This window comes from Haliotis rufescens, unplaced genomic scaffold (genome assembly GCF_023055435.1).
Source record: "Haliotis rufescens isolate VD_foot unplaced genomic scaffold, xgHalRufe1.0.p SCAF_15, whole genome shotgun sequence".
In the NCBI taxonomy this organism is placed as follows: Eukaryota; Metazoa; Mollusca; class Gastropoda; order Lepetellida; family Haliotidae; genus Haliotis; species Haliotis rufescens.
The window spans coordinates 13,112,479-13,256,657 of record NW_025963835.1 but is presented as its reverse complement, the minus strand read 5'-3'; the positions used below and the strand labels follow the sequence as shown (position 1 = coordinate 13,256,657).

General features: G+C 39.5%; 5 protein-coding genes and 1 long non-coding RNA gene across 6 annotated transcripts; all 6 read right to left on the bottom strand.

Moving 5' to 3' along the window:
* Positions 1 to 9,948: 9,948 nt before the first annotated feature.
* On the bottom strand, positions 9,949 to 19,290 carry LOC124111300. Its single transcript, XM_046470961.2, has 4 exons — positions 19,056 to 19,290; positions 11,343 to 11,613; positions 10,335 to 10,492; positions 9,949 to 10,203 (listed from the first exon to the last, which is right to left on the bottom strand). The coding sequence occupies exons 1-4, from the start codon at positions 19,108 to 19,110 to the stop codon at positions 9,962 to 9,964; spliced, it is 726 nt and encodes a 241-aa protein (XP_046326917.1). The 5' UTR covers positions 19,111 to 19,290; the 3' UTR covers positions 9,949 to 9,961.
* Positions 19,291 to 44,410: 25,120 nt separating this feature from the next.
* Positions 44,411 to 57,759, bottom strand: LOC124111295. Its single transcript, XM_048396158.1, has 4 exons — positions 57,068 to 57,759; positions 49,185 to 49,455; positions 48,243 to 48,400; positions 44,411 to 48,094 (listed from the first exon to the last, which is right to left on the bottom strand). The coding sequence occupies exons 1-4, from the start codon at positions 57,123 to 57,125 to the stop codon at positions 47,853 to 47,855; spliced, it is 729 nt and encodes a 242-aa protein (XP_048252115.1). The 5' UTR covers positions 57,126 to 57,759; the 3' UTR covers positions 44,411 to 47,852.
* A 2,231-nt stretch (positions 57,760 to 59,990) lies between these two features.
* On the bottom strand, positions 59,991 to 83,983 carry LOC124111329 (multiple epidermal growth factor-like domains protein 10). The gene is made up of 8 exons (XM_048395982.1): positions 83,977 to 83,983; positions 80,758 to 80,864; positions 77,201 to 77,333; positions 76,407 to 76,733; positions 75,686 to 75,791; positions 64,890 to 65,563; positions 63,111 to 63,198; positions 59,991 to 61,395 (listed from the first exon to the last, which is right to left on the bottom strand). Exons 1-8 carry the CDS (start codon positions 83,981 to 83,983, stop codon positions 60,798 to 60,800), a joined length of 2,040 nt encoding a protein of 679 aa, XP_048251939.1. The 3' UTR covers positions 59,991 to 60,797.
* On the bottom strand, positions 69,038 to 71,303 carry LOC124111330. Its single transcript, XR_006857425.2, has 3 exons — positions 70,806 to 71,303; positions 69,811 to 69,917; positions 69,038 to 69,113 (listed from the first exon to the last, which is right to left on the bottom strand). It is a non-coding gene; the product is annotated as an uncharacterized LOC124111330 (long non-coding RNA).
* A 3,338-nt stretch (positions 83,984 to 87,321) lies between the features above and the next one.
* Positions 87,322 to 93,698, bottom strand: LOC124111301 (neurogenic locus notch homolog protein 1-like). Its single transcript, XM_048396157.1, has 6 exons — positions 93,543 to 93,698; positions 91,181 to 91,238; positions 90,803 to 90,991; positions 90,168 to 90,311; positions 89,309 to 89,425; positions 87,322 to 87,635 (listed from the first exon to the last, which is right to left on the bottom strand). The coding sequence occupies exons 1-6, from the start codon at positions 93,603 to 93,605 to the stop codon at positions 87,463 to 87,465; spliced, it is 744 nt and encodes a 247-aa protein (XP_048252114.1). The 5' UTR covers positions 93,606 to 93,698; the 3' UTR covers positions 87,322 to 87,462.
* Positions 93,699 to 105,841: 12,143 nt separating this feature from the next.
* LOC124111331 (matrilin-2-like) lies at positions 105,842 to 123,167 on the bottom strand. The gene is made up of 5 exons (XM_046470982.2): positions 123,114 to 123,167; positions 122,731 to 122,785; positions 110,900 to 111,031; positions 106,732 to 106,845; positions 105,842 to 106,512 (listed from the first exon to the last, which is right to left on the bottom strand). The coding sequence occupies exons 2-5, from the start codon at positions 122,780 to 122,782 to the stop codon at positions 105,923 to 105,925; spliced, it is 888 nt and encodes a 295-aa protein (XP_046326938.2). The 5' UTR covers positions 122,783 to 122,785; positions 123,114 to 123,167; the 3' UTR covers positions 105,842 to 105,922.
* Between the last annotated feature and the right edge of the window lie 21,012 nt (positions 123,168 to 144,179).

The following is a 144,179-nucleotide window of genomic DNA, read 5'->3' as shown; positions in this document are numbered from 1 at the left end:
AAACGCTCAACATACAGGTTCATCAGGTGCGATTAGGGTTATGTCGATGATGACGTGGATTCATTGAAGCTTACGCCACAATTCAAGTTGTGTTCCATCAGCCATATCATTGATGTAGACTGAGAATAAGATTGGCGACATTTACATCCCTGCTTCCCCGTGAGTGGTACTGGTAAAATGATCTGTATTGAGGCCATTAAAATGCACAACGCACTGTCCATCTGCATAAAGACTCTGAATAGAATCTACTTTTTCAGTAGTCCCAATTTCATCAATTTAAACCATAGACAAATTCTAAGCTTTTTGCATGTCTACAACACATATGTAATGTAGTGTTTGGATGTCTTGCTACTTGTCTATACTTGTAACATATGGTCATAAAATCATCACATGTTATACTGCAGGAAACTGCTTCTCGAGTTCCATGAAAACATGAATTGGATTACTTTAAAAACATACCTGAAAAGACAGCCTGGTCAAGCTGATACGTTAATAACTGCAGGATACTAAATCAAAAAAGTAATTGCCTTATTATCCGTTTAAAAACATGAACATATGCTCACATAATCGACTCAGGCAAAGTCGCCTATCATCACCCATTCATACTTACTTTATAACAGGTCGGGATCACAACTAAAAAATGAAAATAATTAGTGATGTGTTTTTTAATGTTTGTTAAAATTGTTGAATAAGTCATTTGGTGTATAAATTTTGTTATTTGATTTGGGAAAGGGAAAGAATGGGACCGAGGCGTTTTTCGACCGATCAGACCAACTTCGTTATAGTGATTGGGCCGATCAAGTGTGAGAGTGTGGGTAAATGAAGTCATGCAAAACGGACGACACTGTCTGTTGTCAAATAAATGCTGGGCGGTGCCTTTATCTTGCTCCCAAAAATACAGACAGAAAGTATGTATGTATGTATGTATGTATGTATGTATGTATGTATGTATGTATGTATGTATGTATGTATGTATGTATGTATGTATGTATGTATGTATGTATGTATGTGTATGTATAGATTGTTTATTTGAGTCTCACCTCACAGAAATAATTACATAAATACATATAAAAGGACATAAAAGTGAGCCACCCGTTAAGGGTTACGAGAGACTTAAAATGTATCACAGTGTGTACAGCATAAATATATTGGTGTAAAAGGGGTATGAAAATATACTCCCCGTAACTAGCCATATAAAATATTTGTTCTTCGTTGGAGAATTAAAAAGCAGGTTTTGGCTGTAAAATATACATAATATTTAAAAAGTACAATAAGTTTATCCGTATTGCATAACTCTAGAAAGTTGGGATAGCTAAAACTCACCTTTTCGTATAAACTTTCACGCAAATCATCGTACACAGGGCAATCAAGTAATACATGAAATTCATCTTCAATACTTTCCTTACACTGAAAACGCACTCTTTCATTCACATTCATATTCGTATATCTGCCTGTTTCCAACTTCAGAGGAGCAGTACCTGATCTAAATTTGGAGACGACAGAGCAGTAAGAACGAGGCATATACATACTTACATAACTTTCACATCCATACCCATCTTTAAACATTCTATACATACGTAATTTGTTACCACCCGTTCTTCCGCCAGGCTTGCATAACCGTTCATTCCAATCAGACACATACTTTCCCATGCATATATCTTGCACACGTACAACTACACTTTTCACGCTAACATTCTCAGAAATATTCAGACCCCATTCGTTCAGCTTTGCCCTAAAAAAAAGCTAAAAAAATTATTTCGTCCGACAGTACATGTATTTGTGTGTCATTAAAATTGGGTACATTAGCAATGTCTTTTCGTAAAAGAAACAAAATCTTGGACAGTTGTTCGAACCAGTCATGAATTTCCAATTAGTGTTTCAACTTCACATAGAAATTCAGATGTTCAATTGCAGAGTTGGGCCCAATGCTGGACGGAAAAAACAGTTCACGGTTATTGTCACTGCTGTCGTCATGGTGAGATGCTGTGGTGTGGTGTTGCTCTGTCTAGGGGAGACAGGGCCCTGTTTCTGGGCTCGGGTAGACTGTTGGTTCAGGGTTATATTACTTAACTTGCGTTTTCATTATATTCTCTCATAGGGTTAAATTTATGGTTCTGTAATACCTCTTATCTATCGCGTTAAACGAGCAATGGAAAGCCGTGAATGTCTGGACTGTGCTGCACCAGTCCCATGACTGTTTACAATGTTATTTTCTACGCATGAATCACCAGCAACAGCATCAGCATCGATGCGTGTATTCACAGGCGTCGTCACACACAACTTACTACGTATACGTATCGAATCGCTATCTGTGTAATTCAGCATCACATTCTGTTTTGTTCCAGTTTGTCAATACTACCTTGAACTTATCGTGAGATCTATTCACAAGATCCACCTATTGTGGGATCTTATCTTTTGTCTTTTGATGCAGAGTTAACTTCAATACCATCAATTTCTTCATCAATTGCGTCTTAATCGAGGTGTTGTTTACTGCTGGCTTTTCATATTATCCATATCGATCTGGAACTTTCGTGTATCTGTCTAGATGTCTCTTGTATCGTCAGATAATTCGCCTTTCATCGTTCGAAGCTTTAGCACAATCTGTCTTTCACATGCGATGCCTCTATGGGATAGGTTTGTTATGTTTATTCCTTTTTGTGTAATGTGACCTATGCCTGCATAAAACATTACTTGCTATGGGACTGCCTCATAAACAAGGTGTCTCTTACGCGAAACAGTTATTGATTTGTTTATATTTACAAAGACAACTGTTCATTCCGGAACCGCCTCCGCGGTCGAGTGAATAGATCAAAGAAAACAAAGACTGGTCTCTTTCGAATCAGTATAAGTTTTGTCCGAGTGGCTTATCCACATTAAACTGCGGCATGATAAACTTTAAAACTTGCATTAGTCCTGAGTAGCAGCCACGCACGCACGCACGCCACTTTGTATGGTCAATAATTTTGACCCAACCGTTCATTTTGGAAAATTGTGACTCATAATTGCATTAATTAGAAATATTATTCGTGGTTTTATGTATAGATATCACAATTATTGTAAATATGTAATGTTGAGCGAGCAATATACCACACCTGCATTTGTGGAGTTTCTTCTACTTTTCGCACTACGAAGATTGATTTCAGTACATTTTATGATTGAAATGTGCCTCTTTAGTTGTGTTTGTAGCGGGTGCTTCCAGAAGAGTAGTATACGCTCACTTTATGTATGTCATCAATATTTGTTTGTGTTTCATAAATTTATGCTCATTGATCTTACATCGAACACTGCATTTAGCAGAGATTTATAATGATTATAGAAAGTGTATTGTTGCTTTTATGATTGTATCAATGGCATTGTACTGTGTAAAACATGTCCAATACGTTTGATGGTTGCTCAGCTTTTATACACATTATAAAAAGTATAAAATAAGTTTGTGTACAATGCGCCAATCAGAATTGTCGTAGTCTTTGTAAATTATTTAGTTTAGTTTTCTGTGATATCATTCTAATGTTTTATTGTCCTTTGTGACAGGTATTTCGGTTTAAGTTTGTTCTTGTCACTATATGGCTGAGATACTGCCGATGTGACGTTAAATATCATCTCACTCACTCACACTAGTTTAGTTTTCTGCAAAGTGACGTCAAGGTATTGATAAGAATCCCCATTATCTGTGATATTATTACCAATTGTGAAGGATCACACCCCGTTTTAGTCCCGCTGAATATCATTATCTTTGTCTTCGACAAATTGATTTGAAGCTCATATAGATATGACATGTATTTAACATATTTCGGAAATCAGTAGGACCGTGGGACAACAGCCTTATAACAATGCAAAAACAGCTTTCAAGTTTTCTAGACGGTTATTGTAATCACAAGGATGCAGTTTTGAAGAGTTCACACAAGAATCTCACACCAAATTTACACACAAGAAACACATGATTCTATATTCTGGTAGATGTTAAATATGACCTTGAAGCATTCCCCAGTTACACCATCTGAAGTTTTCTACTCAAAGAATGCTGAGGGTCACATTTTCCGAATATGGAAATAATATTCCCAATGACAAAAATCCATGGACAAAATCGTGCAGTTAGATGTTTAATTGGACGAAAATGATTGGGATGTGTTGATGAAAATGACAAAGCAACACGTAATCGACCGGTAAGGTGGGACTGCCATAACAAAGTAAACATGACAGCAACCAACAAATCTTCAATTCACGGAACAAGTCAAATGTTTAGTTCCAGTGGCGCACTTCATTCTGAGCGTGGTTGACGTCACAAGATTATGACATCTCGCTGTATGGTGGAACGTTCACGACCACCTCCATGTCGCTGGGTAGCTGGTATCGATACCATGCCCTGCAGACCACGCTTTGACTCACATTAAGGACGTCAGCAACGTGACGTTGTGTTGCCCCAGTTCCAAGCATCCCCACGCATCTGGCTTATTCCCCGACTCTCACACGACGTCGAGTACGTTGAGGGGGCATATGGTGTACATGCCTTTACCTTCGTAGTTTGTGGCTTCAGAGTGGTCACCCAATCATTATGTACCGAGTTTTATTCCAAGATGACTTCACATCATAATTTCTGTCAGTACCTTACCCCTGCTCGTGGGTTTCGCCGAAGTGGTAAACGTCTGAGACATGCATCACTTCGGGCTTTCCTCCCACATTAAGCTGATACGCCATGATATAATTGGAATACTGTTAAAAGCGGCGTAAAACCAAACTCACACACACATCATAATTTCATGTTGCATTAAAGATGTGATCCTTAGCAAACTTTGAGTAGTATAGTTTTCACAGAGACTGAGCCCTTAACGGTGTTGAATGTTTCTTGAAAGACAATAAAGGAACTATGTAATTTCTTTTTGTCTTATTTTCAATAATTCAGAGTGAGTGAGTGAGTGAGTATGGTTTTACGCCGCTTTTAGCAATATTCCAGCAATATCACGGCGGGGGACACCAGAAATGGGCTTCACACATTGTACCCATGTCGGGAATCGAACCCGGGTCTTCGGCGTGACGAGCGAACGCTTTAACCACCAGGCTACCCGACCGCCCCAATAATTCAGAAAGATTGAATAGAGTACAAATGTGATCGGTAGTTGGGTATCCTTTTCTGTTCTGAAACCTACTTGAGCTTCGAATAGAATGTTATTTATTTCAATATAAGTGCTCAAACGGTTATTTCGTATATAACATTATATATATTGACAAACATATTAATAGTGCATGCAATATACTCATTGATTACATTATTAAGTCTTGGTGCTTTGTTTTAACAACCTTCCTGAGGCAAGAGAGTTAACTGACTTTAAAAGTCCAGTTTCCGAACTAGGCTGGAATTGATTGGACTATCCATAGACTCGTTAGTCCAGCCAAAATGTAACTCCATAATACCAGACTAGTTTGGCCAGGGTGGAAACTGGACTTTTATAGTCAGTTAACTCACTTGCCTCGGGAAGATGTGTTTTAACACACGACATGATTTTGTCCCTTGTTTTGACCGAATTTAGTACTCCGCTGTCCTAGGGTGTCATATTATCATTAATGATAGTATTTACCATGATCACTAGCTACATGTACGTACAGATTGCCAGTGCGAGAGTATATCACCAATTACGAATATTATCTGGTATACTTTGATAATATTTCTTTTATATATTCTGAACTAATTTTAGCGAAGGTTTCATCAGTGGAGTACGTAGATCCTTCAGGCCGTGTATACGAGACACCATGTATGCATAATCTCTACCTACTTGCAAGGACCCGTCAAGATCCGCAGTAGAATAAGTCAATTCAATCAGTTTATTCACATATAACTGTAAGGCCACAGGCCCATAGAACAGAATACATGACAATGTGGAAGCAGTTAGAAATGTTACAAGGATTCATTTCTTAATAACATGGCATGATATATAAAGTGGGATGGATTTCGTATAGTCGTTATGCTCACATGTGATATTAAAGAGATAAACCTGTATTTATTTGGATGTACATAGTATTTTTGTTGAATATATTTTTTCCTGAAATTATCATATTTACAACATACAAGTAAAAAGTGAAATTCATCTTCGACAACATTTAAAAAACATTGTCTTCATAATCTTAAACATTTTGGTATTTGTTTGTGCCTGCAAACTTCATCCATTAACCTATGTGAGCTGCCTCTCAATTGTGTTAATGATATTCTGCATTGTCTTATATTTACATCAGGTAAATCATTTCCTGCGCATATTTGCATTTTAAAATATAACTATAATATTCGCATTTGCTAGAAACATCTACAGTAGACCTCGATGTTTGAAAGTACAACTCAAAAAGCGTCTGCCTTATTTTCGATATGAACATGGCATGATTCTCTACGAAACATTGGTTGTCCCAGATGTAACCATACCCACAATTACACAGTAGACATTTAACATTGTATTCCCAATTTTTATCTCCATTCTTTCCATACAATAGAATCATGTCATAACATTTTTATGGCAATCTACTTACTGGTATTTTTGTAATTCTAACCAATACCTTATGATTTTTATATTGTGATATGCAAAGGCATGCGACCACATTCACCATAAACCATTAGGTTAGAAGTAGTGTGTTAAACACCAAGAAATCTTTTGCATGCGTATAGATGTACGGATTCAAATTCCTTAGCCACCGCAAAACCCCATATTTCCGAAACATAGGAAAGATTAGGAGCTATTTTTGTGTCAAACATGATGAAGAAAGGTTCATAAGCACAGTCGCGAAAATGTTCAAACGTTTGTATAAATGTAAAAGTCCAAGCAACAGCATTTTAGCTTGGATTGCTGCATTACACATATGTCTGTTTCATGATAATGTACTTCGAAATATTACACCAAGATATTTATATGACGTTTCAGTTTTTCAGCATTAATGATACCACAAGTAGGTTCAGACGACGCCCCCTGTATATCCGGGCCCTGGCCACACTCCTTTCTCTTCTGTGTCGGTCTCCCAACCCTGCCCGTGTTACCTCTGTCGGTCCGACGTGGGTTGTTTCCGTCACGTGACTCGGGTCGAGTCACCTCTGGATTTACAGGTGAAGTGTACGTATCACGTACAGGAACAGACGACAGTTTACCACCTTCATAGAAATAATGTTTGCTTGGGTCTTTCTCTTTGCATTGTTGTATTTCTTGTCTCATCGTCGGGTCGTTAGCTATACCGTAACCTCTGGACTCAACCTCAAGTTCGGAGTCTTCATTTTATCGTCCCAATGAACCATTTTTGCAATAACTGGGCGTGGTTTATCGGACGACATGCGTCGCATCCTGTGTGCCCTCTCGATAACCCTCAGTGTTAAAAGTTAAATTTCATCAGTTCTGGCAGAGTTCAGAACATCCAATGGTTTATTTTTGCGAAAAGAATAAGATTCGTTTGCACTCTCAGGGATACCATAGATAATAATGTTGTTCCTTCTGTTACACCTCTCAAGATCCTCAATGCGTGAATCAATAGCATCGAAACCATTATGGATCCCATCAACATTATCATTAACAGCATCAATATCTAACCTCATGATGTTATTTTCTTCTTTGGTCTCCTTGTTGTTTTTCAGGAACTGTGATGTCACCACGTAACAACGGAATGCCGTTCCTCATTGAACTGATCTCGTTTGTTAGTTTATCCTCCGAATCGTTTATTTGCTAAAATATTGCTAATTTCTATATATTTATTTAATGGCCGAGGTTTTAACTCTATGTCTCCTGACAGATATATAAGAATACCTGCACATGGATTGCACATACAACTGTCTCGAGAGTAGTCTTTTTTTTCAAAGTAAACAAAGGGGTCTGATTGTACTCACATATATGAAAGTTCATTATGGTCTCAAACAAACTCAGATCAGAACACACGTAGCTTGCGTTGTTTCCAATGGTCATACCTGAGGTGTAGATCGACAGTAACAACACTGTGCAAAATAAAATCCCTGGCGTTCATTGCGATGTAGATCGATACGGCTGCATTTTGTCAGTTCGTTCGCGACCCCTTGTCTGCTGAAAACATCCGATCCGGATTCTCCATATATTAATGGAACACCCATGCTTAGTGAGTAGGATTTTGTCACCTATGGACCTTACCTTCAAATCTTTTTCTTCGACGTTTGTGGGAGTTGGGATAACTATAACGGCTCCCAACGGAAGATAACTCACAGGGTAGAATAGGTCTTCAGCAACCCATGCTTGCGGAAAAAAGGCGACATTGCTTGTCGAAAGAGGCGACTAACGGGATCGGTTGGTCAGGCTCGTTGACTTGGTTGAAGCATGTCATTGACCCCAATTGCGTGGATCGATGCTCATGCTATTAATCACTGAATTGTCTGGTCCAGACACGATTATTTACAGACCACCGTCATATTGCTGGAATATTGCCGAGTGCGGAGTAAAAACAACAAACAACCCATCCAAACTTCTTGACACTGGAGATTAAATACATTCTTTGATGTTTCAAACATGAGAACTTCATCTGTGTTCGAGTTAACTTTAAGAAAATGTGTGTTAATACTCCTTCTAATTGCCAAAGAAGTATTCAGCTAGAGTTCCTGTTTGTGACTGACTTTTCTTCAGACAATAAACTTCAAAACCAGGGATACTGACACAATCAAAATCGTCTATTTAACCAAGAACTCACAAAATGCCTTTACTAATAATCTGGTTTTTAGATGACAGACACTGATATGGAGGAAGTTAAACTAATCCTTAAATGTTACTGAATCAGCAAATCACATGGTGTTCGTCTGAGAGTGCTTCTGCCTCTGTAAATAGTGTGACTCGGTAACTGACATCCGTCGCATGGCTAATCTCTGTTCTTGTCCGGCTCATCTTGTCTTCTCAATTTGTCTGGTTGTCTCCCCTCAGATCTATGCGTTTGCACAGGCTTGTCTCTGGAATGATTGTTCTTCCACTTTAGGGATCATGAATACGAAAGGTTCTTCCTCGGGGTAATTTCGCCTACCATTTAGAAACAGTTTGTTCACAATTATATTTGCTTTCCATCCCCGCCTTCTTGTTTCCTTGAATATGTGAAGTAAATATTTCCGTCCTTGAAAACTTTCTCAAGGAAATATTCCGTGATACGAAACCGTTTGTCACTGCTTGTTTATATCTGTAGAAATGACATCAATCACAAGAGAAATAACTCAAGGGTTAAGAGAGGTGATCCATGAGTCAATGTATCATCATTTGCGCTACCCCAATAAAACACGCCTCCTCAACTCAACACCAAAGCTAGGATATAGGTTGAACCTGAAGGTCATACAACGTACCGAGAAATAACTTGCTACCGAAATTCCAGGTAGCAGTAGGAGTCGTACTATTGCAATGCTGCTGCGTCAGTATTCCGGTAGACATGGGTGAAGGGGCCTGGGCCTAGAATGTTTTTGAAAAACATTCAGTGCTGAAAGTCAGAACCAATTCAAACAATTGTATTTACCTACAACACATTATTCTTCAGAACAGACAGCATGTCAAGTGAAAATATATCGAGCCTTTTCGGGAACAGATTTATATAGTAAAACATCTATGTGTTGCCATATCATAACGTTAAATAGCAATAGCTTCACATAACATGTACGTGATTTTGCATATCAAACAAAAATAGTTATCTATATAGATATCTATCTTTGTGAAATGGTAGGAAACGGTCAATCCTGTTTTGTATGTTGGTTTAATTGGGATCCTGTTTACCTAAAGAAGCAGACAGGTGATGATCGATTTTTCGTAGACACGAAACACATCAGGTGAAAACAAATACGGCAGGAGGTAAAATGTGTCGGTGAAGTAGAACTGGTCTAACCACAATTAACATCTGCTGTGCAAAGGATCATTTTCATAATCAAATTGAAATTAACTTTCAGATATATATCACTGAAATTTTCCAGTAAATGACAACATGTTTGAAACAACAGTAAGCAGATCTGAATTTAAGCATTGCAGTACAGCATTTTCCATGATTTCCAGTCAGACTCGGAAGTCAGCATGAAAGACGAGGTTGTCCTGTCGAACAATGCACATCTTCCCTGAATTTCCATGTAGCTGAACATTCCACAGTTTGGGTGTAGAAAACACCACCTCGCGCAGATTAGGTAGTCTGTGAATGTGTCCTTTATGAGACCGTCGCTCCACTTGCCAGAGACTCTGAGAAATCCTCCTGTGCAGGTTTCTCCTGAATCAGCAATAAAAAACAAAAATGCAAACCACTTTATCTTTGTCAATAGTGTTCTATTTACCTTGCAAACTGCTGTCTCGGAAAATACAACTGATGAAACGCCATGTGTAAAACAATTAACACCTTACCTAGACGGATGCGATGAGGACTTCCATTGAAGCCCTTCAAGCCAAATCTTTTGACAGAGACACCTGTCGGGTCGGTTACATCAAAGACTTTGTCACTTCCAATCGTTTTACCTTTTCCATACCAAATACTTCCATTGCCCCAAAATGCCCAGAACCATCTGTAATGAGAGAAGATAATATGATGACTATATTTCAGAAATCATTCGCCATGCATTTTGTCTTCTCTCTGAAACACAATTTGTAACTGGGTGAAACTGTTAGAGTGTTATAGTAATGGGGGTTGTTTAAGGTTGTTGTTAACATTTTGTCGCCCACGCGGTTATAACTTCTGATAATCTTGTTGGTATTGTCCCTTGAATTGTTTTCTGACAAATGACTGGATGACATTGAAGCTTAATACTGTGTATGTGGTAATTATTGTACTTGACACTTTGTACAGATCTCTAGGATTGAGGCGTAAGTTCAATTGTTTTTATGGCCCTTCACATATGGTTAAGGTAAAAGTGATCATGTTTTCGAACATGACCGAAATTATAATTGAATTTACAAACAATCAAAGCAGTTATAAAGCAGTGATGCTAACCTATACCCAGCTAAAAAAAGTAGGTTCTAATGTCAAAGGGACACACCACTTTCCACCAAATCCTCGCATATGATTGGCTGACATTGAAGGTCAATATATTTAAACCGGAACTGCATATAACTTTCAAAATAAGGCAGCCAAATAGAAATGTTCTGGTGACCAAGAGTGATGATATTAAACTGGAACTTCACTTCAGTTCTCAGTTAAGTAGAAAAAGTGACTTTCGATTTTCTCAGACAAACAAAGTCATCAAATCGGAAATGCAGTAAATGCCTTTATTATCATAGTGACAAGGCTAATTTAATGTTTAATGTTTTCTGGGTGACAAAGGGTCTCCTGCTTGTAAAGACTGTTCCAGTTATTCGACATTTAATATATTTATACAAAATACAAAATCCATTAAATACATGAATGCAAATAATTACCTGTATTCGTCACAGTGAAGGATGGAACCCGTACCAACTTCCCTATACCCACTTGTTGGCCTGATTACTAGTCTGGATCTATCATTGTACCAGCCACCAATCAAAAACTCAACCAGCTCTGCACCGGCGGAGTCCAGGAGGCTGAGACCATGGTCCTGACATGCCTTCACTTCATACACTATACTTGTACATTCTTCAGCGTCAACCCCTAAAGTTACCAAGTCTTTGATCACTTTATTGGCTCCATTTGTGTACACAACCATGGGAACACCTGCAATATTGATAATATTTTACAGTCATTTTATCACGCTTTTTCACCTTTTATGGCTGTTTTGCAAACAAAAAGAAATCTAAGTCACTTATTATGCCAGAAAAAGTGTGAGAAAATGATGTTTGCAGCTGAAACTGCTGTTTCTGCCCATCACCCTTCTGAAATCTTGGGTTCACCATGAGTCCCACACATCCTTTTGTAACAGTAGCAAGCACGAAAACCTGATTTTAAATAGGTTGAATCTACATACTCTTGTCACAATGTTGTATTTGCTTCAAAACCAAGGGAATGCTCACGGAACGAAACTGGTCCAGGAGATAATGTGAAATAGGATTGCTTTCTCTTGTGTACTTTCGCTTAAAGTTCAAGTTTTGGCGCAGGTTTATTAATACACAATTGGCTCCCATATATAAATAAAAGAGAAGAAACCCTTTCAACACTTATGAGAAGTCTTCTAAAATCAGACCCCATTGTACGATTCCGACTATATCATAAGCATGCGATTATGAATCATTATCATATTTTGATAAAACCAGGTGTTCGCTGTTCGAGAAGAGTAAATTAGTGACACTAACCATTGTTTCAATATGATATTAATAATAAAGCTTCTACTTGGATCACAACATGGAAACATTTCTATACCAGCGATAGCGTATTAATCTATTTCCACGTTTATTACAAAATGTAACAATTCCAATATTTTTATCACTGCCAAGGCGACCATTAACAATTCCTATCTGGTACGTTTCACGAAACAGCTGTGTCACGTGAAATACGTCGTTGATCACAATATTTATTATTTTAAAGAAAGGTTTGTCCTCATCACCGTCACCGAGGATATAGGCATCCAGTGATGGCAAATGTTCATCTACAGATAACGATTCCTGTAAATATATGGTCAGGGTTGTCAGCAGTCAAAGAATAAAGATCACCAATAACAAACACATATTCATATTGTTTAAATGTCGCTGTGTATTTGTGTAGAGGATCATAAGTGTCCATCCCACATGAACATCCCGTTAAACCGCCCCCATGAACACAGAACATCTTTATATTTCCACTGACACAGTCAAGTTTGCAAGGAGAAACATAAGCAAGCAACCCCCCTGAATCCCGTTTTGCCCCCACCCCTCCACCTTTCCTCTTCCGATACTGCTATAGTGTTCTTATCCTTATCAACCCAAGGTTTCATACAATACAATATCGATTCCCCTCAAAATATTAACGAAATCAGCAGTTTCTAAGTAATATCCATTAATATTCAATTACAGTATTTATTATTTATCCCGACAGAGGCTCCTGGTAGAGAGATGTCTGTGTGGTGTTGTTATTAAACTGGAATTTCTCAAGCAATTTGTCCCTCAAGAATTTGCCTTGCTGGCCATGGGTAAACTCGCCAACCTTCTTTCCCGAACTCCCTGAGTTCCCAGACAACTGATCATCACTCATCCCGTGGGATTTACCTTGTACTGCTTCACCCTATCTTTTGTCTCTTGTAAAGCACACGACGATGGGTTTCGCCCTTCCAGAGGAATTTTCACACGTGAACAAGCAATCTCTTCGTCACTTACTACTTTACAACTGTCTCTGGGACTTTCAGTGGTTATGAATTTTCGAACCAGCATTTCACAGTTGTCGGCGTTGTTGTATTTCAGGCCATGAGAGATAAGGTCGTTTCGCCGACTGCAGGCTTGTTAAAGTTTTCTGTTTTCCAGCTGATTAAATCGATTTAAGAGAGGCTCTGTTGTCATATATAATTCAGCTTTGATGGTAGTTGCATTCAAATTGAGTTTTTCAATCGGCCCTTGATGCTTATTAAGTCTATTTTCAATGATAATTGAAATATTGACGCTCAATGCATTATTCAGTTAGTGTAACAATGTCACTTGAGACAGGGTATCCGCTGCAGCCGACAACTCAGGTTGCAATGCATGGCTGTTACACCTATTCGACGGATGGGGAAGACATGCACTCAAGCGTTTTGCGACCCATCAGATCATCGTCATTGTCGGTATCGACAGATCGTGGTGTAACGCTGTCACTGCCCTTTCACGAATCATGTTGGACTCTCTGAAGAGTCAATCATCAGGTTTGGCTGACAGGTCCCGATAGGTCAATTGTTTCCTTAACTTTGACTGACAATGCAAGGCAGTTTCTGGCATGAATGGAAAACACACATTTGACACTCCAAGACAGTTCATTATTCCATTATGACATAACATTTCAACAGTATAAACTTTAATATCGGACACAAACTGAACCTAAAACTGCTATCGATAGTAAATGTTCTGTACTATCGTCTACTCACCACTATACAACACATTTTGAAGTTCAGTTCATTTGTACAAAAGACAAATACACTTACGAGTGTTGTTTGTGGCGCAACCAAATTAAATAGTTTGTAACAATCCATGGTACATGTCACACATCAATATCCCATGGCACAACTCAACATTTAATCCCTCAGTCCTTTCTCCTGCTTCACAAGGACTGCACCACGACAACTGTGATGAGCAGCGTTTCTTCCTAAACTTGGACATGTGTGTAGTCGGAGAGCGGATCAAGGGGATATAAAGCAATTCAGGGATTGATTAATCCTGTCTGAAGTGGTAATTAAACCTAAAGTTGCGTAAGAAAGATCGACTTTATGTGATGAATGTAAAACATATTAGGTAATACACACATTAATGAAAAAGCCATAACGTTCTTATTTTCATAAAATGCCGAATATCACTAAACCAACCTTGATCCTTTTAAATAAAAACGTTTTCATTGTTTCACTCATATGTTGAACCAGCTGATATCAGGTAATCTTAGAAAAAACAAAATATGATCAATAACTTAAACATTCTTGTCTTTTACATGCCTTTTGAAATATATATCACACGTACGTACAATGATACCGTTTTTTCGTCTTTTTTTCACTTCCAGTCTTTCAAACTTTTTCAAAAGCTCTGATTTGTGTTTTAAGCCAACTCTCACCACTGACATAACTTTGTAGCTACATTTACACCAGGAGTCTCGGGAACATTCACAACCACGTTTTTACGTGGAGCATTAGCATCAACACTGTTGATTGGCCTTCATTTACGCTCGACTGAATTATGAGATCTTCAGTCGTCCTGACTTGTCTGGACAACTCAGATCCCATGTCCATTTCATATCTTGCTTATTAGGCGTTTTTCTTGTTCAACAAGCTTATTGTCAAATGACAACTTCAGATCTTCTTTGGCCGCCAACACAATCTAGGTTTGTTCATCTGCCTTCGAATTTGTAACTTTGTTGAGATAGTCACAAACGCCCTGTAGCATTTTAGCTGTATGAGTATCACTGCTTTCTGAATAATGTCTTTCCTTTGAAGGGGTAGACATACCTGCATCAAATATAACTGTAATATATAACTGTGGTTGAACCGCCCTGTGTCATGTGAACTGTCGCCATTACCACCTGGACGTAATCATGACTGTCAATATGAAAGTTCAATTCACCTTCCATTTCCAAAAGAAAATCCATAAAAAACATATCAGCAAGGACACAGAAAAATATACTCAATGACTGCAAATTATCTGCAGTCACATGTTGGGTCAGTTGTACAATTATCGTTTCTCAATTGTCCAGAGCTAAAAAAACAACGACTTGTCAACTCGGGTAATAATGTTGTGATTATTTAGGAGGTAAAACTACTGTTTTAAAATTTAATGTAGTCCCACTGTAGGATAGATACCTCTTATTGTAATTTGGAAACGAGCGCTTTAGCGAGTGGTTTAAAATGTAAAAATAAAGAGTTATCTGCATTCTACCATGACGGCAACAACGCTTTTTTTTAAAACGGCGCTCTCTTGCAACGCGGAAGTATACAGGGTACGTTCAGAAAAGTGGCCACAGGTAATTATATATGTAACAAATATTACTAAAGTTCAACATTAAAAAAACATAAATTTTGTTGATAGGCATAACTTAGTAGTTGACGGAAAGCCGACAACATTTATGGAACACAACTTCTTTAATTATTGTAAAGGCGACGTTTCGGTATAGATCCTTATACCGTTGTCACGCAAGACTGAATGAAGAACACGGCACAGAATAAATATCATAGGTGGAGGATTAACAGTAGAGCATTATCTTTAACAACAATTGCATACATGCATTCATGTATGCAATTGTTATATGTCTCACGTAAATATAAGTGACAAAGCTCTTTCAATAATCATTAGAAACTTCTGCTAAAAGCAGCGTCCAACCCACGACTCCAACTGTATCATGAATATTTGTCTATGAATACCTATCAAATAGTGATGGCACGTGCATGTAGTTCACCTACAGGAACTTCTTCTGCATTTCTAGCTTTAATCATGACATTTATGAAGGCGGACTAGACACTGTGGAACTTTGGATTTCTACGGAAACGTGATTTTAGTCCATCAAGTCTTTGAAATGCCATCCTCTTGTTATCTGGAAGCTCTGGAGTTCCAGCCTTGAATGGAAGCGGCATTTCAAAATGTCCTTCTGCTACATGAATGCCTTCTTCCATCTGTTTCATGAATATCCTATCATCGTGAGAGATGTTGGAAGCATTGCAGTCTTTCTCATTAAAGTCTACAGAGAACATGCAGATCACATCATTTGGAACAAACTGCTCCTTCACAGATGTTCTGTGAGATAGATGAATTTCGGATGGCGGACGTAGCTTGAGCGGAATTTCACATGACATCACTCTGTGACTGATGCCAATTGAATCGGAGTTCTCAATTTGTGTTTGATGAAGGAGACCGACCACACCCAATCATAGGTCGGTACGTTGTCCATATGGTTGACCTTCCTGAACTGGTGCGATAACCTCACGAGGTATGAGTGCTTGTGGGCAATTATAGCCTATCAATAGACTGATGTCAACATCATATGTTGGCTTCAATACATCACACAGCTGTCGTAAGTGTGACCATACTTGCACTTTGTCAGGGGTCGGAATTTGGTCCTTATTGGCTGGTGTACCCATGACACCAAGTTTGTTACACAAGTCTTTTAACACAAAAGTCGCATCGGATTGTGTATCCAGCAATGCATATGTCAACAGTTCATTTGACGGATTATCGGAATGAGTTACCCACACGGGTAAAAACATGGAGCACTTATCCACAAAATTGCTTTCATTACTGAGATGGTTAATACTTTTCAGTTTTGACTCCTCAGAAAGTTTAGATAGATCACCATGTAACATAGTAGCATGAAGATGTGAAAAAGTCTTACATGTTAGCCTGTTCCGACAAAACTTTGACTTTAGACAACAATGTCTCATAATCATCAAGCTTGTGTAGACCTTTACAGAAACGGCAAGTTTCAAATTTGACATTTGATTTCGTGTCTAATTTATCTGTGGCAGTGCTCAGAGATGAATCTTTCAGATTTGTGTCGAACACTGTAACATGTGGTCGTTTAGCTGTCGGATGCTGTGACGATGCACAAGTATTCCGGGGCTTGTTCTCATGTTTCAATTCCAAGGGAACAGAAGTGACAGGATCACACATTATTTCTGTTCCTCAGCAATGAAAGTCACAAATCTTGAGCATTTAGGAAACTCTGATGTCTGTTCCCTATATTCGGCGACTTTACGTCTCAAACAATTGAGGAGCCAATCAGGTAGCTTCTGAATAAGCTTACGATTTCCACTTTCATCATTTAGGATGTCAAGTGATCTGACGCTTGACATTGCTGTTTCACACTGTCTGAGAAAGTCTGCAAACTTACGTCATGCATAACCATCCCTTGTTGGTAGTTTCGGCCATGAATCTAGACGGTCACGAAACGCACCTCCAATTATGAAATAGTTTCCAAAACGTTCATCAAGCAATTTGATCGCCTCACTGAATGCATCCGCTGACAATAAAGGGAAAAATCCCTTGACAACATCTTTGGCTTGTCCGTCAAGATAACGTTGCAAATAATAGATTTTTTCACCTTCAGGAATATCTCGTCTCCCTATGAGGACATTGAATGCACTTTTCCATTGTGGGTACATTAGAGGGTCCCAAGAGAAAGTTCCTGGCTCTGGTCGAGGTAAACGCCCAATGTTATCTGATTTGCTAAGGCTTTGATTAAATCTTCATTCTGAGATTCTCTGAGCGGAACGTTTTGCTTGAAAAGGAAAGTTTTGAGTGTCTTTAACAATGTCACTTGTGGCACATGACTAATGTGGAGCTTTAATTTCACTTTGTGTAGGATTTTCAACCTGAACTGTGTCAACATAATCTTGTACAAACATGCTTTGTCCATCCGGACATAAAGCAGGAGAACGAATAGAATCCTCATTCGCTTCACTTTCTAATTTCTCTACAGCTTCTAATTGTGCCATAGCCATAGATAATTTCATTTCTGTCTGACACCTTTCAAGCTCAGCTCTCATTTGATTTTCAACTTCAAGAAATTTCAATTTAGTCTTTAATGCTGCAGCTTCGGCTGTAGCAGCAATTTCGGTCTCCTACAATTTTGACACATTCGACATTTTTGATGACAGTCTTTACAGATTGACATGATTTGTTGTCAGCGAATTTCCGTTCACTCAAACCAAATTCAAGTTTACACAGTTTATCACTCACGGATTTAATGAAATCAAAATGTCTGGATTCAATCTCGTCAAATTTTGCAAGCAAATGTTCATCAGAATAATTGAATGCAGTTAGTTTCCCATGTTCACTACACACAATTGCCATACGGTCTTCTAAACAATCACGAATTGAATGCAGTTCAGATATGTCCACACTGTCAGATACTAATTTCATGACACTACTCGCCTGCCGAGGCCAGTGCAGATTTGAAACGTTTCACACATAGTTCAATCTTATAGTCAGTGTATTCTTGTGTATGCTCAGCCGCACGGCTGCTTAAATCAATATATATCATATGTTGTTAACTGAGAAAGAAATCTGCCAAATCCACGCAAAGATTAAACATAATTAATGCAATTAAGAAAATAACTTATGTTCACAGAAATGATTTGAGAGAAGTGGAATTAATACAATGTGGATTCCCCAAAACACAAAGAAAGTGCTTGAATTATTGCATCGTAAAGAATATAAGTACAGATATGTGAAAACATTTCAGCTTTCAATTCTGTACACCACTGTAGAGCATAATACACTTAAGGAAAAACTTCATTCTTTGATCAAGGGGGCATATGTTGCTAAACGTGGTGACCATAGCATTAGTTTCATCTGTCTTAAAAGGTTCAGGACATTTGTTTTTAAATGAAAGCACATGTCATCTGAAATAACAAATCAAAGTTACCCTTCGTTGGTCAATTGTTGTCTAGGGATTAACAAACAAGACAAGTAAAAAACACCAAATATTGAAAGAACCTTTCTCATTACAGTTAGTACACATTTTATCAAAATCTATTTAACGTATACACACAGGGCTTAGGACGATAGTAAAATATTAAAACTAACCTTGCGCAGCAGTGAAAATGAGGAGGATTGCTAAGAGCGACGAAACACGTAACATGATGCGCCGTCAACAACGTCTGTTCCAGCCTCCAAGTTGTCCACAAGTCAAATCAGTCATGGAAATACAATGCGTTCATAGGAGATTTCTCTCTTTTGAAATCAGAACCTAGGAGCATCATATTCCCCACTGAAGTGTTAGTGTCAGTAATGAACTTGGTCCTAAAGGCAGATCTACTAGTCTCAGTATAGTTTGTATGTTCTCAGCACCAAGCGCATTAATAATTTAGGTTTCAGTCTCAACCTGTTAAACACAGGAATCCCCTTTCTGTTATCTATTGTGACTTCCCTGTTTGCAGCTCAGGAAGACCGAATATGTAACTGGTAGCTTAGACCAATCATTCAGTATACTGGGGATGTGGGAATTTTGTTATTAGAGAAAATATAAGTGTCTAGTCAGACTATAACGTATACGAGTGTTTTCTCGAAACCAAGGAGACGAGAACAATTTGTATTTGTCAGAACACCCAACGCCGCAATTCGATGCACATTCACTTTTCAGAACATTTACTTTGTGTAACATATTTTTTCCAGTATTTTCTCTTGTTGTACTGTGTTAGCAGTTGTCAACTTTCAACTACTTCTCGAAGCTTGCGTAAAGGATGAATCTACCACTTTAAAGAATGTCTATTTGTATGAGAGGAATTCGATTTGCTAATAGCCACTAATTGAAATGCAGAGATTCTTGTAAGAAACAAACATCAAATTGTTTAACATTACCATTAATCTTTTGTGATTTGTGTAGCAGCACTCATATGGGACTCATGTGAATATTCATGTCACTAAAATATTTAATAGATGTGCGAGACGTGACATTCTGACATTCTTCTATTTCGGCTCAGTGATGTCAAACGATGTTCTCCCAAACAACAAGAACAAGAAAAGTGATATTTTGGAAGTAAAAGATACGTGCCTATGGAATTGGGTTCGAATAATACTTCTTTCTTAACATTGAAAAAGAAATTTAACTCGTGGTTTCAAATACCAATACAATGATATTCATTCAAATTTGGTTTTGATGGGTCGTTCCGTCAGTTTCTAAATGTGACCATTTAGTGAATGAGGTAATATTTAACGTTGCACTGGCTATATTACTGATATCGACAAGTTGAGAGACCGAGGATGGTGTATGTCGAAGGGCACTATACATCCTTGAAGGCTTTGCTTGATGTTTTACCTTATTCGATACACCTTCCAAGCAGGACTCTAAAAGCTGATGACTTGGGATGCAAAACGTTTATCGAACCAAACTGTCTCTACTCGTTTCATTATCTCTTCAAATCTATAAAAGATCTCTCTTGTAAAAGGCGATTTCTAAGTTTCCCTCGGGCAAAGACCTTACGAAGCAGTTCATGTGATAAGTTGATGTATTCAGAAATTATCATAATTTATTAAGGGTGATTGTGTTTAGTTAATGCACATACATAGAAAAGGCGTGAATGAGACATGAAACTTCAATTTTTTTATATAAGCCGACTTTTGGATTTAATTGTTTTGAGATAAGTCTTTTTTTCCTTTCTGCCGTAAACGTTTATAAATTTGAGTAATAAGAGTGAATCTGTAAAGTGGATCAATGTAGGAAGCAAAGTAACTTTTTTTCAAACAAGATAATCTTTCTGTGTTGCCTTTATTTCATGGTTATTTTCAGCAATCACCTGAGGAAGGATGGTGTTTACATTCCAAATTTAGGGGTAAGATTGGAAATGTCAGAGTTGACGTTTTGGGATGAGTTGTTAGTAATGCTGCCACGATTTGTCAAACATCCATGCACTCGATGAGGCATACTGCGTATGAATCTCTCAATGGCGACTTGAGAGCGTCTGTCCCACTCATCTTGCAGCGCCTGGCCAAGTTCACCCAACGTGGTAGGCGGCATATGACGTTGACGCACACGTCACCCTTTCATGTTGCAGACGTTTTGGGCGTAGGTCTGGGATAACTGCTGGCCAAGGCATTCTATGGATGTTGAGCTGCTGGAGGTAAGCATGGACGATTCGTGCACGGTGAACATGGGCGTTGTCGTTCTGAAAGATAAAACGTCGACCCACACACACTGCAAACGGGACAACAAAGGGTGTCATTATGTTGTCCCGATAGTACTGTCCAGTGATCCTTGCTTGGAGTGGGGTTATCTCAGTCATAGTGATATTACCCCACACCATAACCGATCCACCGCCAAATCTGTCATAAGGTATTAGGTTGACATTGGCTTGGTGTTTATTTCGACGTCGCTAGACCAGGCTGTCAAAGAATGCAAAGTGAATCTGGACACATCTGAAAAAATGACCGAAAACCCCAGTTTCGACATTGTGTTCACCATTGACATCTGTTGGAAATATGACAATTTGTAAGGGGCAGCAAAACAAGTTGATGTCGAGCATGGAGATGAGCTGCATGTAAATTTCTAATCGTCTGACCCATAACTCGAACTCCAATAGCCTGATGAAAGTTTGTAGCAATTTAATTCGCCGTTTGAACTCGATTTCGTAGTCTGGTTTTGGATAAAAATCGACCTTGTTCTCTTGTCATTGATCCGGGACGCCCTGAACCGGGTCGATCGCCATGTGGGGTTTTAATTTGTTTGTACCTGTTTCATGGCCTGATAATCACAGACTGTGAGTCATTGTACGTATCACACTGATGTGAAAAAGATACGCTTATGACACTACCAACTGTACACAGGAGACAAATGAATAAAAACAATCATTTATCACCACGTGACCGGTGGGGTAGCCTAATAGATATTGACTGGCCAAATGATGGAGCTCGGGGACTATTCTCCACCTGGGTACAACACGGGAAGCCAATATCTGGTGTCAACTTGCCATGAAATGTTCTTAAATTTTGCTAAAAGCGGCTTTAATCCGAACTGACTCACCCTTTCATGGCGACACAATGCAATATTATTTCATCCCATGTTGAAACAATGTAAAGCAATGAATTCTTTCAAATAAGATACTTTTCTATGGGAATACTACCTTTGCTACTGGTAAGTTAATTTTCAAAAGAAATGGGATTGAGCGAACATCTACAGACAGAACTGACAGACGACATGACACTGACGTTTTCATGGCTACGTTTTTATTTTGCATTTTCTGGTGTAAATGGTTATATAATCATTGCGTATGGTCATTTGGGCATGGTATTGCAGACATTTTCATATTTTATTCACATGACTGCTTTGCCAATTTGCCATATTTTACCTTTACGTACTCAGGTTTGTCTTGTGTTGTTGAGCGTTTTCTTCACCTCCTCGAAATACAAGGCCTACGAAGCTAAATGTTTGCATGAATAATCTTAGCTACGGTGTCTCTAAAGGTGCGAATAAAATTCCGACCCGACTGTAAATATATCTGCAACGGGAGCCAAACAACATTAACCATCATTATCCAGCCATCATTTTTGAAGATAAGTTAAATTTTCATTTCTTTGTTCCTATTGTTGTGATATCATGAATTTGATAAGTTGATGAGATCTTACACCTGAGCAGTGTAATAGTTAATGTCACCAAAGTTAAAATGATGTTAGGGAACATAGCAGGTAAACTGCAATTGTATACCTCACCGCACACTATCCTGCCAAGGATTTCACATATGGCTGCCATAGAAACTAAACTTGAATTCGAATGAAAACAGTTCAAGAACATTTGGACAAGTTGTCAGTATGATGGCCGAGGCAAAGTTTCGAAGTGCCATATCCTGTGGTATAGGAGGATATGGCGAAACAAGTTCAAGCAGGGTAAACCTCCGCACGAACAGCGAGTGTGTCAGCTTCCCCTTGGCCGGTCAAATCCAAAACACACATAACTATGAACGTCGAGACTACCAACCCTTCCAAGATAGATCTCTTTCATGTGACGATCTATAAACGCAACATGACCCAGATGGTCTTGACATTTGCAATGGCTGGCCTAGAGTCAAAAATATTTCCAGAATTCATTACATCGCCACTGATTCATCTTTTCGCGAACACCTGTTATCATCACGATTTGATAGTTTTTCATAGCCGCATGTTTTTGATATAGTCGAATCGTACAATCAATTTCTAATGGATAAGGAAAGAGTTTTGTCACATCTGGACTGACTGACGGAAGAGATTAACATTAACCTGCTGTGATTTATTAAATATAAGTGACACATTCCTCGATTATAAGATTCCGACTATATCCTAAGCATGTGTTAATAAATCACTGTTCAATAGTGATGATACTAGATGTTCGCGAAAACGTGAGCGTATACTGTGACATGGGTGGCACCCGTGACAAACATATGCAAAAGCAAGTCAATCGTTCACCTGTCAAAATGGGGAAATGCATCGGACATAATTTTTGTCACTGATTTTGTCAAATTTGGAAATGTCCTCTTCATGTCTACATTAAAATCTGTTTTAAAAATTAACCGAGGCCTTGAATACTGTAACCTTGGTTAAACAAGTTTGGGGCAAGAGTCGTATGCCGCTCTTTGGAATGTTGGTTGAAAGAGCATGTTCGATTGTTCCTTGAAACTTCAACATTTATTCGCCTTTAACTGAATTGCCAGTTTAGCAATCATGGCAGTTTGGATGAGTACCAGAGAGACGATCACATTTACCATCTTAATAACTGCATTGGGACATCACATATGCGCATGCGAGACAAAGCAAGAAACGTCTGCGTTTGGTTCAATGATTAACTATTAATAACGACATTCAACCGCCACGAGAGAAGACATTTGCAAACAATAGCTTAGTGAACATTGTACGCCAAGGATATTAATATTGAATCACAATGTCTCTGATAACACGCTCACACAAAACTAATTGTCACGGTTTGGTGAATCAGTTATAATTCGGCTCTTATATATCAATGCCCAAGTCTCTTGTGATAGGTAATTAAGGCAACTGTTGTTAGGCAGTCCTTTACTCTTTTCAAAATAACAGCGTTCTTCCAAAGTCCAACATCCTGACAATATGTACCTGGTGTCTTTGATAATACATGTGGATTACCTGGACACAATGGCTGTGGCTTATGATTAATAATTAACATCATATCAGACTGAAGGCAGTTGGTTGAGGCAGACACTGCAAAACAAATCCATATGTTCAAGCTTGTACATGCTTTGGAAAGATGATATATCCAAAGCATATACAAGTCTGGATTGATGAGATATCCAACAATATACAAATTTGTATGTATGGCATAGCCAAAAATAAACAAGTTTGTATATTTAATGTATCCCAATTTGTTTTTCTATGTATATATTGGTAAAGGGATGTTATTTGTTATGTATTCGTGTATAATTATTATATATGTGCAAAATAAATTGTTTTAGGTTGAGCGCTTGTGTTTCATTGTATATGTTGGTAAAGGGGGATAATTGCTATGTATTGTTCTATAATTGTTTTGTATGTGCAAAATGCCGATCAATATTATTAGCAAGTTACAAAAAATACTGATCTAGTTGCGTGTAACAATAGTGGAATGTTTAATTTGTACTCCACACTGTTAGTGGGAGTACGTACTCTCCTTGCAATGATATTGACGGGAAAGCGATTGAGGCGTCTGGTACTTTACTTTGCTTGGTAGGTGAGTAGACTTTGTGGTCAAATGCACAGAGCGGATTAGCAGTCGGGGATGATTGCATTGGCTGTAACTTCTGTATTGAAAGTGTTGAAATCGATTTGTGCTGAGCTTAGATTGGTTTGTACGGGATGCCGCGATGTGATTTGTAACATGCTCTCATGCACAGAGCAGCTTAGCCAAACAGAGTGGATTGCAAAGAGGATGAAAGCTATACCAGCTAACAATTTCACGTTGTGACAACGTTGTGATAACGTTACGTTTACGTTGTGGTAACGTTGGCGATATTACGTCCATATAACGTTACTCTGTGGACTCCCATTTATGTTGTCACAACGTCATGGCCTAACGTTGTGTTACGTCATATTCACGTCGCCACGACGTTGTGATAACGTTGTATTTTACGTTGTGGGAACGTTGTATTTTACGTTGTAGCAATGCGTCCCTACAACGTTATTCTGTGTGCTACCATTGACGTTGTCACAACGACGTGAAATAACTTTTTGTTACAAGGATGAAATACGTTGTGACAACGTAACCTCATGACCATTTCCAACAAAAAACCCATCTCAAAACATGTTCCGGAAATGTTTTAGAATATGCTTTAGTCACGTGAATGTGTATGATTCGAGATACCCTTTACTAATGTTTTGAAACCAGGGCTTTGAATAGCCCAGTTAACAGTTAGGTCCTGTTTAGCTGACAATGTTCAACATGTAAAAACACCACCGAGCTGTTAACTAGATACATATGACTATAACAAAGTCAGACACAATTATCCCGTAGGCTTGTATTGCAGGAAACAAAATAAGAATGGCAGATATGGTAAGGGGTTGACCATTTGATATTCTGGGGAGGGTCGGGGCCTGGAATCTTATCGAAAAAATAAATTGTCACCGACAATTCTTGACAAAAATAATTATGCTTCAGACTGGTGAAGAAAAATGACATAGATCTAGTTGCAAGGTGCTTATCTTCAGGCTCATGGAGTTAAATAAAAACATATATCTGGTTTTGTAGCTGTGACCGAAAAATTATGTAATCTCCATAGAAAAGTTCCAGGTGCCCCCCATTCCCTTGAATATTAAATGGTCGGTCTCTAATCAAGTCTATATAGTAAGTATACTTTAACTTTCAGTCATGCGACGTCACCATTCAACTAAGAACTCCCAAGACACATTTGTGTTTACATTTTAATATTTTTTAGATAATTGAAAATTGATACACTTTTCGAAATTATTGATTGCCAGAATCTTCTTTCTTTAGTGTTCACTTACACTTCCCTGAAATACAAATAACTTAATCAATCTCGAGCAGGTATTTGAAATATATTATACGAGGAGAAACATTCAATTGGAGATAAAGCTTTATCAATGTTCCAACAATAATGTATGATGCAAATGTTTGATGGAAACAAATTTTAATATTCATTCAGAGACATCAAGAATCAGGTTGAATACAAAACGTGGTACGAGCATAAATTTATGTAACTAAATTCTTACCATTCATTTAAAGCAAAAAAAACCCCAACAACACCACCAACATGTATTAAGACAAATAATGTAACTGTTAACGACTGTACTTACGATAACATAATTCACAGCCCAGGGTTTATTTGGTGTATTCCTCAATGCTCCTACATTCTTGATTTTATCTCCTGAAATGGTCGTGTCCAATTCCCCCCCCTGCTGAAGCGGAAACATATAACCAAGTTAAAACTAGAAATATATTCAATAAGCATACATTTATAGTCTATCCCAAAAGATAACATATATTGTATAATTGTCTCAATTTTAGGAGAAACTGTAAATGTAAAGTCACCATGTATAAAGTCGGATCGGAAATATCTCAGGCCACAGATATAAGTAACAACATTATGAGTACCATCATAAAAAAAACACACCTAATGTAATTACGTTTCCATATAGATCTAGATCTACACCGGTCTGAAAAGAACGGTTTGTTAGCCAGACAAGTCAGTGATTGATATTATGAGCCACGTCTCACAACCTCTGTCAAAGTACAATGACACACAATCAACTTTCATTGTATCGCCCCTCAGGCAGCTGTCTATTCTATTCTGACCTATTCTAAACCGGAATCCAAACGGGAACAGATATATCAAACAGGCATCGTAACTAATTACGACTCACATCTTCATCGCATCGCTGTTTATATAGCCACAGTACGATTTCGTAGCGAGCACTGTTACTTACTCGTTCAGTTTTCGATCACCATTTTATTCTCTCTCATTGTCAATGAGTTTCAGAGAACCAAGTATCATATGAAATTGTTTATTTGTTTCTACGTTTATTGAACATAATACAGTACAATATCGTTAAAAATAATTCTGTAGTATGGTAGCCTACACGGCAACGTATGGAGATCGAAAACCGAACGAATATGGTTGCTATCAATTTCATTGTATTTTTCAGTGGTGCACATTGGCTACACCTATCTCACCTTAATAATCAACGAACGATGACCAACTCACTGACAATATATTGTTATATTTACCTTCTGACTATCGACTAGCATATCGTCACCAGCGAGGACCATACCGCAAACACCCCGTTATAGCGTGCGACGAAAGATTCGTTTTACTTTTGCTCGTTTTCACTGGAAGAGAGTCGGACGCAGTTAATGATGAATTGATTCTTTTGTCGAAATATTAAAAATACACATGATAGGCGCCTTGCTACAATAAAACTTTAGACAACACCAACAACCAGATAATCCATATTTAGGCTAGTTCAGTCAGTGCTAATTACTAATTAGGCCTATTCGGAAACAACAAGTATGTTTCTGTCTCTTCACGAAAATACAATATAATAACATCATTGAGCACTTTGGACTAGGGCTATAACTAGCAGCGTACAATAAGTCGATCTGAAAATATTTCCATTGTTTTTATTCCCTCTTTTCGCTGTATAACAAATCTATGCAACCTTCCCATGGACTGAAATGAGCCACATTGTTTCACAATAATCAAAGTCAGTAGATTAGTGTATGTACAGTAAACTTTAAATAGAAGTGATTTCAGAAATAACACGGAAGAAATGGCGATAGATCTACCTGTCAGTGGTCAGTAGGCGTTGCATACGTTAGGCCCTTTTATAGACCTATACGCCTACGATCGAAACCCGAGCGTAATACGACGGCCACAAAACGCCGCCAGAATTGAATTCTGGTCAAACATACAGAATCTACTGCTTGCCCTTGATAATTATCCTTAAAAGTTTGTATCCATAAAATAATAATATGGAAAAAAGCCTTGGGTCTCCTTCACCTCTATATACATGTTCATCATGTTCTGTGTATCAAATATTAATATCAACACTGACGCTCAGTGAAAGTGGCCGGCAAACTGAATTCTAAATCCCGCTACTTCTGAACAATACGATATATTTAAATAATTTGACTATCTGCATGTACAAAAACATAACAACTAGCGGAGACTGCTTTTGAAAAATGAACTTACCTCATCCGAATTCACAGATCAACTATCCTGTTCCAGTTGCTGCACAATGACTTGGTTGTAATATATATCCAGAGTGAGCTTGAACTGAGATGGCTGGTCACAACAAATCTTCCGCGGTAATGTGACGTCATTCTGACGTCACTTCACGAGGCAACAAGGCCTTACTTTTCATCAGTCGCTCTCACGCCGCAACAAAATGCGCGCCAATTGTTTGACTGTAATATTGCTTGTGACAACATTTAGAACACAGCTGACTTCGTAAATAGATATATATTTTTAAAAACAATAAAACTAAGAGATTGTAGATCTACATGTGGTTGTCTTAACATTATTTACAAAAACGTGTTGTTATGTCCAAAGCACAACGTTATCACAACGCTAATTTGCAACGTTGTTGTTACGTTGTGGAATAACGTTACAATGTAGCGCAAAACTGACGTTGTCATGGAGAGACGCAGTTACGTTCTTGAAATTTAAGTATCAAGAGATGAAAATTCAAGTGCCGGATATATATATAACGGTAATGCATTACTGAACTGGTATTCTGACAAATTCAGGTTCATTTTGACAAAGCAGTTCTAATCCTTTATTACTATCAAGAAGCATAACGTTTCACCGACGTTTCAGAAACGAAGTTACAAAACGTTGTTGGATGTCCGAAGCACAACGTTTTCACAACGTAAATGTGCAATGTTGTGAAATAACGTTGCACGTTGACGTTATATTAACGTTGTGACAACGTTGTATCACGACGTTACCAATCCACAACCTTACCACAACGTTGTGACAGCGTCGTGAGTTAGCCGAGATATTATTATTAATTAAAAGTGTTGAATTTGGTTTGTGCTGAGCTGTCTGTTTATTTGTACGGCATACATTGTTATAATGTGAATTCTCCGCGGAAATGCGGAAAATCGCGTTTTTCTTAAAACAGTAGTCGTTGGAAAAATCATCTTCAAAATATAATCAAAGGTTTGTTCAAAATACTCCGAAAAATATCGTGTTTTCGGACAACCGTGGCGGATTGTCCTGTTTTCGATCAGAGCTTTCAGCATCAAACATGCCTTTATTGTTATTATTCATATTAACACAATCGTCGGATCTTAAGTTTTCGGACATCGTACGTTTTCTATCACGAATACTTGCACTATGACAAGGGGTGTGGTGTCCCACAGGAATTGTAATTACTCCGATGATGGTTTGTTTTTATGATAAAGTTATCTTATATAAGTGAATAAGATGTTTTACAATTGTTCGTGTGAAAAAACTATGAATGTTTATTCAGCGTCCGAAAACCCATAATACGGGGATATACTGTTGCTGTGAATATTGTCCAAACGGAACGAACTTGCTTAAAATGCTATCCAATGTTTAAAACATTTCTTGGGGCTCAGCCTAATATCGTTTGCGAAGTCAACAAACTACGATAGTAAATGTATTGTACAACAGACGCAAGAAAAATAATGTTATTAACAAGTCGAATATGAATACTTATACCTGTACTTTTTAGAACAAGAACTTGACACATTGACGTATTCAGATTTAATTGATATTTTCTTTACTTATGTAAATGCAAATTGTTGTTTTGTGTTCCTTCGTCTACAATTCCAAAAAGGCTTAAAAAATATCAGTGAGATACTCTGGTTATTGCACAAGAAGAATCCAGTACCAATGAAAGTATGACCCGATGTTATACAACGTAATCATATAATATATCGCAACCGATAGTTGTTAACAATCAGGCCGTCAACATAATGACGGTATCAGTGGACATATCGTAGTATGTGAAGATAAAAACTGATAACTTCATTCAAAATTAGCCCTTATATTTACACAGTAATTGAGTTCATGCTTTCATTGGCCGCTTCAAGTTATTGGTTGAGATATATTGTCCATGATTAAAATCGATGAGAGAACAACAGTATCTCTCCTTATATAAATTAAATATAGATGTCTGTGTCAGTGGGAAGAACATATTAATTAAAGGGATAAACCCATCATTTTATGTGTACGTTGGAACAACTGGGCTATTGAACGCTTTGTCAACATATCATAACACCACTGACCAATTGGCCCACTCACCTTAGGCGTACAAAGATTGGGTATGTAGGTTCGAAAGGTCAGGCTTAGTGACTTGGTTCATTGCGTGTCATCGTACCCCGACGGCGTAGATCGTTCTCAAACATCGACCACTGGTTGCCTGGTCAAGACTCTAGTATTTACAGGTCGCCGTCATAAAGCTGGAATATTGTGGAGTGTGGCGTTAAACAACAAACCCACAAAGCATATGGTTGATTTGGGGAAAGCCCACATTCGCCTCGAGGTCCCGTGCATCCCCATGTTCAGCGCTGTCACTAAAGTGGCTAACGCTAAGATGCTGCGTCATTTTGGGTCACAATACTGACATGCTGTGGTTAAACTGAAAGTGTTTAAAACAGCGTGTCAACTCTTAAACTCTTTGGGTACAGTGAAAAACGCGTTTTACACACATACAGTGCATTGAAACGCGTCGTTAATGCAAAACAACGCTGCAATCCATTAATTTAATGGTAACACACACACACACACACACACACACACACACACACACACACACACACACACACACACCTTCCACCTTGTGTGTCTCTTTCTTGCCACTTTTCTGTCTGGAAACCTCTTCCTTCTTGGTTTTAAGAGATCTCGCCATAGCGATTACAACAAACAAACAATATACAATGTATTAGCAGAAACTCACGTTTTAAAAACAATTTGGTACTTTTACTGAAAATATGAAATTTGAACAACAAAACATAACCGTTTCCTTTATATTGCGTTCTTACCTCTTCGTACAGGTACATTCAACGCATAGATTTATGTAGCGTAATTGATAGTATGTATAACATATTATAAATGAAAAATCGTCACCAAACACGCCCACCATATGCACATGAACGTCACGGTGTGTTACGTATGTTTACATGACTTCCAAAGTGGAAATCAATAACTATTGACAGATAATGACAACAGGAGGAAAGAGTCGTCGTTTATTCAGAAATCAGTGCATGCATATCATATCACTGTCACAGAGGAGCAAGCAAGATGGGTGTTCACATAAGGTGTGGTACCTGATAATTTTGTACGTAAAGTTACCAGCCAATAAGTTAGTACTTAACTCTGAAAATACACTATTCAAATACATGTATGATAATATAATGTAGGTGGTACAGGTGCATATATTACCAAACAATTACTATCTATAAGAGCACACACAAAATGTCACGCCTTGAAAATCATACACTTGATTTTGTAAATGTTAAAATGTTTAATGCTTTCTAGAAACATACACCCTTGAAGGTAGTGTAAAAATCTAAATAATAAATAAAATTGTTCATTTGGTATGTTTTGTATGTTTTAGAACTTGCATACAAATACAGCCTCGGCCTCAGATGTGTCGAATCCCCGGATGAGTCGAACTCTCAGTCCGGTTCCGGTTCCGGTTCACCACTATTTTAACCCGCATGTGGCGGGTTTCCGTTTGTCTGGAACCCAATTCATAGTCATACGATTTAACAAATAGGTTTAGCGTAACCTGATAAGTTGAAACTTGCAGCTTCTTTGTAGAGTGAAAGTATGTCCGTGAACTGACTAAAATAGGAGCTACGTATTTAGTATTTGCATTCTGCCATACATACGTTCAAGAACATGATAAGCAATACTCAAGAAAAAAGCTTGAATCATCTTATGGTACTCATGAGTGCCGAGTAATGTGAGAACGTACAGTTATCTGATGCGGAAAGCAGGATTAAGGATAACAATAAAGCATGTTCAAAGACTTCCACCAAGGCGTCATACCGTTGCCGCTGAACGTACCGAAAGCAGAGCGTGTTACACATGCAAGGTTTTAAGCGTAATCTTCAACATTATTTCAAATCAACTATTAAAAAGGCGAAGTACGCTGATATCATTCACTACTACTATGCTTTTCTTCCACCTATGTTATTGATCGGCTGTGGGATTTTACGTGGAGAATCTTATGAGAGGTGTCAGTGTGCATTTCAGCATATCTGTTGTTCATTTTACCGAAAGGAGATCCATGATGATCCGGGCTAGTATAGATCTTCCGCAACCCATACGTGTCGGAAAAATCGACTATACTTGTCTTCAGGTGCGTCAAACGAGATCGGTTGGTCGGACTCGCTGACGTTTGACGACTATTCGGGCCCTCATTTCAGCAGCTCTTAAACGTATCAGCAATGTTTTGCAAGACAGACGTCTACCAGACGTAACCAACTACGCCTCAGGTATGTGCTCGTCGCAAATGGATTCTTCGCACTAATCGCAGTAATATCCTGTTTTCACGTCCCGACGTCACAGGAGGTCGTCCTTTCCTGGCAGGTCCTTGACTGATTTGGTTTGGGCGTGTCTTCGCACAAGTCGGCTGATTACTGAGTAATGGTAACTCAGTTGAAGTCCAATCGCCCTGAGAGACATCCCTGCAATGATTCGCCATCTTAGTGCTTCACACAATCTCCCTCTTGCCATTTTCAGACTTGACGATTTCACAAATCAGTTTTCACTGTTTGCAGTACCATTATTTGCTGTGTGAACTTACTGTCTTTTGCTGAGTGCTAGGGAGGCATGATGCACGTGCAAAACACGTGAAATTGGGACGTCTCCATCACGCATGAACGGTCACACCATTCGGACAAAACAACATTAATAACATAATTAGTATTGCCATCAACATTGAGCATTATGGAAGTGTATTATCATACATAATATTCGGGGGTGCTTAACGTTGTTTGATGTGTATATTTTGATTGTGTCGAACCTCGGATAACTCGAAGTATTTTCATAGGTTTCTTGTAATTTCGACACAACAGTGTTATATTATTTCATTGTTATCGAACGGAATGATAAATTAACGACTTTATACCCCCAAAATAACTTTCATGTCTAACAATATGCACTCGGTCTATCGTGTAACGATTGCAGCTATTCGCGTGCTGATGGCAATAGATGCATCACAAGATATGGTATGAATATTTCATGAAGACACAACGTTAGACTGTCGATATCTTCGTCAGACGCAGTGACGCGGGAAAGTACAAGAATCATCCCAATATGAAGTAAGTTCTGTACTAGTCGGTTTAAATGGAAAGATAGTAATCCCTAAACCAGACTATTATCAGAGCTACAGACCTTGACGTACCGACGATTTTGTATTGAGACCAGATATTTATTTTACTTAAACTATGAGTTAACATATCATTTCTAAAGAACACATTGCAACAACGTAATAAGTTTTCAGGCCTGTGCTTTTATTCTCCATCAATATGAAGCATAATTATCTTTTTTCAAAACAATATCAAATATTCGGAGAAATATCAAAAGGTCGACACCTAACATTTCATATAACTTCATTTGCTTTTCTGGCCACGGGCAGTTGCATATTAAGATCATACATAAGTATATTTAAAGTACATGGCACCAGGGCATATTATTTACAATTTACAACAATTTGTAACCGTTCAGTGTAATATATTACTTACCTAGGGAACTTACATGTTTGCATTATGTTTGAACAAGACTTAGATAATTTGATTTTTCACCCTGTTACTCGCATGAGTGCCTTACCGGAAGTTTCGTCATGATGCAGAGGTTGGTAGGCATGAGTGAGGGACAGAGTAGGCATGAGGCAGAGGTTGGTAGGCATGAAGGAGGGACAGAGTAGGCATGAGGCAGAGGTTGGTAGGCATGAGTGAGGGACAGAGCAGGCATGAGGCAGATGTTGGTAGGCTTGAAGGAGGGACAGAGTAGGCTTGAAGCATAGGTTTTTAGATTTGAGGGAGGGACAGAGTAGGCTTGAGGCATAGGTTGGTAGGCATGAAGGAGGGACAGAGTAGGCATGAGGCAGAGGTTGGTAGGCATGAGTGAGGGACAGAGCAGGCATGAGGCAGATGATGGTAGGCTTGAGGGAGGGACAGAGTAGGCTTGAAGCATAGGTTTTTAGATTTGAGGGAGGGACAGAGTAGGCTTGAGGCATAGGTTGGTAGACTTGAGGGAGGGACAGAGTAGGCACGAGGCAGAGGTTTGTAGGCATGAGAGAGAGGGGTGCAGGCAAGAGAGAGAGTGCAGGTGGGTAGGCATGAGGAGGAGGCAGGGTAGACACGAGGCAGGGGCGGGGCAGGGATGAAACAGAGGTTGGTAGGCCCGGGGGGGGGGGGGGGGCGTGAGGTTGGTAGGCATGCGGGGGGACAGAGTAGGCATGCGACAGAGGTTGGTAGGCATGAGGGAGGGGTTGGTAGGCTAGGCATGAAGGAGGGTCAGAGTAGGCATGAGGCAGATGTTGGTAGGCATGACGGGGGTGGGGGTGGGGTGGGGACAGGCTTGAGGCAGAGGTTGGTAGGCATGAGGGAGGGGACAAAGGGTGTGTGTGTCTGAACTAGTATGTAGTCATGGGGACAGAGGAGCTGACATACACATCTACCTCTCATACCTCTCATGGATATAATGAACTGCTCACCTGCTGATGGCCATGAATTCAAATTATAAACCTATTCATTGGGATCGCTATTAAGTAAGAGACTTCTTTCTTTTGGCATTAAAACCTATTGTGAGGTTTTACATTCCAGTCGGGTTTAATCTCATAAACAGGGACGTTGTAATGTCCCTGGGATTTTATATAATATCCTAGGGATTTTATATAATGTCCTGGGTATTTTATTAATATAACTTCCGTTCAGATTGTAACATGTAATGAAATGTAAAATCAAATGACAAATGTTTTCTTTGTAATCCCGAGGATCGAATTCGCAACCTTCATATTTGTAGCCCAGTGAGTGTATCTCGAGGCTAACAGAGGTGTTGATGAGCTTCACTGGTTTTTAGAATATCTTTTAAAAGAGCCGTACGCCAGCAACAGATATTTTACGCGCGTTTCCTAAGGTTCATGGAAAGTATGTTCGAAACATAAAAATGTTGATAAATGTTGATTTAAGTTTCTTTTTTCGGTTTATAAGCATGGAAAAACACTTTCCCTTGGTTTTGGTAGACAGAGCATGGTCGGGAAGGAGGGACAGAGTCGGGAAAAACCGCGGGGGCTTCGCCCCCTTTGTTTTTCCCTCTCCCCAGGGCATGCTCTGTCTACCAGAACCTCGTGAGCGTGTTTTCTCCAATACATAATAACTCATAGCACTACTAGACATCTATCACAGCCTGAGCCTTCTTTTATATTTGAAGACATATATTGGAGAAAGATCACATTTAGCTGTATGTGAGGTAGTGTTGAATTCTGATACCAAGCAGTGGAACCAGCCTTCGTTTACTATGAAACACTTCCTCAGAGAGTGGAAAACAAAATTAGATCATATGTTTGGATTGACTTATTTAAATGCAAGTTGGCGATATATAGATAATATGTAACTCATTCTAGTTAATTAACACAGATAGAGCAACTTCAGAATAAGGAAAGACAACCTACAACTATTTGTGCTAGAGATCAACACAGAATGTTATTCAAATTTTGGATGTTTCGGGACACACAATTGAATGAATTATACCAGTCAAAGGGAAACAACACTCTAACTTTAAATTGACCGCCTAATCAGATGCCAATTGGCATCAGAGACCCAGCAATCTGGGCTTCGGACCAGCGATGAGAAAATTGGAGGACCTCATCGACAGCGAGGGGGATATCCCCTTGTATCCTCGCATTTGATTGGTTGATGCTTACTTAATCGTTCACCTTGCAAATTTGTCTGACATGTGTAAATGTGTATGTCCAATTATGTAGTTTAGTACACGTAAAAAACGTGTACGTATTATTTTTTTCACATTGAAGTTGAGTTCATGTAGTCAAAGCAGCAACGCCCCTTATTTTTCAGGCAAATTGCAAATAATAATACTCCCTTCTTACCATCCATGCTTCAAGGTATAACCCAGCTCTTTATTGTATATCCTTTGTTGTGATATACGGCTTCTCATTCTTCGATCATGCGATAGGTGTCGCGTCGCGCGGGGCAGCGAAAATAGCGCTTAACCCAAGTCTAACCAGTCGAAATTATATTCCATAATAAGCAAAATTTAAATACGCGAAGAAATGTCCATCCCTATTTCAATACTCCCAAGCTTGGAGTGATATTTCCCTTTAAGAGATTAATTGCTACAGCTTCTAATTCGCTCATAGAGTAAATGGTTTGCTAAATTTGTCAATCATCGCCAACAACTGAAGGGATGATGTTAATCCCGCTGTTGCCCATGCAGTTAGCAAAAGTACTGTAAGTCCCCTTGATCCATAGTGTGGTTATCTGCCTTCATATGCTGGCGATCTAAAGCCCGTTTTTATATTGCATTGTTTGCTGGTAATTTACTGTTCTACATGTTTTCAACTAGTTTCATATCGACCTGTGATACTCTAGTGATTGTACTGTCCATCGATGACAGGTTTTCATTAAGCGTAAACATATGTATTATTAATGTATAACTTCACGTCACGATATGGCTGATATATTGCCGATGTGACGTTAAATATAATCTCACTCACTCACTCGCTCATTCAGTCTACATGTCCCAGCTTGCCGGTTCACATGTCAAACCTTGCAAGCTTCCCATCTGTGTCGTCATGAATTCACAAATTGGTAAGGTTGAAAGTAGTATTGTTACTGTGAAAATAGTTCAGTAACATGTGCACTCGACGACAACATATTATTATTTGTGTTGAACAAAGCTTCGCGCAGTAGCTAAGTGAAAGTAGCATGCACTGTTATTGAGCTTTGTCGACAGTCACTGGCATCAGGGAACATAAAATCGATCCTTGCTGTCATGCAGTATGCAAACGCATTATCCATATTGTGTACATCACCCAGACCCTTCATCGAAACAACACATTAATCCTATTTCCTAATCTTTTTCCCCTTTAAATGACAGACAAAACTTGGTCATATGCCCATTTGTTACCCGTCCAACAATATTGAACAATAATTGATGTATAATTTATTTAAAATGACCAAATCCCCTCGGCCCAGTCCTGTTATTGTGTCTGTTTTCGAATAAAAAAAAAAATAATTAACTCATAAACGAGAGAAAATAAAACTGTGATAAGTTAGCTGGAAATGGCTTCGGGACGCATGCGCAATTTTGTTATAAAAACACATCGTTATATTCCTATTTCTGTATTCAAACATTGTACCAACAATCCTTTCGCTTCTATGCGTGTTTTGTGGAGAAACAATCATAAGATAGTAATTAGGGCGACTGACAGTTTCGTCCGTTGCCTGCATTTCTCGGCTTGGAGACTGTCCAATGTATTGAACATAATAGAATTGAGATAAAAAAATAGTATGCGAGTGCTATTTCATCACGAGTTCAAAGATTTAGATTCTATGGCCGCTCCGCAAATGAAACAACACGAACGACACCATCTACAGGAGGGTGCACAGGTGATATGTAACTGGTGCTGGAACGAAAGTGTTGTTTCACAGACATTTGCCGGGAATCGCTTGGCAGGGTGTAATCGTCCTCTTCCATGTCCGGATTGGCGTGATTGACTGCTGACAGGTAGCTTGAGCTGAGTTGCAAGGAAGCGCCCGGAATCTCCGTTGGCTATCACATTGACGATATCGCCAACCTTTCGATCACTCAGCAGAGACAGAGATATTCCTGGTCGATCTGTTTAACGCTCTTACTGACCTACTGCAACAAAGGGGGACATAGAATATAGTGTTATGAATGTGACAGTCATGTCAAGCAAGGCCGAACATAAAATTCTTAGAATGCATTAGCCATATCCTATACGGCGGTGCACGAGACAATGATGTTTACGCAAAATGTGGCTATATTGTAGCCATATCACATAGGTATGGGGGAGTGAATATAACGTAACGCCGCACCGATATTTTTGCAGCAGATTCACACATTGTACCCATGTAAGGAATCGGACCTGGGTCTCCACACCATGAGAAACCGCTTCAAAATCCAGATGCTGTTACACGAAACCAGAGTCCCATGATGTTCCCTTATTTTCATGTTACATTCTACAGATTCGAGCAAAATCAAATATCAACACAATATATATAGTGAACTGTTAATAAAGTGTTTTTAAGGCATCGGTCAAACTGCATATTTGTGTCACTTGTTCTAGAGTTCTGAAGTTGGGTTTACGGCGCTTACGGTTTACGGAACAGTATTCCAGTTATATCACGGCGTGTCTGATTACTGTGGGAAGAGAGCTCGAAGTGAATGCCGGTCTCAGACGTTTACCAAAGTGGAGAAACCTACAAGCACAAACATACAAAAAATAATCGGGACGAACCGGAATTCGAACACAATCACAGGTTGCTTTGTCGATAATGGAAGAAATAAGCAGTGAGAAACACAAAATAAATACATTCTGTCTTAACCTGATTGACTTGATGAACTATCGACTGTGGCTTTACACATTTACATATGCCATCAATATAGCCTTGTCTTAATTCAAATCATCAAAGAAAACATCAGTAACAAATAAAGATACTCCGGAAGTGGAAGTTATTATTTGATGTTTTTATTATCTAATTCAATGTTGAAAAAAACAAGGAATGTACACGTTTTGTTCATTATATTAATTACATTTATTCAAGTGTATGGTCAAACTATACTTTAAATTGACAGTGTTCCAGAAAATATTGTTAAGTTTTTAAACAAAGTAATTATTTTGATAAGAAAGGATTAATGCCACAATAATCTGATGAACCATTTTGAGGAGAGAACATGTAATGGCAAGCTTACAAATTCCAAATGTTCAGAGGAACTGGCAGATGTACTTCACACAGGTGTCAATTGTGGGAAACTGTGTATCAAATGGAGATATATTTAGTAAGATGGTTAACTTCATTTCATTGCTTGAACATTTCATAAATGTGATCATCACCTCGTGATCACTAAATGTGATCGTCACTTGAACTTATAGTTTCTCCAACTTTCCAGATCTTTAGGCGCCGAATAAAGACTCCATTTTCAAGCTCGCCTTCACTTACTTAACTGAAACCATGTGCGCTTCGAGATTACATTACGTATATAGTTTTGTGCAAAATAAGTTGATTAATACTTATATTTACAGATTAAAATAAATATAAAATGTAGCAAGGCGGGTTTGGGTGATCCTTGCACCGTCAGACTGGCCAGGCTCATCATCAGCTCAGAGCCCTTGTCCCCTCTCCACGCAGTTTAGGGCAGTATTCCTGGCAACAAACCCGGGTACTATCCCAATGTCAGTTAACAGATTAGGAGGTACCAAACCTAAGGCACCGAGAACAATGGGGGGTCGAACATGGTACTTGGGATGAAAGCATGATATTTCGAAAGCAAGGTCCGGTCATTATATTCATTGCATATTCTACATTTCATATTTACATTACATTCACGCAATGACGGTTTCGATTGGGAATTGACTGGTCTTAAGCAGCAAACAGAAAGTCTTCTGTTTCACTTTTCAGGCCAGCCGACTTCATTCAGGGTTGTTCTCCCTCTCAACACACTGCGCATAAACTCGAATCAGTGGACGTTCAGGTAGCCTCTCTTTGAAAAGAAGTCTGGGCCGATTTGATATAACACTTCGCTTGGTTGACACTCTTTGCTGTACCGTCAATCAGTACAGAATCATCAACAAAATCAACACTGACATTAAGATTAAGTGGTTTTCAATGATTAATGTTGTCATTTGCAGAAAGGACCAGTGAAGATCCGGGGTAGATTAGGTCTTCACTAACCCATGCTTGCCGAAAAAGGCGACTATGCTTGTCGTAAGAGGCCGCTCACAGGATCGGGTGGTCAGACTCGCTGACTTGGTTGATGCATGTCATCGTATCCCAATTGCGTGGATCAATGCCAATGATACCAATCTCTGGATTACCTAGTCCAGACAAACAAGCAAACATATGCAGAATTTCAAAAACTGAAAAGGAGGAAACAGAATTGAAAGAAACCCATTCCGTCCAGCCTGCTGTCAGTTTGGCTGCCCTTCATGAAACTGCATTTGTTTCCACTGACAAGGGCTGAGTACCATAATAGTACCATATTTGTAAGCATCACAACGTCAATTGTTTGGTATATCAAATAATGCCACATTCATCTGTAAAACGCCAATACATTAATTGAGGCAGACATCTGCCAAAATCACACATCAATATTATTACTTTGTGGCTTGAAGATATGTCAAAACATCACACGGATATTTGACCAAGATGTTTTAATTGATGAATAGGCTTCAAGTATATCGATATTCAGATATTCAATAATGGTCAAAGAGCCAATTCGGACCAGTGAAATGGACCATTGAAACCACCTCATCTGTGTCCTATTCAGTGCTGTACATAAAGATTAAGTGTGATAATAAAGTATGCACACTACTGTAGGAACAGAGGGATGACTACAAGATCAAAATTGTCACATTTTCCTTTCTTTCGAGCAGCGATTCAGCAGTTTCAATTTTAGTGTCTACATTTTTAAGGTGCAATCAAGCAAGCTCTTTTTACGAAGATTCCTCAAAATAATTCGCAGCCGTCAAGGTCGAAGTGAAACTTTCAAATATATGTATGGTAGACATTTACGGGATATTTCCAAATTTGACGAATCAGTGACATAATTGATGTCTGATCTCCCTATTTTACATAAACCATAATAGTGTTTTCGTGTTATTTAGTAGCATATGTTTCTACAGCGTCTTATGAAATAGAATCTTACAATTGGATCTTTTAGCAGAGATTTCCTAAAGTTAACATGGACAATATTTAGACACTGCGCCAAACACTGAACACAAGAAGATAATGTAATATAATGCTGTCCTCAATAAATTGAAATCTCATTTTCCTGCATCGGTTCATTAAAGACATTAATATGTTTTGCAATGTTTTACCAATTTGCTGACCATGTTATCACAGCTGTAACGCATTGCGTCAACACTACCAAATTAATGAGGAAAGTATTGCAGGATATTTCCAAAGTCCATGAGCAATATCATTGTCAACAACAAATCCTGCCCGCAGGTTGAAAATCAATATACAAGAATAACAGACCTTTGGATTATCACAAGAAATATGCACAATACGAAATCTTTGTAAGCTTATTATTTTGATAAAATGAGAGTGAGAGAGAAAGAGAGAGAGAGAGAGAAATTCAAACACCATAGAACAGCATCGGTTCAATTATTGAAGTGTGCATTTTTGTGAAAATGTTCAGGTGAAATCACCTGAACTACCTGACTAAGAATACAATGCTGTCAGTGATCTGCTTTCTGTGTCACACAATTCGTTTACTGATTTCTTCAAGTCCATGTGCTCATTCAACCAGTACCGTAAGAATCAATAACAGTCACTATTATACAACACAGTTTGGCGACAAACGTCACTTTCGTCATTGTTGATGAAACCGTTCTGAAGTGAATAACCTTGTTTTTGATTTTGCTAACTGATAATCTCCATTGTTGACACCATCTGTACATCAGATCCATAACGCTCAACAAACAGGTTAATCAGGTGCAGCTAGGGCTATGTCGAAGATGCCATGGATTCAGGGATTTTATGCCACAATTCAAGTCGTATTCCATCAGCCAGATCATTGATGTAGACTGAGAATATGAGAATAAGATTGGCGACATTTACATCCCTGGGTCACCCTGAGTGATATGAGGAAATGATCTGTATTGATGCCATTAAAAAAAATCTAAAAATTGTTTTTATTTTTTTAATCAGTCATATACACAGGATACAGATGCAGTCGAATAACAGTACAAATTCACGTATAAGGGTAATTCGCAAAAGTATGTGGTACAGAGGAGGCATAATCCACAGCATGGTACAGATGAAGGCATATTTATGTATACAATTAAGAAGGTGCGGTATTTATGGTACATCAAATTATGTTGCAAGCATGAAGTGAATAAGTTATTTTACTGTTTGAGTAAACAAAGCCCATTTTCTGTTAAAGGCAGAGAAGTAATTATTTCTATTCAACGTCATAGATGCTTCTTATTGTGTTCTTAAAAGCAACAAAGTCAACATTTTCATTCTTAATACACTGGACAAAGATAAATCTTTTAGCAGCTACAATCAAATGGTTAATTAATACATCAGAGGTACCAAAAAGGAGCTCGTTGTCAGTTATATGAATAATTCTATGCAAAATATGAGTCAAGTAAATACAGAAATCTGACCAAAAATTCTTAATAACATGACATTCGATATAAACATGAAAAACATTTTCTTTGTGAGTATGACACAGAACACTCATCGTTATCAATAAAGTTCATTCTTAATAACTCACGTTTAGTAAATATTACAATTCACAACACATCTGCATAAAGACTCTGAATAGAATCTATTTTTTTAGTAGTTCAATTACATAAACTTTAAACCATAGACAAATTGTACTGACGGTGTTGAAAGCTTTTTGCATGTCTACAACACATATGTAATGTCGTGTTTGGATGTCTTGTTAAATGTCTATACTTGTAACTTATGGTCATTAAAACATCAGATGTTTACACTGCAGGACACTGCTTCTCAAGTTCAATGAAAAAATGAATTGGATTACTTTAAACCCATACCTGAACAGATAGCCAGGTCAAGTTAATATGTTAATAACTGCAGGATACTTAATCAAAACAGTACTTGCCTTATTCTCCTTATTCATATTTACTTTATTAAATGTCGGGCGCACAACTAAAATGAAAATAATTAGTGATGTGTCTTATAGTGTTTGTTAAAATTGTTGGATGAGTCTTTTGATGTATAAATTTGTAATTTAATTTGGGAATGGGATCGAGCTCGAGGCGTTTTTCGACCGATCAGATCGGCTTTATTATAGTTATTGGGCCGATTGAGATGTAATCTACTTACAATGTGGGCAAATGAAGTCAGGCAAAACGTACGACACTGTCCGTTGTCTAAAAAATGCTAGGCTGCGCCTTTATCTTGCTCCCAAACATATATGTAATAGTTTGAACGCTTATACGATCATACACATCAGGATTGCGGAGAAATGTACAAGAATCGTTCTCGTTATGTACCAAGGCACCTATTCATCTATTCATCTGTTTTTGTCTCTTCATGCTTCAAATATCCACAGTTGAGCCACACCACCAACCTCAAAGACATAAAAAAAAATCAAGAAGCCATTGACATCAAAAGACTCCAACCGTCAATCAACCATGACCAAGGCAATTACATACCCATGGCGTACCATCAACACATCAAAGACCTCAATCAGTCATAATCACTTTGTTTATATTACTTTTGTCCTTTGATGCAGAGTTAACCTCAATACCATCCATTTGATCATCAGTAATTATTGCGTCTTGATCGAGGTGTTTGTTTACTGCCGGCCTTTCATATTATCCATGTGGATCTGGAACTTTGCCTTCTTGGGATTGGTGTGTTAAGTGTACTCATTTCTGCGTAATGTGACCTGTGCCTGCATAAAACATTACTTGCTATGGGACTGCCTCATAAACAAGGTGTGTCTTACACGAAACAGTTATTGATTTGTTTATATTTACAAGGACAACTGTTCATTCTGGAACCGCCTCCGCGGTGGAGTGAATAGATAGCCTGCTCGGAGAGCGGAAGGTCGGTGGTTCGATGTTCTGGTATAGCTAAAGACGTTAAAAAGATACGTGTTGTTACGCAACTGTTACGCGACATTGAGGGTATAAAACAAAGACTGGTCTCTTTCGAATCAGTATACGTTTTAGTCCGAGTGGCTTATCCACATTAAACTGCGGCATGATAAACTTTAAAACTTGCATGAGTTCTGAGCAGTTTTCTTACATCTAACATTGCATTTAGCAGAGATTTCTTATGATTACATGAAGTGTATTGTTGCTTTTATTAGTGTATCAATGGCATTGTAAGACAGTATACTACTGTGTAAAACATGTCCAGTACGTGTGATGGTTGCTCAGCCTTTATACGCATTATAAAAAGTATAAAATATGATTGTGTACAATGCGCCATTCAGAATGATCTTAGTCCTTTGTGACAGGTATGTCGCTTTCAGTTTGTTTTTGTCACAATATGGCTGAGATACTGCCGTTGTGACGTTAAATATTAACTCACTCACTCACACCAGTTTAGTTTTCTGCAAAGTGATGCCAAGGTATTGATAAGAATCAACATTATCTGTGATATTATTACAACTTGTGAAGGATCACACACCGTTTTAGTCCCGCTGAATATATTTTTTTTTGTCTTCGACGAATTGATTTGAAGCTTATGTAGATATGACATAAACTTAACATATTTCGGAACGTGGGACAACAGAGCCGTATTGTCGGCATAAAGCAGTGCGAAAGCAGCTATCAAGTTTTCGAGACGGTCATTGTAATCACAAGGGTGCAGTTTTACACAACTGTAAGCCTCCCCGTGAAGAGTTCTCTCAAGAATCTCACACCAAATTTACACACAAGAAACACATGATTCTATATTCTTGTACATGTTAAATATGACCTTGAAGCATTTCCCAGTTACACCAATTTAAAGTATACTCCTTAATGATTGCTGAGGAATTTTCCGAATAAGAAAATAATATTCCCAATGACAAATAACAAAACAGTGCAGTTAAATGTTTATTTGAAAGGAAATGACTGGGATGTGTTGACGAAAATGACAAAGCAACACGTAATCGACCGGTAAGTTGAGACTGCCATAAAAAAGTAAACATGACACCAACCAACAAATCTTAAATTCACAGAACTGGTCATTGAGCATTACACAACAACTGTCAATAGAGTATGTGAGCCACAAGATGGGATTGCACCCTTGAACCGTTGTCTCATGCTTCCAAACAGCGTCTGGATGGATGCCAAGGGAAGATTGTTCCCTCTTGGGTGAGAGCAGGTACGAGTTCTTGGAGGTAACCTGGATACACGAATTACGTTAGATTGACACCTGAAGCATGTTCCAAAGGTGTTCAGTCGGGTTGAGGTCTGGTGAACAAGCTGGCCACTCCACACGGACAAATGTCTCTTGTTCAAGGTAAGCATCAACCACTCTGGTACGATGAGGACATGCCATGTCGTCCATGAGGATGAAGTCAGGGCCAACTGCACCAGCATAAGTACGCATCCAAGATATCATCCCTGTATCGCACACCTCATCGTGCCCCTCAATAAAACACATGCAGATCTGTTATCCCAGCCCGGTTGACTCCACCCCAAAGCCTTAATGAGCCACCTTCCCATCTGTCATGTTCGGCTACGTTAGCATCATGAAATCGCTCTCCTGCTTTACGCTACACCCGAGCACGTCGTTCAGTGAAGTCTAAACAGTACCGTGACTCGTCTGTGAAAAGTAAGGATGTCCAATCACTGATTGTCCTCTTGACTTGATCTCTCGCCCAATCCAAAAGTGCTTTCCTGAGACGCGGGGTAATGCATGCTCTTCCTGAATGCATGATCTGCAGCCTCCCGCAGGCGACTAAGGACTGTCTGATTTCAAATGTTTACTCCAGTGGCGCAATTCATTTCTGAGCCTGGTTGCCGTCACAAGCTGAGAGCAAGAGAAACCGGTCATCTCGCTGTATGGTGGAACGTTCACGACCACCTCAATGTCGCTGGGTAGCTGATATCGATTCCATGCCCTGCAGACCACGCTTTGACTCACATTAAGGACGTCAGCAACGTGACGTTGTGTTGCCCCAGTTCCAAGCATCCCCACGCATCTGGCTAATTCCCCGACTCTCACACGACGTCGTTGACGTTGAGGGGGCATTTCTAGATCTGTTTTCAGTAATTGCAATAAATGCTTGCCAGGCTTTCAAACAACAGAGGGCAAGGTTTTAATGACAAACAGTCACAACGGTGGCAGAGGGGCCAACCGTTCGTTGTGTGCCGGGTTTTATTCCAAGATGACTTTATATCAAAATTCCATGTTGCATTAAAGATATGATCCTTAGCAAACTTTCAGTAGTATAGTTTTAACAGAGACCAGACCCCTAACGGTGTTGAAAGTTTCTTGAAAGTCAATAAATGAACTATGGTATTTCTTTTTTCATATTTTCAATAATTCAGAAAGATTAATATAGTAATAATCTGATCGGTGGTTGGGTATTCTTTTCTGTTCTGAAACCTACATGAGCTTTGGATAGAAACTTATTTGTTTCAATATTATTGCTCAAACGGTTGTTTATTATATGTGAAAAAAAATTCAAAATAAACTCAGCAATGTCATATGTCTGTGATTTCCAGGATCTTTTTATCGATTATTTGTTTGCTGTTGGTTTAATTACACCATTGAGCCATTTTTGTGGGAAAATACCAGCGTCATGCACTTTGTGTCACATATATATTTTCAAACATATTAATAGTGCATGCAAATATACTCATTGATTACATTATTAATTCTTGGCGCTTTGTTTTAACACACGATATGATTCTGTCCCTTGTGACGGAATTTAGTACTCTGCTGCTCTCGGGTATCATATTATCAGTAATAATACCATTATCACTAGCTACATGTACGTACTCTGCAAAATTGCCAGAGCGAGAGTTTCTATCACCAATTATGAATATTATCTGGTATATTTTGATAATATTTTTTTTTATATTCTGAACTAATTTTAGCGAAGGTTTCATCAGTGGACTACGTACATCCTTCGGGCTGTGTATATGAGACACCAATATATGCATGGTCCCTACCTTCTTGACACTGGAGATTAAATACATTCTTTGATGTTTCAAACATGAGAATTCGAGTTAACTCTACGAAAATGTGTCTTAATATTCCTTCTAATGGCCAAACAAGTATTCAGCTAGAGTTTCTGTTTGTGTATGTACTTTTGTTCTAGACAATACACTTCAAACCTAGGGATATCGACAAAATTAAAATAATCTTATTTTGTTATATCGCCTACCATTTAGAAACAGTTTGTCCACATTTATATTTGTTTTCCGCCCCGCCTTCTTGTTTCCTTAAATATGGGAAGTCAATATTTCCGTCGTTGCAAACTTTCTCTAGGAAGTGTTCCCTGATTCGAAACCGTTTAAAACGTTCATTACATGCTTGTGTATATCTGTAGAAATGACAGGAATCCCAAGCGAAATAACTCAATGGTTAGGACAGGTGATCCATGAGTCAATGTATCATCATTTGCGCTACCCCAACAAAACACGTCTATTTAACTCAACACCCAAGCTAGGATTTAGGTTGAACCTGAAGGCCGTACAACGTACCGAGAAATAACTTGCTACGGAAATTTCAGGTAGCAGTAGGAGTCGTACTATTGCAATGCTGCTACATCAGAAGTAACAATGCAATCAAATACATGTACATTTCTCATTTTCATTTTGTAGGATCAAAGGCTTAGGGATCGATCATTTATTATTCTGGTAGAGGTGTATGAAGGGGCCTGAGCCTAGAATGTTTTTGAAAAAATTCATTGCTGAAAGTCAACAAATTCAAACAATTGTATTTACCTACAACTCATTATTTTTCATAACAGACAGCCTGTCCAGTGAAAAAAATATTTTAGGGGAAAAACTAAAAACGAATTATTTTTCGAGCATTTTCGGGAACAGATTAATATTTTAAAACAGAAATGTGTTGCCATATCATAACGTTAAATAGCAACGGCTTCACATAACATGTACCTGTTTTTTGTTTATCAAACCAAAAGACGATAACTGTCTTTGTGAAATGAATTTTTTCAGTAAATGACAATATGTTTGAAACAACAGTTAGCAGATTTGAATTTAAGCATTGCAATACAGCATTTTCCATGATTTCCAGTCAGACTCGGAAGTCCGCATGAAAGACGAGGTTGTCCTGTCGAACAATGCACATCTTCCCTGAATTTCCCTGTAGCTGAACATTCCACAGTTTGGGTGTAGAAAACACCACCTCGCGCAGATTAGGTAGTCTGTGAATGTGTCCTTCATGAGACCGTCGCTCCATTTGCCAGAGACTCTGAGAAATCCTCCTGTGCAGGTTTCTCCTGAATCAGCAATAAAATCATGCAAACCTTGTTATCTTTGCTAATAGTATGCTATCTACCTTGCAAATTGCTGTCTCAGAAAATACAACGATATTCCCGTCAATTCGTAACTGATGGAAGGACATGTGTAAAACAATTAACACCTTACCTAGACGGATGCGATGAGGTTTTCCATTGAAGCCCTTCAAGCCAAATCTTTTGACAGAGACACCTGTCGGGTCGGTTACATCAAAGACTTTGTCACTTCCAATCGTTTTACCTTTTCCATACCAAATACTTCCATTGCCCCAAAATGCCCAGAACCATCTGTAATGAGGAAAGGTAATAATGATGACTATAATTCAGAAATCATTCGCCATGCATTCTGTCTCCTCTCTGAAACAGAATTTGAAACTGAGTGTTCGTGGATTTTACATGTATTTGTTTGAGAAAATAAAACAAAACAATAGAGTTTTATAGTAATGGGAGTTGTTTCAGGTTGTTGTTAACATTTTGTCGCCAGAGCGCATTGAACTTCCGATAATCTTGTTGGTATTATCCCTTGAATTGTTTTCTGGCATGTGACTGGATTGAAGCTTAATACTGTGTTAGTAAGTTCAATTGTTTTTATGGCCCTTCACATTTTTTTTAAGGTAAAAGTGATCATCTTTTCGAACAGGACCGAAATTATAACTAAATTTACAAACAATCAAAGCAGTTTTAAAGCAGTGGTGCTAACCTATTCCCAGGAACACAAGGGAACACAAGAATCTGCCACCAAAATTATCCTTGCATGCGATTGGCTGTCGTTGAAGGTCAATATATGTTCTGTTGACCAAGAGTAATGCTATTAAACTGGAACTTCACATGAAGTTCTCAGTTAAGTAGAAAAAAGTGACTTTCGATTTTCTCAGACAAATAAAGTCATCAGATCGGAAATGCAATTAGTGTCTTTATTATCGTAGAGACAAAGCTAGTTCAATGTTTTCTGGGTGATTCTGAAGATGTCAATAAAGGGTCCCCTGCTTGTGAACATATTTCCAGTTGTTCGACATTTAATATATTCATAAAAAATACAAAATAGATATAATACATTAATGCAAATTCTTACCTGTATTCGTCACAGCGAACGATGGAATCCGTACCAACTTCCCTGCGCCCACTTGTTGGCCTGATTGTTAGTCTGGATCTAACATTGTCCCAGCCACCAATCAAAAACTCAACCAGCTCTGCACCGGCGGAGTCCAGGAGGCTGAGTCCATGGTCTTGGCATGCCTTCACTTCATACACTATACTTGTACATTCTTCAGCGTCAACCCCTAAAGTTATCAAGTCTTTGATCACATTATTGGCTCCATTTGTGTACACCTCCATGGGAACACCTGCAATTGTGATTATGTTTTACAGTCATTATATCACGATTTTTCACCTTTCATGGCTGTTTTGCAAAAAAGAAATCTAAGTCACTTATTATGCCAGAAAAGCGAGAGAACATGATGTTTATAGCTGAAACTGCGGTTTCTCCCCATCACCCTTCTGAAAACTTGGGTTCACCATGAGTCCCATGTATCATGTAAAGGGATGTCCACACATCGTTGTGTTACATAAGCAAGCACGAAGCCCTGATTTTAACTAGGTTGATTCACTTTTATTTACACGTCATTTGGATATTGCTGGAACAGTGCAGACTGTGGAAACAACATCAAATAGCTCACACAGCTATGAATATCTTTTATCATGGTGCATGTATGAAATGCAGTATTCATTTACAATTAAAAAAAATTCATCTGTGATATGTTTATTAACACAGCATCAACAGTCACTATTTGGTACTACATACACATTATTACATTTGCTTCAAAACATTACTGAAACAATTCGCAATGTGCATTTAAACAAATGTCTGACAAGTACAATGTAATTGGCAATTATAGGTGAATATATTTCTGTTGTCAGACAATGAAGACACTATTTACAGTCAACAATGTTGGAAATGGATACCATATTGGCTATTTGCAATAACGACCTTTTGTTTTTAGTCATGGGCATTTCATGAAGCATCCTTGTTGCGGAGGATGAAGCCTCCTGTTGTGGTTCAAATACAGTCTGTCGTATTGAATACGTTTATCAACGCATGATGAAACATGAACATATACAGTTAGAAAAGTTCATTCAACCTGGCCCGGCTTCATAAATCATTTTAAAGTGACTGATAACAATGTCGACCGACTCAGTCACTCTCATGTACACATCGGATGTTAAAAAACATTAAGCCCCAAAAAGGGAAATGCTCAAGGAATGAAGCTGGTCCGAAAGGTAATGCTAAATGGGATTGCATTCTCTTGTGTACTTTCGCACAAGTCTCCTTCGTCAAAGCGTCATCACGTTTTGGCGCAGGTTATTAAAGACACAATGAGCTCCTATATTTAAATAAAAGAGAAGAAACCCTTTCAACACTTATAAGAAGTCTTCTAAAATCAGACTCCATCAGACTACATCATTAGCATGCGATTATGAATCACTATCAGATAGTGATGACACCAGGTGTTCGCTGTTCGAGAAAAGTGAAGTTTAGTCCCCACCTGAAAGAAAATCCCGGAACATATGGTACAAGTCAAATTTGGGAATTGCATCGGACATCGTGTTGATAACAGAGGGTTTCAAATTTTGAATGTCCTCAACATGACTACCATAACACCTTTTAAAAGCTTTCTTAATGCCTTCAAAGTTGTAATCATTATTAAAAAACTTCGAGAAAGAGGCTCGATTGTACCTCAAATGTTGTGAAATGTAGGATCTGTCGGAATATTGTTCAACATAGGGGGGTGAGTTGACGTGTTGAAAGTCGAAGTTATCCCTCTTGTCATACAGTTTTGTGGCGAATTTGTTGTCAATATTATTTTTTATATTTTAGATCTAAGGAGGCGGTCTCACTAGTCTTCTTTATTTCTAATTCAGGTGGATAAATCAGTGACACTAACCGTTGTTTCAATGTGATATTAATAATAAAGCTTCTACTTAAATCACAACATGGAACCAGCGATAGCATATTAATCTATTTCCACGTTTATTACAAAGTGTAAAAATTCCAATACTTTCACTGGTAATGAATTTTCGAACCAGCATTTCACAGTTGTCGGTGTTGTCGTATTTCAGGCCATTAGAGAGAAGGTCGTTTCGCCGACTGCAGGCTTGTTAAAGTTTTCTGTTATCCAGCTGATCAATTCTATTTAAGAGAGGCTCTGTTTTCATATATAATTCAGTCTTGAGCCTGTCACAGTAGACTGCATCTTGTCATCTTTGATGGTAGTTGCATGCAAATTGAGGTTTTCAATCCGCCCATAATGCTCAGTATGTCTATTTTCAATGATAATTATTGACGCTCAATGTATTATTCAGAAAGTGTAACAATATCACTTGGTTGCAATGCATGGATCGCTATACCTATTCGACGGATGGGGAAGACATGCATTCAAGCGTTTTGCGACCCATGAGATCATCGTCATTGTCGGTATCGACCGATCGTGGTGTAACTATGTCACTGCCCTTTCACGAATCATGTTGGACTCTCTGAAGAGTCAGTCATCAGGTTTGGATGACAGGTCCCGATAGGTCAATTGTTTCATTAACTTTGACTGACAAAGCAAGGCAGTTTGTGGCATGAATGAAAAATACATATTTGACACTTCCAAGACATTATTCCATTATAACATTACATTTCAACTGTATAATCCGATCCATCTCATCCCAGATGTGCTCGATTGGTAAGAGATCAGCTGGGGAGCGAGCCGGCCAGGGGATGACATTCACGTTGTTTTGTTGAATAGAATCCTGAACAAGTCGAGCAATATGAGGCAGGGCGTGGAAAGGTAATGCCTGGGCCATGACGACGCAAAAACGGTAGAACAACAGGGCTGATGATCTCGTCGCGGTAGAGCTGTCCATTGAGATTTCCCTCTACCACTATCAAACGAGTCCTCTGTCTTGCTGTAGTAACCATACCATAACGCTGCCGCCCCCGAACCGATCTTCTTCCATGAGACAATGATTGACGTAACGTCCACCTCGATGTCGGTACACTCGAATCCGTCCATCGCTGTTGCTGAGGTGAAAACGAGACTCGTCAGTGAATAGACCTTGTCCCAACTGCATGGCCGTCCAGCGTACACGCTTTCTGCACCACTGTCAACATTGGACGTCAGGCGGGTTTTCTGGCGACAATCCCTGCACATCTGAGGCGACGACGTACGGTTTGTGAAGATATTCGTCGAAGGCCAGGGATGCTTCTTGCAGTCACTGTTGCTGGCTGGAATGGATTTCGTAGGTGTGTTGTTCGAATCCAGTTGTCTTGTCGATTATTGGTTACGCGTGGCCTGCCACTCCGCGGATTGTCTCTGACTGCATTCGTCTGTTGCCAACGTTGCCATAAACACCAAATGGTGTTTCTGTGGACGTTAAATTGTCTTGCAACATCATGTTGACTCGATCCTGCTTCAAGCATACCAATGGCTCGCAGACGCTCATTTTCGGACAGGCGTGGCATTTTGTAATGTTGAATAACTGCGTAATTTTGTTGTTTTTCTGAGTGGTTGTTGTCAGCACGATGCTAAAAAAGTGATATGTAATCCCGTTAACGCACACGTTTTTATACCCATTCTTGGGTAGTGAAATGCATAGGGCTTGCATGGAATGCATGCTTTTCAGTAGCAGTTGCGTTTTTGTGACTTGATTCCATACATGTACTACAATATTAACTGTGGTCTAACCGCCCTGTGTCATGACTGTCACTAAGAAGTTCAATTCACCTTCCATTTCCAAAAGAAAATCCATAAAATAATTTAAGCAAGGACACATGTACAGAAAAATATACTCGATGACTGCAAATTATCTGCAGTCAAATGTTTGGTCAGTTGTACAATTATCGTTTCTCAATTGTCCAGAGCTAAAACAAACGACTTGTCAACTCGGGTAGAAATGGGATAGAATCTCTTATCGACATTCCCATTGCCACATGAGTGGTGTGAACTGGAGTATTGACCTGATGGATACCATGAAGAGAAATCGAGAAATCGTTTCAATAGCATTGCATGATATTCACCATTCATGGCTGTCCCCAGTGTATTAATTATGACCTTACTGTCCCAAAAGAAAGTGGACATAACTTTCTTAGTGGACGTCTTAGTTGGGAGTCCCACATTGTTTCTACTCCACGTTTCCTCTCAGTATAATAGTGGTTGATCCAGATCTCATCATCTCTAGTTGAAAATGTAAATATCCTGAGTTGTTATTATTTAGGAGATAAACCTACTGTGTTTTGAAATTTAATGTAGTCCGACTATAGAATAAATACCTCTTATTGTAATTTGGAAACTAGCGCTTTAGCGAGTGGTTTCAAGTGTATAAATAAGAGTTATCTTCATTCTACCATGGCGGCAACAACGCATTTTTTAAAACGGCGCTCTCTTGCAACGCGGAAGTACACAGGGTTTCATTCAGAAAAGTGGCCACAGGTAGTTATATATGTAACAAATAGTACTAAAGTTCAACATTAAAAAACCCAAATTGTTTTGATAGGCATAACTTAGAAGTTGACGGATGACAAAACCGACACAATTTATGAATCACAACTTCTTTAATTACAGAAAGAAAAGGCGACGTTTCGGTATAGATCCTTATACCGTTGTCAAGCAAGACTGAATGAAGAACACGGTACAGAATTTATATTGTTGGTTTGAGGATTAACAGTAACAACAATTGCTTACATGCATTCATGTATGCAATTGTTATATGTCTCACGTAAATAAAAGCGACAAAGCTCTTTCAATAATCATTAGAAACTTCTGTCAAGAGCAGCGTCCACTGCACGACTCCAACTATATAATGAATATTTGTCTATGAATACCTATCAAATAGTGATGGCACGTGTTCGCGAAAAGCGAGCGTACCTAGCCTCACTGCTGGCACCTGCCACAAACACCCGAGAACTGCATCATTTTGTTTACTGATGCGTCAGATTTAGAAATGTCTTCCACACGTCCACCACCAGCTCCACCAAGGCCATGAATGTTAAAATCCCTCACATTTCCAATGACACTGTAATGCTGAACAGTTTGAAATGCTCTACATTCTCTTTAAGCATCTTGGTAAATCGTGTGTGTGAAATGCTATTATCCCTAAAAGTGTTGAATACACACAAAAATCATTATTACCTGACATACATGTAGTATTTGAAGTTCCAATTTATCATTCCACTGTCTTCTTCAAACTTCAAATCAGGCCTTTTCAGTTTATATAAGTATTGACTGTGTATTGTTTCGGTTTATTGAGGTATGAAACGAGCAACCGATGTGCAAACTGTATGAATCGGCGAAGCAGGTTCTAACATGTGCAAAACACACAATAAGAACGCATAATCAACTGTAACTCGAAGGACAAGATTTTACAAATTTTAGCAGAAAATATTTACTTGCATGACAAATCATGATGTCTGTGACAAAATGACATTGTTGTGTTTGATTATTTCATGCAGGGGTGGCCCAGTTGGCTTTGGAGTCGCGATACGCCGTGCAGTGTTGTGTCCCTTGGCGTCACAGAAACCTAAGATTGTTGGTTATCATACCAGATTTAACCTGATTATGTGTCTAGGTTTTTCAGCACCATACCAGTGCTCGTGATTTCCCTAAAAAGGGTAAAGGTGTTCGACCTGCAACAATTCGAGCAATACTCCCACATCAAGCTGACACCCCTTGATATAACTGAATACTGTTCAAACTCCTTAGCTTTCATTTGGGAAAGTACATGCACAATTTACATGTTTGAGTGTATGACTTTAGACCTTTTCATGTAAGTTGCAAGCATTTCAAAAACATTACATCGAGTTATTCAGTATGAAAACCAAATATGATGTCCCAAAGTGGAACAACAAATATACATTACTCATTGTTTGTACGAAGCTGTGAATTCATAAAATTCGTGTTGAAGTGGGAGAATGATACTTTCGCCACCAACACAACTAACAGTACGATGGGTGCAAGATGAAACACAGCAAAAATTGTTATTAAGTAAAATTGACAAAACACTTTCCATAGCCATGTGTTGAACGCAGGTGTAGCGATTAGTGTCAAAGAGAGATATGTTTGATATCTCGTTGTTTAAAGATGAAGTGCGGCAGTTGGTAACATATAGGCAAAATCGCAAAGCATGCCCATTTAAGAGGGGCGTTCAATAAGTTTTGCAACTTGGGCATTTGTGTTTAAACAAACAATGTCAACTTGTGGCAGGTGTGACACTGGTCATTACATCAGGTTGACACGTGTCATAACAAGTTCCAGACACAACAAGTTAGATGTGATGGCTTCATTCACCTGAAGGTGGTCACAATCATGGATTCTCTCAAACAGGAACAACGCGCTGTAATAAAGTTCCTTACCAAGGAGGTTTGCTAAGCAAAAGAATTCCATGATCGCATGTGTAAAGTGATGGGTAAGGATGTGACTATTCCACAGTTTGCCGTTGATCTCTACAATTTCAAAGGGTTGGGGAGTCCATAGACGATGACCCAAGGTCAAGCAGGCCTCCTTCAAATGCCACCCAACCGGAAACCATTGCTGCTATAGAAAGAAGAATTTTGTCCGACTGACGAGTGAAAGTATCTGAACTTTCTAAGGAATTCCAAATATCAGTTGGAACTGTTGTAACCATTATTCATGTGCATCTTGGTATATTCAAGGTATCTGCAAGATGGGTACATATAAACCTCAGAGCTCAAGATCGCCATCAGAGAACTGAAAGTTGTCGAGACATCCTGGATCTCTATACTGCAGATGAAGCCGGATTTCCTTCTCGTCTAGTGACAGGTGATGAAACATGGATCCACCACTGGGACCCAGAAACTAAATTGGAATACATGCAATGGAAGCACCCCAATCCTCCGCCTCCGAGGAAGTTTCGCACTCAACCATCGGCTGGCAAGGTAATGGCCACAATATTTTGGGATGCAAGAGGTATATTACTGATTGCTTAAATGCTACCAAAAACTACAATCAATGGACAGTATTATGCTAATATAATGAAAGAATTGCGAAAATCTATTCGCCAGGAACGCCGTGCATGACAACGCTCCGGTTCACAAGAATTGCACAGGCCGCCATATGTGAATGTGGATTCGAATATTTAAATCCCCCACCCCCAGTGACTATTTCCTGTTCTGGAAATGAAATCTGCCCTACGTGGAAGACGGTTCCAGGATGGCGAGGACATAAAGGCTGCCACAGAGGCGTGGTTAAAGGGCCAATCTGCGGATTTCTATAAAAGTGGAATTAAAAGCTTGAAAGACAAAAGGAATAAGTGTATTGAGGTGAATGGAGATTATATTGGAAAAAAAAGTGCAAAAGATATTCTGCGACTTGGTCTTATATTGAAGTTGCAAAACTTATAGAACGCCCTTTGTACATGGGACTGCTTAATAACATTAAAGCACATTTTTCAGTGAGAAAGGATAAAATTGAATGCCTTGAACATACCTGAATAGCCATTATCATTAACACAAACGTTAGGTCAGAAAACTTGTGGTTCTTGGGAATGAGAATATTGAATTATTCGTTAATTTTAACGCAAACAACATGACTTGCACAAAGCATAGTTTTATCATATCTGATTTAAGATCATGAAAAGTATTAAGAAAGCGTAAAATTTCATTTCTCTAACTCAAATAGCTGTTGAGAAAATTTGTCCACTTGAGAAGCGGACCTGTCGGACGGACGGACGGACGGACGAAATCCGTTTCTATATTCCCTGCCCCTCTTCTTGAGGGGGGATAACAATTCAAAGTTACCCTTCGTTGGTCAATTGTTTTCTGGGGTAAAACAAACAAGACCAGTAAAAATCACCAAATGTTGACAAAACCTTTCTCATCACAGTTGATACACATTTTATCAAAATCTATTTAACGTATACACACAGGGCTTAGGACGATAGTAAAATATTGAAACTAACCTTGCGCAGCAGTGACAATGAGGAGGATCGCTAAGAACGACGAAACACGTAACATCATGCGCCGTCAACAACGTCTGTTCCAGCCTCCAAGTTGTCCAAAAGTCAAATCAGTCATGGAAATACAATGCGTTCATATGAGATTTCTCTCTTTTGAAATCACAACCTAGGAGCATCCTATTCCCTGCTGAAGTGTTAGTGTCAGTAATGAACTTGGTCCTAAAGGCAGATCTACTAGTCTCAGTATAGTTTTATGTTCTCAGCACCAAGCACATTAATATTTTAGGTTTCAGTCCCGACCTGTTAAACACAGGAATTCCTTTCTGTTATCTATTGTGACTTTCCTGTTTGCAGCTCAGGAGGACCCATTATGTAACTGGTATGTTAGACCAATCATTCAGTAAACTGGGGATCTGGGAATTTTGTTATTAGAGAAAATATAAGTGTCTAGTCAATGCTTTAAGATATACGAGTGTTCTCTCTAAACGAAGGAGACGAGAACAATATTGTATTTGTCAGGACACGCAACGCCGCAATTCGATGAACATTCACTTTTCAGAACATTTACTTTGTGTAACATATTTGTTTCCAGTATGTCCTCTTGTGGTACTGTTACGGTTGGCTACTTTCAACTACTTCTCCAAGCTTGCATTAAGGATGAATCTGCCACTTTAAAGGATGTCTATTTGTATGATAGGAATTCGATTTGCTGATAGCCACGAATTCAAATGCAGGGATTCTTGTTAGAAACAAACATCGATTTTTTTAATATTACCATTAATCTTTTGTGATTTGTGTAGCAGCATAATGGGACTCATATTCATGTCACTAAAATAGTTAATGGATGTGTCATCTGAAGTAAATGTGTCAATGTAACTGGACGAAATAACGAAAAGGTAGCTTTATCAACTTCCAGGTCTATCAACTTGGGGAACTTATCAATTTGATTTTTTATTGTGTATAATCAGGGCACCACATACAGCACAGACAAGGCAACATTTGAGAACTACCCTTTTCTGAGATGAAAGCAGATACTACAATTTGAGTGTAGATGGCTCAGTGGGGCTTTAGCAGTAGACGAGGGGAGGGGCTGATGTTTGTTTTGTAGAGAGAGATCAATGGGGGGTTCCAAGCAAAACGACATAGGATGCCGTTGGTGGAAGAAGCGAGTTGGACCAATTACCATTGAGATCATTAATCCTGACGGGGGTAGGGCCGTCAGTGCTCGCCAATACATCGACTTTAAACAAGATAACGCCAGGCCTTACACTACGAGACGCGACATCCTGATATCAGGACTCTTCCATTGACAGCACATTTGCTTCTATTTAGGTTCAGTGAAGATAAGTTAAGAACATGTTAAACGATGTACTCCCAAACAACAAGAACAAGAGAAGTAATATTTTGGAAGTAAAAGATACGTGGCTATGGAATTGGGTCCGAATAATACTTCTTTCTTAACTTTGAAAAAGAAAATTTTACTCGTGGTTTCAAATACCAATATAATGATATTAATTCAAAATAGGTTTTGATGGGTCGTTCCGTCAGTTTCTAAATGTGACCAGTGAGTGAATGAGGTAATATATAACGTTGCACTGGCTATATTACTGACTCATATCGACAAGTTGAGAGACCGAGGATGGTGTATGTCGAAGGGCACAATACATCCTTTAAGGCTTTGCTTGATGTTTTACCTTATTCGATACACCTTCCAAGCAGGACGTACGAACTCTAAAAGCTAATGTCTTGGGATGCCAAAAGTTTATCCAACAAATCTGTCTCTACTTGTTTCATTATCTCTTCAAATCTATAAAAGATCTCTCTTGAAAAAGGCGATTTCTAAGTTTTCCTCGGGCAAAAACCTTATGAAGCAGTTCATGTAACACGTTGATGTGTTCAGAAAGTGGCATCAATGAACCATTGTTGGTTTGCTAGTATTTGCCTAATCAATACGCTAAATAGAACTATTTCGGCGGATGATCACGACTATTATTCCTTTGCATTGACGTTATATATCTTCTATGTGTAATGTACTCTGTAATAGTGACCCACTTCTCTAAGCCAGGCACACCTTAAATTCACATTCATCTTGGGTATGAATCCAAGTATCGCCCTTGTTAAAATCCTTTCTTATCACCATACACGTGATTGTGGGTTTCACCAAAGGGGTAAAAGCCTTCTTTCATCGTATGTATTTAAGTATGGTATTACCAATGAGCCACATCAGTGTTGTTGCTGTCCTTAATAGTGCTGTTCTAAGCATCTGGATAAAGCTGTTCATGTGATAGGGACCTAGCTATATATATAGTATTCAAACTATCTGTGTACCGTCAGATGAATGCAGATCATTTGTATCTTTGTTATCATCATTTATTAAGGGTGATGTTTAGTTAATGCGCATACATATACTGAACCGCAAAAGAAACGTCACCCCAAATAACATTGCATGAAAAGTTTACATTTAAATATCTGGGTACTTTTTGTCAAAGTTCCTAAAGCCTAACATTACCTTGTTCGGAAATATGAAATATGATGATAAAAAACAAAGCAGATGACAATAAAACAGGTCGCCCAAACGCATCACGCCAACGGCCATGGTAACCCGATGCCCGTGAGTTCCGTGCAAATTGAAATGCACATGCGTTCCCCCATTTCTTGCCCTATACAAATCCACCCAGATCGGATAACATTCATCCGTTATTGAATTGCTACCACATGCCAAGATTGACAAGAAATCAAGGACACCAAGCCCTTGGATGATTGCAAGCTTGACAAACCGCCCGGCAGGTAGCCAATGCATTTCTAGTCCACGTAAGGACCATATACAGGCTCCAGCAACAGTACCAGGCAACCAACACTACAGATGACCGACCACGTAGTGGAAGACCAAGGGTCACCACCCGACGTCAGGATCGTCAGCATCTTCAAGATCGCTTTGTTACTGCAGCGGGAAAGCGGTCGTAAAATCGCATAACATTATCCGATGTATATTTTCTTCAAAATGACCAAATCCCCATGTCCCAGTCCTCCTTATTGTGTCCTATTTCGAATAAAAATCAAATTTAACTCATAAGCGAAAGAAAAAAGTACTGTGATAAGTTGGGAACTATGTACAATCTTGTTATAAAAACAAATCGTGATATTCCTATTTCAGTATTCAAATATTGTACCAACAATCCTTTCGCTTCTATGCGTGTTTTGTGGAGAAACAATCGTAAAGTAGTAATAAGGTCGACTGACAGTTTCGTCCGTTTTCTGCATTTCTCGGCTTGGCAAGTGTCCAATATATTGAACACAACAGAATTGAGATATAAAATGGTATGCGAGATAGTGCTGTTTCAACACGAGTTCAAAGATTGAGATTTTATGACTGCTCCGCAAATGAAACAGCACGCACGACTATCGAAATACTGTTGGATTATTAATTAACGCCACGATCAGCAACCTTCCAGCTAAGTGAATGATGTAAGAGATTTATATGGTCTTACGTGTACGTGATTTATATATGATAGAGATTGTGGAAACCTGGGATCAGCATCATAAATGGTTCATAAGAAATATGACGGACTTATCTTGTAGTTCCACAAAGTTGTTCACTTCAGAGCGTCAATACAAACGTCCACTGAAACAAGCGTCTGACGACGTTACCCAACATGCATTGCCATGGTCTTGTATAGAATCCAATATAATATTTGTATACTGCTTATGATACTCGTCATGTATACACATATATTTATGATGTGTCATTGCTAATGTTTGTGTCCTCCTCGGCAGATTCTAAGAAAGAGTACAAATGATTCGGGTCGATTTTATGGAAGCGATTGAGAGACTCATAGAGTTCTTGAGGGGGAAGTCGGGCGCTCCCAACGCGGCTCTGCGCGTCACCTACAGTAGTGTACACACTACCTTGTACAGGTGTTATGTAACTTGCGCTTGAACGCAGTATGCCCTTCACACACAGGTCGCGTGACAAGGTCTGATTGTCATCTGCAGGTCGCGGCAGGTAATCCATTGGCATAGCCGGGACATCATCTACAGGAGGGTGCACAGGTGATATGTAACTGAAGCTGGAACGAAGTAGGTGTTTCACAGACATTTGCCGGGGATCGCTTGGCAGGGTGTAATCGTCCTCTTCCGTGTCCCGATTGGCGTGATAGACTGGTGACGGGTAGCTTGAGTTGAGTTGCAAGGAAGCGCCCGTGTTCCCTGTGACTCCGAGGCCGTCACCTGCATCTCTATCGGCTATCACATTGACGATATCGCCAACCTTTCGATCACTCAGCAGAGACGGAGATATTGCTGGTGATCTGTAAAACGCTCTAACTGACCTACTGCAACAAAGGTGGACATAGAATATAGTGTTATGAATGTGACAGTCATGTCAAGCAAGGCCGAATATCAAATTCTTAGAATGCATTAGCCATATCGTACACGTGCACGTGACAATGATTTTTACGCCACTTTTGGCTATATTTCAGCCATATCTGCCGTGGACAGAGGTATTGGGGAGTGAATTTTACGTAACGCTGTACCACTATTTTTGCAGCAGATTCACACATTGTACCCATGTAGGGAATCGAACTTGGGTCTTCACAGCGTGAGAAACCGCTTCAACATTCATATGCTGTTCCACGAAACCAAAGCCCCATAATGTACCCTTATTTTCATGACATTCTACAGATTCGAGCCAAATCAAATATCTCCACAATAATATATATAGTGAACTAATGATAAAGTTTTTCAAGGCATCTGTCATACTGCATATTTGTGCCTTTTGTTCTAGAGTTCTGAGGTTGGGTTTAATGCGCTTTGAACAGTTTTCCAGTTATATCACGGCGTGTCAGATTACTGTGGGAGGAGAGCTCGAAGTGGATGCCGGTCTCTGACGTTTACCACTGTGGAGAAACCCACGAACACAAACAAATAAAACTTAATCGGGGCGAACCGAAATTCGAACACAATCACAGGTTGCTTCTGTCGATAATGAAAGGAATAAGCAGTGAGAAACACAAATAAATACATTCTATCTCAACGTTATTGACTTTATGATCTGTCGACTGTGACATTACACATTTACATCCTTTATCCGTCGTAGATACCGTAGAAGACCACATTCACTTGTCTTTTACTATTAGGACCGTCTCTTTGGTCTTGTGGGAGAGCGGAAGGTCCGGGGTTCGATCCCCGGCCGCGTCATACCAAAAGACGTTAAAAGAATGTACTTGTTGTAACCCTGCCTGGCGCTTGGTAAACAAGCACTGGTCGGCTCGGAGTCTGTATACTGTGTCTGAGTGGGGTATTCATGTTAAACTGCGGCATGTTATCTCAGTGGTCTAGCACTATAAACTCGGCATTAGTCAGAACTAGTACAAGCAGAAACAGACACACGTGCATGTACGTCGCTATGAAAGTGCAATGATATTGACGTTAAACTCCATTTCACCTCACTTGTTACTCACTCTTCATCCTCGTTGTTTGTTGTTTAGCGCCGCACTCAGCAATATTCCAGATATATGACGGAGGCCTGGGCATACATGTAATCGAGTCTGGACCAGACAATCCAGTGATGAACACGGATTCAACCCGTAGGGTAGGATGACAGCAAATCAACCAAGACACGGAGTCTTACAACACGATCCATTAGGTCGCCTCGTAATAGAGCATGTCTTACCCGGTTGGTTGGTTGGTTGTTTAACGCCGCACTCAGCAATATTCCAGCTACATGACGGCGGTCTGTAAATAATCGAGTCTGGTCCAGACAATCTAGTGATTGACTTCATGAGCATCGATGACATGTATCAACCAAGTCAGCGAGCCTGACCACCTGATCCCGTTAGTCGCCTCTTACGACAAGCATAGTCACCTTTTACAGAAAACATGGGTTGCTGAAGACCTGTTCTAACCAGGATCTTCACGGGTCTGCTCGCAGTAATATTCTCAGACATAAGTGTTATTTAAATCGGAATTTAAACGAAACGATTATACACAACGATTGGTCCAGGGCGTTATCATAATAGAACGGAAATGTAATACCGAGGATGCTCACCATCGTATTGCCAGAAGTATGACCACGATTGCCACGAAGACACAGGGTGCTGTCATCATGATTATAGTATTCGTACTCAGAAGACCACCTGTTCATAAAACCAATAATTAGACTTGTACAATGGTGAGGTGGCTGTGTGTAGGGTTAAAAGACATTTATCAACATTTTTATGTTTCAAACATACTTTCCACGAACAAAAGGAATCGGGCGAACCAAAGGAATCTGTTGCTGTGTACGGGTACTTTGAAAAGACATCCATAAAAGCATAGTGATTTATCAGCGCGTCTGTAGCCTGGTGGTACACTCACAAGGCTGCAGATACAGAAATTGCATGTTCCATCCTCGGCAATAAAGAAAACATTTATCATTTCATGTTACATTTCGTTAATTGTGTTCAAATGCAAAATAAATTCTAGCGAGAGACATTCATATGTTACAATATAAACGGAAGTTGTATTAATAAAATCCAAGGGAGGTCATAATATCCCTGTTGATGAGAACAATAGATTTAACCCTACTGGTTGTTCATGAGAGCGGTATACATATTCTAGGAAGTGATTTCTTTGTAAACAAAAAACACATTCAATCATATAACTGCAGAGTTCTTATGTTTGGCTTTTCAAATGTGCGTCCTTTAGATGGCGGCAACATCATGGATAGAAGTACTGGAGGGCTATTAATTTACTTCACAGAATGAATATCAAGGGTATGTATATATTTTGAATGAGGACTTCAATGAAAGAACGGCAGTTTCTGTTATCTGAGTGTACCGTCACGTCATCCTGTCTCAATCATATACCCTCGGTTGCCTGTCAAAGTATTTCCTGCTCGACTGTTTAGTATTGTTGTGGCTTACCTAATTTTATCGACGCATCGAAACTAAAACTCGAAACTGAAAGCTAGTAATGCTGCAAATAGAAGCTATCACATCCCCCTCAGAAAGATATTTACCAGAAATTTCGTTTTACGGCAGTGAATAACAGTGTAGTGACTAAACGCTTAGTGATTTAGATCGATGTGGTTTTCATTAACGTTTGCAAAGGTGTAGCCATTAGGCTCTTGGCATTTAAAAAACCCACTTGACTGGCACCGTTATGCCAGTAACTCAACTTTATCCAAATAACACATATTTATGCCAGTAATACATATTTATACCAGTAACACATCTTTAGCGACATCAAAAGCGACAAAACCCTTTCCGTATTCACCAGAAATCTCTGCCAAAAGCAGAGTCGATTGAACGATTCCGACTACATCATGAGCCTGTGTTTATGAATCACTATCAAATAGTGATGGTACCAGGTGTTCGCAGAAAGGCGAGCGTATCCTGCCCCACCGGTGGCACCCGTCACAAACACATGCAAAGACACGTCATTTGTTAACCTGAAAGAAACACGGGAACATATGGTACAAATCGGGATGGGGAATTACATCATTCTTGTCAATAATGCGACAAATTTGGAAACGTCCTCCACATGTCTTTAATGTCGTAGGGGCGGTTGGGTAGCTTCGTAATTGAAACGTTAGCTCGTCACGCCGAAGACCCGGGTTCTATTCCCGACATGGGTACAATGTGTGTGTGTGTGGGGGGGGGGGGGGGGGGGGGGGGCATTTCTGGTGTTGATCCACACTTAATTCTGTATAGGTTGGGATAGTATGGCTGGCTTACTGGTGACTGCGATGCTAGGCAAAGATATCCTACTCACTCTTCCAGAAAGCGCAGCGTGCTCTAGGTATCCTACACTACATGCATACTAGATATATTTATGGAGTAAGTACCTGTGGTCGGTTTGGCATCTGCTAGCGATTCCTTGCACTGTTCACAAATTTGATTACACAGTGCCTCCATATAGCCACGGATACATTCATATGCACGTGGCCGTGAAAGCTTGTCACATGAATCCGTGTCTAACCCTGGCAGATTGCGACAGTACATGCTGCAGTTCTCGGTACATGCCTCCTCAGAATGAATCTTGAGACCTTCAGCCATGCCGCTTTTAGTGCAACACCTAGCTGTGAAATCAGAACAGGTTTTATTACAGTTCTCCTCATTCAATCCACTGACATTTGAGTCGCACGCGTTTCCAAATTGTTTACATTGTGTACAGCTTTCGGGATTCCTCTGATCACAAGCTGCCCCATGAGCGCCATCTTCACATCCGTACTGACAGACTGGCCGACCGTTAAAATCAATCCTACATGCTCCTGTCCGACAACTTGATGCTACCTCCCCAGGGCGGATACTTGTATTTATGGTCAGTGCAGCCTGTGTGGTTTCGCCTGTTGCTGTGTTTGTTTGCTTCAACGAATGTGTAGCTTCACACTCTCCTGTCCTCCAGTGACACGAGCCCGGACACCTGGAACACTGCTTGTCACATTTCTTGCCGTACAGACCTTCACTGCATTCCTTCTTACAGGACACGTTGAATCTGTAGCACAAGCTGTCAGTGCATGTCGATGGACATTTCTTGTTGCATCGGATACCATAAAACCCATCACGGCAGTCGTCACAAAGTCCCTTTGTAGTCCATGAGCCAGACCGAATATGAGTATCAAAAAGCTGAACAGATCCAATGTGGATTTTCAGTTAGCATGATGTCTTAAGTGTTCAAAAAGCCCACCCGGACAATCAGGATCGGTAGCTTAATACCAATTTGGCGGCCATCTTTAAAATGGCCGCCACGCCCATTCAGAAATATACTAACCACCGGAAAAACTGAAATAACTCGCCACCAAGATGACCTATGAACATGCAATATGGCTTATTTTGTTCGTAACGAAATTCTGCACCAGACAGTATATAATAACTTGACTTTTGATTTTATAATCTGTTCCAAAATTCGGAGTTTTTCAAACATATGGGTATGCGTTGATGCTTTTTTTCACAAAGTTCTTTCAAATGTCAAGCCTGCTATACACACCAGCAAATGTATGTCCTAGATCACCTTGGGCAGCTCTCCAGGTGTGGATAAAATGTTTGGGGCAGTTATTTGACCCTTAAGTATAAGTGCAGACAATAAAATTTTGGTAATAATTTATTGCATTTGGCGCTTTCTGGAGTGGGTTATCACCACGAATCAGAGGAAATCAGTTAAACCATACCCAAAAAAGCCTTTATGCACAAATTGGCCTCTCTATCGAAAATGGGCTCTGCTCTACTTGGGTAGGGTTTTGTGAATTGGAATTATAGTCTGTTTCTAATAATCAATCGACTGAAAGAAAAATGCTATTCCAGGTGGCTTGTGGTTCAAAACATAAGTCCGCATTAGTCTTCATCACTATCGATGTCACTATCGTCACTCTCTTGGACTGGGTCGGTGTCATCTTCCGCTGTCATGTTGGCACAGTTCTGCAGTTTGCATGCTGGGGTGCAGGGTAATCCATTCTGGATACAGGTGCAACTGTCTTCAGCACAAACACGTGGACACTTGCAAGCCATCAGGGAGAGAACCAGCTCAGGAGCCGGTGCTCCAGTTAACCACGATATTGCAATGTCTCCGTCACTCAGATGCCAGCCATGCCCTTCGGTTGGTTCAGGGAGGTCTACTGTGTTCTGAAGGCTGCGCCGCCATATAGCTGCCTGATAGTTAGCACGTTTAGTATGCTGTAGCAAGGCATCCTTACAAGGTGGAAGCTGCCCAGATGACAAATCACCCTTTTTGGCACAGAACATATCGTACCTCAGTTCATTCACCCCTTTGGCCTTTGTATTGCGACAGTACATGCTACAGGTGAACTCTTGTATGCCATCAAATAGATCATCTGAAACGGACCACTGCTGTCCAAGAAGCACAAACGTATCCCTGAACTGTTCATTCTTCCTGATCAAGTTAACGGCTTTTACCTTTACCTTGCCCGCGAATGAGCTGACAGAATCACAGCCAGTCCAGGCATGGACACCTATTAGTGCCTCACAGACCTTCTTGCCTAGTGTGGTACCCAATTGGAAATGTCAATCAGTCTAAACTGATTTTTCTTTCCTCTTCTCAATAGTATCCGTGTGCCAATTTCTGAATGCATCCCAAGGAGGATAACAAAAACATCCGTATCCTCTGAAATCACAATCACTGTAGGATAGTTTGCTGCGGCATGCTTGGCATGGACAACAAGTCGTGTATCGGCTTCTTCATGTCCAGTTGTAGCCAATTCTTCCACCTCTGTCACTTTATCCTGTGTAATCTGAAAGCATAGTCCTTCGGATGTTACCATTAACGTAGTGTTACCAAGAAGCTCTCTTTTCTTTTCGTCTTTCCAGCTATCCGCCAGAAACTTTGTCAGCTTAGTCTTGCTCTCGGTGCTGGCTAACAGACGTTTATAGTTCTTGATACGATGGCCAGGCTTGATTTGACTGAAGACAATCCCTTGAGTAGACCCGCGATTGATCCTTTCTGCAGTCTTTATCGACTGGTCCCTGTACATATCAAATACTACATCGGTTCTCTCACTTCCTCGTCCGTCAGTAAGGATCTGTTTCAGTATTCGATCAGACAGTTCGTCAAATGTCAGTTGCTCCCCATGGACCTTTTGAACAATGCCCATGGCATCAACGATGGTTGCCCTTCGCCCGGTGGCCATGTCAGTGATTGCCATGTCCTTCTCAATATGCTTGCCTAATGATGATTTTCCTGTTTTCTTCAGTGTCCCATCACCATTGGCTAGTGCCCATGGCTTTTGACCAAGGGGATAACACATAACCTCTCGCATGTCCAGCTTTCTGTTCTGGGCAATAAGAAGCATGTGACCAAATGCCCGATTGTCTGCTTTCAGAACAATTTCTTTGTTTGTTCCTTTTACCACAGTGTCCTTTTTCATGTCGGCGAATGTCTTCAATTTCAACTTCTTTATGGGATCATAGAATCCCGACCCTTTTTCCAGCCGTTCCGCCTGTAGCTTGTATGCCTCCTCTCCCCTTTCTCGAGCTTTAATAATGTCACTGCATACATCAGGTGGTGCTGCTGCACCTGTGGAAATGCAGACTAGATCAATGGGCTCATTCCCAAAGGGGTTTATCCAACTGCTTTCAAGCAGTTCGACTATAGACTCCACATCAGCTTCGTCTCTGGTGTTCCGCGAATTCTGCAAGTCAGTATGACCAAGCCCTGGACTCTGCAACGAGATGAGGTCTCTTAGCTGTCTCAGAGCATTTGCCCTATGCTCTGCCCTGAGATAGTAGCGAGACAGTGCAACCTGATTTAAGCTAAAGCCCTTTGTCCCACCGGGCGTCTGGGTGTCCTTATTAACTGTCTCTTCAAGGGTCTAGTCTACAGCAATTCTGCCAAATGGATTACTCTGTCGGAGCTGCACCGAGAATCCACCATCAAGAAAGTGCCGTTGTAGATCTGGGCAGGTTCTATCCAGTTCACTCATCTGTGCATAGTTCGTTTTGTCCATTGCGAAACACCAGGGTATCAAATCCCTGATGCTACTCAGATGCAAATGCCAGTCTCCGGTTCGGTCTGCACGAATCAAACCAAGTAGTATTTCTACCAGATCAATGTACAGCATCCAGTAGGCAGCCAACTGACCGTTCTCATGACGTAGACCATCCAAGAAAACTGCAAACAAGTCGAGGATCCTCTGACAGGATTCGTTATTCAAGGTAGATTCGAATGTTGTGAATACCCATATGTTTTGAAAAACTCCAAATTTTGGAACAAATTATAAATTCAAAAATAACGTTGTTATATACTGGCTGGTGCAGAATTTTGTTGCGAACAAAATAAGCCATATTGCATGTTCATAGGTCATCTTGATGGTGAGTTATTTGAGTTTTTCTGATGTTAGTATTCTTCTGAAAGGGCGTGGCGGCCATTTTAAAGATGGCCGCCAAAAGTGTATTAAGCTACCGATCCTGAATGTCCGGGTGGGCGTTTTGGACACTTAAGACATCATGCTAACTGAAAATCCATATCGGATCTGTTCAGCTTTTTGATACTCAAACCTGAAATTTTGAAGTCTGGCTCATGGACAATCCGTCCTTGCATTCCGATGGACACTCTAAAACTGTTACGGGAAACAAACAAATATATAAATATATAATATATGCTAGAAAAATCATTACAAAAATTATGGTTAAATTAATTAGCTAGATATGGGATGGTGGGGTCGCCTAGTGGTGTAGTTTAAGTTTTTAGGTTTGAATTTGACGGATACTACACAACACTCATATGAGTTGGTAACCCAATCACAAAGTTTTGTTCCACCTCTTCCTTACTTTTAGAGAAGGTGCGATTATTTAATAAACCACTGGCTTGGATTGTTGTCCAAGCTATAAACCACTCGTTTGCTTTGCAAAGAAAAAGGCACATTGTCGCGTTATCGCCCTGCCTTATAAAATCGAAAAGGGACAATATTAACCTAGGCGGGACATTGCGACAATATCACAACGCGACATCTTGACAATTGTCCTGTTGTCTCATTGTCGCGTTTTGAATAATATTTTGTTTTTTTGCCAAAGGGCGATGAAGGGACTACATATATTTTCAAGTCGAAATCTCATACATTATATCCGAGGTTTGGCGAATGATTGATTTGGTATTTTTGTATTGTGGCTCATTCAGCAGTATTCAAGCTTGATCATATGATTATTCAGGATATACGTTTTGTAAATATATTTGTCAACATTTTATGTGAGAAAAGCATTGTTTGTCATATCCTGGAAGATACTGGCTGTTATTTGCATCATTAAACACAAACTTACCATTACTGGAACTGCAGTAGAACCCAACCAACAGACATGTCATCAACCACCAACTGACGGCACCCATTACATCAGATGTGTCTCAACTGGAATGCCACTTTCGTCACCTGGAGATATTAATGCTGGTGCGTTATTATTATATGATTTTACACCATTATGAAAATTGCAAACGCTGAAATGAAATGACGTCACAATGAAACCAATAACTTAAAAATGCATCACTCATGCAACCAATCAGCCAGCCAGCTAACCAACCGATGTATGTTGTTTCAAGGCCACAGTACGTGCGCATATAACAGTACAATTGTGAAGCACGTGCGCATTTACATCACGACGATTATGTCCAAGATAAATATCTTCCTGACATAAAAAATCTATCAATGTTTTCCGTCACAAGTAGAGACTTCAAACAGGGTACAAGAGTACAACCTTATTAGGTAATGTAACTATGTCCGAAATTCTTAATTCTTCATATAATTAACGAGAAATAATCTGAACAAGTAGCCCAAGTCGCTGATATGCATTGTCCAGTTAATATTATCCACTGGTCCAGGGTTCGAATCCATGATTTGCCCTGCTGTAATCCTTGTTCTGTCAGAAACCTGCCACTGCTCTTGTGACTTCTTCGACAAAGGTTGTGATGCAGAGTCACTCACTATCGATATGATTATCGGAAAACGTACATACAGAATGGTGGCTGTAAGAGTAAAGACTCTTCTGTATTCAATTGTATATAAATGATGTACCTCATTGTGAACTTTAAAACGTCCTGTCGACTCATGGGAAGCAGATCGTTGACGTTTTGCACTTTGATGAAAGCCACTAGCAGGGGTATTGTACTGACCGAACAAACAGTAGAATCAGGGTGAATGTGTCATTTAATCCCACGACCGGCGCTTCGTGGAGCAACTATAGGATGCACATCGAATTGTGGCGTATTAGGCTATTGGGCAACCCATATCTCCGGCCAGGTGTAGACTAAGACCTCCTCTCACCTTGATTCCTGTTCAGTGTTCAGCTTTACAGCGTATGGTCACCGTTGACTTCCCAAGACCAGCTCGATGTGGGTTGACAGACTGCCTGGTTGTGGCCATCAATGTGCAGGCGGCATATGTGCAATAATATAAAAGTGAACAATGTCCTTGTCATTGAAGGGATTTTGTGGCAACTTCCGTGTGAAAATGAGATCTGGCGGTTGTGATATTAGTCACATTTAGGACTGAACGGTGTGTTATATATAAAGTTGTTACCATGAACAAATAGCATTATTATTGTCACGACTAATCCCACATCGAGGGGTTTAGAAGTGAATTCGTAATGGCGGAGTATCTGCTTTAGCAACTTCGTGATGTCCGGAGTGAGAGTTAGTTAGTTTGGAAAAGTCTGACTTTTCTCGAACATACGGTATCATCCTTATCTGGCAGTGCTTCATAAACACAGTCATGCATACGATACAGTCGGTATCGCGTAATGAACTGTGCTAAGAGCAGGGATTTCTTATAACTTTGGAATGTTCGTCTCCGCGTGACTTGAGATCTCCACGAAGAGCGGACGGCCGGTGCTCCGATCCCCTTGCCACGAAAAACTAAAATACGTTAAAAGACGGTACTTGTTTGTACTCGAAATTAAGGAGATAAAACAAGGACTGGTCCTCACGGAGTCAGTATACTGTGTCTGGGTTGGGAATACTCACTGGGACCGCCTCCGCGGTCAAGGGGCTAAATCAAGGACTGGTTGGCTAAACGTCCGTATACTGTGTCTGAGTGTGGTATACATGTCAAACTGCGGCATGGTATCTCAGTGGGCTAGCACCTTCAAGTCGGCTTTAGTCCGGACTAACAGAAGCAGCCACACACACGTACATACATGTCCCTACATTTAAGTGCAATAATCGTCCTCATACAGGAAGAAGAAAAAGAATATTTTAATCCGTACATTGCTTTTAATGTTACGACATGTAGGCGGTGGTGTTCAAGATCCAACCCTATAGGCCTATGAGACAGTAAATACATACAAATACATGTTAAACTGTGAAAAGGTTAAAATATGTACATGCCACTACAAATGCGAGTCAGCATCTGAGAATGGCCCGCAACCCCTCTGCATCTCTCATTACCAACAGATCGACTCCCACCTCAGGTCAACGACATCGTCAACCACAAAATGTCTGACTTTGACTACACAGACCATGTATAGGAAGTTCTTCACCTGGAATGAACATTAATATGAATATGTACATTCTAAGGAAATAAAGAAGCTTGATAACGGTGGACGAATCCACATCTAAACGTTGCTATATGCAAAAGGTTGTTATCCATAAAGATGTACGTTTTTCTTACTTATTTGCCAACTTATAGAATGTCAATCAAACAGTTTTGTACATTCTAACATTTCGAACATTTTAACTTTACATGCATAAATACGGTAACGAAATTGACGAGCGGTACTCCTTTGTTCTCGTTTTATTTTCCTTGCCCCGGGAGCGCCACGGGGAGCTTTCCTCCTAAATATCAAATATGGCGACCCTGGCCGACATCGACACAACACGTCAGTGTGTTATGTTTTAGCAGGGGCAATGATCCACGCCTGGCTACGAAGACACTGTATACCTGTAACATAATTCACCCTCCAGGGTAAAAGGGTTTGGGGAGTCTGTTGCGTCCTGTAATCCCAGCGTAGGAGATTTGGTGGAAGGAGGGAGCAGGCTTGGGCTGAAATTATTAGTCACAAGAGTTGGTTAACCTTACTTACTACTACATTAACTATTCCAAGATATTTCCTGATGTAGAGCCCATTAGCAATTAACGAAAACTTCTGGGATATGATATGATCCGATCGCTGCTCATGTTTTCAATGAAGTGGTAAACGTCTGAGACCTGCATCACTTCGGGCTTTCCTCGCACATTAAGCTGACACGCCATGATATAACTGGAATACTGTTAAAAGCGGCGTTAAACCCAACTCACTCACTAACTCATGTATCATAGCAAAAACAAAACTGTGCTCTGGTTTTACCAAATAGAATTCACTGTTCTCTGGACAAGCTGGAGGTGTTTTAGATAATGTGTTGTGAATTGAAATTAAAATTGTTCGACTCATATCATCACAGTAAAGGATTGCGTGTTTTGAATCAGTGACCGAAAACAAGTCCTGGTTCATACACAATCTTCAGCATTATTTCAAAACATCCATTTTGATTCGTTTACGTTCAAATCAGTAATTTATACACTTTTACTGCCTTCTTGTCACGTGTCGTTCAGATGGTCGTAGATTATTGGTGTTTTAAAGAGTACAAAGATTTGATAGAACATAGAGGTTGGTTTGTAAATTGAGTATGAACATATGTTATTAAGCTTATACGCATATGACTGTAGTGTTTGTAACATGAGTGGTCTTCTTATTATATAATTTATATAGTTTCTTGACCTTAAAGTTTTGATGTCAACATAAATCTAATCATGTAACAGGGAGTGGCATTTACATAGTTAGGCCTGTTTACCAATCCCCTTAAGTTAAGTTGAATATAATATGATTAAACTAACAATGAATGATTACACTGTGGAAGTGTAAGCATAATTTAAGTATCTTACAAAAAGAAAGTTAAAAACAAGTTCAATACAATGTAAAATACCGCATTGCTTTATTTACCTTTTAGTTGAAGACTACAAACTATAAAACAACAATTTGAGCCCACTTACAACACCAATGACAGAATTAAGGCAGGGATGGCCTATACCGAGCTGCTGTATCGGGTTGCGCCACTTAGGCATTTCAGAAACATTTATTTCAGACCATAGGTTCGATTTCCGGTTGGCCTTGACTGTGTGTCCGGGTTTGCCAGCACCATGCCAGTGCTCATTGGTTTCAAAAAGGAGTAAACGCCTACAACCTGCACAGGCTCTCTCACCACATCAAGCTAACGCGCCTTGATATTCCTGAAATGCTGTTCCATGCAAAGTTCTCTGACAAACACAAACTGTCTTTTGACCTTAATCTCCTGATTCATCGTGGTACCAGTACTCCCCAACAATGTAACTGGTTCTGCTTAATTCGCGAGAGTAAGCTTTCAGATATACGAAAATTAGTCTCCCTCAAGTCACTAATGGCACAACAATTGTCTTATCTAGTACAAAGCTGTTCTTTTCTCAGCCCCAAGCTATAAGGACTCATTAAGAAATGTTTACTGACGATTTATTTCATTGATAAAATTTCACACCGTTAGGGTACTCCAAACCCAAAGATACAAATCAACAGAAACCGAAAACCGAGGTATTCAGACAATACACAATTATGTCTAGTTCACATATTTAGATGAGACCCGTGAAGATTCCGGGGAAGATTAGGTCTTCAGCAACCAATGCTTGCCGTAAAAGGCGACTATGCTTGTCGTAAAAGGCGACTGACGGGATCGGGTGGTCAGGCTCGCTGACTTGGTTTATGCATGTCATCGATCCCAATTGTGTGCATCGATGCTCATGATATTAATAACTGGATTGTCTGGTCCAGACTCGATTATTTACAGACCGCCGTCATATAGCTGGAATATTGCTGAGTGCGGCGTTAAACAACAAACCAACCAACCAACCAAAACATATTTAGATGACATATCCTCATCAAGTCTCAACAAGAGGTTCAGCAGACGCGTTGTCTGATTGTTTGGATGTGTCCTTGACTTCAGGCACACGGGACTGAGTGGTAAGCCGTCTCTTCCTCCGTACGACGCTGAAATATAGACCCCTGATGTTAACTTTCAAAATTTGATTTGTCATCGAAACAAGGTACAAACAGAATGTATGTTATAAACATCATCATGGTCATATTAAAATCATTCGCTTAAACTAAATGTTTACTTGCTCATGAGACTTAGATAAATGAGTTCATGTCACCATACAAATATTCGACGTCTGTATGAAGAATATTGATTTATTAGTTCGCACCTACATGTAAATACTGGTAAAATATCACTCTTATCACTCTGAAGTATACCCCATGTAAAGCAGTGTAGTGTTACTACATACCACACAATTACTATGGTAAGTGCTATGACGAGTATTCCTGCAACTGGGATCCCTATTTCGACGACAGGGAGCAACATAGGATCTGAAAGTGAAAGAGAAGGAAATAATAATATTATATTTATATATTTTTTAAAGTTTTAGTGCAATATTACGTCAATATCGATGTATGTAGGCGATGAGAGGAGGGGGATGTTGAACGTGCAATGCATATTCAGTGTTATTTTGGCTTCACATATGAAACATACATAATGTCATATATATCCTAAAGTATATAATTCACTGTACAACACCTGCCTGGATACTCCGAGTCGACCAGTCCTGGTCAGCCCATTAATGCCGAGCGCTAGTTAGGGTAACAACAAAAACGATCTTTTAACGTCTTTGGTATGACGCGGTCGGGGATCGAACCCCCGACCCTCTGGTCTCCAGGCAGGCGCTCTAGCCACTAGACCACGGAAGCGATCAGATGGTCTGTGTCATTGTACCCCGACGACGAGAGACGTTGCTTATAATATCAATCACTTTAGAAAACAAACACACATTTTCAACTGGGCCTGACTTCTCTTTGTAGACACGTTCATGTAAAGAAGAAATATGCTCAAGTGACACGTGACAGCAAATATGGATATATTTTACCCGGAACACTGTGTTCAGATGCTTCAGATTCTACCGGGGACTGGTGATCAATAGAAGACAAATGCATTCTAGCTGAAGAGTTTCCTGCACACTCTCCTGTCCTCCAGTGACACGAGCCCGGACACCTGGAACACTGCTTGTCACATTTCTTGCCGTACAGACCTTCACTGCATTCCTTCTTACAGGACACGTTGAATCTGTAGCACAAGCTGTCAGTGCATGTCGGTGGACATTTCTTGTTGCATCGGATACCATAAAACCCATCACGGCAGTCGTCACAAAGTCCACTTGGTTGACACAATCCGTCCTTGCATTCCGATGGACAGACTGTAGAATACAGTTATCCATAATACCCTGGCTCATTTAATGTGGATCGAAGCAAACATATTGACATGGATGGTAAATATCCTGTATTATTATATCCTGTATTAGGAAATACAGCCGCGTGATGACCTCTTTATCATTTCATTTTTGCAGTGTCATTTTTTATTTTTTTATTTTTAAAATTGTCCAAAATTTTGGCTTCACATATGAAACATACATAATGTCATATATATCCTAAAGTATATAATTCACTGTACAACACCTGCCTGGATACTCCGAGTCGACCAGTCCTGGTCAGCCCATTAATGCCGAGCGCTAGTTAGGGTAACAACAAAAACGATCTTTTAACGTCTTTGGTATGACGCGGTCGGGGATCGAACCCCCGACCCTCTGGTCTCCAGGCAGACGCTCTAGCCACTAGACCACGGAAGCGATCAGATGGTCTGTGTCATTGTACCCCGACGACGAGAGACGTTGCCTATAATATCAATCACTTTAGAGCATCTAAAACAACAAACACACATTTTCAACTGGGCCTGACTTCTCTTTGTAGACACGTTCATGTAAAGAAGAAATATGCTCAAGTGACACGTGACAGCAAATATGGATATATTTTACCCGGAACACTGTGTTCAGATGCTTCAGATTCTACCGGGGACTGGTGATCAATAGAAGACAAATGCATTCTAGCTGAAGAGTTTCCTGCACAGTCTCCTGTCCTCCAGTGACACGAGCCCGGACACCTGGAACACTGCTTGTCACATTTCTTGCCGTACAGACCTTCACTGCATTCCTTCTTACAGGACACGTTGAATCTGTAGCACAAGCTGTCAGTGCATGTCGGTGGACATTTCTTGTTGCATCGGATACCATAAAACCCATCACGGCACTCGTCACAAAGTCCATTTGGTTGACACAATCCGTCCTTGCATTCCGATGGACAGACTGTAGAATACAGTTATCCATAAAACCCTGGCTCATTTAATGTGGATCGAAGCAAACATATTGACATGGATGGTAAATATCCTGTATTATTATATCCTGTATTAGGAAATACAGCAGCGTGATGACCTCTTTATCATTTCATTTTTGCAGTGTCATTTTTTATTTTTTTATTTTTAAAATTGTCCAAAAAAGCGACAATACAATTTATTCATTAAGTAGCAATAAGTTTTAGTTACTTGCTTTGTCTCCTTTTGGTTATTTTTGTCTTGGTTTCGTAAGGGTGACAACGCGACAATGTTCCCAAGAGGATTCTATCAAGTATGTCTTATGGACATATAGTCGGACCATCTCCAGGACATTGCTGTCTGCGACATTTATATATAATATTACTCACTCACTTTGGAGCTCAAACTACTCAACTACGCTTGGTCTCCGTTATCTTTCCTTAACACATTAGATCTGCTTACCTTTACATTCAGCGCCAGGTAGGATGAACACAAAGCAAGACAGTAGCAGTCTACAGTTGAATCTTTCCGCCATGTTAACTGTCCTCAAGTGACTGTGTACTCCAACTGCGTAAGGACAGGTGACAGTATGTTCCTGCATGCGGTAGAAAGCAAATATGTCAACGGAAAAACAGTGCTTGTGGCAAAATATATTTATAATTATTTTTTATGTTTATGTTTTTAAAATAAAAAACCTGTTTTTCAATTTTGATTGATCTACAACCCGACGAAAAACAAGGAACGTCATTAACAAAAGGCTTTATTTATGTAATATGTTTAGATAAATAAAAGTTCTCTACAATTTCAATCAAACAATGTTATTGTAAAATGAAAACTACCACGGGATTTGTCGCTGTCCGTTATCTCCAACATTCTCTTTTCTTCATCACTGCTACACGGACCTACCTTATCCACGCCACACCTACCCATCCCTATGATACCCGCTAAATGGACCCATCCCATCCTCGCTCCACATACCATCCCCGCTCCACGAATCTACCTCATCCCCGCTCCATGGGCCTACCTGATACCCATTCCACGAACCCATCCCCGTCCCCGCTCCATGGGCCTACCTGATACCCATTCCACGAACCCATCCCCGTCCCCGCTCCATGGACCTACCTGATACCCATTCCACGAACCCATCCCCGTCCCCGCTCCATGGGCCTACCTGATACCCATTCCACGAACCCATCCCCGTCCCCGCTCCATGGACCTACCTGATACCCATTCCACGAACCCATCGCCATCCGCCCATTCCACGAACCCATCCCCGTCCCCGCTCCATGGGCCTACCTGATACCCATTCCACGAACCCATCCCCGTCCCCGCTCCATGGGCCTACCTGATACCCCATTCCACGATCCCATCGCCATCCGCCCATTCCACGAACCCATCCCCGTCCCCGCTCCATGGGCTTGCCTGATACCCATTCCACGAACCCATCGCCATCCGCCCATTCCACAAACCCATCCCGATCCACGCTCCATGGGCCTACTTGATACCCATTCCACGAACCCATCGCCATCCCCGCTCCATGGACCTACCTGATACCCATTCCACGAACCCATCCCCGTCCCCGCTCCATGGACCTACCTGATACCCATTCCACGAACCCATCGCCATCCGCCCATTCCACAAACCCATCCCCATCCACGCTCCATGGGCCTACTTGATACCCATTCCACGAACCCATCGCCATCCCCGCTCCATGGACCTACCTGATACCCATTCCACGAACCCATCCCCGTCCCCGCTCCATGGACCTACATAATACCAATTCCACGAACCCATCCCCATCCGCCCATTCCACAAACCCATCCCCATCCACGCCCCATGGACCTAACTAACACGCATTCCACACACCAATCTCCATCCCCCTCCACGAATCTACCCCCACCCCGCTCCACGTACACATCCCCATCCCCGCTCCACGTACCCATCCTCATCCCCACACCACGAACCTATCCCCATCCCAATCCCCATCCCCTACCCACGTGCCTATCCCCATCCCCATCCCCGCTTTACGAACCCATCGCCGTTCCACGTACACATCCCCATCCCCGCTCCACGTAACAATCCCAACTCCACGAACCTATCCCCATCCCCGCTCCACATCCCAATCCCCATCCCCTACCCACGTGACTATCCCCATCCCCGCTATACGAACCCATCGCCGTTCCACGAACTCATCCCCATCCCCGCTCCACATCCGAATCCCCACCCCTACCCAAGTACCTACCCCCCATCCCCGCTATACGAACCCATCGCCGTTCCACGAACCCATCCCCATCCCCGCTCCACATCCGAATCCCCATCCCCTACCCACGTACCTATCCCCATCCCCGCTATACGAACCCATCGCCGTTCCACGAACCAATCCCCATCCCCTACCCACGTACCTATCCCCATCCCCGCTATACGAACCCATCGCCGTTCCACGAACACATCCCAATCCCCATCCCCTACCCACGTACCTATCCCCCATCCCCGCTATACGAACCCATCGCCGCTCCACGTAACCATCTCCATCTCCGCCCCACATCCCAATCCCCATCCCCTACCCAAGTACCAATCTCCATCCCCTGTCCACGGACTTACTTAATCCCTGCTCACATACCCATTCCTATACCCATACCCATCACTGCTCCACGTATCTACCTCATCCCCGCTCCACATACCCATCCCCTTCCCACGTACCTATCCCAATCCCCGCTATACGTACCTATCCCCATCCCCGCTCAGCATACCCATCCCCGCCCCACGTGTCTATCCCCATCCCCGCCCCCTGTACCTATCCCCATGCCCGCCCCACGTACCCATCCCCATCCCAGCCCCATGTACCTATCCCCATAATAATTCATGTTTAAAATATACAATATTAAAAAAATAAAAGTTCTAAAAAAGAATACCGCTAAAAAAGAGGTGTTTACATAAAGAAAGCCCACTCTTACTCATATTTAGAAGAGTCCTTGATGACATTAGTTGAATACAATTATTTTTCATTGAATTAATTAATTGATCCTTTTTGTTTAGACTTTTAAAATGTAGAATATTATTACTTGCTTCAAAAAAATAATTCTTCTTTCAAATCAGAATAAAAGAGAGAACCAATTGAAAATCTTCAACAACCAATCTTCAACAGTGAGAATGTTTAAAGAGATAAAATAAATGTGTACAAATCCTATCTGTTGAAAGGGTTGGTGGTTTATTAAAACGACCTGTTTCCACTGCAAGAGGCAGGGAACAACATCTTAACATTGCTGAAGCTGGTCTCTAAAAACAATATTCAATGCATAACGTCCAATGGCATTAAAAGATTTAAACTGTCTTTGTGTTCTTAAGTTGTTGCCATTTGCTGAATTTATCATCCCATAAATCCTTTTTCCAGTTATTAACATAAATATGAAGGCGTTGTTTAATAAAATTTCTATTTTCGCTTTTGTAAATCTTGAATATAAAATATTTTCAACAGTGTAGCTGATTGCTAATTTGTCTATTCTCCTGGCCCAAGATTTACATTTTTGTCAAGACCATATGATGAATGTTGTTTAAATTGTCTAAAACATTAGTATGTATTTTAACAATTTGTGAGGTAAGCCCCATCAACAGCATGATTGGAAGTGGTGTCACGTACACCCAGAAAACACGACATGATCTGTTTTGTAAGATATTAACTTGCATACATGTGTTTAAATTGATTGTTTGTTGTTTAACGCCGCACTCGGCAACATTCCAGCTATATGACGGCGGTCTGTAAATAATCGAGTCTGGACCAGACAATCCAGTGATTGATATACCCCCATATTGATGATCCATAAAACGTGACTGGTTCAACCAGATAATAGAGTTCTCTAACAGTGTTTCTCATATCTAAGAATTCATTGAACCATAAGCCAAGATATCTATAACATTTAACATATAGTTATGTGACATCACCGCAATATCGCCATCCCCGCTCAACGAACCCTACCCTCTTCTCGAGGCAAGGGAGTTAACTGACTGTGAAAGTCCCTTACCCTGGGTAGATGCCCCTGTCTCCGGGGACCTACATGGACCCCAGCCCCGCTCCACGTACCCATCCCATGCTGTACACACTTGAGGATAAAGGACAGTCCGACATAACCTTCAATAGAAGGGCATATACCTGAGTGACATTTGAGTGGCCGGACTCGATCCATACTGTGTTGCTTCCCCGAGATAGTAGGATTTGCTGGCGTACGTTTCTAGATGCGGTCGTAAAATCGTCGTTTAATCATAATTATCAGATCTGTTATTTCGCTTTTTTGTTGGACATCACTTGTAAATACAGTTCGTATCAACTTTCGGTTATGGTTCAAAGAAGTAATTCGTACTTTCTGTTTGATAGACAGGGCATGTACTCAAACTGGTGTATTGCTCAACACTAGAAATTACCTGAAATGCTATACAGCCATCTGGGTCACACTGACCTTTCTCTTGCTCCAAAGTGCTCGGGACAAAAGCCTTATCTCAGTTGGTGTTTACGTCCCACAATTATAACGCAGATTTACCAGAGACGTTTAGATGTGCGTTTACAGGAACTACCTAAACAACGTAAACAAAAAGTAGAATTATATTTACTGGTAATGTTCTGTCACGTGACACTTATCACTATTTTTACATTTGGAGGTGGTGCATGATTCTGAATGACGTAATTCAAGCCGAAATTTGCGTATGCGGAAATGACAATTACTGTTATGGTTGTCAGTGTGTTGTCTGCTGCTATTGTGCAGTCATTAACTGGGGGAGGGGCAAGACTTTGGGTACAATGCTTCACGATTCACGACCTCCACAGTATACAAGCTCCTCGCAGCGATAGCATTGACGCTGAGTTCTGTATACTATCGCGGTAATCAGTCTCACCTCGCAGCTAGGACAGGCCCAAGAAGCAGGTATATATATATACATACACACACACACACACACACACACACACACACACACACACACACACACACATATATATATATATATATATATATATATATATATATATATATATATATATATATATAATTATATATATATATATATATGTATGTACAAAAGCGACAAAACCCTTTTCACAATGGGGAAGTGGGAACTTGTACAGTGTACACAGTCTGCTATATCCCCCTCTATCGTTATTACGTTATTATCGTTGGGGGGGGGTATGCACAGTCGTCTGAGGCGCCGCGATTCTCTGTGCATCCCGAGACACCCCCCACCCACCCCCCACTTCCCCCCCACCCCCAACACACACACACACATAACTTTAGTGACTCACCCTCATTAGCTATGGCACCCCCTAATCTGAATCCCCGTATATGACAAAGGACCAGTCCCTTATTTCATTTTATTTGTTTGTTTGTTGTTTGTTTCATTTTAGCCTCTATAAAAATGGGTGTTAACTATTTTGTGCCCCTCGGTTTAGGGGACCAGGAACTGTTATGTTAGTTAATGTAATTGGCTGCCATTTTACCGATGCCAGTACCCCTTAAACTCTGTACTATATGTGTATGTAGCTTTTGACTTTATGAATGTGTCATGCGGCATCTCAGCGTATGGGGTTATATTTCCTTACTGCAACTCTTCATTTTACACACAACGATAAAAGATAAGCGCAGGCCAGGTATGTTTCTTGTTCAAATCGCATCAGATTCCCAATCCTTCTGATATTAAGCTTTCAAAATAATATTTCTCTGGAGCTAACACGTTTGAACACAAACATGATTTTCCAGTGCATTTATTGATCATAAATTTGTAAACTGGTAAGCCCCTTGATGGATAATATTCCCAACAACATTAGATCATGAAACACGTGTCAGTGGTTCGATATCTTGTGACTGAATCACAGCTGTCACCCTCCATCTCATCGCTCGTGCACATACAATGCGTGCAAAATTGTTCGACCAATTTGCTCAGAGAAAAGTGCTGAAATTTCAAGAAATATTCTTACACGCATATTTGGGGTGAAATGAAAGATATTTTCCAGATATTCTTTAGAATCCCTCTTACAATGTTTACACATATTCATTCATCGTCCCAGCGTGTTGTGCTGAGTTTAAAAAAAGTTGAAAACAACATGCAGTATTTCATGTCATTCACGTAGTAACTGACACACTCAACTGGTTTCTTGCTATGATGTACATACATGTATACATGTATATATAATGCGCCAAATCAACACCCTTAACATGCCCACAGCGCCACATGATAACGCGAAAAGTTGGCGGGGGATATAGAAACGGGCTCCGTCCGTCCGTCCGTCCGTCACGTTTCGTTTCCGGAGCATAACTCAGAAACCGTTCAATATTTGTTCATGAGACTTTGCAGGTCTGTCAAATACATGCTGAACTTGTGCCTTTTGCTATTTAGAAAATTTCAGAAATTCCATTTTTTACGTTTCCATGGCAACAAGATGGACTTAGGTTCTGTGAGGGTAGGGTTCGTTTCCGGAGCATAACTCATAAACCGTTCAATATTGTTTCATGAAACTTTGCAGGTTTGTCAGGTACATGCTGCACTGGTGTCTTTTGCTATTTCGAAATTTTAGAAATTTTTAATTTTTACGTTTCCATGGCAACAAGATGGACTTAGGTTCCAAACTCTTCTTTTTTTACAATTTCCATGACCAGTTCCACCTCGGTTAAAAAAGGTTAGGGTTTGTTTAGATTTAATTATGTCATAAATTCTGCAACAGGGGCGGGGGATATAGCCTCGTTAGTGGCAAACTCTTGTTGTATTTCATACTGAGCAGGGGCGGTCGGGTAGCCTAGTGGTTAAAGCGTTCGCTCGTCACGCCGAAGACCCGGGTTCGATTCCCGACATGGGTACAATATGTGAAGCCCATTTCTGGTGTCCCCCGCCGTGGTATTGCTGGAATATTGCTAAAAGCGGCGTAAAACCATACTCACTCACTCACTCATACTGTCCACTGCCATCATGTTATATACTGTCATTGAAAATTGTATTACTGCGATATTGTGTATTGCCATTGTAATTGCTGTGCAGTAATTTGTGTTGATTTGTAAACCTGGTTAATTTTGTAGTACATTTGTTGATTGTATACCACTTGGTTCTTTGTTTGTTTCACACTAAGTTTCCTTTTCGTACAGATTTCTGTGTTGACATATTGTTTCAATTTAACACCGTGAAAGTGTGTGTAAAAATATGACACAGCGAAAGTAGGAGGGGTGGCAAAATTCGTGGTCGTAAGACAAATCTCACCAACCCACCCCACATCGTGTAAGGCGCCGCGATTCGCTGTGCAGAGTTGCGTCCCTTGGGCACGCCAGAAACCTATTATTGTGGGTTCGAATCCCGGTTCGCCCCGATTATGTTTTTTGGTTTGTCAGCACCATACCCGTGCTCGTGGGTTTCACCGAAGTGGTAAACGTCTGAGACCTGCATCATTTCGGGCTTCCCTCCCACATTAAGCTGACACCCAACCCACAAACCAAAATCACATAGAAATCGGCTAGTCCCTTAGCAATAGTGCAGCCATATACCGATCATTATAGAGCCCCAACAAAATGCTGACCGAAGTGAAATAAATGAAATACTGCAACACACTAACTCTGTTTACGACTCGTTTCGTGTCATACTAATCTCTGCAATTGTCAACCATAAGACACAACATCAATATAATCACAATACAATTTATTGTTTTGATTCCCGGTCATTAAGGGATAACCACATGACTTTAAACCATACATTGCGCACCGATTATATATAGCTCCTTTCTTGATCTCCAAAATCAGTGTTGTCAATGGTAATGCTATTCCTCGGCGATGTGGCAACGTTTTCAGTGGCCGGAGTTGCCGATCTCATCTTGAATGTTAACAACCCCATTTCGGCGTGAGGTAGCTTTTAAGCCATTAGTAAGCCTTTGATTAGGGTGGACTTAGTGATCCATGGGACAAAACCAGTAAAAACAAACGGTATCGATCCACAGCAACAGTGATGCAAGATGACACCGCCCCTTAACGATGGATTTCTCTGCACAAGCTTGTCCGCAGCATTGAACATCATTTCGTGTAGCGCTGGAAGTAGTTCTACTGAATGTAGCTCCATATGATGCCGATTTATAGCCCAGCTCACTGAGATACCTTGCCGCAGTTTAACCTGAAAACCCCACTCAGACACAGCATACTGACTCCGAGCCGACCAGTCCTTATTTTAGCCCCTTCACGTCGAGCGCCAGACAGGTACCATCTTCTAACGTCTTTTGGTATGACGCGGCCGGGGATCGACCCCAGGAAGGTCCGGGCGGTTGACTGACACTGTCCAGGCTTCGGAAAAAGTGCAAAATTGAATTGACCTAGCAATGTAAATATTAATATGAAATCAGCATGTATTTCTTATCAAATGACATTTAAAAGCGAGACAATACAGTTGTCCAACCTAAGGTTTACGAAGAATTCCTAAATACGATTCCAAATTAGTTTGTGCTATGGACCTCAAGTGAGATTTTATTATGACATTAAATCCCCTTGTTGAAGAGAAACCAGAACGGTCCAATGCTGTTGACAATACTTATATGTGGAATGAGAACGTTTGGCAAGATGATGATAAACACAGAATCATGGCGATAGCAGCGAGTGTTTCCGAAGCTAACGTGACCGTTACATCGAAAGAATGAATATTCAACTTTTGAGTAACTGAGTTGGAAACTGACGTTAATGTATATGTCAACAAACCACATCTGTCAAATAATGAAGCACATAATTATTACATAAACTTTATGGACACACAAAATCCCACACGTCATGACGCATGAAGAGTTGCGTCCCTTAGACGTGCCAGGATCCGATTATATGGTGATTTAATCATAGATGCGCCCTCATTATACACTATCATTGTTTTGCAGCATTATACCCGTGCTCGCGTCTTTCTCAAAAGTTGAAAAAGCCTGCATCGCTTGGCCTTTCCTCCAATCTTAAACTGACACGTCGACGCATAATAGAAATACTAGTACTGTTCACAATGACGTTATACCCAACTTATTCACTTCCTCGCCATGCTATGAGAGGTGGACCGCCTCCGTGGTCTAATGGTCGAGCGTCCGCCCGGAGAGCGGAAGGTCCGGGGTTCGATCCCCAGCCGCGTCCTACCAAAAGACGTTAAAAGATGGTACTTGTTGTTACCCTGTCTGGCGCTCGGCATTAAGGGGCTAAAACAAGGACTGGTCGGCTCGGAGTCAGTATACTGTGTCTGAGTGGGGTATTCATGTTAAACTGCGGCATGGTATCTCAGTGTGCTAGCACTATAAATCGGCATCAGTCTGGACTAGTGCAAGCAGCCACACACACACACATACACGTGCATGCACGTCGCTATATAAGTGCAATAATCTATGACGCGACGTTAAACCCCATTTCACCTCACCTCACCTATGAGAGGTGGGTTACATGTTCTGCTTTTAAGCTAGCAAAGGTAAGGATACCAATTTAAAGTGAAATTGTTGTGTTGAAAAGGCATGAAATCTTTGATCTCAATAAACCCACCAACACTGCACTGGCTGAGAAAAACGACTCCCACGTTGTATAAAGCCAACAAAGATGATTCTAGACAGTAAACTACGTTTATAACGAACACGCTTATAACGAACTTACCGATATAACGAACTTACTTTTTATTCCCGGCCATATGTTGTATATATGCTGTATACGTGCTTATAACGAACTACGGTTATTAGGAACTAACATTAGTGGTCCCTTTGAGTTCGTTTTAACCGTAGTTTACTGTACTGTATATTGTGGGGGTCTACATTAAATACTGATCGTGTTGTTGGAAATCGTATTAGTATTTCTAAGCCCTACATCATAAATTTCAATTTATGACCTCGGCCAGCAAAGGGAATGCGTTCGGTTTTGTTTTATTATCAACTGACGCATTTTAAATGTGCAGCAACTGGCCACTTCCAATGTACCAGTGATGTTTAAGATGTCATTACCGACTGAATGGCACTCAATGTAGCACTACGGAAATCCCTTAGAAGAATGGGTTGACATAACTGTATCCATCTGTATCTTGTACTCACACGGCAAAAAATGTGTTTGTCATACGCCATTGTTTTTGGAAAGCTGGTCACATGTGGATTCATCGAGACAAGATACGTTAATATTAAAAGGGTGAATATGACGAGGCAGGAACGTTCGCCATAATTATTCTATTTCATGATAATGCTTCATGTAAAATTTCTCCACATAGACGTTCATGTATAACAGAAGTGATGCAGCAGTATATTAAAATTCCATTTTCCACCGGTTTTTATTCATGTACATTGTATGCATTTTGCCAAATACAAAGGGGCGTGCAGAATTGACTTTATTTGTGGATGGACATACAAACTATTTCCATAGAGTTGGTTGGTTGTTTTACGCCGCACTCAGCAACATTCCAGCTATATGACGGCGGTCTGTAAACAATCGAGGGTGGACCAGACAATTGTTTGGATCGATGACATGCATCAACCAAGCCAGCAAGCCTGACCACCCGATCTTGTTAGTCGCCTCTTACGACAAGCATAGTCGCCTTTTACGGCAAGCATGGGTTGCTGATCAAGACATCAAGACAAATTCCAAATATAACAACATTTTATTGCAAAGATGTATTCAGATACGTACACAGCCTTTTGTCTTTCCTTCAAGGAGCATGTACATGCGTATAGCATGTGTTACCGAGGTGATGTCATCCTTGACAAGTCTTAACAAAGAGCCTTAATGCTTTAACAGTAACTGTTGTACCAAAGTTAAAAATATCACGTGGAGGTGAATGTGCGATCTCACTGCCGAAATACTGCAGTTGGAGGACCAACAGTCCGGCGAATTAATTGGACACTCCCGATCTTTCTTGAGCTTTGAGACTCGAGGCTTCATGTCTTCAATTCCGTCTGAAACAGCAAATGCCTTAAACTGTAGACACCCTTTACAAACCCTTTGTCTAAGTGAAATACAAGTTTCGATAATGTTTTGAACAGGAACATATTACAGCTTCACAATTGTACATGCAGTCCACCTGCGGAGGAAATATGAAACCATCATAACACACTGTCAAAAAGACCGTCAAAGACTGTCTGTGTTTCATTTTCTGGATGTTCATATGTTTTCAGGATAATACTTAATACATCTTAGCAACGACGGGAAAGAAAGAAAAGATTAACCGAGAGGAGAGTATGAAATGCAAAACAAAGGGGCCATCAATTACATCCACATTGTGATCATTAGATTCGTGTGTGCAGATGTTTGAGTGACGATGGCGTATTGCACCTGTATAACAGGCTGACCTACTTGGCTGCATTGAAGTGACAAATACGAAAGAAAGAAATGAACGAAAGAATCACCCTTCATCACTGTAATCCCGTGTGTGTGGCAGTATCGACAAAAGCGATTATTGTCTGTTCTATCAGCTATGCATGTGACAATAATCGCAAAATATATCAAATGTTTCAAATGAATATCTTCATCTCACAAGGTAGACATAATTCTTTAATGCTGTACAGGCAACGTTTCGGTATAGATCCTTATACCGTTGTCAAACACGGCTGAATGAGGACTTACTTACTTACTTACTTTGGAGATTTAACGTGCGCTTTCCGACTGATGCGTATTTCGCACACGGGCCCGGCCAGGCCATTTAATGTGTTTCCGAAAGGGGCGAAGGTGGTCTGTGCAACCCAAGAGGGGGGTTTTAGGGGTTGCTTATATAGAAATTGGGAATTTTGAGATTTGGAATAGATGCCGATGGGATTGGGGAGGAGAACTATGGGAGCTGGGTATGGTGGATGTTTGTTTGTTTATGTGATTTTGATTTGGTAGGTTATTATGAATGAGGAACATTGTACAGAATATATATAGTAGGTGGAGGATTAACAATAACAACAATTGCATACATGAGTGAGATGATTGGATGAAATAGCCTTGATCTCTGCTGATTGATGGCTTGTGGCGGCGAATGTGGACTGCTTCTGTTAGTTTTCTATCAATCAGCCAAGGTGAGCGTATCACAAATACATGCAAAGGCAACCTGAACAAACTGGTAACCTGAACAAACGGACGATAAAAATAGGGAATTGCATCGGACATCATGTATGTCCCTGATGCGTCAAATTTGGAAATCTTTTGAAAGTTTTCGTTTTAAGTTTAAATGGGTGTCGAATGTAACATGTTATGACACTGAATATACAGTCCCCAACTTAATAACATTCTTCCAAAAGGTCTGACCTTATTCAGAAAAAATACATGAATGAACCGCTATCAAATAATGATGTCCGCGAAAACATGAGGGTGTCGTGCCTACCAGTGACTCTCGTCACAAACAAGATAGTAAGGAAAGTGTTCACCCGAACAAACACGGGACCATATGGTACAATGTACAAGACAAAAAAAGGAACTGGATTCGAAATCATTATAGTCACTTATGGGTCAAATTTGGAAATATACTCCACATGTCAACCATAAATCATTTGAAAGCTCTACTGGGGCCTTGAATTTGTATTACAGTTATAATCGTTTAACAAATTATCTTAACAGTGTTTAAAAAAAAAGTGTGCATGTTTCATCTTACCTTTTTCACAGTTGGGTCCGGTGTGTTTAGGTAGACAGCTACATATGTAGCGCTCATTTTGTGACTGGCACGTTCCCCCATTTAGACAAGGATTCTTCCTGCATGGATCTATGTTTTCTGAAACAAATAGCAGTGTGCGTGAGGGAAACGGCAGGCATAAGATCACTTTTCCCCAATTGTCTCTTTTAGTCTTTGCTTAGCTCACCAGATCCTAGACAAGTAGATAATCTTATCAAGTAAGCTATCACGTTTGTGTTTTGCATACCATAATTTCAACAGGAATCAATGAATTTTCACCAAAATTATTGAAAATTAGGATAGTTACTGATGAAATCCAGACCCCGTTCAATAGCCAACATACCAGACCAAAATATGTAAGACAACCTGACTTGCCTAATCTCGGCTACATTGTACTGGTTTTTTTTAATGAAACATTATGCAATTTGACCAGATGTCAGTTTTAGATACTTTTAGTAATAAGGTAAAAAAAAAGACAAGTTCAATGAACAATCAAATCGTATCGTTAATTTGGACAGAGGTCACGCACAAATGTGTCTTTTTTATAACATGTGGAGATCATAAGTGTAATTATAGCGGTCATAAGCACTGGAGGGAATTCTTGTTCGAACATTTTGTTCTATTCATTTCTGTGACACAAGGCAAAATCCTGGCCACATTCGCGATTCGACACTGAAAAGTGTCCTTTTTTATTTTAATATGAATCTGCCATAAATAATACAAATTACATGAATCAGACCCTGGCAATAGTTTGTTTGTCGTGTGATCATGCAACATGTGTTGACGACAAAGCTGTGTTGTCCCACGTATGGTTGCCAAATACTCCACAGGGATCACATACCCAAACAAAAACCCGTCATGCGTCGCACTTTCGTCAAGTGTAAGATCACAACCGTGTCGCATTGCCTCATCTCGAATTGGAATTTCTTATAGCATTTCTTTCTGCCAGTCGTTATGCACATCGAAACGTATTCACCAACCAGACCTTATTATGGGAGAAAAATTACGTTATATTTTCAGCAGACAGCAATACCAAACAGTAATATATGGGTGAACCATTATCGAATTAGCATTGTAATGGTTAGACTCTCATATTGCATCCCTTCCTGTCAGTCCTTTTGCTCAACGTGTTTGACCCTCACTCTATGGTCTTATTTCAAATGTACGACAAATACTGATGTAATCAGTTGTGTTATAATAAACAATGCTTCTCAACTTGTTATTGCTTTTGAAAGTATAGGTCTCCTAGAGTACCTTATTTTCTAAATTATGTTTCTTCAGCAATAAGTGTGAAGAAATACGATTTACGATTTAAGAATAGATTTTGCAACTGCATTATCGATGTATTCTGCGCGCATGTTTGTTTGTCAAAGTCTTTGTCAATGTGAGGGTATTGTGAATAAACTAGTAGAGGTCTGTGCTCACCACGCAGAGAAGGGTTCCACGTAAGGCTGTACATGGACAGTGCCAACGTACCTGATTTCCACAAGGGGTAACGTGTTCCACAGGAACGGGTTTTAGGTGCTGATTCTAGCAGTTTCCACTTGGTTGGTATTCCATACCAACCTGGGGTTAGTTTACTATCATCAATGCCTGGTGCAGCATATGTAAATGTTGACTGGCGTTGGTCAAGTTTTTGAAAAAGTGTAAAATTTGAACATGGATCTGAAACTAATAAATTCTGATTAGACATTAGACACTACAATATTTGTAAATGTTCAAAATCCAAGAATGTATTAATGCTTCCAAGCTTTCGGTTCATACAATCACTTAAATATTTTAAAAATAGTATGGACTATGCATATGTAGATTGTAATTTTAAATACATAGCAAGAAACATTAATTCATCTTTACCGGAGCTCTCGACAGCTATTACTGCCAGAAGAAGGAGAAACAGGCTGGCACTCATTGCCTGAAATACAATATGCTGCAAACTGACACTTAACAGTAACCAATTCGGACATAAATGCATACAAACTGAAAACAAAACACGAAGAATTCAAAACGTTAACGCTAGAGAATCGTCAATTCTCGAATATCTGTTGAAACAGATTTCATGGCGGATAAAGAGGAAAGTTGAGGATGAAAAGTATATGAATGGATCATTGTAAAGCACTGATGATGCCAGGTATCCGCCTATGAGTAAGCTTGTCTTGTTGTACCTGCAGCATCGGCCACTCACATTAGTATGTGTACCAGTGAGGTACACCGTAAAGGTCAAAACATTGGTTGGCATCACGCATCATGGTCACAAGCGGCATATCACATTCAGTAAATACCTCTGCATGTCTACCATAAACTTTTAGGAATGACTTATCCATGCCTTTGATGACGAAAACTTTATTGAAAAATAATTAGTTGTAAATATATATTGTAATATATGTCTTTCTATGAAATAAACTATAAACTGTAAATAAATCGAAGTTCCCCTCTTGTCGTACAGCTTAGAACAAAGGCGGGACGATCCAGCTATGACACTGAACTAAAATGTCAGTTGTTTCTGTAAGCAAAGGCAGTCTGACAATGAAAACCTACCAGATAGTTGATCTTTATTCAACCTTTTTTTCAATCTTGTAAACGAAGTTTCGGCAGATGATGACTTTGATATATATACTCTTCGTGAAGTAAACATTGACGAAAAGAACTATTCTTAATTCAGCTATAACAAGAGGTGAAATCCCACCAAACCCCTAAAATATCAGACCTGTCACCTTGATGAGCTGTTTTGTATATTTTTTACAGTAGTCTTAAATAAGCATTTGCAAACTCATCAAAACTAACTCTTTACTGTTGGAAGGTCAGGCAGGTTTCAGAAAGGGTTTTCCCACCAGTGATCACATGTTCGCTCTATATAACCTCATTGAATTATTAAATCCTAGGAACAAGAATGTATTTTGTGCATTGGAGATTTTCAAAAAGCATTTGATACAGTTTGGCGATCAAGACTTTGGCAAACACGATTACAAAATAGCATATCATGAAACTGTTTTAACGTTATTTATAATATATGTACCAGAATATCAAATATGTGTTTCCTGTTATGGTAATTTAACAAGTTTCTTTTCATGTAAATTTGAAGTAAGACAAGGAGAAAACCAGTCGCCTGTCTTGTTTGCAAATGTTTTAATGACCTTGAAGCGGCACTTTTACATTCGTGTAAAGGTGTCAAATTGAAAGCAGATGAATTCTGTGATCGAAACGAAAATAGAATTACAATATTTGTATTACTGTACGCAGATGATGCAGTTTTAGGCCACAAATGCTTATGATCTGAAACATAAATTAAACTCATTTCATACTTATTGTATACAGTGGAGGCTTTAGGTTAATACTACCATACCTACAATATAATTATATGGTGGATAAAAAAATGATTTCTAACATAATTTAAAAATTGGTCATGATGTTTTGGAAAAGGCTGATTCCTGTAACTAACATGGTGTTACCTTTAAAAATAAAATAAAAATTCACTTTAACGAAGAAAGAAAAATAATTGTTTGATGACAAGGACGGAAATTACATTTATCACATAAATGTCAACTGCGGCTTTTTGACAGTGTCCTTTTACGAGTTCTTTTCTACGGATGCGAAGTATGGGGATTTGAAAACATCTCAACTCTAGAAGGTGTCTATCTACGTTTTCTAAAATATCTTTTATCATTAAGAAAAAGTACTCCAAATTTCATGTTACATGGGGAACGTGGAACTCACCATCTATCAAAAATTGCTGAAATGGGAATGGTATGTTTTGGGGCAAAATTACTCTCCGGGAAATCATCTAAATTATCCTTTCTTGTTAACACGTTATTAATTAATGACGACCTATTTGGAAAATGTAAATATAAACGCATTACATATATCAAACGAACGTTTTACGAACTTGGACTTAGCCATACCTGGTTATCACAAAGTTTAAAAAAACCCTACTTATTTAAAACATGTAGTCCATAAACAAATAAATGACAATAATCTACAGTGTTGGACAAGTGCAAGAGATAAGTCTTCAAAAGGTACAATGTATAGTATCATAAAAAGGATTGCCTAATTTTTAAAATATTACTTTACCGTAGTGCATGAAAACGTTTGGCGAGTCTTACTTCAGTTTAGTTCTTGTAACCATTATCTACGTATTGAAACTGGGAGATGAAGAAAAATGCCTTTAACTGACACTGGTATACATGGGTAAATATTTAGGTGTAGCTGGCATAATACTTACTGACTGCTGATGGAGATGGGTTGATGACAATGTGTTGTCCGTATGTAAACGTGTCTCGCACATGCTGATGGTGATATTAGCAGGTGTGCAATAACTGAAAAAGAAACTGAAGAAAATCGAAAAGTTTGCATGAGTAACGAACCGTCCGGGAAGAGCTGTTGGTAAACATGTCAAAGTGTTTCAGGAGTGTTATTGGACAATAATATCTATTATCTTCAATATCTATTCTGTTGTCATCTCCCGATTTTCTATGTGTATTTTCACAACCAGCAGGAACTCAAGCTGTTTTAGCTTAAACTAGTTTTCCATGTAAAAATTTGTTAAAAGTCATTATGATTGAACGATAGGGTCATATATCAACAAATATTCACAATTTATTAAGGAGCAGTTTGACGAGTATGGAAGACTCCCCTGTTAAATCAGCCCTGTCAAATTGATATAAAATAATCAAGTATAATCAAGAAGGTAGAGAGTGATTCGACCCAGACAAAATGTTGGTGAGATTACTCGTTATATTTTCCTGCTGCTAAACTACAATCATATCATCATATGTATAGGATCCCGGGGATGTTATCGTCCCACTAGGAACTGGTAATTTATAAAAGTGGATGGGTATGTGGCGGGGGGATTGGTCGTGGGGCTGGTAACATTCACTTTCTCCTCCCCACCCCACCCCCATCGTATGTGAAATCTTTTCATGTTCTACCCCAAATACATGAAACATATTTTCATGCACAGACTATTGACAGCACCTCCAGAGCCAGTCGATAACGCTAATCCAGTTTGCCAATCTTTGGTTGACATTTGGAACAATATTCCCTAGACTGTGTCGAATTATCTGGTGGCTACAATGCCGCAGCCTCGCCTGTACAAACGCCAATGGTTGTCACATCCGATATGGATATTGTTGATTGAGTTGTTACACCACCCCTGTTTCAGGTCGTGTCTCTCTGTCTCCTATTACCCGGTATAGGGTTTGTCAATGGATTTGTGATGTTTATACATTGATCAGACAAGATGACCAAATATTATGTTGGTATTTTCAACCATTTCTTGCTTTGCTTTGTCCCGTTAGTATAAAATTCAGATTGTTTGCAAAATTCCAACATGTTCAATAATTTTCCTTTGATCCTGCAGTTTGGCGCATGTGTTGCCAAGTCGTCCAAGGTTCCCAAATTCGCTGTGAAACCATTAGACGTGCCAGAAACGTTTGAGCGTTGTTTGGAGATCCGGGTAATGTTTCTTGGTTACTGAGCACCATGCATTCGCGTGTAGGTTTCACCGGTGATGCCCAACTATGATATTACTTGAATATTGCTAAAAGCGGCGTAAAACCTCACCCACTCACTCACCAGTGATAAACGTCTAACCCTGACATTTTTTTCCTGAGATGACACGCAGTAATATAAGTGAAATACTGTTCACCAACAGCGTTAAACCAAACTCATTTACTTACTTTATCTTGGAACAAAGGTGAGAAGACACACGGACAGCAATAATTCTTAAAGTAAATCCACACGCAAAAGCATGTTCATAGCGCTATGTTATTACCCCGGTAAATTGATCAGTGTGCACTCGAGTTTCATTCTCAGCTTTGGGGAATATACAACCCAAACGGTCTTCTATGTGCTCGAAGGTTGACACTCACAATCTCATCTTATCGGCTACCCAGTCACTGCGCATGCTGAGCAAAGACTGGCATATTTCGAATATAATCGTTCGCCTTCGGGTCCTTCAATGTGGGGAAGGATCGAATACCAGTATTTAGAACCTGGGATCAAACTTCCGCCACCCTCACAACTTTTCTCAACGGCCAATGTTACCTTCTTACCTTCACCCGATTTGTGATCTGAGCGCACTACACGGTACCATGTCCGTGCAGTTCGGGCAAGGGGTAATGGATATGTCATGAAATATCTTTGAGATGTGTGTGCTTGAATGTACAACCCAAATGATAGACAAGGAACACGACGCTCCTCTGTGTAACTCGCGCATTGTTGTGAACTCATGAACTGTTCGTTATTTCAGAAAAATAGGAATATTCGCCTGGGTAGTTTCTTCATTCCAATATATATATTTGTGTGCACAATAAAACTACATGTGTTGCACCGATATATGTGCAAATTATCATGTGCAGGGATGCGGTTCATAAGACAGAATATTTCAGTGCGTTTATCTTTCAAGCATTCTGTTCAACATTGCTATTCTGCGTGTATTTTGTCTAGACACGATATAAGACCAACATTTCCTGTCTTGATTCTCTGTTTTAGTGAGTGAGTGAGTGAGTTGGGTTTATCGCCGGTTTTTAACATAATTGCAGTTATATCGCGGCGTGTCAGCTTAATGTGGGAAGAAAGCCCGAAGTGATGCAGGTCTCAGACGTTTACCACTTCGGTGAAACCCTCGAGCACGGGTATGATGCTGACAAACCTAGAAACATAATCGGGGCGAACCGGAATTCGAACCCACAATCATAGGTGTCTGGCGTGCCCAAGGGGCGCACCTCTGCACAGCGAATCGAAGTGACCTTCACACAAAAGTATATAAAAGCCACATATTCAAGGACTTGCTCAAGACTTAATACTCAAAACTTCCGCCGTCTTGTGTATAGTGTATATTGAGTCACACCACGGTAACATCTATTGAAGATGTAACAGTTTGCACAATGCGAACATGATATAAAGTATCACCATACCCGAAACGAAATCAATTTACACATAGCCCTTATATATATTTGAGTGATGTACGGGCACGTTCTACTGACACATCAATAGACAAAACAGATAAAACACTCACAGTGTATTACTGTGAAAAGAGGATCCGAACAATATACTATGTTTCCAGAACAGTTTTTACCTCAGAAGTTTTGTGCGTCGTCCATCTTTTCTCGTAAACATCTCCTCCCTTAAAACACTGAATCATAGAAGCTGAAACCACCAGTGACATAGTGTATACCTATCGTATGCTCCTCGCGGCAACAGGTGTATCATATGAAATAAAATTGAAGCACATGAAAGCTTTTTCGTTTAAACAACACCTCACAGAGCCATAAACTACAAGGTCTTGGCTGTTATTATGACACTTTATTATGACAGTCTTGAGTGATGCAACATTGAACCTCAGATCGGTAATGGTTTGAAAACGGACAATTAACACAAACGGTACAGATCAGTATCTTTGTTGACATTGACGAAGGAAATAATGATTTGAATAACAACAAACGGCGGTATTTCAAGAACGGTAAGAAATATTCACACCTAAACAAAAACAACGAGAACACACGCGCTCCATCAAATGAGTTCAGCTTATTTCAAACACGGAATAGAGCAGGATCTTATACCTGTTGTTATTAACTGCTTTCACACCTGTCACATACCAATCATGCCCCCCTCAAATGGATCTGAATAAGATGAAAAGGGATCTGTTTGCAAGGCTACAGTCTCATCCGCGTAGCGGTGATATAGAAAGAAATATGCCTTTGAGAGGCATTTCGAAGTGATACACATAAGGAGGAGAATTTGCTGATGTCAACCTCTTTATTATGAGGAACACAACGTTTTGGAGTATATTCTTACTCCTTTATCGGGTGAATGAATGCTATGAGGCAGAGAGAATATATATGTTTTGTTTGTTTGTTTGTTGTTTAACGCCGCCCTCCGCGATATTGCAGCTATATGACGGTCTGTAAATAATCGAGTCTGGATCAGACAATCCAATGCTTGACATCATGAGCATCGATCCACGCAATTTGGATACGATGACATGCATCAACCAAGTCAGCGATCCTGACCACCCGACCCTCTTACCCAGCAAACAATTCTACGTTGTGACAACGTTGTGACAACGTTGACTTTTCGTTGCTACAACGTTGTGATGTAACGTTGTCACAAGGTCAATCTGTAGACTCCCAGATTGGTTGCTACAACGTTGTGCGTAAACCAAAATACAACCAAATCAAGACGTTGTCACAACATCCATTTTTTACGTTGCTACAACGTTTATCCAAAACGTCGCGACAACGTAGGTATCGCATGCATATGGCGACACTACAGCCATTGCAGCACGTTGTTGCAATGTCCATGTAGATTAACGCCTGTCTTATTCCTCAATACCTCCCAGGCAGCCTGAAAAGTTTGTACCAATCTAGTTAAGACATCAGGTACCAAGTACCAAGCAATACATTCTGCAAACTGAATTCACTTTAACCCTATCCATGAAACAGCAAGTCAATGAAATGCACTCTCGTTTGGCAGAGTTTGAAATACGGCCAAGATAAAAATCTAAATGTTTTAAATTACATGTACAATTTGGTTTTATAATATTTATTTTCCCAAACAGTTTTCAAGGCTATGTGCAAATTTTTCACAAATGTTTCAACACAATTAAAAGATATTTGATTTTCCCACGAATTTGCAAATTAAAAACCATCAAACAATAAGCCCTGCACAAATTGAAACATTTATATTTTCTTGGCCTTACCCCATACATTCAGCATTGAGAGCAACACTGTGACACACAGAATAGTCTATGCATCTGATGTCCTAAGATCCATTTCCCAGCAACGAAATGACAATAGAATTCTGGTTGAGGTGACCTTTATTTATTTATTAAATGACAAGTCAGAACTTGGGCTGAGTGGCTGAGGAGCCTTTTCAATCCTCAAATGAAAAGTCACAGGGATGATCTTCAACTGTATCCATAGTCTCTCCTTAAGCCTTGGTAACTGAATAAAAAATGACACAAATGTTATAAAATGGCAAGGCAAGGGACATATTTCTGACATAACAAAATAATGGTTGCATTTCCCAAAATAATATTTTGATGTCTGATTTCAGTCTTTAAACAGTTAAAAACTGCTGAAAGTGCGAAGAAGGCGCTGACAGTAATACCATGATGCTCTTGGATCATACATAGGCAGAAAAGCTTTTAGCACTGAATCATTGGTGTAACTTTATACCCCCGCCCTTTTAGATTGTGGGTATAATTACATAAGAATCATCTAAATTTTAATTCTTGAAGATGTTTGTATATATTATTGCATCATACATACCTTTCTGTCAGTGATGTACTTTAAACAAATATGCTCCCACAATACTGTTTTCTCCACCTGAAAGAAAAACAGAAACCACAAAGTATCACATTTTTAAATAAACCAGTACTGTATAGATAAATCACATTTACTTAGAGTATGATGTAACTGGTGGTAGTATTGGCAAATAGTTTTATCAGTCAATAGATCAACTGTAGTTATTCAAAAGCAGTAACTTTACCTTTCTGCTGTACATCACAAACTAGTGATTCAAGTGAATATGTTGGCCAAGTTTCTAAAACCTTATTTGAAAAATATATACATAAATGAAAAATATGTATTGCCAAATAAAATAAATAGTTCCCATATTTGAAGCATGAATGTTGAATATGAATTATGAATAGAAGTGTTAACACTTTGGGGTATTTATCCTAATTAAAATTGTGATTATTTTTTTTAATACCAACCTTAATATTTTCCATATTAATATGCCAGGATATTTATATAGAATCTATGTTCTAATATTTACAAAGCTCTGTAAATATTTATTGAAATATATTTGTTACTACGTTTTAACATAATACAGTTCAATATCGTTAAATATAATTCTGTAGACCTAGTATGGTAGCCTACGTGGCAACATATGGAGATCGAAAACCGAACGAATAGGGTTGCTATCAATTCCATTGTATTTTTCATTGGTGCACATTGGCTACACCTATCTCACCTTAATAATCAACAAACGATGACCAAATCACTGACAATATATGGTGATATTTAACTTTTGACTATCGACTAGCTTATCATCACCAATATGACAATACCGCAAACACCCCGTTATAGCGCGCAACGAGAGACTCGTTTTACTTTTGATCGTTTTCATTAGAAGGGAGTCGGACATAGATCTAGTTATCGGAAAATGATGAATTGATTCTTTTTTGGAAATAATAAAAATACACCATGATAAGAGCCTTGCTAAAATAAAATGTATAGACAGCACCAACAACCTGATGGTCCACATTTAGGCTACTTCAGTCAGTGCTAATTAGGCCTTTTCGGAAACAACAAATATGTTTCTATCTCTTCCCAAAAAATACAATTTTTCATAACATCATTGAGCGCATTAAGGCTAAGGCTATAACTAGTAGCCTACAGAGAGTCGATCTTTCATACTTCCATTGTTTTGATTCCCTCTCTTCGCTGTATAAGAGAAATATACTAAACCTTTCCCATGGCCTGAATGAGCCACATTGTTTCACAAAAATCAAAGTCCGAAGATTAGTACAAGTAAACTTTGAATAGTAATGATTTCCGAAATAACACGGAAGAAATGGCGATAACTGTCAGTGGTCAGTAGGCGATGCATAAGTTAGGCCTATTTACAGACCTACACGTTTACGATCGAAACCCGAACATAAAACGCCGCCAGACTGAATTCTGGTCACACATATACTGCTTGCCCTTGGTAATTACCCTTGGTATCCATAAAATAATAATATGGAAAAAAGTCTTGGGCCTCCTTCACCTCTATATACATTATGTTCTGTGTATCAAATATTAATATCATCACTGACGCTCAGTGAAAGTGACCGGCAAACTGCATTCTAAACCCTGCCACTGCTGAATAATACGATACATTTAAATCATTTGACGATCTGCATGTACAGAAACATATCAACAAGCGGAGGCTGCTTCTGAAAAATTAACTTATATATAATTACCTCATCCGAATTCACAGATCATCTGTCCAGTTCCAGTTGCTGCACAATCTCTTGGTTGTAGACTTCTAATATGTCTAGAGTGAGCTTGAACTAAGATGGCTGGTGACAACAAATCTTCCGCGACAATGTGACGTCATTCTGACGTTACTTCACGAGGCAACAGGCTAAACTTTTCAGCAGTCGCTCTCACGCCGCCAGAAATGGGCGCAATTGTTTTTAACTGTAATATTGCTTGTGACAACATTTAACTTCGTTATAGATATATATGTTTAAAAAAAATAAAACTAAGAGATGGTAGATCTACAAGTGGTTTCCTAAACATCATTTACAAAAAGTGTTGTAATGTCCAAAGCACAACGTTATCACAACGTTAATTTGCAACGTTGTTGTTACGTTATGGAATAACGTTGTCATAGAGATACGCAATTACGTTCTGGAAATTTTAGTATTAAGAGATGAAAATTTAAATGCCGAATATATAGAAAGATAATGCATTATTGCCTTGGTATTCTGACAAATTCATGTTGATTTTGATAAAGCAGTTCTATTCCTTTATGACTATCGAGAAGCAAACTCTATAACGTTTCATCGACGTTTCAGAAACGTAGCTACAAAACGTTGTGTGATGTCGAATGCACAACGTTTTCACAACGTGAATGTGCAACGTTGTTATAACGTTGTGAAATAACGTTGCACGTTGACGTTATAACAACGTTGTGACAACGTAATATCACGACGTTACCAATCCACAACCTTTCCACAACGTTGTGACAACGTCGTGTGTAAGCTGGGTAGTCGCCTTTTGCAGCAAACATGGGTTGCTGAAGACCTATTCTACCCGGATCTTCATGGGTCCCATACAGGTACATGTACAACAACAGTTTTAAGATAACAAAAGGTGGAAATTCACCAAGGGAAGCCAACAGATAAATTACGCTGATAGGGGATTAGCAACAGACAATGGAAGCCAACACTTTACAGTAATTATCGCGATTGGCAACCGGAAGCCAGGACTTAAATTATCACTGATTAGGAATTGGCAATGGACAATGTTTAGAACGAATTAGACAAAAGTATTACCTTTGATACAGATGCCGATAGTTTGTTTCATTTGTACTATATGTTGTTTCAAGGAAACAATTGACTTCAACTTTCAATATGTTTGTGGGGATACACTCACCTTCTCAAAAACACCTAGTATCAGCAATATTTGATTGATCATGAACCCATGCTTATGATACAGTCGGAATCATACACTCGACATTTCTAATTACCGTGAGTGAGTGAGTGAGTTGGGTTTAACGCCGCTTTTAACAGTATTCCAGTTATATCGCGGCGTGTCAGCTTAATGTGGGAGGAAAGCCCAAAAGGGATGCAGATCTTAGACGTTTGCGGTGAAACCTACGAGCACGGGTATGGTGCTGACAAACCTATAAACATAATCGGGGCGAACCGGAATTCGAACCCACAATCATAGGTTTCTGGCGTGCCCAAGGATCGCAACTCTGCACAGCGAATCGCGGCCCCTTAGACGACTGGGCCACCCGTGCCCCCTCTTATTACAGAGATGATATTATATATTCTGATGAATATGAAAAGGGTTTTGTTGCTTTTATTTGCATGAACCAAGTCGCTTTGACTGCTGGTGGATATTTTGACCCCGACATATACAACAAACGAACAAAATAGGATCCGTTTTGGCCGATACAGTAACGTGCGTCCCCTCTGTGCTGCTGCAACATATTATTTAGACTGTATGGTTAAAACATATTTTTATTTTAAAAGAAATCTGGATCGGTAAACAAGCAAAACTTGCTTATGTAAATACCTCTCCAGGTAATAACTTTACAACAGCTAGTTATATATAAGATTATATATATGATAGTGCTAAACATAAACATACTAAATGCACAAATGAAATATATGAAGCCAATACAAGTGGTGTCTGTGAAATACGATATAGCAGTTGTCCATTTCTACATGCAAAAAATCAAGCTACTCGAATCTTTTGCTTTTGACAATGAAATAGTGAACTGATTTAAGAATAGTCATGTTTGTAGAACTGCTTACTAAACTACTGCCATGTCATATCGTTTTTAAATCATACCCATGTGTGTAGAAATACATAGTGTTTCAGATATTATCGTATTTTTGACAGGTATAAGAAAAGTGAATTGCGTCTTCAACGTGATACCCACAAGTGCAGTCTGATATGTCTAATACATGTCGTCTAAACTTATCAGCATTTAGACTGTATTGTCGGGTGGTCGTTTGGGGTGTCATGAAATCGACTTATGTTCAACATAGCGGCAACTTCTATTTATAAAAACGAAGATTCATGAACATGTTCAGTACAGTTGGAGTACATTTTTCTTTCAAACCGCGGTCGGGTAGCCTAGTGGTTAAAGCGTTTGCTCGTCACGCCGAAGACCCGGGTTCGATTCCCGACATGGGTACAATGTGTGAAACCCATTTCTGGTGTTCCCCGCCGTGATATTGCTGGAGTATTGCTAAAAGCGGCGTAAAACCATACTCACTCACTCACTCCTCAATGTAGTATTTCTTCATGTGGCATCAAAAAAGTGCAATCCTGTCCTATTTTGATAACACAACAGAAATGAACAACATCACAATAACATGGTCACTAGAAAGGACGAAGGCTAAATGATACCATTTTGTTGCCTCTCTTTTAGGAATCACTGGGAATGCATTAAGGACGAACATGGTTATACTCTGTTATGTGCCACATGTCAAACACCATATCCCATGGAGAACACAATTCTCATAAGTTTGCAGTTCAATATGTGAACAAAACAATAACAATGTATGAAAATTACTGAAACAACAAAATTTGACAAAAGACATTAAATTGTACCACAATATTTACAAGAGCATTTGCACAGAAAGAAGGCTCAACATAAAGTTATATTATGTAATTTAAATTGAAAATACTTGATGAAAATACAACTTCACATTTACTAGAATGTAAACATTAGTGATTGAAAAATGATCACATTATCATTACTTCAGAAAAAAATACAAATACAACATTTTGGGAAATAAAATTGCAAAAGAAATATATTGACAATGGCATAGAAATACAAATGCATGAAAACATACAATTTTGGTAGACCCATATTCTTTTCTAACTTTTACTTCTTTCTTTTCTTATTTCTGACCACATGGGTCCTCATTCTCTCCTTGCATAAACTAAAAAAGCATGGCATGAAACCTTCCTTGGCTAAACTCCTGAAGCATACATAAAATAATAATCTTTTTACTGTTAAATTTGGAATGAATATTAAAGAAATGTTACTTAAATAGTTTGGAAAAATAAATAGAAATTATGAGATGCCATTTTTGACCGTAACACTCTGTGTCATTAAAAACAACTGCCACGGTCCTTCTATATTGTTGTTGAAGCGAATAGTTTCAATATTGCTGATTACCATATTAAGTATAAACTCTCAATACCTGCTCACTAACATGTAAAGTTGAAGAATTGTCAGTGAGTGTATACATGTATATATTCTGGGTGTGTATGAAATGGATATATATATGGACGAAGCAATTGTATTATGATCTGAGTATCTTCATATCCCATCAGCTTTCCGTGAAGATCCGGGGTAGAATAGGTCTTCAGCAACCCATGCCTTCCATAAAAAGCGACTATGCTTGTCGCAAAAGGCGACTAACGGAATCGGGTGGTCAGACTCGCTGACTTGGTTGGTGCATGTCATCGTATCCCAATTGGGTAGATCGATGCTCATGATGTCAATCACTTGATTGTCTGGTCCAGACTCGATCATTAACAGACCGCCGTCATATAGTTGGAATATTGCACTATGAAGTTTGATTTCAATATTTAGATTTTCAGAAAAGATACAGCTGTTTTTCTTTTCTTTAACTTGAACATTTGTGCGACCTGCAACTAAAAAAAACTGCATGGATTCTTTTCAAGCTCAACGAACAGTTTCCATATTTAAGGAAGTGCAGTGCAAAGTTTCATTGGGATATGTGAATATTTTCTAAGGAAATATGAATTTTTACATGTTTTTAACTTAGAGTGTTACTTCAACACTTATGCGACCTATAACTTGAGAACAACTTCATGGATTATTTTCACATTTAAGTAACACTTTCCATACCAATAGGAGAGGTTCAGTGCCAAGCTTGATTTTGATTTCTGTATTTACTGAAATGGTACAATTTTGTTTTCATGTTTTGAATTTTCATAACTTCAAAACTTATGCGTGTGATACAGTTCCAATTGTGGGATACAGTTTCTATACCGATAGGAGACGTGCAGTACAAAGTGTCATTTCGATTTGTGGATTCCTTGAGAAAATATCGCTTTTTTCATGTTTTGAACCTAGAAATATGTTGAAGTCGAAGTCGTGGGTATAAGTGAGCCTTGCTCTCTTTTTCTTTATCATAATTGGTAATATCGCGTACCATTGGCGGAAGTATTAATTCAGGAAGACGTGGGAAGACTCGGTGTCTATTTCCTTGACCTAGCATGGTCTGCACTGATCACAGCTGGTGACTATGTTGAGAGAATGCTGTGATTAGGCTTGTCGGCAATCTAGCAGTTATGAATGTAAGATGAAGCTGAGCAAAAGCCTATCTGTTTTCATTTAATTCCTTGTAGATACTTCCCTGAATACTTCTAATGAATACAACGTTACGTAAGATTATACTTTCATCCTATGTCTCAGACATGTCTGATGACGAAAAGACAACTATCTATGAAAATTATCGGACATATTGAGTGATCGTAGATCCTGAAAGAAAATTTATACTGAGATATGAATATATATGTATATCGATTCAAATATAACAGCCACTTACATACACTGTCAACAATTCACATTAGCGCCTGTCTATTTTCTTATCAGTATCATATGCATTGTATTTAACAGTTATTGACTATATAGGCTTTTCGTTTCTTAGTAGGCTTTATTTCCCGTGTTGGTCGCACATACCATAAGAATGAGTCAAGTGTGGTAGTCAAAGCTATCAGACATACGTTATTGATTCTTTTTAAATACTCATGAACGTACAATGACGTCATACTATTTTCATATACATATTTCTTACGGGAAAGTTTGGGGCGTTCAAGTTTGAAATTATTTTTTTCATGACAGAGAAAATGTGTTTTTATCGTGAAAAACATACGCATATGCACAGAAAAATGGTGACACGCCATTGCAGTTAACCTGGATAAGTAGTCAACAGCTTAAAACTAAGACAGTTAACAAAACTGAGATGTACTGCCACATGGCATCATATTGTCTTCCGATGATAACTTTGTATGTGATATTGAAGCAAAACATGTTCAAGTCAAACTGTATCTGATATATTGCCTACGTCACGCCAGGTTGAAAAAAGAAACACAATATGGTGCATTAAACATATCGGTTATGACTCCTTAATTTTAACGATAGAAGTTCAAGAAAACTACAGTTGGCCTTGGATAATCCATGAACATATCTATGCAATGATAGTGGCAACACACAACACGATTAAAAATAAACTAAAAACAGCACCATCATGCACCTGTTTTTATTCATGGAACTATTTTAACATAATGTTTCCAATATCAGGTTTTTTTGCAAGATCTTCGGTGTTTATTCCCTTAATGCAACATTTACTCCACACTTCATATAGATGGTTCTCTCCTTGATTTCATCAAGTGCCAAAGGGTTGCTCAAGGAGAAAATATGTTCTTCATCGGGAGATGACGCTACCTCGCTAATATCCTCCAGGTCGAGATCTGATGACGTTGGAACAACAAAAACGATTGCCTCTGTAAGGAGACGACCTATGTTCCTTGATATGGTCGACTTTTTGCTACTTTTCCCATCCGTAAACAAGATAACAATGTTATCTGCGTCTGGACGGTCGCCATTTTCCTCTACAAACACATCAGATACAGCCATGTTGATAGCATCACCGAGGAAGGTGGAACCACCTTTTTGTTTTTGAGCGTTTACAGCATTAATAGCGGCTCTTTTGTTGTTCGGGTGTGAATTCAGCAAAAAGTTCACTTGAGCCTTTCCTGAATACACCAAGAAAGCCACGTTGATTAAAGTTTTTTTTATGCGGGCATAAGAGAGCAGTTCCATTTCAAAATCCTTTATCTGCCTGTATGCGTCTGGGGAGATAGAAGAAGATATGTCCTCGATAAGAAGAATATCCAGTTTCTTCTGTAGACATTCTGAAAACATACAGATTTAGAACAGTTAACACTGAGCATTTTCTCTGGTACAAATATTCATGGTGTTATATTCGAGAGTGAATACCACACTGTAGGTAATGTGAACATGATTCATTTTCATTGGCGAATACATTAATATATTGTATTATGATCATTGCCAACTGATAAGGAAAATGTCTTCCCTTTAGGTACGTGGTGAAAAGGAAAGAAAAATCTTACTTTTTCCACAATTAGCTCCTTCATATCCCAGCAAGCATGTACAAGTGTGTCCATTCGGGTTATTTTTACAGATGCCTCCATTCTTACAAGGTGTATTAAAGCACTTGTCAGCGGCTGAAACATAACCTCTTATTGCAAATGATCTGGTAAAGCTAAATGTGAATACTACCTGTTTAATTTATACAATAATGAACCCAACCCCTCAAAATGTGTTCTATAAAGCTCAACTCAAATCATGTATTCTCATCATGTTTTTACTCTCTTCATCATACCCGATTATCATGTTGATTAAATTTCCAATCAGTTGCCGTCGATTACACCCATAAAGATCCGAATAAGAATTTATCTTCAGTAATCGCTGCTTGCCGTAAGAGACAATTAACGGAATCGGGTTGTCAGGCTCGCTGACTTGGTGGATGCATGTCATTGTATCACAATTACCTAAATCGATGCCCATGATGTCAATAATTGGATTGTCTGGTCCTGACTGGATTATTTACAGACTGTCGTCACATATCTGGACTATTTCCTAAAGTGGCGTTATACAACAAACAAACAAACCATTTGATTAAATATAACGACTGCTAGATCTGATTCGAATGTGTATGCATTCTTTGCTGAAGATGCGTGCAGAAGAGTCATTTTGATTACATGTTAATTTCAATTGCTTCAGCAAAGAAATGTAGGTAAGGTCACTTCCTAAAGGAAACTATTGTGTCGAATGGGTCTATGGGGTATGTATTATCACAGATATTCGCTCCATGGGATTCTGGTTTTGAATAATAGGTCTTCGAATAAGAAGAATTCTAAGTTCTTAAATATTCAATACTCTTGGTTTAGACTTATTTATATCGTCGAGTAGTTCTGTAGATGTGTCACTGGTATGGTCTGCCGTATATGAAACTCTCTGTTCACCGCGACAATATGGTTACTTCCCTTTAACCGACTTTGATGTTTGAGGAAGGAAAATAACACTCAATTCGGTTTATTTCGGTTAAGTGTAGTCGATCGGCCCATGGTTACATTTGTATTACAACGGACGTGGTGTACACAGATCCTATTGTTCTGACAATAATGTACTTCAAAGTGATCGCTTCATCGCTTGATTGATATAGATAGCTAGGCGTTTAATTACTTTACAATCAGTTGTAGTGAGTGAGTGAGTGATTTGGGTTTAACGCCGCTTTTAACATTATTCCAGTTATATCACGGCGTGTCAGCTTAATGTGGGAGGGAAGCCCGAAGTGATGCAGGTCTCAGACGATTACCACTTCGGTGGAACCCACGAGCACGGGTATGGTGCGGACAAACCTAGAAACATAATCGGGGCGAACCGAGATTCGAACCCACAATCATAGGTTTCTGGCGTGCCCAAGGGACGCAACTCTGCACAGCGAATTGCGGCACCCGTGTCCCCTACAATCAGTTGTAAACATAATGATATTACATGTTTGCTTGGTCGGATATTCACACTATTTCCCTGGTAAATGATCCCCTCGTAACTTATTATAACCTGGGCAAACTAACAAAGAATGATACTCGTCCCCGTTGCACTCTCAAGTTATTAACGGTCACAAAGCTAAGATACAGCTCTGTACCAAACGATACCTTGAATAGAGAATGAGAGAAAGATGTACTTCCGTTTTCCAGAAGACTATGCCATTACATGACATAAGTACATTTTAGACGCGACATAAATTCTCACAAAAACGAATGACGATGACTTATACACTGTTTTTTCCCAAACATAGCCCAAGCCCAAGCTGAACAATAAAGATTTACTTTTTGAGACCCAATTAATTTTACAATAACTTTCTGCCAGAAGCACCATATAATGAAATTTCGTTGGATAGCGACAATCGGACATAATCAATAACTTTATCCAATAGCCCAACAGTCTTGTGTATGCATAAAGATATAACGGAAAACGTTCAGATTCAGCTCGAACCATGTTGTTGGCCGTTGACGATTTTACACATAGAAAGCGCTTGCATGCCAATGCATGTATGGTTTATCTTTCATCACTTTGGTGTAGACCCCAGACTTAGAGCAAAATGGGGACTATTCATTCATCATTCATTTTTCATCAAATATTTAAAAATATAAATTATGTCGAAGAGGATGTCATTTTGTCAAAGACTTTAGAATTCCAAACACTGCCCTGTTTCCCCTGTAAACCAGCATTAAAGAAATTACTTAACCAGGACAGGCTTCTGGTAAACGTAACGCCAAAATACTTATCAGAAGATCCATACTCAATCTTTAGACCTTTGTAGAACCAAATCTCATTTTTTTCTCAATCCACCTTTCTTAAAAACGATCACCTTAGTTTTATTCAAAATGACGTCTAAATGTTAATCCTTACAATACTTTTCAATACACCAATAACCTTCTGAAGTCCTCCTTTGGCATCTGAGATGAAAATAATATCGTCTGCAAACAATAACAGGAATATCTCTGTAATATTAGGATAAAATTTTGTATTCCTGGTCCAGAATTCTGTTCAACTTCAGCAGGTAGTTCGTTACTGAACATCGAGAATAAAAGGGGGCTTAACACACAACCCTGACGTACTCCTCTTGGACACTAAAACATTTCAGAAAATGAATGTTTAAACTTAACGCTATCCTTAACAGCTGTATGAATAGACTGTTTAGCTTTAATCATTTTGCAAGAAATACATCTATTGACTAGTACTGACCATAATTTTTTCCGTTTTACACTCTCACATGCTTTTGCAAAAAAACTATGACCCTATAGTTGGACGGGAAATGGATGTGTCCTCCTTATGTATCAGAAGAAAGACTCCCAAAGATCAAGATTCATTAAGATGGGCATTATCAAACAACATATTTAAGAGCACTGTAAGATACAGGACAAAAATATCATTAGCATATTAAATGATTGTAAAATGAGGTGGTCATTTCCTGCGGATTTATTAAATTTTAAAGAGTTAATAGCACGTAGCACCTCCTCTTGTGAAATGGGAGAGTCCAGAATATAGCAAGGAATATCGTCATGAATATCATTAATAGTCGTATCGATGATAACCATATCCTCATCTGTTGGATTGTCAAACACATCCTAGAAATGATCGACCCATTGTCCTAGTGGTATCAGGTACACGAGTTGCCACATTCTGAGATAATCCTCCTGTTGTAGACCAAAAAGATTTTACTATTCAGAAGACTAGATAAACCTCATTACACATTATATTCATCATAACTTTTCTTTTTATCACGTAATAAACTTTTATGTTTTTATTTCGTGATTTCAAATAACTAAATAAGGTGCTTCCATTCTTAAAATGTCTATATTTTTCTGAGACACCGCTCTCGCTCCCATCCGTAGTACCGGCACTCAGTGTCAAACCAGGGATGTGAGCGAATGTCGCGAGACTTACAAGTCCTTTTCATGCATTGATCTGAGCAGCTGTACAAATGGTACTGTGAATAATTTAATAGCATCATCTATATCATCTGGTAGTAACAGGGTACACTGTTCAAAACAATCAACCAAATGTGGCAATACCAGATTATCTAAACAGTTGTAGTTTCGCAATGTCCAACATATAGTGGTAGTTTTCACGAGGCGCACGTAGGAACCCTGCTCATTCAACAGGAGTCTCCCGATCACGTGCTTGATATGACCAAGATAATGGAAGGTGTGAGGATTCTTCCCTCGACACAATATCATTTCTTTTACATCAGAAGAATAGACTGCTTGATATAATAATGTAGTACACTGGAGCCTGATTAACCGATGTAAGTATAATCACCTATACCTAAATCCGTAACACAGCGACCATTTAGAATAGACATATCGAGAGCGGCACACACATTGACAAGATATTTTCCGACATAATTTACAGTGTTATCACATGACACGCTGTCTATGTTGATACTATCGGACAGAATTGAGATATTCTCGTCACACGTAAATACACGATTTAGTTGCAAATGCATATATATATATATATATATATATATATATATATATATATATATATATATATATATATTCGTGTGACACGCAATCAGCAAAGTCACCTTACTGGACGAGTTGCCTCCTACAGCAAGCATAAGTTACTTTGGAGGAATGCTAAACTGGAATACCCGCGGGAGTTGGAACGGGGCATTAATATCTATCCATATTGAACGGTACTTGCCTCCTTTACAATGACCACCTGAGAATCCTGGAGCACATTTGCATATGAAAGAGAACGGTGTTTTGTCAGTACAAGTTCCTCCATTAGCACACGGGTTCGATGAGCATGGAGCATAGTGTGCTTGTGCTTGTGCTGAAAGATAATGAAGATATAGGTCAAATAAATATAGCCACAAAACCGTTTCGATATCCAATTGAAATCGGTGCATGAAGTAGAGTCGATTGTACGATTCTGACTATATCATAAGCATATGTTTATGAATCGCTATCAAATAGTAATGATACTAGGTGTTCGCGAAAAGGTGAGCGTATCCTGCACCACCGGTGGCACCCGTCACAAACAAAGGCATGTCACCTGAAAAAAATAGAGAATTACATGGGACATACTTTTTGTCACTTATGCGTCGAATTTGGAACTGTCTTCCACATGTCTGCCATAACACTTCTAGAAAGCTTTTCTGAGGCCTTGAATGTTGGAACCTTGATCAAACAGCTTGTGAGCAAGTCTTTGAAATCTTGGTAGAAAGTGCATGCTAGATTGTATCTCAAAAGTTGTGAAATGAAAACACCAAAGGCTGGAGCTGCTGGAATAGTGCTTGACATGAAGGGGAGGTTGACATTGGAAAGTTGAAGTCATCCCTCTTGTCATACAGTCTTGTGGAGAGTGTTTTGTCACTCTGAATCTTTATGCGTAGATCTTAATATGAAACAGATGAGGCGGGCTCACTGGTATTCAGATTATCGATATAACTGAAGCTGAAGTTAAACTACTTGGCCATATTACCTTGTTTTGACTTTGCCAATCCGAACAGAAATTCCAATTGATACGCATAAAGAAACAGATCATCAAGAAGGGGAGATAACTGGTGCCCGTTGGGATGCCTACTTCTTGCCTGTCTTACCCTCAAATGTTACGTTGATGTTATCAATGAGGAAGTCCAGCATTTCACGTATTGTTTTCTTTGTAAACTTCAGATGGCATTTGCTTTCATTTTTCACATATTGTCCTGAACCTCTAAATATAGATATGTAACTTTATCTGTGTTCACCACGTTTTGTAACAAAAGCTCCATAGATCAATGAATGAAGTTTTTCCGTAAGTTTGTCATGGGATAGTGGTGTACAAAGTTGAAAAATCAAATGTTTTGACAGAATGGAACTTGCTTCTTCTCTGAGACTACAAAAAGTCAAGCAAATCCTTTGAGTTTTTGCGAATCCACATGGTATTAATTCCACTTGTCTTTCTGTGAATAGAAAGAAAGTCCCTCCTTGATTGTATTAAGGATTATGGTTATTCTTTGAGACAGGGATTTGGTGGCATATTTGCTGGACCCAGCAGTATCTCTCTCTTTGAACGGGGTTTTTCTGAGCCTTTTTTTATACAGCGATGTCTGCATGCAGCGCCATCCAAGATTACAAAATATTCGTAATGTCAAACCCAGTTAAAATCTCTTTGCAGTGGTCACTTGCGTTAACGTCATGGGTAAATGTGAAACATGGTTTTAATGAAAGGTTTAATGCTTTGCAAACATGATGTCAGCAACCCTCAATATTTTACTTTAAGAATGTCTCAAACCAATGGTAATTTTATAACATAGTTGTTAGTTCACTGAACAAAAGTAGGATAACAGTGCCACGCTTTGAATATCTGACCGGGAGTCGACAATTCGCACCGCTGGTATATATCCCCGATGAAGCTATAAATAAACAATACCATTTAGAACGTGGACAAATCCGTCCGGGATTCGGACCCACACTTGCCAGAGTGAGGCATCTCATCGCCAGCATTATGTATTCATAGCTTTCGGCCATGGGAACCGTATCAATTTACACTTGTCAGAGGGGTACTCAAAGTACGTGACCTAGACTACCAGTCTAGAAGTCTCTGTGGCTGAGTGGGTTCGATCACTGACTTTGTGTGCTGGTGATTAGGTGCCTCACTCTGGCATGTGTGGGTTCGAACCCCGGACGGGACTTTACCCCCAAACCTACGAGAATCTGCACTTTACTAAGAAAGTGTCATCCAAATATAACATTTCTTACGCCATTTTCATGAATTAATCGGTAAAACGCGTTTTCTTTTAACTCACTGATTGATACTAATTTGATTAAATGTATTTCCAAATTACAATTCGGAGGAGTTTGTTTGAAAGATTCTGTACAACGATATTTATCGTCCACTCTTTCCAGTCAAACATGGCAGAAGGGAAATATTTGTTTCATAATTCAGTGAGGAACAGAGGATTCTGGATCGGAGTATGTGGGATACTCTAGTATCGAATGTGAAGCATAATCTTTATATTGGTTTGATAATACCTTCTTTATGTTGGTTTGATAATACATTCACTAGTCTGAATTTTTTTTATCATAATAATTCCACTGAACTACAATTTTTAAAGTCTTAAACATTCTGGATTATGGCCATAAATTACGTTTATCATCCGACATTTTCAGATTAGATAGTTATAACTCACCTGATATGCTTCTGATAGTACAATAACATTTGAATACGTCTAAGCAATCAGGAGCATATGTTCACGTTGTACAGAGCTCAGACGCTCTTGACTGTCGCCTCTCTGACTCATGGGACCATCATTTACTGGAATTATCAAAGTAGGTTTTAAAATGAAGATGTACAATAACATCAATAATATTTCTAATTTGTCTGGCTTGGACCCCACTTGTCAATATTAGACTGCCAGCCCTTGACGAGGTTTGTTATTCAGGATTCTGTTGTGTTGAAACCCTAGTTTGCCATCGTTAACTTGCCTGTTAGACGACCTCTATAATCCTTTACGAGGATCCTATAATCCTTGAATTGTTTTACCAAATAACACGCTTCATTGGTTTGCCTACCTTAAACAATAGAAGCAGACATTTCGGGAAGTCCCCATTATAGAATTAAATTTTTTCTCGAGGATATGAGACAACATGGCAATATCTTATTACTCAAACGCTTTGGTTTATCAGTTTACATTGTTGCTGACATATATTCCCCGGATAGAGCAGTTATTACCGAAGTTGGTTTCATCGTTCGCCTGTGAAATGATATATTGCACATATTTCAGTCCAAACCCGTACGCAAAAAACCTACCTTAAACCGATACTTTTGCTGTATACACATCCGGTCAGACAAGTTCAGTAATCGATTTATGAAATTATTTATTGTCGGCGTCAAACGGATTGATGCGTATATGTACCAACAATTTACGTATTTGGTTTAGAACACTGAAATGTTCATAACACTGACAACGAGGGGATAGTTAGAAGGGGACACTGCTTTTGACTGAAATCAAATCGGGGTATCATGTTATAGTGCCGAAGACGCTCAAATAGCAGATCAAGGATAATTTTTACGTACTCATCAAGAAATATACGTCAAATTTACTTGAATTCTAAATAGAATATTTTTATAACCAGTCTGATAAATCTATGTAAATATATGCATGCATATCCGTGAGCAAATCCCAGAGCCTTTCTCTAATGGTGGCACGGTCGGCCCAGTTGTCTAAGGCGCAGGGTTGCGTCCTTTGGGCACGCCAGGAACCTATGATTGTGGGTTCGAATCCCGGTCAGCCCCGATTATGTTTCTAGGGTTGTCAGCACCATACTCGTGCTCGTGGGTTTCACCGAAGGGGTAAACGTCTGAGACCTGCATTACTTCGGGCTCTCCTCCCACATTAAGCTGACACGCCGCGATAAAACTGGAATACTGTTAAAACCGCCGTAAAAACTCACTTACTCACCCTTTCTCTTATACACGAAACCAGATCTTCCTTAAGTTTATTTCACAAGCTTCGTTAACTGAGTATGATTCATAAACACATGCTAGACGGAAGTGCAAATTGACTTTTACAAGAGGTATCTTATAATTATGGAAATGGTTTTGTTGATTACATTTGCATCTCAAAAGCGTTTTTTCGACAATGTTAATAATCGGTTACACATCAACCAGTCACGTGGTAATATAAATACTTTACGACGTAACTTTGATGAAGGACTTCGTTTGTCAAAGGAGGATTTTAATAAGAAAACGACTTCTTCAGACTACTAGTATTTCACGATAAATTCAGAATGACACTTATCACGAAACATTATGTGATACTGGACATGCATTAAATATTAGTTGGTTGGTTGGTTGGTTTGTTGCTTAACGCCGCACTCAGCATTATTACAGCTATATGACGGCGGTCTGTATAAATAATCGAGTCTCGACCAGACAATCCAGTGATTAATATCATGAGCATCGATCCACGCAATTGGGGTCGATGACATGCATCAACCAAGTCAGCGATCCTGACCACCCGATCCCGTTAGTCGCCTTTTACGACAAGCATAGTCGCCTTTTACGGCAAGCATGGGTTGCTGAAGACCTATTATACCCCGGAATCTTCACGGGTCACTAAACATTTGTAGGTTGTGAGCTTTCCTGAAAGTCATATTGGCCTACACAAGATTATGTGTTATTCTGTTCTATCTTAGTTGTAGCCGTGAAAATTCGCCTCAACTAATGTGTGTACGAGCATCTCTGAATGGGGTTATGACCTAAAAATCAGCTTACATTTGCAGTCTAAATACAATTTAGATATCTATATTTGTAAAATGAACAGAAGATCGATACAACGACCTTAAATAATGCAGACTAGCGTGCAATGGAAAATATAACTCAAGAAACCTAAATCAGTCAACAGAAAATAATAATACAGTAGGTTGTACCGCAAATGTAGCGCAACTGTCAAAAGATAGAGTGACTATTGTGAAAGTGGCGCGAAAATGGCGCGAAAGTGCTGCGATCTTGTAAAATGTTATTGAGCAAATGGCGTGAAAGTGTCTCGAAAGTGGCGGAATAGTTTTGCGATAATGCCTCAAAAGTGGCACGATAATTCCGCAATAGTGGCGGGACAGTTTCGCGAAGATAAGGGAAGTTACTAAAAAAATGTAGATGTATGACATGTATGTAGTTAGTGGCGGGTCTAAACATGTGTTCTGTTTTTGTAATATTATAAATTGGTCACTGATATTCTCTTTGCACAGTTCGATTGAAAGATATTACTCTTATGGCCGCGAATGGAAGTCACGTGAGTTTATGTCGTGGCGCATTTGCATCGTCTGTCCCTCTGTAACATTTTCGATATTTATTTATTTATTTATTTATTTATTTAAACAACAAGGCCGAAGAAACTGACATTTGTATTAATGATGCATCTAAAAACTGCCAGCTTATTCAGGTCTGACTTTAAACAGTGCGAACATACTTAATATGTCATGGTTGCCTTTCTGCATTTCTGTGTAATTATAAAATGTTATACGCAGTAAGTATGTTTATGCGGAATAATAAGAAACCGGGTTTGGGCATATTAATATTTGGGCAATCTAAGACCTTAGACCTTCACGTACATATCTAGTGTCACTGAATGCCAGACATTACTGAAACGTCAAGGCCGATGGAGCTGAGATTTTGTATGAATGGTTCTTGCTAATGTGTCTCTACAAAGGCATGATCGCCACGATTCTTCATAAAATGCTTTAACTAAATTTAATCTAACTTGCATCAAATTTTACCTGCATTACACTGAATTACATAATGATCATGCTCCTGGCAAATGCTATATCGTCTCTTGTTGGTTACCTGGCCACATCAAAATCATTGGTAACACAATGGCTGATGGTAGAATAGGTCTTCAGCAACCCATGCTTCCCGTAAAAGGCGACTCACGGGATCCGGTGGTCAGGCTCGCTGACTTGGTTGATGCATGTCATCGATACCAATTGCATGGATCGATGCTCATGATGTCCATCGCTGGATTGTTTGGTCCAGACTCGATTATTTACAGACCGCCGTCAAATAGCTGGAATATTGCTGACTGCGGCGTTAAAGAACAAACCAACCAACAATCACTAATGATGCGACGTGGTGTTATATCCAAGATCACACGCAGGACTGGTCTGTTTCGAAGGATGAGGATGCTCCAATGTGTCCCTTGTTATGAAAATAGTTGGCCTGATTTTGGTTGGTGACGATGTAAAGCATAGTTTTACATTGTGTTATTGGGCAATAGTTGCCTCTTCAAATGTTCCCTAACTAGTTATAGAAAATACAAATGTAATATATTGCTGGTTATTTATCGTTTCTCCCCAGACAGATTGTAATATGCTATGATTGTTAAACATGCTTAATTCTCAATATAGCTGAGATATTGCCGATGTGTCACACTCACACTAAGATGATATAAAGCGCCTAGTGCATCTTCTGTGACCTTTGCTCTTGACCATTCCCCGAATACATTGCCTCACATGGGATACATAATCTCATCAGAAACAAGTGGACCATAGAAGCTGAAACTTCACATGACTGTTACTACCAATAATCTGTATTCGTTAAAGAGGTTCGAATCCGATTTCCAAAGTGGATACCAGGGCCTAGAGCTATTTATGGCCACTGCAATGCACTGATATGAATTCACCGAGGAAGCTTAACCGTGACTTGTAGGTTTCTCCCAAAAATAGTAATTAATGAGTTTCGTGTGTGAAGCAACTGGTTAAAATAAACGATGGAAAAAATGTTCGTTAGAAGGTATATGAGGTGCCGTTTTGAAACTTTGTGTAACTGTTATGTAATACTGTTCAACAAACGCACATTCTTTCGTGCACAGTCACACATATTTGTGACTGTCTTCGTTGACTTCATGTATAGGAAGGTTACAGTCGACCCATCAAGCCGTTTCTTTCGACCAGCAAAGGCTGTCGGAACCCCTAAATAAGTGCTGCTGGTTGTTGTGAAAATGTGTTCAAAACAACCAAAACAATTTTACATATACATCTAGGACATTTTGAATTTGTTTCAACGTTTGGTGCGTGTCCTGCCGCCTTTATCGGCATATGCTGCAAAACTCAATTTGGAGGAGGTATCTCTGAATAATGTTACCCTGCAAAATAGACTTGAGTGAGTGAATATGGTTTCACGCCGCTTTTAGAAATATTCAACCAAATCTCAGGGTGGGGACACCAGAAATGGGCTTCACACATTGTACCCATGTCGGGAATCGAACCCGGGTCTTCGGCGTGACGAGCGAACGCTTTAACCACTAGGCTACCCAACCGCCCCTCAAAATAGACTTGATAAGACAAACAAGGGTTCGGCATTATGAACAATATCCACTCCGTCCCACAGATTTATTAAAGCACGTCTTGTTACAAGCAAAGGTTGCTGTGGACCTATGGTGACACTGAATCCCGAAGCAGACACGTATGCTTACGTAGATATTTATGTCAGTCATAGCAGATTGATCCTTTTGTGCGTCCTGGCGTTGCAAAACCAGACAACAGGTTAGACGGAACGACATTGCACCTCTAAAGGTAAGTAATGTATACTACAAATCCCTGGCAACAGTTTTATTAATGTGTGACACACATTCTTGAAGTTTGCAACAAAGAAGCTGGAATATTACCACAAAATAACGCCTCGGCTCACCTGGTTAGGTAGGTAACAGGTAAGGATGACATCACACCACCGACTCTTGACATATACATTAATATTTTCAACATATTTTACTGATAATTAAAAACTAAGACGAAAGTGTGAATGCCTTGCATTTAAAATATGATGTCTTCACAAGAAACATACGTGGTAAATAAAGCTAGCTTCCTGAGTCTTTCAAATATATAACGTCAAAGCCATAGAATAATCAGTACTTACCTATTTCATTTGGCGTAAAAGGCAAACTTAGCATTGGAAATTATGTGAGAGAAGGCTTCCAATAATCAATAGCGATAGCTGAAATGTCATCAATATTATGACGAAGGCTTCGTGTAGAAGACAATTTGTTTTTGGTCATTACGAATGCATGCAATATTGTCCTTTTTGACAAGCGCTCATAGCACCATGCTTTGGTTTGATTGATTGAGTGGTATCGTACCCCTGCAGTGTACAAGTTTCTCAGTATTGTTAACACTTGGAGAGACTGTTTCACATATAATAATACTATCTTGAAAGATCCATATAACCAGACGACATTAGCTGGTGAAGGCACTAAAATATCGGAAGTCCTCTGGTCCTAATGGAGTAACTAATGCACATATAAGGCATGCTGGAGATAGACATCTACAGCATCTTGGGATTCTCTTTACCCATATAATAAAACACAAGTATTCTCTGTTACCTTTCAGAACAGGTTTCAATATTGCGCTTTATAAACAAAATGGAAAAGACAAATGTGACCCCAAAACCAACGCGCTATCACAATTACATCAGCTATCGGAAAACTGCAAGAGAAAGTAATTATTGAGAGAATACAGAGATGCATCAACCGTACATATTCCTCCATGACTTACAGCTTGACTTTCGGAAGAGTAGTGGGGCTTAGTTTGCAGAACAAACTCTGCAAGAATTTACTGCTTATTTCAAACAATGCAAATCAGTACCTTACTGCACTTTTGCACGAAAATGCGTTTGATAAGATTTGGCATAATAGACTGCTTAAAAAAATATTCACATTGGAATAAATGGAAAGTGTTGGCGATAAATCAAACATTCTTATACCCCATTTAGATCTTATATTTCGTTTTAAGGTCAACAATCAGATTATTTTGCTATACATAGAGGTGTTGAACAAGGAAGAGTTCTATCAGGATGGCTTTTTCTGATCTACATTGATGAGCTTATAAAAGAACTGAAACTTACAGGCTGTGGCAAACATGACCATTTCTACCGTGCTACTGGCATGTGATACTACTCTACTTAGTACTACTCTTAAAGGAACCCCATAGACAAGGTAGACGTGTACACTCTGAAATTGGGGCCTACAAACAACCCGTCCACAAGCTGTGTTATTGTTTTCAACACAAACGGTAAAACGACTTTGTCATATAACCTCATCATAGATTGAGAAACAAAGTGGAGCAGACGAGATATGCAGGAATTATCTGCTCCCATAACACTGTGTCCAAGCGACGGATTGAATCTGCATGTCATTAAGCCTTGGAAACACTAAACTCTCTATTTACATCCGGTTAAAATGTCCATCGGGTTAATCGTATCATAAGTGCAAAGATTTGTCGAACTGTTATCTTACCAAATGCTCCCTACTCATGTGAGTTGTTCACCAGCATATCTGATGCTTCATACAAAAAACTTGAAAACATCCAGAGAAAGTTTTCCCGACGTGCACAAGGCTTCCTCCCCTCTCGCCCAGATCAGCACGCGAGCACACAATAACAGCAGCTGAACTGTGGTCAATGCACACATATATATGAAATTCACACCTAAGCCTTCCGTTAGCCTACCAGTTCCAGCTTCAAGAACAGACAATACCTACAGCGACACAGCATTACAGATTGACAGACATGTTCGATGGAACTCACTTTCATATGAGATCAGGAACAGGGAAAAGCTGACACTACAAGTCATCTGTTTCTGATGAGACTCGAAATGTCGCCCACACCCAGACTTTCCCAGATCCAACAGACAAAGGTTACCACCAAAGCCCAGGACCACTACATCTGAGTTTGTCTCTTACAAAATCCCACATAACAGTTTGCGTAGGACCTTGCGTCACTCGATGAGAGACCGTCCACGTGAAGCATGTCGACGAACCAAACATTCGGGGTATCATTCGGATGTACCAACATCGTCAACTTCGACTACGTTCTGCAATAGAGAACTGTGTGTTGGTTCAGGAACCGTTCATGTTTTCTGTTTCATAGTACATATGAAGATGTCGGGTGTACTGACGATGTTGTGACGATTTCCGCCGAACTGCATACAGAAAGTTGCCAAATTCGGCGGATATGGTGTATGACGCCATATCGCACAATGGTACGACCACATTTTTTTCTGTACAACTGTACCGAGATTAAATTCTGAACGTAAACGCATGAAACCCAACGGCATTCTTAACATTTAGCACCTGGCCCTCCAGATTTGAAAGCAATCGAAAATTTCTGGGATCAGTTAGATAGTCTGAGATGACACTAAAATCTATCGAACAAAATATGCCGTCATCATAAGAAGAAACACAACTCAATCAGTCCAGCAATTTCCGAAACACAAACGAGATATTGTATGGTCTAAACAAGGTCAAACAGTTTAAAATTGCAAGAAACATAATTAATGTTCCTTAACAAACCACAAATCTCATTTCAATTTGATCATAAATGACTGAAAATGGCCAAATTAAAATTAGTTTTGGAAATGACTGCCACAGCGGCCATTATTGAAAATCTAAAACAAATATGGCTATCAACATTGGTGGGAACAAGTATCTGGAAGTTTAGGTTCATTGGGCCAGTGGTTTCTGAGAAGATGATGTCTACAGTGTGGCAAATTTGTGAGAATTTAGTAGTGAGGTTGAAAATGAAAAGGTCAAGTCAAAGTCAATATTTTCAATATAGTAAACTAAAAACCTGGAACATAGTAACTAAGAGTCCGACAATTAACTACACATATGACTTTCATGTCGACAAATTGGATTCGATCCTCTTGATTTCCTTAAGTGTCATCATCATTTATTGGAACAACTACAAATATGAACATATTCAGTGTTATTATTACAGTAGGTTCTGACAAGATGCTCACCATGGACACCGGAGAGTCCGACAATTAACTACACATATGACTTTCATGTCGACAAATTGGATTCGATCCTCTTGATTTCTTTAAGTGTCATCATTTATTGGAACAACTACAAATATGAATATATTCAGTTTCATTAGTACAATAGTTTCTGACAAGATGCTTACCCTGGACACCGGGCAAACAGGCAACAACATAAGCTCAGCCAGGACAGCCTAATTTGCATTTGCGTTTCGTTTCGTTGAGTAGTCTTTAAGTGCGTGTGTGTTCTGGTTGCACATATATGATGGCTTCCTGCAAATAATCCGGCCTTTCTCAGACAACCCACTGACGATATGAACAACGATCCACGCCAGGTATGTCTCCACAAGTCACTCCATTAAGTAACCTCCCACAAACCTTGGTTGCTGGTGACCAATTCTATCCCAGTATCCAAAACGGGCACATGTGTTCACATGTGTTAAGGTTCTGGTATAAAATTCTTCCCCAGCAACATATAGGGCAAGGCAGTTTTTTTTGGTATTATCATGAAAATTCAAGATACTTAGTTGAAAATAATATGTATGTTTAGCTAAAAAGTTAAGATAATAACTTAAAAATTCAAGAACATAAAGCAAATATCCAAGTTGCTATCTTGACAATTCAAGTTGTTATTCTTTCTTGACAAAATAAGTTATTAAGTTGAAAATCAAGCAACTATCTTGGAAAATCAAGCTACTCTGTTGAAAATTCAAGATACTATGTTGAAAATTACAGATGAATTGAAGTCAGCAAATGGACTTCCCAAGGCTTCACTTTCTGCTTTGAGTTTACACGGTTGCCAGATAGGGCCTTGGATTTTCAAGACAACATCTTGAGTTATAAAGATGATCACATGAATCTTCCAGAGCATATATTGAATTTTCAAGATACACCGATACTTTTGGTGATGCTAATTGGCTTTCGAAGGCTCGGGGAGTCAGTCATCGAATATAATAAAGTTAGAAATTTGTTAGGGACCGCGTTAAACATGTCTTTGTTGCCTGATCCAAGGAGGATTATTTGAACTCACTAACACACGCAAACACACAAACACACACACAAACATATATATATATATATATATATATATATATATATATATATATATATACCGTTGTTTTAAACAAATAACAAACAACATTATGCTTGTCGTCGTGATGCAGCTTAACTATTGCAGCCTGTGGTATTATACAGCAAATTTTTTAAATATAATGCTATGTGTACGGAAACTAATAACTCACCAGCGCTGTACACGGACAGTACCACGAGGAGCGGAAGAAACCTGGCAGTCATTTCCTGGAGCACATTTTATGTCATGTAGTCACAATAAAAATGAAACAGTACGCTTTGTCTTTACTTAAATATTAAAAATAATATTTGTTTCCATGAAATGTCAGAATTCTGTAATGTATGGTCCCCAGTCCTATCAAATTTATATTTGACCATAAATTAGCTAATGACAAAGGAAAATATAAATAATTTTACTTTCTAAAACCTGACCGCTATGAAAGTTCAAAGTAATGGTTAGCTGTTGCAATCCAGTTCAGGCAGCAAAGCCTCCTATATCACAAGGGATCCTTATTAAGAATATTGTTCAACGTTGGAAACGTTTGTTGCGTCTTACCTTTTCTCTTCTGGAAGTCGCCTCACGTGTTAAGGTGATAACTGATGACAGGGTTCTGTTTGGTCTTATATGTATTCTTAACGCAACATGTGCACGTTATTGAATTGTGTGAGTGTAAGAGAAGCACCAATAAAGTGTTATGTTCTGAAAGGTATGGTTATGAATATGTGTTATCGTTCATTCACTGGCGGCATTGTGAGCTTGTAAGGATCAATTTGTTAAGCATCTGTTTGACAACTAATGCTTTTTCAAGGGATTAAGTACCACCACCAACGTCACAAAGCTGTGTTCGTTGTCGAAAAAGTTTCAATTGTCGTATGAATATGAAAAGAAATGTATAAAAAGGAAATCCGCTAATCTAAAATTATTTCAAAATCTATCCCGATGCACATTGCATAGTTGCGTTCATATTCACATTTAATACGTCTAAAGGGATTCTGGAATACATACACAAACGCGAAATGGTAAAAGCCAGTGATATGCTGCTACATCATTGTTGTAAGTCAATGCCATTAAATTATTTTCTATACTATAGCGCTAGCACAAGGTAGTTGTTTTAAAGGAATAGCATAAATGAAACAGGTCCAATCTGGGCCATGTTCTCTGAACAGTTGTATGCAAAAATCATTAAATATGAGTTGGAATAGGTCCCCAGCAATCTCTGCTGGTCGTAAGAGACACCTAAAAGGATCGGATGGTCAGGCATAGTGACTTGGTTGATTGTGTGTAACCGTACCCCGACGGCGTGGACAGTTCGTTGCTCACAATATCAATCACCGGAATATCTGGTCTGGACTCGATTAATGACAGGCCACCGTCATATGGCTTGAATCCCATTGTTATTGTGCTTCTTTAAGAAAATCACGGGTCATAATAAATAACAAAAACTCATTATCACTCAAAAATCCGTAGCCCCGTTGTGAGGCCCAAACTAGACTAGCGAAGTCACCTATCTGGAATCGTGACTCAAAGGGTTTTCTTGTGACGCCTTATCGAAAACGACTGCACTGTATTCAGGCTAATTCTCCGATTCTGAACAGAACGCCTTTTACCATGTCGAGGTTAGGTAACCAGAAACCGTGACTTCTATTCCACACGTTGGCTCGGGTATATTTTATTTCTAACTTCAATACATACCTTCAAAACAGAATTATCCTGTCATGACTAACGCCTGTCTTACAACATGAAATGTTGACTCGGAATGTATTTGCATAACTCTGTGAGGAACCTGTGTCAAACTCTGTTGAATTGTGTTGAATATTGCCTCGAACAGGCACAGATAGTACCTCCTTCACCTATATATCAGTGAGGAACGTATATGTCACCCAGTATGACTTTGTTGTAAAACGCGTGATTTACTCAAGTTCCTTTTAAGATTACGTCATAAAGAAACTTGGAATAGGTGATTTCTAGCCCTGGGTTTTATGACATTAGCGTTTTGTGATCGAGGTTAACATTAACTAACCTAAAAGCTATTATATGCCATGCTTGTGTCAAGGTCACTTTGATGGTCATACATGTATTAAACCTGCAAATGTTTCCCTCAAGAACTCTAAGTATGATACAGAGAGCTCACCTCAGTTTGCAGCACGAAGGTGTAAACAGAAAGACCAAGGTATCATATTTCTCTCCATCCTTGCATGCTTACAAGTCTAATTGGATATAATTCATGTGAAAACGATGGACATTAGCCAAATGTATTGTCAAAGTTTCATGAAGAAATAATGAAAGGTTCAGCATTGTAGCTCACCTGGATATGTAGTAGTAATAATACTTCAACAAAAAGTTTCATTTTAAGGTGGTATATATATTTCAACTCCAAAGAGACCCGTGAGGATCCGGGGTAGAATAGGGCTGTAAAAGCGACTCTGCTTGTCGTGTTGATGCATGCCATTGATCCCAAAATGCGTGGATCGATGCTTATGATGTCAATCACTGGATTGTCTGGTCCAGACTCGATTATTTACAGACCGCCGTCATATAGCTGGAATATTGCTGAGAGCGGTATTAAACAACAAACAAGTAAACACATCATCTCCAAAGTGTTGTTGGTTTTAAACAGTTTTAGCTGTACATATATGACTGCATCTTAATATACTTACACGCGGAAATATCTCAACAGCCGAAAACAAAATTATTTGTGTGACAACATATGTATGATCTTAAAAAATATGGGTATGTATACGTTTATATTCCCTTCAAAAGACAGGGGGTCATGAAATATAAATGTAAATACCAAATACTACAACAAAGATAAGTGTTGATGACACACATTTGAAAGAATATTTATATTATGGAAAACATAACGCTAAAACGAATCTGACAGTTTGCATGTGCGGAGGGTGTCATTAGTGATTTTGTCACTTTCAAGGAAGATCGATTCGAATGTGTAGACCATTCTATATTTCAGATTCTACTTGTCATACAGTTGTGAATAACTTTAATTCATTCATTCATTGTTTCTGTATACACGAGTGATGCAGCTTCAGCCACGACGGAACGTGAACAGGCTATTGACCTGCGGGAAATTGGTCAGCATGCAGTGGACAATACAATCCGTTCCACGTTTCATAACCTGTGATTAGTAGACTAAAAACCAGGCACCGACAAACCCAAAATGTTGACGTACGACCAAGTTCAGGTCAACGACAAGAGTACACGATTGATTGATCCGAAACCAGGCTGTACGAAATCGTCGCTGCTCAAGTGTCATTTTTTTCAGGTTAACCCGATTCCTTTTCCTTTTCCGTGATAGGCGTGGTCGTGCCTGACAATGTCGAAATGAACGTAAAGCCAATATCAACCTGAGACCCCATGACAGATTTGGCGGTAAATCGGTTATGGTGTGGAGTGCCATCACTATGACTGACAGTCATACAACTATCATTTGAAGCTAATATATCTTAAACATTTAAAGTCATTTCCGAATATCCCTACTTTTGTTATAATGTATACTCACACGCAAAAGAAACGCAAGTGGTTTTAAGGAAATATGTAACAAACACGGAACTATAAATTGATACGTGTTTTAGCATGTAGTGAAGCCTGATGGTGTTATCAATATTTTTGGTTGTATTTTGGAAGCCCCGAGTAAAAACGCAACATAAAAAACGAATCGCCAAAACGCACCATTTCAATGAATATGTGGGTATCATGCACCCATTATACTCGCGAAATCGAAAATGCACGAACTGTCACGAACTGTAGTGGGTATAAAACTGTGGCCGATTCTTGATCAACAATGCCACGCCTAACTCAAATTCAGAGAAACCAGGCTATCGGACGTTTGGAAGCTGGAGAGTCTGTCAAAGATGTTGCCCGTCATTTCAACGTTAACATAACCACAATTTACAGTGTCCTGCATCGATACAATGCTACGCTGAGCACAGATGACCTTCCTCGGAGCGGTCGTCCTAGGGTCACCACACCTCGACAAGATCGGCAGATTACCCGTCAACACCAGCGACATCCGTTCCTAACTGCAAGCGAAAGTGCTCGACAGACCATAGGAACACATAATCGACACATTTAGCCGGGACACTGTGATCCGACGTCTCCGTTCCAACAATCTCAGATGTCGCCGATCAGCACCTCGTCCTGTTCTCTAACCACGGCATCGACAAGCACGACTTCAGTGAGCACAGGGTCATCACAATTGGCGTGGAGGCGTGTCATCATCTCTGATGAAAGTCGCTTTTGTGTCTCCCATGCAGACGGAAGAGTCAGAATTTGGCGGCGTCGAGGTGATCGTTTCGCTGACAGAAACGTTGTGGAAAGGAATCCATGGGGTGGACCCAGCGTCATGATATGGGCAGGGATTGGACTTAATGCGAGACTTGGACCCATGTGCTTTCTGAATGTTGGTCAAGGTCGGGGACACGGGGTCACTGCTCAGCGGTATATCGACCAAGTGATCAGACCCCACGTTGTTCCATTTTTTGCACAACATCAACAACACATTTTCCAGCAAGACAACGCTCGTCCCCATGTTGCCAGAACTACCATGACCTTTCTGCAACAACACAACATCCGTGTTCTACCGTGGCCAGCCCTCAGCCCTGATCTGAACCCCATCGAACACTTGTGGGATGAGGTTGAAAGGCGTCTGCACAACGTGCGCCCAGTCCCTGCAACTGCCGATGAACTACGCACAGCTGCTCCTGATGTGTGCAGGAGGATCCCTAGGGCCTTCACTAATCGTCTGATCCACTCAATGTACAGGAGATGTGTGGCAGTGATGCATGCTAATGGTGGTCACACCAGGTATTGACTGACATTTTTGGTATTGACCCGAAACTGTGTAAGCCCTTAACATTAGCCCAAACAATTATGTCATCTGCCCTTTAATCCATTAAACTGTCTTCAGTCAAATTTTTGTCAATCTTGCCCTATCAGTATTTCTTGTCTTTACTGTTGAAAATAAATAACATGTATACTGCATACTCGACTTGCGTTTCTTGTGCGTGTGAGTATATATGTCAAAGGCAACCTGAAACCGTTAATACGTACCATTACGAAGCGACTTTATCTGATTCATAAATTTCAATATACTTTCTTTTACTATAATACCTTAAACTAACCTATACTACAAACTGAAAGTCGGAAGTCAGTGTACTGTATTATTTATGTTATATAGAATGAGCGGTGAACGCCAGCTTCACTGGTCAATTAATATGTCGACATGATACATTATCTGTTCAGCATGTGTTTGCGATCATTAGATCTGTTTTTAGTACTCACTGTCATCTGTGAAAAACGGCCATGTAAACAGGATATTATAGTGTATCATTTAGGAGATGAGCCTTCTGATTTTTTTATAAATTTGTGTAATTCGTGAACTGAAGTTAATTCAACTGTAGCATGAGAGGTACAGTATATATATATATATAATATTATATGTACAAAGTATATACATTATAAACATTGATGTGGTGCTCTTTTTTTTAATTAAGTTTAACTGATAAGAGTTCCGCAATTTTCACATAATTATGATTTCAACTTAATTCAATTCGGTTTATTCCGTAAGTGTAGGCCGTCGGCCCGTAGTTATATTTGTATTACAATGGACGTTATGTACACAGCTATTATTGCTCTGACAATAATGTACTACGAAGTAGACATCGCTTGATAGATATAGTTATCTAGACGTTCAATTAATTCATGTTCAGATCAGTTGTAGACAGAATGATTTTAAATATTTGTTTGGTCGGATATTTACAATATTTCTGTGGTAAGTGGTCCTCCCGTAGCTTGTTATAACCGGAGCAAACTAACAAAAAATGATACTCGTCCTCCAACATACCCAGCATTACAAACACAACATGTCTTCTGTCACGTGGGATATTAGCATATCTCCCAGTTACAACACACAGCTGATGCGTAAAAACATCTAAACCGAGCAAGCGCCACTCTCAATTTATTGACGGTCACACAGCTAAGAGACAGCTCTGTACCAAACGATACCTTGAATAGAGAATAAGAGAAAGATTTTCTACCCTTTTTCAAGAAGACTATGCCAATTCCTTTCATAACTACATTTCAAACGCGACATAAATTCTGACGTAACGAATGAGGATGACATATACACTGGTTTTCTAATACCGAGCCAAAACCCAAACTGAACAATAAAGATTTACATTTTGAGACCCAATTAATTTTACAATAACTTTCTGCCCGAAGCGTCATATAATAACATTTCTTTGGAAAGCGACAATCGGACATACTCAATAACCTTATCCAATAACCAAACATTCATTTGTATGCATAACCCAACTCATTGAGGAAATAAACCTTCTTGGGTTTTTTAATTTGTGTAATTACTGAACTGAACTGAACTGAGCTGAAGTTTATTACACTCAGGCTGCAAACTGCAGCTGAAGAGGTACAGTATATATACAATAGTATATGTACATTGTACATAAAGTATAAACATTGATGCGGTGCTCTTTTTTATGATTAAGTTTAACTGATAAGAGTTCTGCAATTTTCACATAATTATGATTTCAACTCATTTAGGAGATAAACCTTCTGGGTTTTTTAATTTGCGTAATTCCTGAACTGAACTGAAGTTTATTACACTCAGGCTGCAAACTGTACCATACGAGGTACAGTATCTATGCAATAATATATGTACATGGTATATACAGTATAAACAGTGATGTTGAACTTGGGTTTGTAACACACATTAAATAAAAAAAGAGAGAGCAAGGAAAAATTAGGTACAAGTTAACCAATAACGATTTTAAGATACCAACATGAAATAAATATACTTACTTTCTAAAGGCTGACATAATAATCTTACAGAAAATTGAGAGTTTCCTAATTGTTCCGACTTTATCATAATTAGAAAGAATATTCATTTTATATTTATTTGGTTTTGTGTAAAAATGTTTATGAATCAGCTTTTGTCTATCAGTTTCAAAGTTAGGACGAACAATGAGATAATGAAAACCATTACCTTTTATCTTTTATCTTTTAGGTCACATAAATGACACTTTCTTTCATTTAATAGATTTTTCCTTTCCATCTACATGTACCTGTCTCAATTAGAAGATAATGATTTGAGGTTCTAAATTTAAGCAATATTTTCCAGTTATTCCCTTGCAGAATACTTTGGTGGGATGTTTCGAAATGCAGATCTAGTTTTTTAACAATGTCATAAGTAAGTCCATTAGAAGAGTTTTCTATTGTAGATACCCATGTTTGCTGATAAATATCATTCAATTTAGTTTTGATGATAATTTTAGCCAATGGGTTCTTTTGAATTTCTATGATGTCCAAATGTAGCTTAACCCAAGTTCATCGAATGATGCATGCCCCTGAAGAGTCACTGTAGAGTCGACACCTCTTATTTTTACTTGGAACCCAGCGCTTTTATCTACTTATCTACTCTACAGTGGGACTACATCACATTTCACGTATATATATATATATATATATATATATATATATATATATATATATTTGAGTGCGGATATATGTGCGAATTCTCATGTGCAGGGATGCGGTTCATAAGAAAACATATTTCAGTGCGTTTATCTCTCAAGCATTCTGTTCAATATTGCTATTCTCAGGCGGCGTATAATTTGTCTAGACACGATAGCACGCCATCTACTGACTTGATCCACTGTTTCAGTAACCTTCACGCATAATTATATAAAAGCCACACAGTCCTTCCACCGTTTTGTTAATAGTGTATATTGAGTTACACCACGCTAAAATCTATGAAAATGTAACAGTTTGCACAATGCGAACATGATATACGACAAAGTAGCACCATACCCGAAACGAAATCAATCTAAACGTGGCCCTCGTATATTTGAGTGATATACCGACACGTTTTTCTGACACATCAATAGACAAAACAGATAAAACAAACCTCGCAGTGTATTACTGTGAAAAGAGGAGCCGAATAATATGCTTATTTTCCACATCAATCTTTTACCTCAGAGTTTTTGTCATGGCCTGATAGTCCATTCGTTCGTCGTCCGTCTTTTCTCGTAAACTTCTTCTCCTCTTAAAACGATGAATGATCATAAAAGCTGTTCACGTTAGTCGCCTTTTACGACAAGCATGCATTGCCGAAGACCAATTCTAACCCTGATCTTCACAGTTAGCAGTTAGCACACATATATTCCGTCATTTTGCGATATTGTAAGTTTGATCTTTATTTCATCTTTGCACTTTGTACATGTTTTACTTCAGCAGAACGATAGCGGATTTGCTTCGGTTGCTGTTTGTTTTCCTTGGAACCCGTGACTGCCTAGTGTATACATATCATATGCTCCTCGCGGCAACAGGTGTATTACATGAAATAAAACTGAGGCACATAAAAGCTTTTGGGCTTAAACAACACATCACAGAGCCGTAAACTACAAGGTCTTGGCTATTTTTATGACACTTCATTATGACAGTTTGGAGTGAGGTAGCACTGAACTTCACGTCGGTAATGTATATAGTTGAAAAAAATGACAATGCACACATATGGAAAGGTTCAGTGACTTTGTTGAACATGACGAAGAAAAATATAGTTTTTATCATAACTGTTATTCAAGCCAAAGTTTGTTTTGTACAAAATAAATTACGGTCATTAATAATCCAGCTGTGTCACGGTGGTATCTAAATATTTGTGTCTGATCAAGCCAAACTATAGTGTCTTACTCTTAAGACAAAGACAATGTGATTGACAAATGTTTGGTCTTATGGTCTCAGTTAAAAGAGTACAAACCAATGGCATTCAAGAACTGAAAGCGGACCACGGGAAGAAACAGATAAACATAGACCAAAAAATCGAGAACACATGGTCCCCACCAAAAGAGGCTCGGTGACACTTCCAGTTTATTCCAAATACAGAATACGCAGAATCTCATACCTGTTGTTATGAACTGCTTTCACACCTGTCACATACCAATCATGCCCCCTCAAATGGATCTGAATAAGATGAAAAGGGATCTGTTTGCAAGGCTTCAGTCTCACCAGCATAGCGGTGATATAGAAAAAGATAGTAGTACCTTTCTTACAGATGACGATAGTTCGTTTTCATTTGTTTCATTCGAACAAGATGTTCCATTGTTGTTTCAGGAGAACAATTGACTTTACACGTGTTTTTGACGGGTGCAATCGGTAGGGGAGGATACGCTCACCTTCTCAAAACACCTACTATCAGCAATATTTCACTGCGATTCATGAACCCATGCTTATGTTACAGTCGGAATCGTACAATCGACTTTTCTTATTGCAGTGATTTTTTTTTATATGCAAAGGTATGATGCTTTTTATATTACATGAACGATGTCGATTTGCCTGTTGGTGGACAATTTCCTGACATATACCACTCACTTTTAACAAACTAAACAGAAATTGTTTAGACCGAGGCAGTAAAGTGCCTCCCCTCTGTACTCTAGACGGGACTGCTGCAACAAACGGTTCTGCGGGTGGTCCTTCTGGATATCGCGAAATCGACCTATGTCGTACATGAACGTATCTTCAATTACAAAACGAAGATTCATTTATAAACACCATTTAAATGTTCAGTACATGTTGAAACCAATCTCAATACAGTATTTCTTCATGTGGCACACAATAGTGCAAAACCTGTCCTATTTTGATAACTGATCCAAAAGCATACTGCACCGTTTGAACCTGTCGTGTCAAACTAAAAACGTCATAAATATCACCCTTGTTCGTTCGATTTATGTTAGGGAGACACAACAGAAATTATCGACACGTGTCAGCCATCAACAGAAATATTTCCACTTGTGTCTACCAACATTTTAATGCTAAAATGTCTCCACCATTTGCATGCAAGTTACGTAATTATGTAATAAGAGAACATACACCATCAAACTAAAAGCCTTAATTTGCCCTTTAATGCAATGGAACTTTTAGAATGTTCAGAGAAAATAATTGATTTCGACTGTTGTGTACAGAAATGCCATATATATGTAATGACCAAATAAAAGACGTTGGCAGTCTTTCTAACAAACGAACTGCCAACGTCGATAGATATTTTCGGAGACATGACACATGGCCTTAGTGAGAGCAGACTTATCGGCTGCGACAATTTTCATAATAAATTGAGGCATAACATGCCAACGGGATCAAAACTCAGCAAGGGAAGCACAAGAAGGGCTAGGGGTCACCGTCGACAACCCTGCAGAAGCTGAAAAAGTCCAGAAAAGCAAAAAAAAACGACGAATCGACACAGTGAAATCCAACATGGCGGGAAACGAAACGGACGCAGAGATTGACATGAGTGACAATGAAACGCAAGATATCACACTTTAAAACCTATATGAAGCTATAATACCGTCCAAAAAAGAAATTTCAAGTGAAATTGAAATCCTACAGCGTTTGTTGGAATTCATACATACAAGTGTCAGAACTGACAACAAAGGTTAGTTCGAATATGAATCGGCAAGACACTCTTGACAGCACAGTTGCAACCCTACAAGAACCAGTAAAGGCGAGTGAGAGGTACTTGAGTCAGTTCAACCTGATTTTTCTTGCTTTGCTGAAAACATTGAGTGAGTGTGTTTGATTCTACGCAGTTTTAAGCAATATTCCAGCAATATCATGGTGGGGAACACCAGAAATGGGCTTCATACATGGTACCCATGTCGGGAATCAAACCCGGGTCGGGGTGACGAGCGAATGCTTTAACATCTAGGCTACCCTACCGCCTCAAAAACAAAGATGAAGACAATATGCGACAAAGGATCTTATAAATACTTCTACTAGTAATTACCAAAGCCTATCAGGAAGGGAAAACAGTCTAGTTTCGTGAGGGTCGACTATACATCAACAATTAAGTATACCGTCGCCCAGAGGCTGAGGATTGTATTGATGCTTTGATCAGTATTTCACCTTTGAAAGACTGTGTTTTACTCATGCTTTAATTCCATAGTGTTATTTAAACATAATATTTTTTGGTGAAATTGAAACAATCAGACCTATGTTATTGTTAGTATGTGAATGCATTTTTGAGTACTATGTTGATGATTGTTATTTGCAGGAATTGGCGGTTTTGATTTGACAATAACTGTTTCAAGTGAGAGACCTCTCAAATGTTAATTTAGTTGTCAGCTTTTCTTTGTAGGTTAAGTTACACGTGAACAGAGCGTGTCACCTATTTTAGGTAGATACTTACCTATTTTGGAGTTTTGGGCTTGGGTTTCCTTCAATTTGTTTTTTTTAACCTGTTTTCGCGAATCAGATAATCAACACGATTTTTTCACTTAATGTTAGAGGTCTTAGGGATGCCAATAAGAGGAGGCAATTTTTTATACAAAACCAGACTGCTGCAACATATGGTTTAGATTGCACCTCCGGGTGGTCCTTCCGGGTATCAGGAAATCGACCTATGTTCAACATGAACGCAACGTCAATTAAAAAAACGAAGATACATTTATAAACACCATTAAAATGTTCAGTACAGTTGGAGTCCCTTTCTCTTTCAAACCAATTCAAACCAGTTTGTCTTCATGTGGCACAAATAAAGTGCAAATCCTGTCCTATTTTGATAACTGACCCTAAAGCATACTGCACCGTTTGAAGACGTGTCACACTAAAAAAATCATAAATGACATCAAATGAATCCTTGTTCGTTTGAATTATGTTAGGGAGACTCTGGTAGAAAAGCCAGCATGAGTTATCTCACCTATACTACCGGAAGTGCCGCCATCTTGGGTGCGCGAAGAGGGACATACTGGGTAATGCAATGGTGGCACGTCCGGTTCCGGGAGGAGGAGAAGCGCACGTAAAATCCTCCACTTCAATAAAAGAATCACACGTAAAATACTCCACAGAAGCGAGAAAGGTTGTCATGGGCATCAGGGTTGTCAAGCAGAGTGAGGAGGAGGAGGAGGAGGAGGAAAGAGAGTTCGGTGGCCCTGAAAAGGGCCGTTTGATCGTGAGAGACTAACTGCTCAACCAAATATGTGCTGTGCTGCACAGGCACGGATGGGTCGCCATCTTTCTTCGACAGGACACTTACTGGGGTGGGTTAAGTGCCTCACGTAAGTGTCCTTCAGTACGGTATGACAATACACGCATTGAAACGTCCCATCACATGCCTTCGTGCCATGAGTGTAGACTGGCAGGCAGCCTTTGCAAATGCTACAATGCCATGGAGGCGAAGGCAATGCTGCCGTCTTCGTGAGTTCCAAGACCCAGCGACAGCCTTTGCACAGCAGCAGCCTTTCAACTGAAACCAGCTACTCATCCCAATTCTCCATGTTATTTTCCATGTTGTCAGTGTTAGTGGCTTTGCTCTTTTTAAAGGAGAGGAGCAGATCGAAATGTTCCCTGTTTTGATTGGTCTTTTTATCCGTCACCCGGCTTTGGAGTCACCCTGCTTACGGATTGCATTTCGCCACTTTGAAGATCTCCATGGCCAAGATACCTTGTATGCCGTGGAAAAAGTCCAGCAGTCCATGGATGTGAAATTATTACATGTAGCAGATCCAGTCTGACTAGGATCAGGTAGTGGGAAACGTGGTTGGGCTTGAAGCATTTTTAGAACGCAAAAAGTGCATTGTGCAGATCAAGAACAAAGATCAATCCTCTTTGGCAAGGGCCATTGTTGAGACACAACATTATGCACAGAAGACCAAACCCAAGAATGGTCAAGGCAGAGAGCGAGACTGATGGGAAGAACAGATCGTCGAGTCGATGTTCAAGGAAACCTGGCACAGACATTGTTTCAGCGCCTTGGCATCCCTGAAGGTCGCTGTCGGGGCCTGAACACTCTAGAACGTGTGTGATGTGTCTTGGCCAAAAGGAACTATCAACTGAAAGTCTACAGTCAAAGATATGTTCAACAGACTGTTGTACAAGAGTGATGAGGCTCCACCCGGCACCACCATTTTACATTTATACCAAAATCATGACCACTTTGATGTGATCACTACCATGCGAGGCTTTTGGGGGTCTAACCATTACTGTGAGCACTGCAACCGCGATTATAAACGTCCCGAAAGACACCCCTGCACCAAGCAATACCACTGTCATGTATGCCACCACCCAACACCTTGTGGACCCAAGGAAGATCATGATATGTCTTGCTTGTCATGCAAAGGATGGTTCCGAAATCAGCGCTGTTATACCCGACATGTCCAGTCAACCCCAGAGGGAGGACCCAGTGCCTGTCAAGTGATTCACAGTTGTCTGACCTGTTTTCAGCGTGTCAATGCCTTGGTTACAACCATGTCCCAACATGAGTGCTCCGAAGACTGCCCTCCATGTAAAGTGTGTCAAGAACCAGTGACCCCAGAGCATCGATGCTATGTCACACCTTCCGTGAAGCCTGTGATGTTTCAAGGTCCCACCACGCTAGACGACGTGCGTGCATGGTTGATGACCCAAGAAGGCACGACCTAAGGAGAATGAAGTACGCAAGGGGGCAGCAGCACACCTTCCTATGGAGTTGGACACGTCCACTCTGCTTGAGGAGGAGGCGGAGGATCCCATGGAGGTGGACACACCCGCCCTACCGCCTGATGAGGATGACATCATTTATGCGACTGCTCATAAGACACGGGGATATGATGGACACTTGATCATGAAGGCCATACACCCGTATCTGGTGAATTGCCCAGACGTGATACTCAGAGGGCAACAGATTTTACAGATGAAAGTTGGACGTTTGTGTTTCAAAGACAGTTTGAATTTCCTGACCATACCACTGAAAGCATTTCCAGAGACCTTTGCACTGGCTGAACTGAAGAAAGGGTATTTTCCTCACTTGTTCAATACCAAGTCCAACCAGACCTACAGAGGTCCCTATCCACCAGCAGCTATGTACGATCCTGAAGGGACATCTCCCAGGGAACGCACCACCTTCCTCGAGTGGCATACCAAGAAAGTTCAAGAAGGAGCCTTGTTTGACTTGCAAGAAGAACTTTTAGCCTACTGACAGAGTGATGTCGACATTTTGAGGCGTGGATATGCTTCCTTCCTACAATTCTTCATGGAGCAGTGCGATGTGGATCTCTTTGCAGAAGCAGTGACACTCCCCACGGCATGCACGAAAACCTACAATAAACTCTTTCTGAAACCAAAAGCCATTGCCACTCTCCAACCTCAAGGCTACCCACCCGAGAAAAGCTATTCCCTGGCCTGTTTGCACTGGTTACGCTATCTCATGAAGACCACTCCAGATCTGCAGATACAGCATGCCAGAAATTGGGGTGAAGTGACGTTCACGTGTGCAGAGGGTAGACATAATTACAGTGTTGATGGATACGATCAAGCTACAGGAACCATCTTTGAATTCATGGGCTGTTTCTGGCATTGGTGCCCAACCTGGAGCACCTCATCCCATTCTGGGTACTTCTGTGGGTGTATGCTATGCCCAGACCCAGTTTCGCATGACCCTCTTGAACCAACACCCTGATGTGAAATGTATCGTCACCATGTGGGAATGCGACTTCAAAGCCCAGCAACGGGCAGACCAAGCTATGGTTGCTTTCTTGCATGGACCACACTGTGACGACTTACCTGGCCTGCTAGGCCCTCGTGAGGCCTTCTATGGTGGACGAACCAATGCCACCCAATTATAATATGAGGCCCAAGAAAGTGAAAGCATCCGGTATGTTGATGTCTGTTCGCTTTATCCCTACATTTGCAAGTATGGTACCTTTCCAACAGGACACCCTACACTTCGCAACCATCCTCCTGTGGAGACCTTGTTGGATCTGCATTGCCTTATCCAATGCCGTGTCCTACCACTGGCACAACTCTACCATCATCTACTGCCATTCAGCCTGGAAAGAACATCTGAAGAACGCCAAAGTCCCCTGTGAATACCTGTGTTTTGTTCTGATGGAGAAGTGAACAAAAAATGCAGACGTCTATTGTCCGAAGAAGCATGGAAGATAAGAGCAGAGTGTCTTGTTCACCCCTAAAGACAAAGTTTCCCGTTCAAAAAAAACCACAAGGACGCCCCTCATCCTGTGGCCTCTATTTTATGTGTTGGTTTATGTGAGCGGGGGAATTAAACAAAAAGTTGAAAAAAAAATGTGTTGTGTTGTCTTTAGGATGTGGATCGACATTGCACAACCGAGTAAAAAAACAGGATCGAAATGCACACCCCCAAAAAAAAACAAGATCGAAAATGCAGGAGCTTGGGTTTTCGACCAATCAGAGGCCATACATGCCTGTTCCTATGGAAAAAAACACAACGTCTGTTCCAAACTGGGTTGCGTGTGGGACAGAAACCAACCAATGAGAAAGTCGGGTTTTTCGTCCAATCAGGAAGCAGGGTTTCAGTGCCTCTCCTATAAAAAAGAGTGAAGCCAAGGACACCGTCACAGTCCTAGCACTGAATGAGAGATCAACCATGTCGTCTCGACACAGCTGTATGAAGTGCCAGACCAACAGTCACAGTTACCTGTACTGCCCTGATGTGACATTACCGAGTGCCATACTCAGGGCCACCACCACTATGTCTGTAGGAAGACGAAGATAAGCAGTCAAGGCCCATGCTACAACTGCCAAGCCGTTGGCCATTTCACTGCAGATTGCCCAGAACCCCGCCGCTGGAAGACTCCAGCAGCGCCGTCCATGTCAACACAAATGACACAAGTGACACAAGTGCTCCATCTCATAGAAGACATGCATAACGATGTCCGTGCCCTAAAAGAATGCATCACACAACTCCATGCACACTTCACACCACGCCTATGCAAAAGGAAACATGACAGAAGCCCCTCAAGAAACATCCCTTCAAAGCGCCAGCGACGTCATCAGTCCGAGGAGGAGGAGGAAGAAGGCAGGCACCTATCATCTGAACAAAATGACTAACGCATGACATGCTGCTAAACTTTGTTTTCCACTTTTCCAGTTTCCAATAGTTTCCAGTTTCCAGTTTTCCAGGTTCCTACAGTTTCCAGTTTGTTTCCAACGGCCCTTTTCAGAGCCACCCAACTCTCCTCTATCTATATAAACGTATGTTTGTAGACACGCATGACACTACGTTTGCATGGAGACACGGGTAAAACACCACGTATGGTTATCTACCTATCTATATAAATATATATATATATATATATATATACAAAAATGAGGTAAATGTTCACTCGGTGTACATGTAATATATAATAAAATAATAAAGTCCACGTTAGTCCATCATCTTCTTTATATCAGTTCCATACATAGTACTTTCGCTGTCTCATGACAGCCAGCTCTTCAGTGTAACTGACAATGACATACAATGACGTCATACTTATGATGACGTCATAAATTACAACTGTGACGTCATAATGTATTTACACACTCCAGCGACGACACCAAGTAATTTAACAATTGTAGGGAGACATTTGAATTAAATATACAGTATTTGTAAAGTAACAGTGCAACATTTACGATTGAAATGACAAATCTATTAATACATTCTAGAGTTCAATTTTGGTTTCATCAATTGGATAAACATTTGTTCTTTTTCCAGTCTCAGCTGCTTGTTACTTGTATACAATTTATAAAACGGAAAAATAGTAAATTTCCCGTTTCCGCAATCATCAATGTGTTTGCTGACACCTAAGCATCGAACATTAGGGCCTCTAATCTGCTGTTTGTGTACAGTGACTCTATCTTTTAATTCCATGCCGGTTTCACCGATGTAGTTTTCGCCGCATCCCGAACATCTCATAACATACACCACATCTTTGCTGCGGCAGTTCATGTCGGCTTTCACATTGAAACCCTTGCCATTTGCAAAAAGTAAAGTAGTACCTTCACTTATGATGTTACACGTGCCGCATCTTGGTGTGTTACATCTACTTACACATGGTACACTCTCTGTAAAAGAATATTTTGATGGACAAAGAATTTGCTTGAGATTTTTTGGTTGCCTGGTCCTTTTTATAATTTTAAATTTATTCAGTCCTTGTTTCATTTTATCGCTTTGCTGTAGAATTGGGAGGTTGTCCCTTATGACTGGCATGATATCACAGTTATAAGGATTGAAGGTGGACACAAACGGTATAATTTGATCGCCCACAGATTTTTCATTAGGTTTCAGGAGAGTATGTCTTGGAATTTTTAAAGACTTTTCTATTGCGTCATATCTTAGCTTCCTGAGATACCCCATCAATTCTGAACAAGATCTTAAAATAATGGACAAACCAACAATTGAAATCCGCCATACGTTTCACGGCCAAGCACAAAGGGAACAGTCAACACCCATCGTCGCTGGAGTGTGTAAATACATTATGACGTCACAGTTGTAATTTATGACGTCATCATATGTCATTGTCAGTTACACTGAAGAGCTGTCATGAGACAGCGAAAGTACTATGTATGAAACTGATATAAAGAAGATGATGGACTAACGTGGACTTTATTATTTTATTATATATATATATATATATATATATATATATATATATATATATATATATATATATATGTATGTATGTTTGAAGACATGCGTGACACCACGTTTGCCTGGAGACACGAGTAAAAACACCACGAATTCTTTCTATCTATCTATAAATAAATATATATATGAACGTATGTTTTCTCGTCACGAGTGACACCACGTTTGCATGGAGACACGAGTGACAGCACGCATGTATGCTTACACGAATGCCAACACCGAGCTAACGATGAGCGAGTGACACCACGTATTTCTATCTGTCTATACATATATAAACGTATGTTTTCTAGTCACGAGTGACACCACGTTTGCATGGAGACACGAGTGACAATTCCAAGAGATGGCTCATGCGGGCTTCGTCTACACGTGCCGATGGTGTTTAGTGCTTTCATTGCGGCGTGCAGCTGAGAAGATGGGCGCCCCACGACGATCCTTGGCTGGAACATTTCAAGTGGTCCCCTCACTGCGCCTACCTCAAGCTGGCCGGGCTGGTGAGACACAAGAAGAAGAAGAACATGGCAGCTACTACTCTGGCACTATCTGTGCGAGGAGAATGCGAATCAGAGCAACGCCTTTTAAGGGCCACCCAACTCTCCCGAAAGAACACTTTCATCATTTCTTTGCCAACAAACACACACAACCTTGATGCCCATGATAGCCTTCCTTGCTGCAGTGGAGGATTTTACGTGCGCTTCTTTTATTGAATTGGAGGATTCTTCGTGCGATTCTGCTTTTCCCTGGAACCGGACGTGATCACGCATAAACCAGCATGCCCCTCTTTGCGCATCCAAGATGGCGGCACTTCCGGTAGGGGAGATACCTCCTGCTGGCTTGTCTACCAGCGTCCTGTACTTAACTACTGTCAGCCATCAAGAGAATTATTTCAACTTGTGTCTACCAACATTTCAATTCTAAAATTTCTCCACCATTTGCATAAAAATTAGGTAATTAGGTAAATAGAGACATATACAATCAAACTAATAGCCTTAATTTGCCCTCAAATGCAGTCGAATTTACAGAATGTTCAGAGGAAATAATTGATTTAGACTGTTGTGTACAGAAATGCCATATAGGTACAATGACAAAACAAAAGACGTTGGCAGTTTTTGGAACAAACAAACTGCCAACGTCGATAGATATTTTTGGAGATCATGTGACACATAGCCTAAGCAAGAGCGGACTTATCGGATGCGAACATTTTCATCAAAAATTGAGGCATAACATGCCAACGGGATCAAAACTCAGTCAGGGAAGCGCAAGAAGGACCAGGGATCACCGGGAACAACCCCGCAGAAGCTGAAAAAGTCCAGAAAGGCAAAAAACGACGAATCGACAGAGTGAAATCCAACATGGCGGGAAACGAAACGGCCGCAGAGCTTGACATGAGTGACAATGAAACGCATGATATCACACTTAAACCTATACGAAGCTATAACACAGTCCAAAAAAAAGAACTTTCAAGTGAATCCTTCATACAAGTATGTCAGACCTGAAAACAAAGGTTAGTTCGAATGTGAGCCGGCTAGGCAATCTTGACAGAACAGTTGCAACCCTACAAGAACGAGTGAAGGCGAGTGAGAGGTACTCGAGTCAGTTCAACCTGATTTTTCTTGGCTTTGCTGAAAACATTGAGTGAGTGTGTTTGATTTAACGCAGTTTTTAGCAATATTCCAGCAATATCATGGCGGGAGACACCAGAAATAGGCTTCATACATTAAACCCATGTCGGGAATCAAACCCGGGTCTTTGCGGTGACGAGCGAATGCTTGAACCGACCGCCTCGAGAACAAAGATGAAGACACAAGTGTGTTTGTGTCATTATTCAAACTTTAATGAACAAGATCTTAAAATAATGGACAAATCAACAATTGAAATCCGCCATACGTTTCACGGCCAAGCACAAGGGGAACAGTCAAGACCCATCATCGCAAAGTTTATATTTAGAATGCAGCGTAACAACATGCTGAGAGCTTAAAGAAAAAAAAAAACAAAAAAAAACTTGTCAAAATATGCGACAGAAGTTCTGAAATATTTGAAGAATTTGAAATAGAAAAGAAACTTCTACTAGTAATTACCAAAGCCTATCAGGAAGGGAAAACAGTCTAGTTTCGTGAGGGTCGACTTTACGTTAACAAATACGTGTTGGCCCAGAGACAGGGATTGTATTGACGCTTCGCTAAGTCTTTCACCTTTGAAAGACTGTGTTTCACTCATGCTTTAGTTTTCCATAGTGTTATTTGAACATAATATTTTTTGGTGAAATTGAAACAATCAGAACACTGTTATTGTTAGTATGTGAATGCATTTTTGCGTACTATGTTGATGATTGTTATTTGCAGTAATTGGCGGTTTTGATTTGACAATAACTGTTTCAAGTGAGAGACCTCTCAAATGTTAATTTAGTTGTCAGCTTTTCTTTGTAGGTTAAGTTACACGTGATCAGAGCGTGTCACCTATTTTAGGTAGATACTTACCTATTTTGGAGTTTTGGGCTTGGGTTTCCTTCAATTTGTTTTTTTTAACCTGTTTTCGCGAATCAGATAATCAACACGATTTTGTCCCTTAATGTTAGAGGTCTTAGGGATGCCAATAAGAGGAGGCAATTATTTATATTTCTTAAAGATACAAATCCAGATGTTGTGTTTTTACAAGAAACCCATTCCATTGAGGAGGATGAGAAGTTTTGGATTATTCGATGGGGCCACCATATTGAATTCTCACTTGGATCCAATGACAACCGAGGTGTAGCTATTTTTCTAAACAAAGTTAATATTAAGAGTCTAGAGTCAGCTAGTGATGAACAGGGACGCTTTCTGTAATACATCACAATGGAGCAAAACAACGGATAGCTAATGCATATGCCCCTAATGATTACACACAGTATATATAAATATTTTAGCTGTATTCGGAATATTAAAGACATCATTTTAGGTGGTGATTTTCATACAGTGCTTTACCCCTCTTTTAATTGACTAGGCAATAATGTTTATTTAAGAATTAGCTCAAAATTACATGATTCAATCCTGTCATATGATGTCATTGATATTTGGAGATAAGCACCCAAACAAACGAAGTTACACGTGGAAGCGCAACATCTGTTTGACTTTTTTATTCTTTTCAAGATATTTGATAAACATGGTGAAGGCTGTTGATGTAAAACCAAGCTTAAAACAGATCACTAGATGATTCAAATAGAGTTGACTGTAAACAGAACAACAAAACCATATATCTGGAAATTCAACAATTCCCTTCTCTCTGATTCTGATTATTTGGAAAAGATCCAACAGTTTCTGCAAAGTGACTATAACAGTGAACTCCCAAAATGACTTTGTGATATGGGATTGGATAAAGTTCCGTTTTATGAACATTAATTACTACAGACTACTCCAAGGATAAACAAAAAAAGCGTCTGCAGAAAGAAAGAACATTGATAAAGAAAATTGCAATCATAGAAGTCTAACCTACTGATATTTTTTGTGAGGATAAGGGGGTTGAAAGCTATAAACTAAGAAATAGAGTTAGAAGATATATATAAATACAGAGCGGACGCAGCAAGAATAAGGTCGAGGCTCAATTGGACTGAACTAGGAGAAAAGAGTAATGAATAGTTCTTTAATCTAGAAAAGTCAAGACAGGGAAGCAAAATAATCAGGAAACTAGGAAAGGGAGATAACTTTTTAGTAACCAGTGAAGATGTGATTCTCAATGAATTGTTTACATACTATAGTCATTTATATAAAACTCCAAGGCTTCGAAAGAAGCGATATTCGGCTTCTTTGGTGACAATCTGAAAAATATCAATGATATAGATTCTGACACTTCTAAACTTGAAGCATCAATTACTGAAAAAGAATTTAAATGAAATTGAATAAGACACCAGGCAGAGATAGACTGTTGACTGTTTTCGCTACTTCTCGAATGATATAAAAATACTAAAGGCCTATTTTTTGTTTTAGAAATTGGTGAACTCTCCCCTTCCCAAAGGCATGAAATCATAACAGTTTCTGAGAAAAAAAGGAAAGGACCACTTTAACTTTTGTTGACAATTCAAGTTAAACCATTATTAGAAGAGCTTATACGTGAATCGCAATCAGGATTCTTTGAAGGTAGAATTATACATGAAAATATAATATTGTTAAGAAGAAAGTTATGTATTAGATTAAGAGAAAGCATTTGATTCTATTGAACAT

Coding starts and splice junctions, on each gene's coding strand:
- LOC124111301 (XM_048396157.1), bottom strand. CDS start 93,605: ATGTGCGAGACACGTTTACATACGGACAACACATTGTCATCAACCCAT. Junction 91,239..93,542: donor CCCATCTCCATCAGCAGTCA/GTAAGTATTATG, acceptor ATTGTATTTCAG/GCAATGAGTGCCAGCCTGTT. Junction 89,426..90,167: donor CATGACGGGTTTTTGTTTGG/GTATGTGATCCC, acceptor TATTTGTTTCAG/AAAACATAGATCCATGCAGG.
- LOC124111329 (XM_048395982.1), bottom strand. Junction 77,334..80,757: donor GACAGGGGCATCTACCCAGG/GTAAGGGACTTT, acceptor TACCGCATGCAG/GAACATACTGTCACCTGTCC. Junction 76,734..77,200: donor ACCTGGCGCTGAATGTAAAG/GTAAGCAGATCT, acceptor TGTATTCTACAG/TCTGTCCATCGGAATGCAAG.
- LOC124111295 (XM_048396158.1), bottom strand. CDS start 57,125: ATGATGTTACGTGTTTCGTCGTTCTTAGCGATCCTCCTCATTGTCACT. Junction 49,456..57,067: donor CATTGTCACTGCTGCGCAAG/GTTAGTTTCAAT, acceptor TCACAATTGCAG/GTGTTCCCATGGAGGTGTAC. Junction 48,401..49,184: donor GTTCGCTGTGACGAATACAG/GTAAGAATTTGC, acceptor TCCTCATTACAG/ATGGTTCTGGGCATTTTGGG.
- LOC124111331 (XM_046470982.2), bottom strand. CDS start 122,782: ATGACTGCCAGGTTTCTTCCGCTCCTCGTGGTACTGTCCGTGTACAGC. Junction 111,032..122,730: donor ACTGTCCGTGTACAGCGCTG/GTGAGTTATTAG, acceptor ATTATCTTTCAG/CACAAGCACAAGCACACTAT. Junction 106,513..106,731: donor AGGAGCTAATTGTGGAAAAA/GTAAGATTTTTC, acceptor GTATGTTTTCAG/AATGTCTACAGAAGAAACTG.
- LOC124111300 (XM_046470961.2), bottom strand. CDS start 19,110: ATGTTACGTGTTTCGTCGCTCTTAGCAATCCTCCTCATTTTCACTGCT. Junction 11,614..19,055: donor CATTTTCACTGCTGCGCAAG/GTTAGTTTTAAT, acceptor TCAATATTGCAG/GTGTTCCCATGGTTGTGTAC. Junction 10,204..10,334: donor TCCTCATCGCATCCGTCTAG/GTAAGGTGTTAA, acceptor TTGCTGATTCAG/GAGAAACCTGCACAGGAGGA.